Source organism: Mustelus asterias, chromosome 12 (assembly GCF_964213995.1).
Source record: "Mustelus asterias chromosome 12, sMusAst1.hap1.1, whole genome shotgun sequence".
Lineage (NCBI taxonomy): Eukaryota > Metazoa > Chordata > Chondrichthyes > Carcharhiniformes > Triakidae > Mustelus > Mustelus asterias.
Window position 1 is genome coordinate 98,711,347 of NC_135812.1, and position 144,179 is coordinate 98,855,525.

A 144,179-nucleotide genomic window follows, 5' to 3' on the forward strand; every position below is an offset into this window, starting at 1 on the left:
TGATCAGTATTGGAAAACACATCTGAATGAGAATAAAGCCATATTTCAAAAGCCCACTGACTCACATCTGAAATCCAGGCACTCGTCGTGGGCCTCATTCAGCAAAAGCTATTTGGACACAATGCAATCAAAATTAGGATGAATCTCACCCATACTTTGGATGTGTAATGGATGTAATGGGTGCCAAATTCTGGCCATGAGATCCTGCATAAAATCTGCACTAAATCACCATGTTGTCCTTCAATAATTTTTCGGAAACCCTTTGTAGTCTCTGGAAATCAGTGATGGATCAATTAGAATATTCAGGGTCAGGTCATTGCCTATATCACAAATTGTTTGAAAAGCTACGTGGAGCAAACATATGGCATACAAACTGCAACTATTTCCTTCAGTTCTAAAGTGGCCTAAACTAGGACCGTAAATGGTTCACTGGAGGCATAGCTAAAGCTACAAAAGGTATATATTTTTATTCATTCATGAGACGTGTGTGTTGCTGGCTGGGCAAGCATTTGTTGCCCATTCCTTATTGCCCTTGAACTGAGAAGCTTGCTAGACCAATTAAGAGGGCAGTTAAGAGTCAACCACATTGCTGTTGATCTGGAGTCTCGTGTAGGCCAGACCAGGTAAAGACAGCAGATTTCCTTCCCTAAAGGACATTAGTGAACCAATGCATTGACAATCGACAATGGTTTCATGTTCAACATTAGACTTTTAATTACAAAGTTTTATTGAATTCAAATTTCACCATATGCCATGGTGGGATTTGAACCTGCGTCCCCAGAGCATTACTCTAATTCAATGGCGATACCACTGCGCCACCGCCTCTCCCAAAACCCCACTGCTTCAAAAGGGTACCTTTGCCTTTATAGCCCATAGCACAGAGTCACCAACCTTAAGACTGCTCTCTTGGATCATCTGAGCTTCTCTCAATCCCACTTTGCTTCAAGTCTACTCCCTAAAACTCTTTCTTTACTTGAGCCTCTTTATTTGGTTCCTTTACTGAACAGGATCTGTTTCTGACCTCTCCTCTTGTCCCTTAGCCAGAACTGTGTCATGATAATGGAGTAAAAAAACACCAATTACGCTCAGAAATATTGGACTTTAAATAAGAGCTGTGGTTTTAAAAATGGACATACAAATCAAAGAGGGTGGAGGATGTAAATTCAGTCACTGGCTGAATAGCTGATGAATGATACTGAGAGAGAAGCAATGGGAAATGTAGGAGGGAATGAACGAATTGAGTCTTCTGAGACCATGTAGGACTTCAACAAAAACGGCTTTATTCAACATGCATGAGGGAGAGCAGAACTCGCGGCTGTAACTACAGCTTGCTTCCGAGCTACTCTGCTAATCATCGGTTCTTACATACTCTTATACTTTTTTGTGTTACAAAGTGCTACACTTCGATTAGATCATCAGATTGTTACTTTGGATTGGTCACAGTTCTGTTTTTGATTACATTATGCAGATCCATTGCCTTAGTGCTTCAGCTTTAATCGCTTACTGGACATCTCCTGTCTAACTGTTTACAATATCAAAGCCTTGTATTTGTCAAACTGATTTCGATGGGGTGTTAATTGTCCCATCTCCTGGATATTTGATTAAGTTTTCAGAGGCATAATGGTTCCTCTAGATCTTTTGGAGCCTTGATAATTGATATCAATTCTCATATGGTTGTTGTAACCTCGGAGAAATACCATCTGGGATGTGACTGTCTTAGTACCGTCTGAGATATAATTATTTGTATTTTGTTCTGTCTGCCTGCAGGGAGTGTGGATGCTACAGTACTGTCTGTTTAACCCTTTCTATACACTCTTCTCCTGCTGCAGCCCACACTCCCTGGGTTTTGCCCTACTACAGAACCACACCCTGTTTCCAGACAAAGAACAAAGAACAGTACAGCACAGGAAACAGGCCCTTCGGCCCTCCAAGCCTGTGCCGCTCATTGGTCCAACTAGACCATTCGTTTGTATCCCTCCATTCCCAGACTGCTCATGTGACTATCCAGGTAAGTCTTAAACGATGCCAGCGTGTCTGCCTCCACCACCCTACTTGGCAGCGCATTCCAGACCCCCACCACTCTCTGTGTAAAAAATGTCCCTCTGATATCTGAGTTATACCTTGCCCCTCTCGCCTTGAGCCCGTGACCCCTCGTGATCGTCACCTCTGACCTGGGAAAAAGCTTTCCACTATTCACCCTATCTATACCCTTCATAATTTTGTACACCTCTATTAGGTCTCCCCTCATTCTCCATCTTTCCAGGGAGAACAACCCCAGTTTACCCAACCTCTCCTCATAGCTAAGACCCTCCATACCAGGCAACATCCTGGTAAACCTTCTCTGCACTCTCTCTAAAGCCTCCACGTCCTTCTGGTAGTGCGGCGACCAGAACTGGACGCAGTACTCCAAATGCGGCCTAACCAGCGTTCTATACAGCTGCAACATCAGACTCCAGCTTTTATACTCTATACCCCATCCTATAAAGGCAAGCATACCATATGCCTTCTTCACCACCTTCTCCACCTGTGCTGCCACCTTCAAGGATTTGTGGACTTGCACACCTAGGTCCCTCTGTGTTTAGAAACATACATAGAAACCCTACAGTGCAGAAGGAGGCCATTCGGCCCATCGAGTCTGCACCGACCACAATCCCACCCAGGCCCTACCCCCACATATTTTTACCCGCTAATCCCTCTAACCTACGCATCCCAGGACTCTAAGGGACAAGTTTTAACCTGGCCAATCAACCTAACCCGCACATCTTTGGACTGTGGGAGGAAACCGGAGCACCCGGAGCAAACCCACGCAGACACGAGGAGAATGTGCAAACTCCACACAGACAGTGACCCGAGCCGGGAATCGAACCCGGGACCCTGGAGCTGTGAAGCAGCAGTGCTAACCACTGTGCTACCGTGCCACCAGTTTCTGCAGTGCCCACTACTAGCAGGAAGTCCACTGACATTTACCCTATTAATTGATAAATGATAAAGGGGTAGTGAGTTTCTATACTCTTGATGGCTCTGCCATTTATTGTATAACATTAGTTCTTCCAAAATGGAAGAGGACCACGGACACATCAAAAACACAAAGGCCATACTGAAACTAATTGGCATCCCCTGTGGTAAATAATAGGAACTGGCTATCATCTCAGCAAGAAGGCTACTGTGAGTCATGTCCTGGACAGGATTGTAGTAATTGTAGATTGTAGATTGTTGCCTTCCGGGAATATACAACAATTGGGATAAAAGCCAGCTGCAAAGTTGGGTCAGATGTGGTGTTGTGCTGGGTGTGGCACAGAAGCAAAAGCCAGCCAGCAACAGACACCACTCCAAAGTATTTTTCTGCAAGTTAATCTTTCTATCTAATTGCTGAAAGCCTTCCAATCATTTTCACTATGTACACCAGTTTCTGCAGTGCCCACTACTAGCAGGAAGTCCACTGACATTTACCCTATTAATTGATAAATGATAAAGGGGTAGTGAGTTGCCTCAGTGTCAAGTTGAGCATGAAGACATTCTCCCGGAGGCTGAAGTTGAACAAACAAATTTTACTTAAAGGTTGCTTCATTGGCTGCATGCTTCCAGCTAGTCCATAGCACACTCCTCCTAAGTAGGAAAATTCACCTTAAAGAGATTCCCCACGCTAGATGTGGTTTGGTTGTTCTGACCACACAATCCCTACTTTGTAAGGATGATCTTAAAGTGGCAATCACCACATCGAGGACCACCACAATTTTAAAATTCTCATCCTTATTTTCAAATCCCTTCATGACCTCACCCTTCCTGATCTCTATGATCCCCTCCAGCCCCAAAACCTTCCACATATCTGCTTTCCTCAAATCCTGGTCTCTTGAGCATCTTTGATTTTAATCATTCCACCATTAGCAGCCAGACCTCTAGAATTTCCTCCCTATACTTCTTTGTCTCTGTATCCTTCTTTCAGATCACCTTTAGCCTACCCCTCTGACCAAATGTATCGTCATTTGCCCTAAAATCTCTCAATGTGGCCACGTTTCTAACTTTGCTTTGTAACATTCTGTGGCGTGCCTTTGGGGGTTTTATTATGTTAGTGGAACCAAATAAATCTAAGTTTTCCTTAAACAAGGCAACATTATTATTTAATGGAAAGGCAAAATACTGCGGATGCTGGAATGTGAAACAAAAACAAAAAATGCTGGAAAATCTCAGCAGGTCTGACAGCATCTGTGGAGGGGGAATAGAGCTAACATTTTGAGTCTGGATGACCCTTGGGTTGACCCTTGGGATGGCCCTGGGGTCATCCAGACTCGAAGGCCGAAAATTTCCTGTCCCGTCCGCTGTGGGAATCGTAGTGGGTGAGGCAGAAAGGGTGGCACGGTGACGCAGTGGTTAGCACTGTCTGCATGGGTTTTCTCCGGGTGCTCTGGTTTCCTCCCACAATCCAGAAGACGTGTTGGTTAGGGGCATTGGCCATGCTAAATTCTCCCTCAATGTACCCGAACAGACGCCGGAGTGTGGCGACTAGGGGATTTTCACAGTAACTTCATTGTTGTGTTAATGTGAGCCTGATTGTGACACTAATAAATTTAAGAAAATTTTAAAAGAAAATTCGGCGAGGCCATATAAAAATCTGTCGAGTTTCCAATCTTGGGGTGCACATGGCCGGAAAATCCCGCCCAAAACGTTAGCTCTATTCTCTCTCACGGATGCTGTCAGACCTGCTGAGATTTTCCAGCATTTTCTGTTTTTGATGTTATTTAATGTGTTCAGTTTCTTTTCTACAATTTGGTTTCATTCGTTCTAATCCTTGATAAAGAGGATATTTTTAATTAAAGCCATCATTGTCTCCTTATCCGTTTGATCAATTAAATAGACTTCCTTCCAGCAGTGAGCACTGCAGAGACTGGTGCACATAGTGAAAATAATTGGAGGGCTTTTGTGTCTTGTGCTTCAGTTGTCTTGACATGTCACCTACATTTTGGGAAGTCCTATTTCCTGTATATGCAGGGGATTTTCACGGTAACTTCGTTGCAGTGTATGACGTGGAGATGCCAGTTGGACTAGGGTGGGCACAGTAAGAAGTCTCACAACACCAGGTTAAAGTCCAAGGGGTTTATTTGGAATCACCAGCTTTCGGAGCGCTGCTCTTTCATCAGGTGAATGACTGACCTGATGAAGGAGCAGCGCTCGGAAAGCTGATGATTCCAAATAAACCTACTGGACTTTAACCTGGTGTTGTGAGACTTCTTACAGTGGTAATGTAAGCTTACATGTGACACTAATAGATAAACTTACATAGATTTTAAACATTTGGTTGCACACATCTGTTGGTAACACTCAGTATTTCAGATTGAGGGATAAGTCTGGGTGAAGTGGGGTTTTTTGATTGGATACAGTTATTGTTACACCCACTAGCTGACGCAGTTTTGGCGGGTGGGACATTTGAATGTAGTTCTGCTGAGTTGCTCTGAATTAAGCTAGCTTCTCTTCTGCCTCTTACATTTCACTGGTATTCAATTCTCTCCAGATAGGAATTTATTTATTCCCCCCCCATCAATCTTTAACCCTACTTGTACAAGTTTGTTTTCCTGCATTTAGCTATTTATATTGTATTTTCCGACACGATGAACTGTTTATACACACCAGAGAGCTCACTCTCATCTCCCCGCAAAGTGAAGGGCCAGATTCAGGTAAGAAAATAAATATATATACTAATTTAATTCTATGTTTTTAAGTTTAAATTATATAAATAATCAAACACGTTAAAAAATAAGACGAATCTCCCAATGTTGATATCCAGCTGCGTGTTGAGTATTTGAAAACATTTTTAAAATTAAATTTTAGGCAAGGACGCACAAAGACTTGTTAAATTTGATGTTTCACTTTGTTGTTACATTATTTCGGCAGTAAATTTGATTTTGATCCCACTTCCGAGTTGCGCCTCCTCAAAAGGCGCCACCTAAATGTTCCACTATTTGAAGATTTTATTTTGTCGTTTTTCCAGATTATCTTCGGACCAATGTTCTCGGGGAAAAGGTAACAGATTTCATATTATCTCTTTTCTCCCCTTTTTTATTTTTCTTGACAATGAAATGTTTGAAGGGATTTTGCCGGTAAAGCAGCTGTTTGGCGCCAACTCTCCTTCCGCCCAGCTCTGCCCCTCTCTCTCGTCCTGCAAACTGCTTTTGTCTTCATAGACATCTACTCAACTGCATTCTGATTTATACTTTCCTCTCTCTCTCTGTTACAAATCCGGTTCTCCATTCTCACCACATCTAACTGGTGTATTTTAAATCCGTGCTTGTAAATAATTGGAATAAATATTTCACATTAGCCTTTTAATTCAATGTTGTTGCCAGTTTCTTTAAATGCTTCATTCGCCTTCTATGTGTTAGCTGCATTTTGTGAAGTCCTGCACTGTGCCTAATATGCATTCTATCTATACCTTCAAGTCATTAACAATGACCCAAAGTGCCCAATATACATTCTAGTTGTAGTGCCTAATATACATTCTATCTATACTTTTGAGTCATTAACAATGACTCAAAGGTATAGATAAAATGTATATTAGGCACTACAACTTGCATTTATATAGCGCCTTTAACTTACCGAAATGTTCCCAATAAAGAATGACTCAACCAAATCTAACACCCAGCTACATAAAATGGTGTTCAATGACTAAAATCTGGCTTAAGGAAGAATGCTAGCCTTGGAGAAGATCCAGAGGAGATTCACAAGAATTATCCTGGGAATGAAAAGCTTGACATATGAGTGTCTGAGGACGCTGGGTCTGTACTCAATGGAGGATGAGTGGGGGTGGGGAGGAATCTCATTTATACATCATGTCTGTGTGGAGTTTGCACATTCTCCTCGTGTCTGCGTAGGTTTCCTCCGGGTGCTCTGGTTTCCTTCCACAGTCCAAAGATGTGTATGTTAGGTTGATTGTCTTACTGTGTTTACCCCAGTCCAACGCCGGCATCTCCACATCATGACATTAGGTTGATTGGCCATGCTAAAAATTGCCCTTAGTGACCTGAGATGCGTAGGTTAGAGGGATTAGTGGGTAAAATATGTAGGGATATGGGGGTAGGGCCTGGGTGGGTTTGTGGTTGGTGCAGACTCGATGGGCTGAATGGCCTCTTTCTGTACTGTAGGGTTTCTATACTTTTTTTACAGAATAATGAAAGGCCTGGATAGAGTAGACATGAGGCGGCACAGTGGCACAGCGGTTAGCACTGCTGCATCATGGACCCAGAGACTCGGGTTCAATTCCGGCCTCGGGTCACTGTCTATGTGGAGTTTGCACATTCTCCCCATGTCTGCATTGGTTTCCTCCGGGTACTCTGGTTTCCTCCCACAGTCCAAAGAGTTTCAAAGGTTAGCTTGATTGGCCATACTAAATTGACCCTAGTATCAGGGGATTGGGAGGGGAAATATGTGGGGTTACAGGGTTAGGGCCTGCGTGGGATTGTGGTTGGTGCAGACTCGATGGGCCGAACGGCCTCCTTCTACACTCGAGATTCAATGATTTTAAGATGTTTCTGTTAATAGGATAGACTAGTACCTGAGGGCACAGCCTCAGAGTAAAAGGACAACACTTTAGAACTGAGATGAGGAAGAGTTTCTTTCGCTGGAAGGTGGTGAATCTGTGGAATTCATCGCCACAGAAAGTTGTGGAGGCCAGGCATTTAAGATAGAGATAGATGGGTTCTTGATTGGTAAAGGGATCAAGGGTTATGGGGGGAAAGCAGGAGAATGGGAGTTGAGAAACTTATCAGCCATGATTGAATGGCAAAGCAGACTTTACGGTTTGAATGGCCTAATTCTGCTCCAACATCTTATGGTCTTAAAGAGAGAGGTTTTAAGGATCACATTAAAGGAAGAGAAGTTTAGGGAGATGAATTTCAGAGTTTAGTGGGCAGGTAGCTAAGGGACACTAAAATCAGGATGTTCTAGAGGCTGGAATTTAAAGAACTGCAGTTATCTCAGAGGATTGTGAGGCTGGAGGAGATTACAGAGATAGGGGCAAGGCCATGGAGGGATTTGAAAATGAGCAACAGTTACTTAACTGAGCTAATGTAGATCAGTGAGCACAGGGGAATGGACTTGCTACAAGATAAGACACAAGCTTCAAGGTTTTGAATGGCTTCAGAGGGGAGAATGCGGAAGGCTGTGTCGTGAGTGCGTTAGAATGGCCAAGTCTACAGATAACTAAAGCATGGATGAGGGCTTCAACAGCAGAAGGGCTGAGGCAGGGGCAGGGATGGGTGATGTTACAGAGGTGAAAAAGGCAGTCTTAGTAACATCTGGTTGAAAGCGCATCGTGGAATCAAATACGAAACCGAGTACAAACAGTGGGTGGCACAGTGGTTAGCACTGATGCCTCAAAACTCCAGGGACCCGGGTTCAATTCCACCTTGGATGACTGACTGGGGTTTGCACATCCTCCCTATGTCTGCGTGCGTTTCCTCCGGGTGCTCCGGTTTTCATCCACAATCCAAGAAGATGTGCAGTTTAGGTGGAATGGCCATGGTAAATGCGCAGGGTTTCAGGGATACGGCAGGGGAGAGGGCTTGGGTAAGATACTCTGTCAGAGAGTTGGTACAGACTTGATGGGCCAAATGGCCTTCTCTGCATGGTAGGGATTCTAAGAGTAGTTCAGAGGGCGATGGGTCAATGACAAGAGTGTAGTTTATGGTGGGGAATGAAGACAATGGCCGAGAGTTCTATCTTCTTGGTGGGAATTGGGGAAAGTCCCGGCTTTGCAGGCTCCCCTCTGGTGGAGGTGTGCTGGCAGTTCTCTGGGCAGCCAGCCCCAGAAACACGCATTGGGCAGAGGCAGTATGTGACTTAGTAGGCGGCCATTTCACTATTCAACTCCTATATGCTGGAAATCAGTCGCTGTAAGAAGGCGAAAGTTATCAAAGATTCACAAGGTGTCTGAGGGGATACTTCAGAAGCTGTCAGGTGCGTGAAAGTTAAACATATTGGCCAACTGGTTTTTAACCCTTGAGGTGCTGGCCCAGCAAGAGCCTGTGATAGGAAACTTTGGATTGAGGTCTGACCATTGGAAATGTATGAAGTGTGACCACACAGCAGCCATTCATTTTTGCCAATGTCACACCACACCCAGCCTTGTAGATTTTTGCAAGTTGTGGCAGAGCGTTTGTAGATGGTGCACATTGCTACCACGGTGCGTCGCTGGTGCAGGGAGTGGATGTTTAAGGTGGTGGTGGTGTGCCACACAGATGGGTTGCTTTGCCGTGAATGATGTTGTGGCCCTTGAGTGTTGTTGAAGCTGCACTCATCCAGGCAAGTGGAGGGTATTTCATCACACTCCTGACTTAAGCCTGGTAGATGGCGGACAGGCTTTGGGAAGCCAGTAGGTGAGTTACTCACCTCAATTCCCAGGCCTGCTCTTGTAGCCTCTGTTCATAAGGCTGGTTCAGTTCTGTTCAATGGTAACCTGAAGGATATTGATAGAGGATTCAGTGAATGTAATACCATTGAATTTTAAGGAAAGATGGTTAGATTCTCTCTGGTTGGAGATAGTCATTGCCTGCCAGGCATTCGGCACAAATGTTACTTTATGCTGAATAGTCTTGATTTGCAACATCTCTGTTGGTTCATCAATCATGTCAGCATGTGCCGTGACTCATCCAATACTAGATAGGTGCGTTATTAACATTGGAGCCAGATTATCTGCCCTGTATTTGATAGCATTGAAAGTACACTTTCTGGCATGTCTGGATCAATCACTCAGTGTGACCGAATGCAGACTTATAATGGTGAAGATTTCAGCTATTGCGATGCCAGAGAGTCTGGAACTCACCAGTAGATTTTCCCTCTCCTGTCGGGAATGGGCATCTCCTGGAAGAGGTGAAGTGCCCGCGATCTTGAGGGCACTTGTATATCAGTGGCCTGACAGCCATTTGTGTCTGAGGATGCATCCATATCCCCAATTTGGTTATGTGAAATGTGTCTGTATTAGGTCCTCTCCATTGACTATGGTGTCAGGGGCAGAGCTGATCCTATGTGACGGGCAACCCCCCCCCAACCCACATTTCCATCATTGCCCTCCTCCCCCATCCTTGGTTAGAGCAAGAAATAATCTGAGGAGAGAAAGCCTTCAGCTAAGATGGGCCGGGGGAAGGGAAGTTGGTCGGTAGGAGATGGGTTTTATAGACAAGATAAGCTTGGAGAAGGCGTGAGGGGAGATGGGAGAAAAACTAGAAATGTAAACGAGGTCAGGAATAGGGTAGCGGAGATTGGTGTGGAAGCCTCAGGGCATTTATTCCAGTGGGCTAGGATAAGGGAAAGAGCTGATCAAATGGTCTCAATCTTGGTGACAAATCATGAGTCGCTCATACTATGTTGTTGAAGATGAGGGAGGAGGTTTAAGAAGAATCGTTAATTAGGATTATTATGGCAGGCCAGCAAAACTTCAGCAACAAAGTAAACAACCAGGAAATATGTTTGCTTTTGGTGATAATTGAGGGGTAAATGTTGCCATGAGAACTCATGGAATCTGTTGGACATCAGGTTAACACCTCCATCTGAAAGACAGGAGTGCCAACAACACAGCACTCACTCAATACTGCACTGGAGTGTCCACTTGGATTGTTTGCTCAAGTCTCAAATGGGCTTTGAACCACAAACATCTGACTGAGGTGAAAATAGTACAAGTAAGCCAAAGCTGTCACTTAACTGCAGTCGCCACATTTATTTAATACTTCTTTCAAACTGACTTCTCGGTGTGTGTAAAACAGCTCAAAAATCAGAACCATTCTCTGGTCGATTTAAAAAGTTTGCATAGCTCAGCTGTAGGGACCCAAACAGACTCATTCAAAAGTTTTCTGTCTTAATTTAGAAAGTTACCAACTAATTGCCTGCCTCTATTGCTTTACAATTATTCTCCTCTCTTAAAACAGGAGAGTAGATTATAAGCACTGAGGATGTTATAACTCTTGTATAAAGATCAAGAATTACTTTAAGTCTGTGAAATGAAACTTGGATTTGACTTCAGTCTCTGGCAAGAGTGCTGTCACTGAGCCATAGCTGACATGTCACCATTTTGAGAACTGAATTCTGTCGGTGTGGTTACGATGCCAGTTCAGCTTTGCACCTGCTGTTTCCTTTCATTCGCTCAGCTAGTTCTCAATCTCACCTGGCTGAACAGGTGCCTCTGTAGGAAGAGTTGGTGATAACTCTCGGTTTGAGGATCAAAATCAAAATTTTGTGGTTTCTGCAAAGACCTCTTCATGAGTCCCAACTTCACAACCTGTGCATCTGACTAAACTCTCATTTTTCTCTCTCCACTACAGCACAGAGCTGATGCGTCGGGTGAGAAGGTTTCAGATTGCTCAATATCATTGTCTTGTGGTAAAATATGCAAAGGACACTCGGTACAGTAAGGAAGACCTGGCTACACATGACAAGTGAGTATTAAGTGCAGTCTAGGAGTTGCAGCATACTCGTTAAGTGACTAAGGCAATCTATTTGACCAGTGCCTATGCACAGATTTTTATTATCTAATTGTGAACAAGATAAAAGCTTACAGTAAATTACAGCTTCTTCTGTAATGTCCCTTGTAAATGGCAAAATACTTGCTGCTAACCTTGCTATGACATTTTTGACCAATGATTCCTCTGAACCTGATTGGCACTTCCTTAAGTGGAAAGCTGCCCTCTTGCTGGCTCTCTTGCCAGATAACTCTCACAAACTCTTGATAGTATGGTCTGTGTCTTTTTGTTTCTGACTGCAATCCCTGGGCTTGACTTCTAACCTCCGTTAGTGGAGATTAGCTAACCACTTCACTTAACCAGCTACCACCCAACAAATGAGTGCTGCCTGTAGCTGCCCTCTACTCTTTCCCAAGGATTAGCCATAATAAGTATGAAACATAATGACCGGGATTCTCCCCAAAAAATTCAAAGTGTCGAATTTGTGTAAAAACTGGAGTAAATCCCCCTAGTTTTTTTAGCGGGATTTTCAAAATGAATTTCGCACATGTTGTGCATTACAGAGTGCCATAACGAGTTTCATGATGAAAATCAGGGGGCAGAGTCTATTCCCACTGGAGAGGCCAGCAGCATAGTGCTGAGCAGGCCAATGCGCTGATCTGCCAGAGCCGAGATCGGCGCATGCGCAGTAGCTGCGCACTCCTGGCCGACCCCCATCCCAATGGCCAGCCCCAATCAGCCCTTCCCTCCCTTTGTCACCGATCCCAAATACAGAGTGGCAGCAGGCCCCCCCACCGATCTCCCCCCAATAGGCCCCGCCTACTTGGCACTGCCTGATCTGATTGGGGCATAAGGACACAATCCGATCAGCCATGATCTTATTGAATGGAGGAATAGGCTCAATGGACTGAATGGCCTACTCCTGCTCTTATTTCTTAACCATACTGTTAGTGTTTAGAGTGTACATTTCTCACAATTCATTTGGCAGATTTCATTGTTTATTTCTAACCATCTGTTCTTCCATCCATTTGACTAATTTCTAAAATATCAATTTTTCCCTCCATGGTTTCTCTGTAACCTTTAACACAGTCAACCCCTGTTCTTCAATGTTCAAAACACCCTTGCCCCCATGTAAACCCGCCCTGGATACCTCACCAGTAGTTTGCAAAAGATCAAAGATGGGGGTGGGGGGGATGCAAAACAATTCAAGAAGGGTCACCCGCGTACATATTTCTTGCATTATGGATTTGAGGAGCAGTGCGTGTGGGAGAGTCTTTGAGGAGCTCCTCCTCCAGTAACTGATTCTCTCTCTTTCCAAGCTCGCTGCTTCACCCTTCCAATCACATCTTTCCTCTCTCCCACTCTCTCTGCTCCTCCAGAGATAGCATCTATGATTGGAGGAGCAGCAAGGCGGGAGGGAGAGAGGCTGTGATTGGGAGAGCTGGAGCAATTATTCTGGCCAGTGCCACTGCCACCAAGCAGGAGACTTGGCTGCATTATTACCAATCTCATTGATAGGAGGCTGTTGAGAAGAAGCCGGAAATTAAAAAGGAGGGGGTGGCTGGAAAGCCAGGAAGAGGGCTGGGAGCTGGACGTCGCTGCCATTCCCACAAATGGCCTCAGCATTCTTATTAGGACACAGGCCATTCAGCCCTTCAAGCCTGCTCTCCCATTCGGTAAGATCATGGCTGATCTGTGTATGGTCTCAACGCCACCTTCCTGTCTGACTCCCAGAACACTTGACTCCCTTGCCGATCAAAAATCTCTCTAATTCAAGCCTTGTATAAATTAATGGACCCAGTCTTCACTAGACTCTGGGGAGGGGGATTTCTTAGAGAAAAAAAATTCTCATTTCTTGACTTAAAGGGCCTTTTACTCTCAAATGGTGTCCCCTAGTTCTAGTAACCTCACGAGAGGAAACCCCTTGACTGACTTTGCACTCTCACAGTGACTGGGCCGGGAACAGCTTGCCGGGTGTTATTGTGAAGGGAGGTGAGAAACGGAGAACATTTGTAGAAGTGCTGTTTAGTTGGAGGGTCAGAGGTCCAGGTCTGCACCTGGTGCCTGTAAAGGAGCAGACACTTAATAGAAAGGGGTCTGGATCCCCATATTGAGTTGCAGCCTGGTAAAAATAAGCTTAAGCTTACTTTTTCTTCCAAAAGTTAATCCCACAAAAACTTTGAATTATTGTCACGAGGATGTGCTTTTTAAAGGTACAATTTCTCATTTTTATTTTTCTGACTGGATTCTTTGAAAAACGGGGACCCTATAAAGGCAATGAAGAAACTGCCCAGCTTACTTCAATTCCCACCATTTCACATTCCATGATCTGGGATGCAGAAAGACACTCAACCCCCTTGGGACCATGAAACACCCCCCTCCCCTGTCGATTCACACCACCCTGAGATTTCTGAAATGTTTCTGAGACAAGGCATAAAAATGCAGTTACCTATTCTGAAACAAAAACTGCAACAGACATGAATGAGTAGAATTTCTCTGGAATAAACAGCCGGTTAGGTATTTCAAGGGCCTTACCAAGCAGGAGGGGGAGAAGAAAAATGACAGTGCTGTAGAGTACTGAACACAGACTGATTGGAGCGGTGCGGTCTCCTTCGGGTGTGCGTTGATCTTGCAGTGCATCTTGTAGGTGGTACACCCCGCTGCCATGTTTTTTGTAGGTGGTGGAGGGATTGAATATTTGTGGAAAGGACAGCAACCAGACAGGCTGCTTTGTCCTGGACTATCCTCTCATGGAAGATTAGTAAGTTACCAATGACAGTAAGGTGCTGGCGCTATTTAAGGTACTGCTACAGTATCAGATTAGTAGGGCTACATTCTGGACATTCTTCCAGACAGTATTCTCGGACTTAGTGACATCTTCATCCTGTAGCCGGTCAGTTACATGGGTAAGATGGTTATAGAGGGATATGGGCCAAATGCGGGCAATTGGGACTAGCTTAGGGGTTTAAAAAAAAAAGGGCGGCACGGATAAGTTGGTCCGAAGGACCTGTTTCCATGCTGTAACCCTCTGTGACTCGATGACTGCTCTGACTGTGTGATCTTGCTCACTAGTGGATCCATGTAGAAATGTGTCTTCCATTTGGCTTATTACACCTTCCACGCCTTCTAGAATATGATAATGTAGAATATTTAAAATAATTTCCCATGCTATTGCCACAATGGATTTGTAAGTCAATAGTTTCACAGCAACTAATGAAACAGACTAAAATAAGATCCTAGACATCAAAGTGAGATACTGACTTAATTTAACTAAGAAAGCACAAGATATCTTTCATAAACAAAAAAAAAACGAATGATCAAGGCCAAAAGGTACTCTGCTTTGTAATTTATACAAGTTAATATAGTTCAAGTTCAGGAAGAACAAAACTGATGTTCAAGTAGTCTAGTGCAAGTAAATTAATGTTTCAGAAATAGTGAATCCAAAGGATAGCTGCTTGACTGATTCAGTGGTACAATTTCCATATTATATGGAATAGAACTGTACAAGGCAGAGGAGATTCCAAGTTGATCCGTTAACTGATGTCAGCCAGAGTGATGGTGAGACTTGTATTCTTGGCCGGGGGGAAAATTGAAGTTGCTGTTTTTGGGAAATGTACATCTAATTAACTTGAGGCTTGACGTTTAACTGATGCAAAATCATTAATACCTCTGCATTATCTTCATTGCTCCCAATAAAACTTCCCTATTGTCACCAACCTTCAATTCATCTTTGTTATGCTTCGAGGAGATTTTGCTATTTTCTTTTTTAGATTTTCCAATCCCACTTTTTAACTTACAATTCCTATAGTTATGATTTTCTCCTGCAGCATTACCCTGAGCCTGCCTTCTAAGTTTAATTTTAGATTTTATCTCCTCCTTATTCTCAAAACTGTACCTTTTGTTGCACATTCTTTTTGCCTTGAGGAATATATTTATTTTGCACTCTTCGTCGCGTTCGTGAAGATTTCCAAGTGTAGCTCTTGCTGTCTCATTTGGCACTTACTTTTACCCAATTAATTTGTGTCAAATCTCTTATTTCTGAACTTTCTAGACCACAACCCTTATTTTTAACTCCATTATCCTGTTCTTTTTCATATGTACCACAACAATGTTATGGTCACTATTTCCCCAAATTTTCCACTATCACATCAGGCATTTACCTCAGAAGGAAGTCAAGCAACATGCTTCCCCTGTTGGACTAGAAACCTACCGATTTGGGACCATTCTTAGCTGCATTCTTAAAGAGTATTCCCTACATTGGCCAGGTGCCTAATCTTTATTGTGGGTGGCCATTTTGGGAAGACAAAGTATCTGAGATGTATCATGCAGGCTTTGCATGTCTCAGCTTCTAGCTGTCTTAATCTTGGGTGGCAGCCACTAATAATTCAAGGCAATTGTCAAAACTTCTCCATCACACCTTTGATATTCTGCCTGTTTTATTTTACACCACTATAAATCGAAGCTGAAGTTGGTCTGCATTCTGAAATGATGCTATGCTGATTGTGCACCTTTGTAATTTCCTCTAATCCTCTAGTTGACGTGTTGAGTTAGCTGGGGTGCATCGCACAGTTCTAAATTGAGATTGTTGATGTTGATCCAGAACTTCCATTTGTAAAACCTGCTGCTGTTTTGTTTCTTTATCTCTCAGGTTTACAATGCAGGCAGTTCCTGCGACAAAGCTGAGTGAGGTTCTTCAAGAAGCACTGAAATCTGCAGTTATCGGAATTGATGAAGGGCAGTTTGTAAGTGTGGCCCGTAATGCTTTATTTGAAATTTCAGAGTGCACTGTATCCAAAAAATCCAAGCTACCCAGAGTCTAATCCCTGGATAAAGTCCATTTTCAGTCAATTAAGAAGTTTGGAGTGGAAAAAGTTGCTGTTTTCAACCTTTAAGGAAATTGTATGACTTCTAATGGTGCTGTCTCATTCTGGTACATGGATCAACGCTCCTCCAGTTGTGCTCCCTGAGCGTAAACTTGGTGGTGAATGCTAGGCTCCTCAAATCTGAGACACCCAGTAGCACAGTGGTTAGCAGTGCTGCTTCACAGCGCCAGGGACCTGGGTTCGATTCCCGGCTTAGGCCACTATCTGTGTGGAGTTTGCACATTCTCCCTGTGTCTGCGTGGGTTTCGTCCGGGTGCTCCGGTTTCTCCCACATTCTGAAAGATGTGCTGGTTAGGTGCATTGACCCGAACAGGTGCCGGACTGGTGACCAGGGGAATTTCACAGTAACTTCATTCCAATGTTAATGTAAACCTTATTTGTGACTAGTAAATAAACTTTAAACTACTGCAGAATCTGATCCTTCTCTTATCTGATCTACTATCACACTATCCATCTGTGTTCTTTCCTGATTTCTTCCCCCACCCCTGCCACTAGCTCTTACTCCAAATCTCCAATTTGGGGACACTGAGGCTAATTGTTGCATTTTCATAGAATTGGAATGGTTACAGCATAGAAGGAGACCATTTGACCCATTGTGTCCATGCTCGCCCTCTGAAGGAGTAGTCGACCTAGTGCTACTCCCGTGTCTTATCCCTTTTTTACTTTAAGATAATGATCCAATTCCCTTTTGAGTGCCATGATTGAATTGCCTCCTCCACACTCTTGAGACAGAGCAATGAGGAGGCAATGGCCTAGTGGTATTATCACTAGACTATTAATCCAGGAACTCAGCTAATGTTCTGGGGACCTGGGTTTGAGTCCCACCACAGCAGATAGTGGAATTTAAATTCAATTTTTTTTAAAACTGGAATTAAGAATCTACTGATGACCATGAAACCATTGTCAATTGTCAGTAAAACCCATCTGGTTCACTAAGGAAATCTGCCGTCCTTACCTGGTCTGGCTTACATGTGACTCCAGAGTCACAACAATGTGGTTGACTCTCAACTGCCATCTGGCCAAAGGCAACTAGGGATGTGCAATAAATGCTAGCCAGCAACGCCCATGTCCCATAAATGAATACAATTGCAGCAAAACATCCCTATTTCTATACTCTCGCTATAAAGGTCAACATACTTTACTGCCTGCTGTACCTGCGTGCTTACTTTCAGCGACTGATGCACAAGGACTCCCAAGTTCTCATTGAGTATCCACTTCTCTCAATTTACACCCATTCAAATGATAATTTGTCTTCCTATTATTGCTACCAAAGTGGATAACCTCACATTTATCCACATTATACTGCACATTCAACCTGTCCAAATCAAGCTGAAGCATCTCTGCATCCTCCTCACAGCTCACCCTCCCACCCTATTTTGTATCGTCTGCAAATTTAGAGATAATACATTCAGTTCCCTCTTCCAAGTCGTTAATATATAATGTGAACAGTTGGGGTCCTAGCACAGATCCCTGCAAAACCCGACTAGTCACTGACTGCCAATCAGAAAAAGACCCATTTATGCCAACTCTTTGCTTCTTATCTGCTAACCAGCTTTCTACCAATCTCAAGACATTGCTTGCAATCCCATGTGCTTTAACTTTACATAGCAGTCTGTTATGTGAGACCTTGTCAAAAGCCTTCTGAAAGTCTAAATAAACCACATCCACTGGTTCTCCTATCTCACTTTTTGAATAGCGGGCTTACATTAGCTACCCTCCAATCTGTAGGAACTATTCCAGAGTCCATAGAATTTTGGAAAATAACCACCAATGGATCTGCTATTTTCAGGGCCACTTAAGTACCCTGGGATGAAGATTATCAGGACCTGGAGATTTATCCACCTTCAAGCTCATCAATTTCCCCAAAACCATTTCTCTACTAATGCTGATTTCCTTCAGCTCCTCACTAAACATGCTTCTCTCAGCATTTCTGGCACATTATTCATGTCTTCCTTTGTGAAGACTGAAGCAAAGTACAAATTTAATTCCTCAGCCATTTCTTTATTCCCTGTTATGAATTCTCCCGTTTCTGACTGAGGGGTGTTTTTGTCAATCTTTTTCTCTTTACATGTCTGTAGAAACCTTTACAGTCAGTTTTTATGTTCCCGCTAGCTTTCTTTCATACTCTATTTTTCCCTTCTTATCAATTGCTTGGTTCTCCTTTGCTGAATGTTAAACTGCTCCCAATCCTCAGACCTATTGCTTTTCTTTGCCAATTTGTACGCTTCTTCCTTGAATCTGATACTATCACTAATTTCCCTTGTAAGCCATGGTTTGGCCACAATTCCCTTACGGCTCTTCACCAAACAGGAATAAACAACTTCTGGAGTTTACCTATTCATTCTTTAAATGCCTGTATTCCCACTCCATCATGGCCAATTCATGCCATCATAGTTACTTTTATTGAGATTCAGGATCCTGGTTTCAGAGTCAACTGCATCACTATCCACCTTGACAAAGGATTCTACCATATTATGGTCACTCGTCCCCAAGGGTTCTCTCACAACTGGATTGCCAACTAATCCTTTCTCATTGCACAACACCCAGTCCAAGATGGCCTGCTCCTTGTTGGTTCCTCAAAACCATCCTGTATGCACTCCAGAAATTCCTCTCTTGTACTGTGACTAATTTGACTCCCAATCTATATGCAGATTAATCACAGATGTTCCTTTGACACATGCATCTCTGATTTCCTGTCTAATGCTTTTCTCAACATTACCACTACAGTTTGGTGGTCTGTATACCACCCCCACCGATGTTTTTTGCCCCTTGTTGTTTCTTAACTCTAAACAGATTCCACATCATCTGTGCGAATATCTTTCCTCAATGATGTATCAATATCATTTTTAATCAGCAATGCAACTCCACCAGCTTTTCCTTTCCATCGGTCCTTCCTAAACAGTGAATAGCCCTCAATGTTTAGTTCCCGCCCTTGCTCACCTTGGAGCCATGTCTCCATAATGCCAACGATATATCCCTTTACATCTGTCTGTGCAACTAATTTATCCATTTTGTTTCGAATGCTCCGAGCATTCAGGTACAAAACCTTAAGGTGCGCGCTTATAACATTTCTTTTCCCTTTCCTACTATTTTTCACTCGGTCCTTATCTGACTCTGGCCCTTGATTTCTCTGCCTGTCACTTTCCTTATTCTTCTTACTGTCTTTTCCTCTTGTTCTTGATTCCCCCTGCTCTGCATCCTTGCAACAGTTCCCAACCCCCTGCAATATTAGTTTAAACCCTCCCCAATCACTAGCACGCACCCCACTGCCCCCCCCCCCCCCCCCCCCCCCCCCACTTCCCCAAGGACATCAGTTCCGATCCTGCCCAGGTGTAACCCGTCCAGTTTGTACAGGTCCCATCTCTCCCAGAACCGGTCCCAATGTCCTAGGAATCTGAAACCCTCCCCCTCATACCATCTTTCCAGCCACATATTCATCCTATGTATCCTGCTGTTACTACTCTGACTAGCACTTGGCACAGGCAGTAATTCTGAGATCACTACCTTTTGAGGTCTTCAGACTTGATGGGCTGAATGGCCTCCTTCTGCACTGTAGGGATTCTATGATTCTAAAGTCCAAGATCCTATATGCTTTATTAACCTGTCCTGCCACCTTCAGTGATTTGTGTACACACACTTACAGATCACTCTGCTCCTGCATCCCCATTAGAATTGGGCCTTTTATTGTCTCTTCAAGTTCTTCCTAACAAAATGAATCACTTCGCACTTTGCTGCTTTCAATATCACCTGCCACTTGTCTTCCTGTTCCCCCCGCTTGTACATATCCTTTTGAAGTTCCACACTATCCTCCTCTCAATTCACAAAACTTGCATGTTTTGTGTCATCTGCAATTTTTCCCTGTACACAAATCTAGGTCGTTAGAATATATCAGGTGGAACAGGAGTTTCAACACTGACCCCAGGGAACTCCACTATAAACCTTCCTCCAGGCTAAAAAAAACAACCATTCGTCACTTCTCTCTGTGTCCTGTCACTCGGCCGATTTTGTATCCATGTTGCTATTTTCCTTTTTATTCCTTGCTGACAAATCTGTTGTGTGGCCCTTTATCAAATGCCTTTCGGAAATCCATGTGTTCCATAACTCAGACCAAGAAACCCATTACAGAAGAAGGATCAAATTCAGAACCTGCCTATTCTTACTGGTTCCGTATCACAGCAGGCAGTGCGCTGAACCACTGGGCTGTTAGTGATATCCATTCAACACCAAGGTTCCCATGAACTTTGAGGCTGGAAATGGGTTTGATCGCTCCTCTGCAAAGTACCTAGAGATGGTTTGCTATGTTAACAGCGCTGATGTCAAGGCAGGATGTTGTTGATTGGCTTGCCTAACTCTTTCTGAATCTGAGGAAAGGTGCTGGTTACAAGCAATGATGTTGAAGTTCTTCGTGTATTTCTAGTTTCCAGACTGTGTTGAATTTGCTGAGGAAATGGCTAACCAAGGAAAAACTGTGATTGTGGCGGCCCTGGATGGAACTTTCCAAAGGAAAGTAAGTAGAACTCATGAGGAGATTGTGCAGTAGTGGAGCCAAATGAGTACATCTTGTTCAATTTACATGCTGCCTGTCCAATATCATAATCATATCTTTTACAACTCAATTTCATTCACTTAATTTTGGCTTGGGAGATGCTCTTTATAAAATATACTCCAAAACTATTTAAGAATTTCCACTGAATTCCTGACTTTGCTCATACTTTTAAGCAGAGGTCAAGCCCTTTCCCACGGGAAGTGTTTCAAGGATGTGGGGGAGAGATTTAGTGGTTTTATCACTCGAGGGACCGTAAACAGATGAGCGGCAGTGTTGAAGTGGGAGGGAAGGGCAGTAACAAGCATCTTATTTCAAACAAATTGGTGAAATGGTACTGCCCTGAAGGAGACCATTCGGCCCATTGTACCTGTGCCAGCTCTTGGAATGACCTTCCATTTCCCTGCTCTTTTCCGGTTTGTTCCTTTTTGAATATAGATTCAATTAACTTTTGAAAGTTCATATTTCACCATCTTCGCAGGCAATCATCATAACTTGCATCATAAAAGCAATCTCCGGTATTTTGCCAATACCTTTAAATCTGTGTCCTCTGCTGATTACCTACTCTCCTGCCTACTCTATCCAAATAGTTCCCAGTTAAAACTCTTTTCACCAAGGAGAACAATTCCACCTGGACATGGTTCTCCCCACAATCGATTTTGATCATCCCTGGTATGATTCTGGTAAATGTGTCCCACTGCCTGTCCAGGCGCACTGGAAAACTGACTCCCGGATTCTATCATTCCTGACTGCAGTGAGAGGAAGGAGGCAGAATGCTTGCTGTGTGGCAGGAAAGTTTGTCCTCAGCCTGGCCAGTCTGATGTGGTGCAACAGCAATTCGTCATGGAGTCAAAATGTATTCATTGCTTTTGGAATCTGATTCTGAGCAACTCTTGTTTGTCTCTCTAGGCTTTTGGCAACATTCTGAATCTGGTTCCCCTGGCCGAGAGCGTGGTGAAACTGAGTGCTGTGTGCACAGAGTGCTACGGGGAGGCTGCGTATACCAAGAGACTGGGAGCTGAGAAAGAGGTTTGTTTTTTTTTGTCCTTCCTTTTTTTTTAGTTTCTTTGTTTTCTTCCCCTCCTGAAGAAACCATTCCCCAGATTCTGGGCACCATCCAGAATCTTGCCAATTGTCCACTCAATGTATGTGACCCTAGGTGGAGGGAGAAGGTGCCATCATTAAGTATGATCGAGGCACTATCAAAAGTCACATGCACATCAGTGGAGTTTTCTCTATCTCAGCTTGGGGCTCAGGCCAATTGTGATCCCTAAGCTGGTACCTCAGCTGAGACCTTGACACAGGCGTGGGACCTACCTGACCTTTTATGGCTCAACTTCAGATAGACTTACTGAGCCATTACAGGACATGATGTGGAGATGCTGGCGTTGGACTGGGGTAGGCACAGTAAGTAGTCTCACAACACCAGGTTAAAGTCCAACAGGTTTATTTGGTAGCACAAACTTCCGGAGTGCTGCCCCTTCATCAGGTGACTCACCTGATGAAGGGGCAACGCTCCGAAAGCTCGTGCTACCAAATAAACCTGTTGGACTTTAACCTGGTGTTGTGAGATTACAGGACAATAAGAGATTTACTTGACAATTCATTCAGTCATGTGAGAGTTCAATGAATTGTAAATGTGACTGACCCATTGCAAATAATGGACAGAGTGAGCGACTAGTCAAGCCACAAATACCCTGCCCTGCATTAGTCTAAATGCAGGCAGGTCTGACTATGCAAGTGAAAGCTATTGGGATAGAATGGTGCTCAGCTAATTCTGGGTGAAGAGTTGGCTTCTTTAAATCATTGTGCCAACAACTTATATAGTGTCTTTAATAACAAAAATATTTTGAGGTGTTTTTACAGAGGAAAAATAACTGGACGTAGAAGCTAAGACTGCGATCAAAATTAGAGGGACTGAGTTGGTGGTTGGTGAGTGGGCGGGTGTAATTGGAGTGTTGGAAAAAGTTTCCAAAAATAGGAGGAAGGGAGGCCAACAATGGGATTTTGTCCCGTTGACACACACGTCAGAGAAATCATTGGTCCCGTTAGCTTCCTAAGGACTGAGTGTGAAGCATTGTTTCTGGGTCCTGGGAGCAGGAGACCTTGACAGAATCTGGTGTGGATCTTTTCAGCAACAGATAAAGAAAGGGAATATTCGCTGTCAGTGTTCTGTGGTCAAACTGCTCTCAATGGGAACGAGGATGAAGATGAAAAGGATGAATTGTGTTTGTTCAGCACCTTTCACAACCTCCAGCTGACTAGGAGCATTTTATAGTCAAAGAAGTACTTTTGCAATGAGGTCTCTGTTGTAATTTAGGAAATGAGGCAGCCAGTTTGTGCACAGCCAGCTCCCACAAACAGCAATGGGACAATGACCATAGAATCCTTCAGTGCAGAAGGAGGCCATTCGGCCCATCAAGTTTGCACCAACCACAATCTCATCTAGCCCCTATCCCCGTAACCCCATGCATTTACCCTAGCTAATCCCCCGACACTAAGGGGCAATTTAGCATGGCCAATCCACCTACCCCGCATATCTTTGGAGTGTGGGAGGAAACTGGAGCGCCTGGGAGAAACCCACACAGACACGGGAAGAATGTGCAAACTCCACACAGACGGTGACCCTAGCCGGGAATTGAACCCGGGTCCCTGGCGCTGCGAGGCAGCAGTGCTAACCACAGTGCCACATGTCATCCTCTCTTTTTTACTGATGTTGGTTGAGGGATAAATATCGGCCACGAAAGCAGAGAGAACCTCCTGCTTTTCTTTGAAATAGCGCCTGGGATCTTTTCCATCCACCTAAGAGAGCTGTTACAGACAGAGAGAAACTCAACTTCTTTACCCTGTCCCCGTCTGCCCGTAAACAGGGGTGGTTTGGGACTATATCTAAAGTGGGCTGTGGCGTGCTTTCCCCTAACCCTCGGTCAGTGTGGTCTAATTTAATAATAACTTGTATTATGATCAACTGGTTAGTTCACTCACATTCAAACCCAGTGAGGAGCAGTGTTTGCAACCACGCACATGCACACAAACATATATATGTTCAGTAAGGGGGCAGTAGAAAAGAGGAAGATTTGCAACTATGGGCAACACAAATAAATAAATATTAGTTCATGTGATTTCCAGAGTCTGAGAAGTCAGAATCCAGAGGGCATTCCTTTGTGGCAGAGTTTAGTCCAGATGGGTTTCTGGTTGGAGACAACAACACGAGTGCTTGATATGACTGACGATGCAGCACAGTGGAGTTTGCATTTAGATCGCTCAGCCAGCGATAACCAGAGACTTTTAAAATCCAGGAGTTGAGAGGTGGTGGCCGGCTGCTTGGTCAGCTAGGAGCTGCTGGAGTTCTTCCTGTGTGATGTTAAATCAGTGGGTCATGGTGGGCCTGGGTAAGATGCTCTTTCAGAGAGTGTGCAGACTTGACTTGCCATGGGCAGCCTCCTACGCTGTTGGCATTCAATGGCTCAATAATTTCTGCTCCAAGATTCTTTTATTTCATCAGAATCCTTTCTTCCCTTGAAGAGATAGCAAGGGGCAACAAACATTGGTGGGAGTTATTTATAGGCCACCAAGTTGGAGTGGCGATGTTGGGCGTGGTATAAATCAGGAAGTTAGAGCTTCATGTAAGGAGAGTAATACAGTAATAATGGAGTGCTTCAGTTTACATATAGACTGGGTAAACACTAAAGCTGTGGAGGATGAATTCCTAGACTGTGTACAAGATGGTTTTCCGGAGAAGTACTTTGAGGAACCGATTGGGGATCGGGCTATTTTAGATTTAGTATTAAGAAATGAGAAAGTGCTAATTGATAACCTTGCTATAAAGCAGGTGTCTCCAAACTTTTCAGTACGAGGGCCACATCGTATATTTTACACATTTTCGGGGGCCAAAGAAAAAAATTAGTTTTATAAATGAACTGGCGATGATTAAGCCTGTGAGATCAAATGAAATTCACTGTTGAAACAACAGGTTTCAGAACACAAGACATATCCACGTATTTTCCGCACAATGCTTGTTGATGGATAATGCAATGCAGAAACATGGGCTTTGAGAATCCACCAACCTCACAAGCTTTTGTGATTTGTCCAACCAAACCTTTCTTCACCCCAGACATGTTCTTTCCTCCATCAATTGTCACGCATTGCAGTTTATTCCACTCCAGGTTATATTTTTGCAATTCTTTGAAGATGTCTTCTCCAATTACTGTGCTGTGCATGCTACGCACTGATGCTAATTCTTGTGTCACGTTAAATTCACTGTCGACGCCACGGATGAATACTAGGAGTTGTGATGTGCCACACACATCAGTCGATTCATCAAGTGCGAGAGAATACAACTGAAAATTTCTTGCTTTGTCTGCAATTTGATTAAATATATTGCTTCCTATATCCTCAATTCTACGAGCAACAGTATTTGGCGCAAGACTGATGATTTTGAACAGATTAGCTTTTTCTGGCCATAACTCTTCCACTGCTTCCATTATACACTCTTTGATGAGATCTCCATCGGTGAATGGCTTTCCTCTTTTAGCCAACACATAAGCTAGTTTGTAACTGGCCCTGGTTAAAGCTTCATTTTCAGTTATCTTCTGTGTAAAAAAAGCTTGTTGGGAAAGCAACCTGCGTTGCATTGATTCAAATTTTTCCGAACGCTGTGTTCCTGTGAATTGGGAATAACTTGGTTCATATTTGGTCTCATAGTGCCGACGTACATTGTACTCCTTCAAACCTGCAACAGTTTCGTTGCATATGACACACTAGGCTTTATCACCTGCTTGTACAAAGAAGTACTTTATACCCCATTCTTCATTAAACAGGCGGCACTCACTGTCCACTTTTCTTTTTTCCTTCCATAACTGAATTGGTCTGAATTGCCGCCATCATTGTCATTGTTCTCGCTCAGTTCAGACAGATGGAGCTTACGAAAGCAGCTTTCATTTAGTCAATGCAGGGCAGCAATTGGATAACAGATGTCTCAATTGCTGATTCGTTTAATGAACTGTCAGTCACAGGACGGCAGCTCTGATTGGACAATAGGCCGGTAAAGAGGGCGGGGGTTCCCATGGGTCCATCGGACACCGCGCGGAGCAGCAGCAAATGTCCGGCCTGTGGCTTCCGTCCCCGCGTCCGGATCCTGAGTCAGCGGCGGGGTGCCGGACGCGGGAGTGTCTTCAGCAGCGGGAATCCCGTCCCGTCCCGCCCCACTGGCTGCGGGCCAGATGTTAGCCCACTGCGGGCCGTAGTTTGGAGATCCCTGCTATAAAGGATCCATTAGGAAATAGTGACTGTAATATGCTAGTTTTACATTAAATTTGAAAGTGAATCTGAACATAGGAAATGATGACGATATGAGGGGCAAGTTGGCTATGATGGATTTGGAAAATATATTGATGATCTCATTGAAATTTACATTCACTCTCGCACCACCCACACACTGGCTGCAGTGCACCCGCTACAAGATGCACTGCAGAAACTCAGCAAGGCTCCTCAGGCAGCACCTTTCAAACCTGTAACTGCTACCATCTAGAAGGATAAGGGCAGCAGACACATGGGAATACCAGTATCTGGAAGTTGTCCTCCAAGCCACTCACCATCCTGGTTAGGAAATATATCGCTGTTCCAAAAACCTGGAACTCCCTTCCCAACAGCACTGTGGGGTGTACCTACACCACATGGACTGCAGTGGATGGCGAAGGCAGCTCATCATCACCTTCTCGAGGGCAATTGGGGATGGGAAAAAAGTGCTAATCTAGCCAGTCACACTTGTGCCATCTTAAAGGAAAATAAGCAAAATTTCCAAAGTTCTCTCCCTTGTTTGATTTAGTTCAGTGACCCTGTTTTGTCCCAACAGGTCGAAGTGATTGGTGGAACAGACATGTACCAAGCGAACTGCAGGTCCTGTTACTTTGCGAACGAAAGCCGGATGGATATGAAGAGTGATAAGGAGAACAGTGGACAAGAAGGAACTCACCAACATATAGCTTCAAAACAACCAGTCTGGCCCCAACAAGGCAAATCACAAAGAAAACTCTTTGAAAGTCTGCAGGTCTAACTCCTAAAGTTAATCCTCCTCCCCCTTCCCCAGCATCCCCTCCCTCCACCCCTCAACTACCCACAAACTTTATCTCCTCCTCATCTAAGGTGTTGACCTATGTTGGGTGTGGCCCCTCTGCCATAGACAACTCTTCAGCACTTTTCCCCAAGCAATTATCCTCGTGCAATTCTGGGCAAGTCACTGATGTGTTGAGACATCACAATCGAGGCTAATTCTGTCCTCTTACCTTCTACATTTGCACTTTCAGTTGGGGACTGGATGGAGCCTGAGGATCAGCCACGATGTTACACGGATCGGTAAAAGCAGCATTGCATCTTCTTCCTCTAGCTTACAAATTACAGCGAGCTTATTTACACTAACTGCACTATTTCAAAATCCACACAAAGTCCTTTTGCATTTAACTAGAGCGGAGGTACTGGCTCTGTTCTCTTACACCCTGCTTGTTCTCCATGTGAGTCTGGGCTATGTTTTCCAGCTACCAAACTAAATTATCTTTTCACCTTGGATGTGCCTTCCGGCAATCACTAAATGATGAACAGAATTCATGAGACTCCACCCGCCTCCCCCTCCCCGCTTCCACTGTCACCTCCCAAAGCTATGCTGCAGCAGTACAGCTAATGTTTAGTTTTTAATTATAGATATCTATACTTCATTTTTTTAATAGCTTTGTCTAATTAGTTGCTCAGTCTAGTTTATTAAAATGGCCACACAGGAAATGTACAGTACAGTTCAGTGGTCGCAATCATTAATAATTACTAACTCTGAAGTTGGAACAAAAATCTTCCAGTCCCCGGTGTGTTCTTTAGTTGGTGTTGCAATGCAGGTTAGTGTGACAAGATTCATTGTGTGATGCTGAAAATAATTAACTTGGTAGCTATCTAATGCTGGAGTGTGGGACTGCCATTAACTGCTGTGTAGAATACTGAAAGAAAAATAAACCTTGTTTTTTATTAACCACCGCCATATTTATTTGACTGAGAAATCATTACTGTAACTGTTTGAAATGAAAACATTTGGTATTATTGACATAAATTTTGAGGACCGTGGCTCCAAAAGCCATATATTTTAAAATGTCACTTCACCGCCATGTATCTGCATTCGGAGCTAATGTATTGATGATAATAAAGGCAAAATACTGGAATGTGAAACAGAAAAGGCTGAGAAAATCTCAGCAGGTCTCCCCACAGATGCTGTCAGACCTGCTGAGTTTTTCCAGCATTTTCTGTTTTTGTACTGATGGTAATATTTTGCTGAAGATCTGAAAACTCAGTAACAGTGCTCAGAAAACACCAATCTAGTTTAGCACTGCCATTTAGATGAGCATAATTTAAATCTGAGAACTTGATCTGCAATTCTTTGTTTCATTGTTCCTACATTTGTAAAAAAAAATAAAGTGGATTGAATTTGTCTATTGTGTGTTCACTAGTCCTGCCTAATGCACATCTATTACTTTATATTGTAATGGAACCCATGTTTCAAAGCTTGTACTTTTTAAAAGATAGACCTTAGCCGTACAGGGAAACTGAAAAAAAGAAACTGACCCTTTGGGTTTCCAGGGAAACTGAAACTGCAATTAGAAACCAAAGCTTCTAGGGAAACCAAACCTAAGTAAAGTATAGTCACAAGTAGGCTTACATTAACACTGCAATGAAGTTACTGTGAATTTCCCCTAGTCGCCACACTCTGGCACCTATTTGGGTCAATGCACCTAACCACGCTTCCAGACTGGGAGGAAACCCATGCAGACACAGGAAGAACGTGCAAACTCCACACACAGTGACCCAAGCCAGGAATTGAACCTGGGTCCCTGGTGTTGTGAGGCAGCATTGCTAACCACTGTGCCACCCATATTGAACCTAGGTGAAGGCATACACAAGATTAGTACAAGCTCAGTAGAAGTTGATGAGCCCAGTGATGCAGTAGAAACAAGCTGAAGGAGATGGGCTAGGTTCAGAAGCTGAGAATAAGCAAATGCACAGTTGTTGCCGCTGTGTGTGTGGCATTGATCCACCAATGTTATCTTCAAGTGACAGACAGTGTTGCGGTTCTGCAGACATGTGGTATTTTTGGTGAAGATTGTGCCTGCAGAACTCTAGCTTGTTGTGTGCCTCTGTCATCTAGGGAGGTTAAACATTAAAAGCTGAAATTCTTCTTGAAGATGGAATTTTGAAGGGCTTTTGATAGTGAGATTGACCCACATGCTGAGTGGATTGTTGAGTGAATTTGTCTTCATTGTATCTGCCATTTAATGTGCAATAAATTAGAATTGACTGCAATTTTCCTGTGAATTCATGTTCAATGTGTTGATTCTGGGTTTTTGAGTATAGGTGGTTGGCTAAGAAAGCGGGAGTCATGCTAGACATTTCATAGGTTCACACACACACACGGCCTGTCCTTTACAAGCAGAACAGATCCATCCATTCAGCCTTTTTAATTGAACAAACATTTGGGCGACTGACATTGCAGCCATTCCCAGATTCATTCCCCCTCGCAATGTCTTGATCAATCCGACCGGCTCCATTTGGAATTAAACAAAAGCTTGCCAGTTAACTGTTCCCTGATGTACTCTCCATGACAATGCCTCTACCAATCAGCACCCTCTGCTTATGCAGCATAAAGTTAATTTATTAGTGTCACCAGTAGGCTTGCATTAACATTGCAATGAAGTTACTGTGAACATCCCCTAGTCATCACACTCCAGCGCCTGTTCAGCTATGCTGAGGGATAATTTAGCATAGCCAGTCAATTGGACTGTGGGAGGAAACACATGCAGACACGGGGAAAAGGTGCAGACCACACAGACAGCGACCCAAGCTGGGAATTGAACCCGGGTCCCTGGCCCTGTGAGGCAGCAGTGCTAACCACTGTGCAGCCACAAATCTCAGTTGTTAGTCTTACAAATCTGCTGAGCACAAAACAAAAAGTTTTGACAGCACGTCTTCTTTTCAGCAATACTCAAAATAGCATTTATTGTTTTGCTTATCTAATTGTATAATAAAAATTCATTTGTTTTAAATTGCAAATAATTTTTGTAATATCCTCATAAGTCAATCTGCTGCCATTGGGGTCCAACCACAACCTTTCTCGACCAATTTCAGAGCTTAGAGGGTTCCCCTGTTCCATAGCAAGAGCTTCAGCTGTCTATGGAGGCAGCAACTCTGCAAACCTGTGATCTATAGCACTGACAAAAACAAAGGCAGCTGACACAAGGGAACATCAATATCTGCACACCAAACATCTTGACTAGGAAATGTATCACTGTCAGCAGCCAGTCAAAATCCTGGGAACCAGCACTGTGGATGTAAATGCACCACCACCTTCTCCGGGGCAATTATGGATAGGAAATAAATGCTACACGTGACTTAATTTTGTGCTCAGCATAAAATTGGGTGGAGGTTTCTCACGTGGTAAGCTTGCTGATATCAGTGATGAGGCTTGAGAGTTAGAAAGGCCTCATTGTGTTCTTACATATAGAGAACAAAAGACAGTTCGTTAAAAGACACACAGGACATCTCTTGATTTATCATTGTTCTATCCAAAGCCTGGTGTCCCTATCGCAGAGATATGCAATACACGTGTCAAGTTTCACAATTTTTATCAGTTTGTTCAGGTTTCCACATCTCAAATTACTGATAACAGACTTGGTATTTGGATTTATAATTTATTCAGAGGCAATATATTCCAGCCTCTCCAACTTTAGAAGCGATATCACCCCTCTCAGTTCAAACATAGTTATCCACTTGTGAGATGTCAGTCATTTTACCTTTATGTCGATTTTGTTTCCAGTCAGTTGCAAGTCCCTCCTCTTCAGCTCAAGGCAAGGACCCCAGCCTTGGTTTTGAATTTGTGCAAGGACTGAATTCTGAATAATGTAATACAACAGCCAAATATTCTGGCTCATTTGGCTGTTCTCATGTGACCTGCTAAATGCTGATCAAACAGCGGCTTGTTAACTAATGTAGGAAACGCACACTGTGACTGTTGTACTAATTGCCTGATCCCACGATTTAATCCATGAACAGTTGGAGAGACCAGGTGAAGCTCCAGAGACAGTGTACAGATTCCATGCAAAGCACATAAAGTAAAGTTTATTTATTAGTCACAAGTTAGGCTTACATTAACATTACAATGAAGTTACTGTGAAATTCCCCGAGTCACCACACTCTGGCACCTGTTCGGGTCAATGCACCTAACCAGCACATCTTTGGACTGTGGGAGGAAACCGGAGTACCCGGAGGAAACCCACGCAGACACAGGAAGAACATGCAAACTCCACACAGACAGTGACCCAAGCTGGGAATCGAACCCGGGTCCCTGGCACTGTGAGGCAGCAGTGCTAACTACTGTACCACCCACTGTCTACACACCATGTGGGTAAGGTGCTGTGCGCTGACAGCTTTGCAATAACAGTGGCATGCCCAAATTTGGAACAAAGGTGGAGATACATTGCTCTGTGGGTAGCTAGGAGAAAAATAAAGTCCATCAAGTTTGCCTTCCACCATTCTGTTGAGTCCTCATGTACATCATTGTATTAACTCAATAAAAACAGAATCATTTCTTCACACCATCATCTGTCCATCACACAATGGAAATATAATCACAATGCACATATTAACTTCAGTGGAAGACCAGCATTACATTCATGTGATTTAATTAAGTCAGGCAAGATCTGTCCTATTACCATTTGGAGAGAACCCATGGAATATTGGTAATGAAGTTAGCATACCCTATTGCATTTATCTCATGATTTACATGAGGGCGGCACGGTTACCACTGCTGCCTCACAGCACCAGGGACTTGGGTTCAATTCCAACCTCGGGTCACTGTCTGTGGGGAGTTTGCACATTCTCCTCGTGTCTGCGTGGGTTCCCTCTGGGTGCTCCAGTTTCCTCCCACAGTCCAAAGATGTGGGGGTTAGGTTGATTGGCTATGCTAAATTAACCTGAGTGTCAGGAGGATTAGCAGGGTAAATATGAGGGGGTCACAGGAATAGGGCCTGGGTGGGATTGTGGTCAGCGCAGACTCGATGGGCTGAATGGCCTCGTTCTGCACTGTAGGGATTCTACGATTCTAATTTGATTCGGATTTCAGCATGATTGTTCAAGTCAGCAAAACCTGTGACTAAGAGTTTGTTACAATTGTAATTCATATTTTGTGATCCTTGTCTATGCTACAGGATGGAACTTAAGTTATCAGTACATAATAACGGGCGGCACTGCTGCCTCTCAGCATCAGGGACCTGGCTTCGATTCCAGCCTTGGGTAACTGTCTCTGTGGAGTTTGCATGTCCTCCCCGTGTCTGCGTGGGTTTCCTCCCACAGTCCAAAGATGTGTGGGTTAGCTATGCTAAATTACTCCTTGCAGTCAGGGGGATTCATAGAATCATAGAAACCCTACAGTACAGAAAGAGGCCATTCGGCCCATCGAGTCTGCACTGACCACAAATCCCACCCAGGCCCTACCCCCATGTCCCTACATATTTACCCACTAATCCCTCTAACCTATACATCCCAGGACACTAAGGGCAATTTTTTTTTTAGCATGGCCAATCAACCTAACCTGCACATCTTTGGACTGTGGGAGGAAACCAGAGCACCCAGAGGAAACCCACGCAGACACGAGGAGAATGTGCAAACTCCACACAGACAGTGACCCAAGCCGGGAATCGAACCCAGGACCCTGGAGCTGTGAAGCAGCAGTGCTAACCACTGTGCTACCGTGCCACCCTGATTCACAGGGTAAATATGTGTGGTTACAGGGATAGGGTCTGGGTGCGATTGTTGGTGGTGCAGGCACGATGGGCTGAATGGCTGCATTGTAGGGACTCTATGGTATCACAGGAAACACTCCACATTCAAACAGGTAAAGCCTTAAGGTATCTTCTATATAAATTGCCTCAAAAGGCATTGAACCAAATAGTCCTATAGTGTATGTAAATCAGTGTCACACACATCCTAACACAAAATAGAGTCAACTAGCACAGGCCACTACTTTCAAAAAAAAGTTTATTTGTACAGTGGATTGAGCACAATGACCATTTCTTTATGCTTTATTTGAAAGTTTCAAGTCCAAAGACCACAGCTACAGCTGGCTGTGTAAGCTCTAATACAATCAATATTAATGATAAAGAGACTTTGGAAGGCACAGCAGGAGGTGAGGCATGAACATCAGAGATTCGCAAACAATTTCTCCAACATCAGCCAGAGTAAATAAAATATTTGGTTCAACTACACTCAAATGTCCAGTCCGTATGATTTTGAAATAATAGTCATTCTTCACTAAACACCTTTCGCTGTCCCCATTACTTCAATAATAATATTAAAATACAACATTTTTCCATCACTAAGAACTTAAAGAAAAATTACTTTTCTGCCACCTCTCCTGCAGGCACAGGCTCCTGCTGAGTATCATTCCACAGGTTTGGATATTTTATTCTGAGGACATCACAGTTAAGCCCGAGTTCTCCTAAAGAAAGTGGGAACTTGGGCCCTGTCTCATACACCCAAGAATAAATACACAAGCCCTCCAATTACAAAATAAAACAAGGGATATAAGCCACAACACTTCTCCAGAAACTAGTGAAGTGGGCTTCCACCACTTGGCACTCTTCAACAGTTATAAATAAGTCAGTAACAAAGACAGCAGTACAGAGCAGTGACTCCAGACTGAACACAAGGTGGTTGCTCTCCATTAGCTTAAACTGTACAAGTGGGAGGTTAGCTCTGGATGTAGCATTGAGGATAAGTATAATAACCTAGGAGATTCTCATTTGTTTAAAATAAACAGCATGAGTGCGTACTAATTGCATTAGCAAGTGGCTGTTCAACAGTTCAGCTGAGCAATGGATAATTATTAAGGCAGGAAGTGTTGATTTGAGCCTGGTGCTGTTAAAAATCCTTACACATTGGAATCCTCAGTGAAAATTAGTATGTACTGGTGCTGTGCACACACTACAGTGCAGCGGGGACATGTGCTGTGCTGCTGTGACTGTCTGTCTGTCTATTCCAAGTGCTTAGTCAGTCACAGTCCTGCACAGCAGCAGTCGAAAGGCAGTGGGGTTCCAGCTGGTAGCTGTTGAGCAGACTTGACATCAAATCCAGAGAGTCTTCTCAACCTGAATGCTTGAAATGTCAATAGTCTGCAAGACCCCAATATCATTTCAAAGGCACTTTGCAGTAAGTTGCCAGTTAATTATACAACACCTTCCCAGTGCAACAGTTGCCAATTTAATTACAATTTCATATTCAGTATATGCCACAGAGAACCAAAAGCTAAATAACATTTCCCTAACATTTAAAAGCCCAATTTCAGTAGTTCATACAGTACAAAGAATACAAAAAAAATCCTTTTACAAAAAAAGTGATTTTGGTTATTTAACAAATTATAGAATATAATAAAGTGGTACAAAAGAAAAACACCCAACTTAATGAAATAACAACGTATTTCTGGATTCTAGACGTTGTGCAGATGTTTCAATTCAACAGATCAAACTAAATAGCCTCTCCCAAGTACTGCCCTGACCACAGTTTGTTTGCAACAAGAATCCTGGCTGGGATACGTGCGGGTTCCAGACGGGCCCTTTCCCCCCCACAAGCCCTGACCATTGGTCTAGTGTTTTTCAGAGGCATCTCTCTGCACAAAACAAAATCCCTCCTCCACCCCTCGAAATAAAGGAGGAAAGTCCACATGCAAAACAGGAAATACACAGCAGGAAAGAAGAACATTAACCATTCCAACTCAGGACAGAACCCACCCAAAACATTAACCCATATTTAATCATTAAACACACATGCCTCCGTATTTAGTAAAACATTAGCCCATATACCCTTAGATTCTGGCAGACGTGCTGTGCATTTGCTGCTTTTATGGAGTAGTATAATTTCATTGAATATATTGTCCAGCCAGTCAAGCGAACACACAGGGAATAGAAAGCTCCTTTTGATTTTCAGACTCATTAGTGGATCCAGGCACCACTTCTTCCTAGTGCACTGTATTGGGCTGGGGTAAGAATTCTGACCCAATGAAAATACAAAACCAGCTGCTATTCCTGATGCAAATGAAAACCTTAAAATTGTGACTGCACATACAACTGCTGCTGAGGGTGGTTTCCCCATCATCACAACGGAGATCTTTCCCTCTCTGACAAACAGAGTTTCCGTCTGTAGCACCCAAAACTCCCAATTTGATCTTGGGCATCAGATCAGATGAAAATTTTTAAGATATGGTGTCTTTCCATGACCTCAGGGCATCTCGATGCACTTGATCTGTGCACAGCAAGCTCCCACAAACAGCAATGTAATAGTGGCAAGATGATCTGTTTTAAGTTTATTTAATGTCACTAGTAGGCTTACACTAATTGCAATGAAGTTATGGTGAAAATCACCCAGCTGCCACACTCCGGCGCCTGTTCGGGTACACAGAGGGAGAATTTAGCATGGCCAATGCACCTAACCAGCATGTCTTTTGGACTGTGGGAGGAAACCCACGCAGACACGAGGAGAATGTGCAGACTCCGCACAGACAGTGACCCAAGCCGGGAATCGAACACAGGCCCCTGACGGTATGAGGCAGCAGTACTAACCACCGTGCTGCCTTAAGTGATAGCGGTTGTGGAATAAATAAATATTGAGGACATCAGTGGGGGGGGGGGGGGGGGTGCGGGGAATATCCTAAGTAGTGCCTCCAGATCTTTTACATCTTTCCCTGGGGAAGCAGACAGTTTAATACCATCACAATTACATTTGAGGCAAGGGCTTCTTGTTCCATCTCCAGCCCTTTTAACTCTACCACAGCGATTGAAGGTAACCTGTGCAACGACACAAGCCAGATTGGCAATTAACATTGCTATTCTTCTCCACACACCGTCCCACCAGTTTCTCCCTGCCCTCCCCACCCATGACATTTCCCTGGGTTATTTTACTCTATAAACTATGCATCGAGTGCAGACTGCTTTTGCTCAGCTTGGGATCCACGCTGTACACCTGTAAACAAAGTACTTCTGACGTCTGGAATCCAGCTTAGTTCAGATGCCTAAAAAAAAACAAGTCGCCACTCTTTCAAAACTGCAAGGAATCCACCCAAATTCCACCTTCAAACTCCTTGCAGTCATTTCACATCAGGCACAGCAGGTTTTACATTTACATATCCGACCAACACAAAACAAAATCAGATTAGCACATTTTTCATACACTCAATTTTTAAGAAACACTCCAGCGATAAAATAATTAAACCCCAGCAGATCAACGAGGGATCGATGAGTTCACACCCAGCGCTCGTGGCATTTGGTGCGTGCCCTCACTTTGAGTGCTCAAAAATGTTCCTGTAGCATGTGACAAATTGAACCATAGCCAGTGGATGACAAGCTGCTCAAACCTGCCAGCAAAAAATAAAAATACTCTTGCACACAACAGGCGTTCGCAACAAAAGGCCAGTTCAATTCTTGATCAAAATTTAGGGGGTCCCAAGAAATGTACAGCACATGGGGGGAGCAAGCAGACCAATTTCTGAGGAACGAAAAGCACATGTGGACATGTTCCTGAGGGACGTGTAGTGCATGGGGAACACAGGAATGTAAAGCCCCATAATCTGCATCAGTTTTATGATAAATTTGTATCTTATTTGCTGTTTCTCAATGGCTTCATTCTGTTTGTACTTTTTTATTGGGGACATTTCATAGGAATTTACAATAGCAGGACCTAATTGGTACGGCTTCGATCCCAATTTCCCCAAGAGTTTTTCAAACGGTTACATCTGCAAAGATTCGGAATTCAAAGGGGCTTCAAATTGTATCCAATGCCTTTTGTTGGATATTTAAGGGGCTAATATCTGTGCAGTATGGGCACAATAAATGGATCATTCACAGAGGTTGCAGGGCTGTATTACTAATGTTACTAATAACACAGATACATGCAATAAATTGACACAATTTCTCCCAAACTCCTACTGCATAGCAGCCCAGTGGAAAACAAAGAAACAGGAAAGGATTGTTTCATGCTGTTTCTATAGTTTCCAAAGTTACAGTGATCAATCAGGAAAAGCCGGTGGAAAATTCTACCCTCGAAGGAGAGTGGAGCAATGATCAGAATCTTCTTCCGGCATCTTTGTAAATTTGTGGAAAAACACTGGGTTACTGACGAGGGCAAGGCACCATGACAACTCGGGGAAAAAAAAGGACGGAATCTTTCCCAACTCACCACTGAGTGCTTACGTCAGAAATCTCCACAAGCTCAAAAGGTTCAAAAGATGTCACACTCCATTAATTTAAAATCCTGCTCCAGTGTTTCTGATCAGAACACATGCAGCAAGGCTGAGTGAAGCGTGGCTTAATGCACTGAAATGCTTCACTTAGAACAGCTATGGATTGATAAAGAGCAGGGCAGACCTAAATTCACTTCACTGGAGACAATATTTCACCCAAGCCTCTGCACACTGATTTATGGTAATATAACAACCCAGGTTCTACACTGCACATATTATAACTCTTGATTAAATTATCATGCACAGATTTGACACACTTCACTAGCTCATCTTGTATTTCTGGCACAAACCAACCATGGACTTGAGCTTAGATACAGAAACGTAAAGTTTTCAAGTAATCCTCCCATCTTTTAAAGGGGAATAGTGTTTGCCAACCACCCTCCTCCGGCGGATGTTAAACTGAACATGTTATTGAGCAGAAAAGGAGAAGCTTATGTTGAGGGAAGTCACAAGAGTATGAAACATTCTTCCACTTTTTACATCCCGCTGCGATTTCCTTAACTGATGGCAGGCCATGGATAAACCTAGAGTTAAAGCTCCTCCTACCAACTGCGACCCAAAACCACAAACTGAAACCATTCAGCAGAACATTTTCATCGCCGACATTATTCTGTTTGGAGTGGTGCCGAGTGCTGCCTTAAAAGGGGTTTTATCCCGAGATTGCACCCACAATGCTATGTAAAGGTTCTGTTGCTGCTGCCAAGCTTTACCCTGCCAGCCACATTCAACAAGCGCAGGGCAACTCTGGGGTTTTCCCGGCACTGGCGATGCGACTGTAAAGCAGCAGCGCACAACAACCTGGCGCACTTCACTAATACAAAACCACACTTGGCACCGCCCAAAGACTTTCCTCAACAGAGGAAGATCCCACTAGGCAATGCTAGATTTAAGGTATACAGAGTTAAAATTGTTTGAGGCAGTTGAGAGTACATCAACAAGAGATGTCTCTGATGGCACGCGATTCAGGTTTTACATAAAGATCCGCCATAATGCCTTTGCCAAACTTAGAGTTAGTGTTCTGAACTAGTGAGTTTCCAAACTCAAGCAACACAAATGGAAATGTACCAACTTTATGGAGGGCAACATCCCGTTCTCAACATTTAAAGGTTAGATTTTGCAATGGGAGGTGATGGGAGATTACAAATTACACCTTCTGTTAGAAACTGTCCTTAAAGGTGGTCTTCAAACAGCGCATTTGTGGACCAGGGTTAAAAGGAAAGTGGTTGGTGATACAGGAAGAATTTTACTCGGAATAGCCGCTGGACGAATGGGAGCTCAGCTTAAAGGCTAGCTTCGAAAGGACGGAAGAAAGCGAGGGCCTGTGTCGATCCCAAACCGCAGACCCTCACTTCCAGCTCACTGCTGAGACACATTGAGCAGAGACGTCCCCCTCCCTGAGGGAGGGGCACACATGCTCACACTTCTGGTGGCCAGTGTGTTACAGGAAGTCTGGCATCATGCCCACCCTCTTAGCAGAGGGCAGGAAAGTATGTTTGGGGTTCGGGGGGGGGGGGGGGGGGGGGGAGAAAAACAGAAAAAGAGGGTAAAAGTCACACCAAAATTGAAAAATGATTATAGTAACAGCAACATCTATTCCTGCTCGCCATCGCTTGGTTCAGTTTGCCTCATACTCCAGGAGCTGGGGGAGTGAACTGCTCACTTTGGTTTAGTAGGTGGGTGGTTTGTACTCAGAGTCTGACTGGGCAGTGCCGCCAAATGGCGGCTGCTGGTAGTTTTCAGTGACGTTGGGATATGGTGGGTAATCATTCGTCGGGTCCATATACTTCTCGGTGAATTCCTCTGCGCCCATACGATATCGCTTGAAGGCAAAACAAACCAGCAACCCCTAAACGGAAGGAAAACACCAAGAGTCACAATCAGGAATTCCAAACCTGGAACAACATCTCATGAAACAGCCTCCTATCCATCGTCTACACTTCCCACTGCCTCGGAAAAGCAGCCAGCATAATCAAAGAGCCCGGACATTCTCTCTTCCACCTTCTCCCATTGGGAAAAAGATCTGAGGACACGTACCAACCGACTCAAGAACAGCTTCTTCCCACTGCCATCACACTTCTGAATGGACCTATCCCGCACTAAGTTGATCTTTCTCTACACCCTAGCAATGACTGTAACGCTACATTCTGCACGCTCTCCTTTCCTTCTCTATGAATGGTATGCTTTGTCTGTATAGCACACAAGAAACAATACTTTTCATTGTATACTAATACATGTGATAATAATAAATCAAATCTCTATCAGTGTAACACTGAGCCTGAGTGCCAAGCTTCGGTTTCCAATGAAGTGAAGATTGCTTTTCTATTCTTATTCTGATGCACTAAGGCAGACTTCCGTCTGTTTCTGTAGCTAGTAATTCCTGGAACAGATCACTTGTCTGTTGCCAGGGGTCTGCAGCATGAGGGAGCGACAGTCCACATCAAACGTGGTTGACCAGGAGTCTCTCCCGCTCTTATCGCCAGCCACTGGTGTGTTTGGAAGAATTTGCATGTTGACATTCAACCTTTTTGACCACATTATGAATGCACCTTACTTAACCATCAACTCCTGGGGTGGGACTTGAACCCAGAGCTTCTGGCTCAGAGGTAGGGACAGCACCAACTGTGTCACAAAACCTCCTGAAGATTGCTTTTGCTGAACAGTAAAACTCTAGTTGCACACGTCAATTCCCTGACAATTCCCTGACACAGTGCATACAAAGGAAGTTGAATCCATGGTTTCACTCTTCTGTCAAGTGCTCCCACGTGACCCCCGCCCCCCAAACTATCATAGTCAGAGTCATAGAGGTTTACAGCATGGAAACAGGCCCTTTGGCCTAACTTGTCCATGCCACCCCCTTTTTTTTTAAAAAACCACCAAGCTAATCCCATATGCCCACATTTGGCCCATATTCCTCTATATCCATCTTACCCATGTAACTATCTAAACGCTTTTTAAAAGACAAAATTGTACCCACCTCTACTACTACCTCTGGCAGCTTATTCCAGATGCTCACCACCGTGTGAGAGAAACAAATACTACTTTGGACACTTTATCTCTCCCCTCTCACCTTAAACCTATGCCCTCTAGTGTTAGACTCCACTACCTTGGGAAAAGATATTGACTATCTAGCTGATCTATGCCCCTCATTATTTTATAGACCTCTATAAGATCACCCCCAAGACTCCTGCGCTCCAGAGATAAAAATTACAGTCTATCCAGCCTCTCCTTATAACTCAAACCACCAAGTCCCAGGAGCATCCTAGTAAATCTCTTCTGCACTCTTTCTAGTTCTGTAAAAAACCTAGCTATGAAAATATTAACTTATTTTAATGTGTTCTTGGGACGTGCATGTTGCTGATGAGGCCAGCTTTTACTGCACCTCCCTCAGTGCCCCCGGGAAAATCTGGTGAGCCACCTTCTTGAACCCTTGCAGTCCCTGTGGTGTAGGTACACCTGCAGTGCTGTTAGGGAGGACATTCCAGGATTTTGACACAGCGACAGTGAAACAACAGTAATATATTTCCAAGTCAGATGGTGAGACATGGGAGAGAGATCAAAATTGGAACATGGCAGAATTCTTTCCTCCATTGATGTTTCCTCCCTACATTCCCCTGTTATGGGTGGCACAGTGGTTAACACTGCTGCCTCACAGCGCCAGGGATCCCGGCTTGGATCAGTGTGTGTGGAGTTTGCACATTCTCCCCGTATCTGCGTGGGTTTCCTCCCACGGTCCAAAGATGTGCGGGCTAGGTGGATAGGCCATGTTAAATTGCCTCTCAGTGTCAAGTAGCAGCTGCTAGGGTAAATGTGTGGGGATAGGGCCTGCATGGGATTGTGGTTGGTGCAGACTCGATGGGCCAAATGGCCTCCTTCAGCACTGTAGGCTCCTATGATTCTATGTCATTTTTTGCACCTCTAAGGAGATTTAATGGGACAATTTTAGACCAGCTTCATGTGCCAGTGCTCTGTCCCAGGTAAAGACAGGAAGAAGTTGGACTACTCACTCTCTACTCTCCCATCAACAGAGCCTTCCACATTCGACAACTAGAGCCAGAATGTGACAGCAAACTATAAATACCAGAGATCAAACAGCACAGCAACCCAACCACCTTACCCTTACAAACAGCCCGGATCTCATCTAAAACTGTGGCCACTGAATGGGGGAGGGAGTCACGCTGGTGCACGGTTGAGTGAATTTTATGAACACTGGTTCAGATTTCCCTGGGCCCCATGTTATTTAATGAGCAGCTGGAGCTTCGAGGCCCTTGAACAACAAGGGGAAATTAATCGAGCCAGTTATTCATGCCATCGAACGATGCTACTCTCATGTTTGCCCGATGCACTATTTCATTTCATTCGCTTTGACGAAAACAGTGAGGGGTTAGTCAGAATTCTCAGCACTGCCACCCACCAATGGTGATTTTCTTGCCGTCAAGTTAAACGCTGCCGCCCTTTATTTAAGGCTGAAAAAAAAAAACACACTGGTGCAGGAGAGCTGGCAGCAGAATAATCGATGGACTGGTTTTTTTGAGGAAACTGGTCGTGACATTTTGCAGGCCTCGAAAGTCCACAGGCCACATACAAAAAAAAAACACTTTGCTGTTGACCTAATTAACAGAAATACCACCGGGAAACAATCCAAGCATTCCGGATCGTTCTCTTAACCAATACAGGGTGGTTGATTTGGGAAGTAGTCGGGAGATAAATTCAGGTCTCCCGACTCCAAGCAGCACTTTTATTCTGGCAGATATTTAAAACCCCTTTCTTATAAAGGGAGGCCACAATTATTTGTTACATGGTCTGATGTACAAAGGGAGGCAGTCGAATCGAGAAGTCTGTCCAAAAAACAAAAATTGCTTCTGTTGTTGCTTCTAAAAATCAGCAGCATGCACGCAATTTAAATAAAATGTGATACAAACATACTTTTCCTCAACGAATACAGAATCTCGCAAGAAAAAGTGAGTCATTTATCTCTATAAAATGTTAACTAAATTTAAGCAGCACCTTTCTATTTACTGTGTCTACACATGTCGGTTAGAACTAAGTAGTTAATAGTCGAAACTATATGGTTGGTCCCTTTGATCTGCACCAAATTAGCTTCCCCCTTTAGTGAAGCTTGTAGAACAAGCAGTCACAAGAAAAGAACCAGATCTCCTTGAAACACACCTCCGCTGGCACTCACCTCCACAGTTCATGGAGATTAACCTGTTGATGGCTCAAAAATATTCTATCGACCACCCACAAATGAGAAGAAAGCAGCTCATCAGAATCTTTGAGGGCAATGAGGGGTGGAATGGTGGCGCAGTGGTTAGCACTGCTGCCTCACAGCGCCAGGGACCCGGGTTCGATTCCTGGCTTGGGTCACCGTCTGTGTGGAGTTTGCACATTCTCCCCATGTCTGCTTGGATTTCCTCCGGGTGCTCCAGTTTCCTCCCACAATCTGAAAGATGTGCTGGTTAGGTGCATTGACCCGAACAGGCGCCGGACTGTGGCGACTAGGGGATTTTCACGGTAACTTCATTGCAGTGTTAATGTAAGCCTTACTTGTGACTAATAAATAAACTTTAACTTCAGAAGTGAGATTGCAGAGAAACAGCTGGTGCTTTAATTGTTTCATTAATTCCAACCCCACCTCCCAAGAAACTGGATATAAATATTTTGCCAAACCCCTTCCTCCCACAAATTCATATTCACGTCAATCCAAACCTACCATATCATTTAGGCCAAATCACCTTAACATGTCCACTTCAATATAGCGAGCGATTAAACAGCTGTACAAACTCACGCTTTGACTTACCCAGCTGAAAATGGAGAAGAAAGAGAAGGCAATGGCTGCCCGGGCACTGTCAACCCCGATGATTGGATTGGAAGTTGTGGACACCCACTGATTGGTGAGGAAACAAAAACCAACAAACCACAAGAACGTCCAGAAGCCTAGGAGAAGAACAGAATAAACTGGTTAAACTGCTACCAGCAATTACTCTGATAACTAGTGTGAGCCATCAACAGTATTTTGACAACGACCCTCATGTATTAGTCGAGCAAATGACAGAATCAGCAATAGACCACAAGCCCCGAAGCACTGCTACTGTCCGTTTTTATTCTTCTGTGTGGGTGTCACTGGCTGCCTGCATTTATTGCCCATCCTTAAGTGATGTAGTTTGTTAGTCTGTTTCACAGGGCAGTTAAGAGTCACCATTGCTGTGGATCTAGAGTCACATGTAGGCCAGACCAAATACGTACAGCAGATTTCCTTCTCTAAGAGGACAGCAGTGAGTCAGTTGGATTTTTAATGGCAATTGACAATGGGTTCATGGTCGTTATTAGGGACAGCACGGTGGCAGAATGGTCAGCACAGCTGCCTCACAGTGCCAGGGACCTGGGTTCGATTCCCAGCTTGAGTCACTGGGTCTGTATGGAGTCTGCACATTCTCCCCGTATCTGCGTGGGTTTTCTCTGGGTGCTCTGGTGTCCTCCCACAGTCCAAAGATGTGTGGGTTAGGTTAATTGGCCATGGGAAATTGCCCCTTAGTGTCAGGGAGATTAGCAGGGTAAATGCGTGGGATTATGGGGATTGGTGTCTGTGCAGGTTTGATAGGCTCATGGTTCCATGAGAAAGGTGTCAAGGTTTACAAATGACAAACTAGGGGCAGTGGCTAATGATGCAAATGATCATAATCTAAAGAGAATCCTGGACCAATCGTGATTGCAGGTGGAATTCAAAGTTGGAAGAGTATAGATTACATACAGAATGGCAATGTGCTTAAAATAACAGTGGGACGGTGATCCAGGCGTTTTGCCACACAGGTCATTGGTAGCAATGAAAACACATGATATTGTTGATGTACAGCTGGGGAGGTGTGACTTCCAAAATCAAGTTTGTGAGGGTCTTGGTGAGGGTGCAACTGGAGCCTGGTGTTCAGCATTTGGTCTCAGAATACTACAGTGCAGAAGAGGCCCTTTGGCCCACCGACACATAAAATGCCCTGACCTGCCCACCTAATCCCACTTGCCAGCACTTGGCCCATAGCTGTCTCCATGGTGCGGGAGGGATGTAAATTTATTTGAGCGAGTCCAGTGCAGGATTAGGAAGCTGGTAGTTGCTATTAATGGGGCCAAGTTATGAGGAACGATGGGCTAACACAGATTCACATTTTGGGCCAAAGGAGGACGGATGGGGCAGGTGGATGGTAGTCTTTACAAGTTTTCACTGGATTGGAGAATCTAGATCGAGCACCGAATTCAATAATAGACAAGTTTTACATAGAACATTACAGCGCAGTACAGGCCCTTTAGCCCTCGATGTTGCACCGACCAGTGAAACCAATCTAAAGCCCATCTAACCTACACTATTCCAATATCATCCATGTGTTTATCCAATGACCATTTAAATGTCCTTAATGTTGGTGAGTCCACTACTGCTGCAGGCAGGGCATTCCACGCCCTTACTACTCTGAGTAAAGAACCTACCTCTGACATCTGTCCTATATCTATCACCCCTCAATTTAAAGCTATGTCCCCTCGTGCTAGCCATCACCATCCAAGGAAAAAGGCTCTCACTATCCACCCTGTCTAATCCTATCATCTTGTATGCCTCTATTAAGTCACCTCTTAACCTTCCTCTCTCCAACGACAACAACCTCAAGTCCCTCAGCCTTTCCTCACAAGACCTTCCCACCATACCAGGCAACATCCCAGTAAATCTCCTCTCCCTTTCCAATGCTTCCACATCCTTCCTATAATGCGGCGACCAGAACCGTACGCAATACTCCAAGTGCGGCCACACCAGACTTTTGTACAGAGTTTTGGAGCTGAGTCCACAAAAAGATCTGCCAAGATCTTATTGAATGGCGGAGCAGGCTCGAAGGGCCAGATGGTCTACTCCTGCTCCTAGTTCTTATGTTCTCTCACAATGTCCTGGGATGCACTTCATCAGGTCCCGTGGATTCGTCTACCTTGATGCGCTTCAAGACTTCCAGCACCTTTTTCAAAGCAAAAAACTCAAGTGGAAAATGGGAAATCCTGGCAACATTTTTGCCAGCACGTGGATGGTAGGACAGATTATCAGCGTGGGAGGTAGAACAAAAAGCCACAACTTAACCCAGAATCAGGTTAGGCTAAATGGACCATCTGTCTTCTGTGGTCACCCAGAACAGGATGTATTTGTTTTCTTTGCAATGTATACAAGTAAAAATGAAAGGCATATGCAATTAATTGGTAACCAATATTATTGCTTCCTCTAGCTAATACTCAAACCCTTAAATGCTGCCTGGGCAATTAGCAAAGATCAAGGGTCAAACCTGCCCATCTGATACAAAACTACATAAGGCAATGAATTTGGGTAGTTTTTTTGAGGGATGTTGGCAAGCAGGCCATGAAGAACTGTTCACTTAAAAACGTATCAACTACCTACTTACCTCCCTGCAGAAACCCAACCCTGTCCAAGACCTGGGGCTTGGGTTTTATTTCAGTTACCAACTCCTTCCAAGTCATGAGCAGCGGAGAGTTCCAGCTGCCATTGGAGAGATTCAGTATGTGGGAGACAGTGATGGATTCTGGGGGTGCAACTCAATAAGACCAAAACTGCGCCACATTAACTAATGTCAAATGACATGAAAACAAAATAATTGCAAATAGCAATGAAAAAAGTACATTTCAGCAACCTGATGCATTTTATGTTGCTAAATCTTTGAGCTTATAGTTTTTCTTTTTAAAAAATGCTGGAGAATATTTACAAAGAAATTTGATGCAGAGGCCAGAACCAAGACATGTCCAGGTTCGAAGCTTGAAGCTCTGGTCAATGGATACAAGATGGTAGAAAAAACTGCCCAGGGCAGTGTCACACTAATCATCCATCGAGCAAAAAACATTCAACCCACCATTGGGGAGGTGAAGAATAGACCTTTCTTTATAAATCATGCAAATAACTGGGAAATAGAATAGATAGCAAAATATTTTGAATCTTATATGGAATATTACACTTCTGGGGCAACAATAAAAATACAGACGTTAGACTCAATTAACACCACACATGGGAATCGAGTTGCATATTGCATGTACCTTCCTCTAATAGGTTGCCTCTCTTCTTCTGAAATTAGTAGAATAGAAATCATAGAATCCCTACAGTGCACAAGGAGGCCATTTGGCCATTGGATCTGCACTGACCACAATCCCACCCAGGCACTATTCCCATAACCCCACACATTTACCCCACTAATCCCCCCGACGCTAGGGTCAATTTAGCATCGCCAATCAACCTAACCCGCACATCTTTGGACTGTGGGAGGAAACCAGAGCACCCGGAGGAAACCCACGCAGACACGGGGAGAATGTGCAAACTCAACATAGACAGTGACCTGGGGCCGGAATTGAACTTGGGTCTCTGGTGCTGAGAGGCAGCAGTGCTAACCACTGCACCACATGCCGCCTCGTATCTGAAACCATAGAAATCATAGAAACCCTACAGTGCAGAAGGAGGCCATTCGGCCCATCGAGTCTGCACCGACCACAATCCCACCCAGGCCCTACCCCCACATATCTTACCCGCTAATCCCTCTAACCTACACATCCCAGGACTCTAGGGGCAATTTTTTAACCTGGCCAATCAACCTAACCCGCACATCTTTGGACTGTGGGAGGAAACCGGAGCACCCGGAGGAAACCCACGCAGACACGAGGAGAATGTGCAAACTCCACACAGACAGTGACCCGAGCTGGGAATCGAACCCGGGACCCTGGAGCTGTGAAGCAGCAATGCTAACCACTGTGCTACCGTGCCGCCCTGACCCTGCAGCACACACCCACAGGTACCACCTAATACCTCAGCCAAGTAGTCATTCATCATGGGTAGAACCTGACACAAGAGCTGGGAATGGGAGGGAGAAAGAGATAAAGAATGAAGTCCAGAACTCAGTCTAGGCCTCATCATTCCTTCTCCAAGGACAGAGCAAGGAGTGGTACAGCAGCTAAAATCAGTCCGGTAATCAGAGAAGAAACCTAAACTATCTTTGTCTTTGTGCTTCAGTTACAAACAAACCATAACTGCACTAACCAACTGTAAATCATTTGGGACACTTGGGTTCCAGGCTTTTGTTCATAAGCAACTCATCTAATTTGGGACTTGTATACATTTGTGTCTTCCAAGTTTTGATTAACCTTTGGTAAACAAATGATAATGTCCCATTACTCATCTCTCAGCACGGATATGATCAGATAACTGTGTGAGGCAGTCCTGGGGACTAACATTGTGAAGCCTGGCCTTGACTAGGGAACAGCATCACAAAGATTTCCCCATTGCTCGTAGCCCACACTCGATTGGTCTGCCTACCTGAAATACCAAGATCAGCCATAATGATGTGCTTGCGCTGGTTAGCATTGCTAATCTGAGGAAAATAGACATCAAGAGCGAAGAAGACTATGCAGATGAGGAACGCAATCACACCAATCCCTACACCATAGTGACAGGCATCCACATTTTGATTGAAGATGCATTGCAGTTTTGAAGTATGAAGCGAATTCATGTAACCCTCACTGGTGATGCAGCCAAACACAATTATGGAGAAGATCTGGATAAAACAAAAAAAACAACAAAACAAAATTATTACACACAAGAAAGAAAAGCTGACATTGCTATAGTGCCACCCATGATCCCAAAGGACTTCACTGCCATGACTCACGGCCCATATCCTGGTGAATGATGGTGCAGTCCCCATTCTTACATCTACAGATCAGAATGTCACATCCGACACGGCTCCTTATTTGAAAAATGATACAATTGCGTTTGAAGTTTGCTTGTGTCTTTTACACAACGCCACCACCTGAACAGAGCACATCTAGTTGACATGGAGTAACATTAAGGTATTAGCTCTGCCTTGATACTCTCCATGTTTGGAAAGACAGTTTGCAGTTAGTACCTATCTCCATGCACGAGGAATGGTCACCGCCAGACTGCTGTAACTGTGGAGCCTAGCCCACCAATGAGATTCTAATTGTTTTTAAAAATTAGAGGAGGAAGGGAAGACACTTGGGATAAAGTAACAATTGTTGTATACTTAAAAGGAACTCATTTGAGAATATACATTTATTCAGGAAAATATTCTGTCTAAACTAAGAGCGTGTCGTATGAGGAACAGTTGAGGACTCTGGGTCTGTCCTTGTTGGAGTTTAGAAGGATGAGGGGGGATCTTATTGAAACTTACAGGATACTACGAGGCCTGGATAGAGCGGACATGGAGAGGATGTTTCCACTAGTAGGAAAATCTAGAACCAGAGGGCACAACCTCAGGCTAAAGGGACAATCCTTTAAAACAGAGAGGAGGAGGAATTTCTTCAGAGAGTGATGAATCTGTGGAATTCATTGCCACAGGAGGCTGTGGAGGCCAGGTCATTGAGTGTCTTTAAGACAGAGATAGATAGACTCTTGATTAATAAGGGGATCAGGGCTTATGGGGAAAAGGCAGGAGAATGGGGATGAGGAAAAATATCAGCCATGATTGAATGACGGAGCAGATGCGTTGGGCTGAGTGGCCTAATCCTGCTCCTATGTCTTATGGTCTAAACTTGCACAGTGGATAGAGCCAAAAGCTTTATAATCATGTGAAATATTCTAACTAAGAGGACAGTTTGAAATAGCTTAAGACTCTTAACTGGGACATCAGTTACAAAACGTGAGCATGCTGGGGCTCTAATTCCTTTAGAATCTAACATTATTACTGCAATTTAATTCCACTGGAGCTGACTGCAATTCCTGATAATGCCTCAAAGACCTCATGCAACAAGAGATCAGCATACTTCAATTTGTCAGTAATGTGGATCATTACGAGACATACATTATTTAACCTGACAGTTCAAATGGTATCATTAAGCAGAGCTTCCTCCAGATCTATGATGTTATGTAAAGTGTTTATTCATCACTGCGCAGTGACGGGAGCGAGGAGATCCTTGGCTGGATCAATGAATAAAGTTCAATATTTCAAGGAGATAGTCAGTCGATAGCAGCAGTATTTTTTTTTGTTTGCGTCTAATTTATTTTACACTGAGCTGCCAACTCTGGTTATAGTTATCGCCGCAGCTTTCACCACACGCTCTCTTACCAGCGACTGCACTACCCAGTTGAATAGACTCTCTCCAACAAGTGCCCAGAGAAAATGAAAATCATATTTTTAATAGCCCAATAGTTTTATTCCAGGTTTGGCTGCATCCTGAAGATTAATCTGAACTTTCTGCAGATTCCAGGGCCATCCCGGGCTTTGGCAACCCTACAGATACAAACCTAGATTTGAATTTGAACAACATACACTGCACATGATCTCTCCCAGTATCGGTTTACACAGCACTGCCAGCACTTTCTTATTGACTGTTTACCATGACATGCAGGAACACACATGATGCTTGCATACCAACAACATGGAACACGTGCTATATATAATTCTGATTGTACCCGAGGCTGAACCCTTTGATCCAATCTTCAGTAAGTCACCTTTGGGGGTGGCACGGTGGTTAGCACTGCTGCCTCACAGCGCCTGGGACCTGGATTCGATTCCCAGTTTGGGTCACTGTCTATGTGGAGTTTGTACATTCTCCCCGTGTCTGCGTGGGTTTCCTTGGGTGCTCCGGTTTCCCCCCACATCCAAAGATGTGCAGATTAGGTGCATTGGCCATGCTAAATTCTCCCTCAGTGAACCTGAACAGACGCCTTAGTGTGACGACTAGGGGATTTTCACAGTAACTTCATTGCAGTGTGGATGTAAGCCTACTTGTGACTAATAAATAAACTTACTTTACCATAAGGAAGCAAGCCTACATAACCATAATATTGGAGGGTCACAGCATAAGCAAGGCACTGCAGAAACACAATTGGACTTCTGTGTATAATTCTATCTTTTGGTCCTCTTCACAAGGATGTGGGAGTTGCCGTTTTGAACAAGCGCAGATATTATGAGTTGGGATTTCAGGAGTGGGCATAGGAAAGGGAAGTCAGAAGATTAATAATGAAAGCATCAGAAATGATATTTCCATAGTATTGAGGGACTGCAACACTATCATATGTCTGAGTACATGGGCAGCACGGTGGCACAGTGGTTAGGACTGCTGTCTCTCAGCTCCAGGGACCACAATTCTGGCCTTGGGTCACTATCTGTGTGGAGTTTGCACATTCTCAGTATCTGTGTGGGTTTCCTCCGGGTGCTCTGGTTTCCTCCCACAGTCCAAAGGTGTGTGGATTAGATGGATTTGCCATGGGACATGTATGGAAGTATGGAGATAAGGTGGAGGGGGGTGGGGGGAGGGCCCCGAGTAAGATACTCTGTCAGAGAGTTGGTATAGACCTGACGGACTGAAAGACCTCTTCTGCACTGTAGGGATTCTATGATTCTATAAAACCAAAGCTCCATCTTCCCTCACGGGTGGGTGTTATGGATCCCCCAACACCATTCAAAGGTGGTCAGGGGAGCTCTTCCAGTGTGTTCTGGCATGCAAATTGACCGCTGTGTTTCCTGCATTGCACCAATGAACACACTTCAGAAATACCCCATTGGATGTGAAGCACTTTAGGATATCCTGAAGTTCTGAAAGGTTCGTGATACATGTCAGTTCTTTCTTCCTTACTTGTTTCTCACAGGAAAAGGGGAGGGGAAGATCTGAATTCTGATCATTTGAATTTGACTTGCATTGTAATGTGTTGTCTGAAGTTACTAAAGTCATTACAAATTTCCAAAATCTTTGTCCCAAACAAATTAACAGTTTGCATTCCAATAGTGCTCTTCACGTGCAAGAAGACACACAAACTTATGAAATAGGACCAGGAGTGGGCCAGTCAGCCCCTCGAGCCTGCCATCTCAAACCACTTATCAAAAGAGGGAAGGATTGAAGAAAACCAGGGCAGGGGAAGTTCGGAGAGTTCAGACTGGAGACCCAAAGACATCTTTGAAGAAAGAGGTTATAATGAGAATTTTGAAAGCAGGAAGTAAACTAACCAGGCAGGAAGAATTAAGCAGGAAGCTTCTGAGTGCAAGAGCAAAGTGGGTTAATGAGCAGGCATCAGTGATAGAGGGAAGGGAGCAACAGCCAAAGAAGTCTAGTGGTAAAGGAATGCAAGATACAAGTGGAGACTTATCAGCACAAATTAGTTTGCTATGGTGATTTCTGGTCTTGCCTCAAGACAGAGAATACAGCCCATTCTTAACACAGAGAGGCGATGGCCTAGTGGTATTATTGCTAGACTAATAATCCAGAAACTCAGCTAATGTTCTGGGGACTCGGGTTTGAATCCTGCCGTGAGAGATGGTGGAATTTGAATTCAATTTTTTTTTTTTTAAATTCGGGAATTTTATGAAATATTTCACTGATCACCATGAAACCATTGTCGATGGTCAGAAAAACCCATCTGGTTCACCAATGTCCTTTAGGGAAGGAAATCTGCCGTCCTTACCCGGTCTGGCCCACATGACTCCAGAGCCACAGAAATGCGGTTGACTCTCAACTGCCCTCGGAAATGGCCAAGCAAGCCACTCGGTTCAAAGGCAACTAGGGATGGGTAATGAATGCTGGCCAGCCAGCGACGCCTATGTCCCCGAACGAAGAGAGAAAAACATGTGAGCATCAAACAAGGAATGGAAACCTCAACATCTGGCTGAGATCTAAAAGTGAGTAGGAGCAGGTGGGAGGGTGTTGGTGTTTGCTGCACTCTTTCTTCATTTCTTAGCTCAAGAATAATAATATTGGTGTTTGAGAAGGGTGCATGTCAGACAGGAAATAGCACGAAAGGTAAAAACATCTAATAACGAAGAAATAAAAAGTTGTGGCTGGTAAGAACTATACTGCAAGATTCTCTTGTGGTAGAGAGTAACATCTCTGTCCATTAAATACAAGTTTGCATTTTGCCGAGTTGCAGCATCTCAAGCCAAAGGCTCCTTCCAAAAATCCTAGCATTACAACCGACACCTACATCCCAGGAGCTAAAGAAAAGTACTTCTGCATCTCTCTCTCGGCATCAGACAGTCTCATCCCACAACAGTACAAGGCAGAGCTTAAAGCCTGGGGTCCTGAAGGCACGGCCACCAATGAAAATCAGGCATGCCTAAGAGGCCAGGACAGAGGAATGCAGAGAACCCAGAGATTTATGGGGTGGGGGGAATGACCCTGAAGGTCAAGTTGTCAGTCAGCCCTCCCTGTGTAGAAAATGGCTAAATAGGTGAAATATCGGAGCGTCGCTGTGGTTGTAAAGCAGCCTCTCAATATAAATCTCAGCATTCAGCAGCAAAAAGAGAAAATAATGGGTACAAAAGGGGTCAGTTTAGAAACTTTGCTGTCACCACGTTGCCAACTGAAATAGACCTCGTGCCGTTTTATTTTTTAAATTGTTCATGAGCTGTGGGCGTCACTGGCTGGGCCAGCATTTATTGCCCAACCCTAATTACCATGAACTGAGTGGCTTGCTGGGCCATTTAAGATTCAACACATTGCTGTGGCTCTGGAGTCACATGTAGGCCAGACCAGGTAAGGGTGGCTGGTTTCCTTCCCTAAAAGGACATTAGTGACCCAGATGGGTTTTTCCGACAATGGTTTCATGGCCATTTTAGATTTTTAATTCCAGATTTTTTTTGTTGAGTTCAAATTTCAACATGGTGGGATTCGAACCCAAGTCTCCAGAGCATTACACTGGGTCTCTGGGTTACTAGTCCAGTCCTTGTGTAACAGTAGCTGTGTTATACTGAAGAGAGAAGCAAAGATGCAATCAATCAGCTCTGTTTTAATACACCTTACAACATGAACAAAGGACAAAATATGGAATTGAACAATATAACAAGGTGGTGAATCATCATGGCAAAACAGGGCAGTGTGAAAAATTGGCTCCCACATAACACACTTCCTGTTCTTACCACCACCTTTTCAGTTGAGCTCCAAGTGGTTTCAAAAGTCGATTAAGCCGCAACTGCTATCCTGTTCGTTGGTATCACAACTGGAGACTTTCCGAACGACTGTTAGGTTATCAGTTTCAGTTCACACAGAGTTCAGTGTCTGCTAGTGCAGCATCACAACAGTGAAACTCAATGATGACATTAACTGAGAGGAGGGCTGTATTTTAACAGACAAGAGTTTAATACAAGAACTGCATCCTGTACAATCAACAATATTTCTCTTCGAAGATTGGGAAGGACGTGCGGAGAGAGAGGGAGAGTGATGGTTGAAGGACTTGAGTTCAAGACTTGGCCTATAAGAATCACAGAATTCCTACAGTGCAGAAGACGACCATTCGGTCCATCAAGTCTCCGAAAGAGCATCTTATCCAGACTCTACCTCCGCAACCCCATGTATTTATCCCACTAATCTCCCTTAGCTAGATCCCAAGATCTAGTGTCCCTCAGATCTTGGGACACCAAGGGGCAATTTAGCATGGCCAATTCACCTAACCAGCACATCTTTAAATGCGGGGATAGCCTACATCTTGCAGTTTCTTTCTTTCCACGTGCTCCTTGTCTAACTTTTGTTTTAGTTGATCTAATGTCCAGCCAGTCTGCAGTAATTCCTCCCATTTCCCAAGCCAGCCAACCATTCATCCAAGGCCATGAATAGAGGAAAGAGCTACTTCAGTAAAATGATTCCTCTCCGATGCTTTGTAAATTAATATCGGTATTATTTGTTAAATATGGTGGGCATCAAAACAACCACTTTTTCAGTTTGAACTGACGTTCGGTTGAATAAAGGAATAAACCCAAGGACCAGAATTAGATTCGGGATTTAGGAATAGTGAGGCAGAAACCAGAAAGAGACAAAACATATCTCCTTGTAGCAGAGACACAGAGAGAGCGCGGACAGCTAGCTAGGTTAAAAAGTAAGAAGGTGGTCGTAGTTAGCACTGCTGCCTCACAGCCCCAGGGACCCAGGTTCGATTCCCATCTTGGGTCACTGTCTGTTCGGAGTCTGTTCGGGTTTCCTCCGGGTGCTCCGGTTTCCTCCCACAGTCCAAAGTCGTGCTGGTTAGATGCATTGGCCATGCTAAATTCTCCCTCAGTGTACCCGAACAGGCACCGGAGTGTAGCGACTAGGGGATTTTCACACTAACTTCACTACAGTGTTAATGTAAGCCTACTTGTGACACTAATAAATAAACTAATGGGAGTGACATCTTCAGATGGATATCAAATCTGAGGAGCAGAAAAATTAAATTAAAATAAAAGTGAACAAAGATGGAAAGTGATCTCCCTTAAAGAGATAGCCTAGTGGAACATAGACATGGGGCAGCACGGCGGCACACTGGCTAGCACTGCTGCCTCGCAGCATCTAGCACTGCTGCCTCGCAGCATCTAGCACTGCTGCCTCGCAGCATCTAGCACTGCTGCCTCGCAGCATCAGGGACCTGGGTTTGATTCCCGGCTTGGGTCACTGTCTGTGCGGAGTCTACACATTCTCCCCATGTCTGCGTGGGTTTCCTCCGGGTGCTCCGGTTTCCCCCCTCAGTCCAAAAGTCGTGCTGGTTAGGTGCTTTGGCCATGCTAAATTCTCCGTCACTGTACCCGAACAGGCGCTGGAGTTTGGCGACTAGGGGATTTTCACAATAACTTCATTGCAGTGTTAATGTAAGCCTACTTGTGACACTAAAATAAACTTTTTTTAAAAATCAATGTAAAAAGTACAGGTGAGTGACAGAAGAAGTGGTATATGTACACTAGAAAGCTGCACAGGCTGCCATACCTGAATTAATAACGTATTTTCTCTTTACAGATTCGTACTCTTGTACCTGCTCGGCATTTCCAGCACTTTGTGGGGTTTTTTAAATTTCAGATTTCTAGTTTTAACCTTATTATCCCATTCTTATCCCGCAGGGCGTTTTTGTTTAAAATCCCAGTCTCTAACATGAGGGAGTGTGTGGAGGAGGGGTGCAAATCTAAGGACAGATCTCAAAGTCCCCTTGACAGCCACAAACATTGGACACTGTGTAAACAGAACACCTAAAGCAAAAACAATCACTGTCAAGCAAAAGTGATAGAATTATGCATTGGAAACAAATCTATCCAACATGTACAGAGCTGTAAGCACAACTAACAAGAAATTGAAGAGACGACTGCCAGAATCATTGCATGACATAATTTGGAATTTTGGTAACTTTAAACACAGGTTTCAAAGATTCTATGTTACAGTATTACCATGCACCAGAGCAGGAAGGAAAAACTGCAGCATGATGGACAAATACCAAGCAATAAAAAAGCTGGGAACTGTAGAAAGATGGGGTAATCCAGGACTGAGAAAGAAAGAAACATAGAAAAACTACAGCACAATACAGGCCCTTCAGCCCACAAAGTTGTGCCGAACATGTCCCTACCTTAGCGATTACTAGGCTTACCTATAACCCTCTATCTTACTAAGTTCCATGTACTTATCTAAAAGTCTCTTAAAAGACCCTATCAAATCCGCCTCCACCACCGTTGCTGGCAGCTCATTCCACGCACCCACCACCCTCTGAGTGAAAAACTTACCCCTGACATCTCCTCTGTACCTACTCCCCAGCACCTTAAACCTGTGTCCTCTTGTGGCAACCATTTCAGCCCTGGGAAAAAGCCTCTGACTATCCACTCGATCAATACCATCTTATACACCTCTATCAGGTCACCCCTCATCCTTTGTCTCTACAAGGAGAAAAGGCCGAGCTCACTCAACCCATCCTCATAAGGCATGCTCCTCAACCCAGGCAACATCCTTGTAAATCTCCTCTGTACCCTTTCTATGGCTTCCACATCCTTCCTGTAATGAGGCGACCAGAACTGAGCACAGTACTCCAAGTGGGGTCTGACCAGGGTCCTATATAGCTGCAACATTATCTCAACTCCTAAACTCAATTCCTCGATTGATGAAGGCCAGTACACCATACGCCTTCTTAACCACAGCCTCAACCTGCACAGCTGCTTTGAGCGTCCTATGAACTCGGACCCCAAGATCTTTCTGATCTGTCACACTGCCAAGAGTCCTACTATTATTATATTCCGCCATCCTATTTGATCTGCTAAAATGAACCACCTCACACTTATCTGGGTTGAACTCCATCTGCCACTTCTCCGCCCAGTCTTGCATCCTATCAATATCTCGCTGCAACCTCTGACATCCCTCCACACTATCCACAACACCTCCAACCTTTGTGTCATCAGCAAACTTACCAACCCATCCCTCCACTTCCTCATCCAGGTCATTTATAAAAATCACAGAGTAAGGATCCCAGAACAGATCCCTGGGGCACTCCACTGGTGACCGACCTCCATGCAGAATATGACCATCTATAACCACTCTTTGCCTTCTGTGGGCAAGCCAGTTCTGGATCCACAAAGCAATGTCCCCTTGGATCCCATGCTCCCTCACTTTCTCAATAAGCCTTGCATGGGGCACCTTATCAAATGCCTTGCTGAAGTCCATACATACTACATCTAGTGCTCTTCCTTCATCAATGTGTTTAGTCACATACTCAAAAAATTCAATCAGGCTCATAAGGCATGATCTGCCTTTGACAAAGCTATGTTGGCTATTCTTAATCATATTATACCTCTCCAAATGTTCATAAATCGTGCCTCTCAGGATCTTCTCCATCAACTTACCAACCACTGAGGTTAGACTCACTGGTCTATAATTTCCAGGGCTATCTCTACTCCCTTTCTTGAATAAAGGAACAACATCCGCAATCCTCCGGAACCTCTCCCGTCTCTATTGATGAAGCAAAGATCATCGCCAGAGACTCAGCAATCTCCTCCCTCAGCTCCCACAGTAGCCTGGGGTACATCTCATCTGGTCCCGGCGACTTATCTAACTTGGTGCTTTTCAAAAGCTCCAACACATCCTCTTTCTTAATATCTACATGCTCAAGCTTTTCAGTCCACTGCAAGTCTGCACTACAACCAAGATCCTTTTCCATAGTGAATACTGAAGTAAAGTATTCATTAAGTACCTCTGCTATTCCTTCCGGTTCCATACAAACTTTCCCACCATCACACTTGATAGGTCCTATTCTTTCACGTCTTATCCTCTTGCTCTTCACATACTTGTAGAATGCCTTGGGGTTTTCCTTAATCCTGCCTGCCAAGGCCTTCTCATGACCCCTTCTGGCTCTCCTAATTTCCTTCTTAAGATCCTTCCTATTAGCCGTATACTCTTCTAGATCTCTAACATTACCTAGCTCCCTGAACCTTTAGTAAGCTTTTCTTTTCTTCTTGACTAGATTCATTACAGCCTTTGTATACTATGGTTCCTGTAACCTACCATAACTTCCCTGTCTCATTGGAACATTGCTATGCAGAACTCCAGACAAATATTCCCTGAAAATCTGCCACATTTCTTCCGTACATTTCCCTGAGAAAACTTCTTTCCAATTTAAGCCTCCAATTTTCTGCCTGATAGCCTCATAATCCCCCTTACTCCAATTAAACACTTTTTAAAAAACTTGTCTGATCCTATCTCTCTCCAATGCTATTGTAAAGGAGATAGAATTATGATCACTATCTCCAAAATGCTCTCCCACTGAGAGATCTGATACCTGACCAGGTTCATTTCCCAATACCAAAACAAGTACAGCTTATCTACATACCATCCTAAATTGTACTAAACATGAACCAGGTATACTCACAAAAAGTAACTGATTAGTTCTCAAAACTTAGGGCAACGGGTAAAATTCTACTGAAGTTTACAGAAGTCAAAACAAGTCTCCTAAATGCTATCAATAAGAGTTTGCCACAATGCTAAATAAGAACATAAGAACGTACAAATAAGGTACCCGGTTAACCACCCATTTTACAGCAGGAGCATGGGTTAATGCATTCAACCTCACTTTGGAAAAGATTCTCCGGTCTAGGTCAGTCTCTTTAAAAACAATAAAGCAAATTACTGCGGATGCTGGAATCTGAAACCAAAAGAGAAAATGCTGGAAAAATTCAGCAGGTCCGGCAGCATCTGTAAGGAGAGAAAAAAGCTGACATTTCGAGTCCAGACGACCCTTTGTCAAAGCTAAAAGGCAAAGAAAGTGGGAGATATTTATGCTGCAGGGAATACTGAGGGAATTGAAAGATGAGTCATAGCCACAGAAACAAGGAGAAAGGCTGCATTTTTTCCTTAAAAAAACGGAACCAACAACAAGACACGAAATTAGCGACAAGACCCGTAGAGCAAAATAATTTGGACTTTTTCTTTCATGTTTTCCTTACGTTTTCAGCTACACGTAAGCAGGAAGGTGTGTGGAGGGGAAAGCAGGCGAGGCAGGACTGCTGGACAGCTGATGTCACTAAGCAGCCATGTTCCTGGCACTAAAACTGGATTTTATTTCTGGGAACTGAACAGCAGGATCTGTTTGGGAGAAAGTTGTCGGGAGGAATTCTCCCGGCCCTGGTCCCTTAACTCTCTTTCCAACAACACTCAAAAAAAAATTGCTAAACAGCCTGGTTTTGAACTTAGCACAGAATGTCTGTGGAGAAGTAACTACATCCTACTCTCCCTCTCTACAATTACACAGCGAAATTTCTACTTTCGATGTTGGGAACGCTTTTAAGGGGAGCTCCTCCCCGGGCATGTGATTTCCAATCGATGCGGAAGTGGTTGGAGACCTGTGGAGAAATAAGGAGGTTGATTGCCCCATTCTGGGCCCGAACGCAACGAAATTTCACCTTGCAAAAGTTACATCGCGTTCAGCTATTTTTTTGAAACACAGAACTGTGATAAAAGCTGCTTTTTAAAATCCAATTTCATCTCTCTCCCTGACTTTCTGAAATTGACAAATAGGGAAATTAACAAGTGCTTAGAGGGACCTGATCAGCCACCTCTTCCCAACCCAGACACACAGCACAAGCAGAAAGTACAACTCCTCTCACTCACCCAGCACACCATCCGTGTGATCGTGTGAGGCTGTTGCAAAAAGTTCTGCAAATCAAACGCTCCCCCTGCTTTGGCCGCACCGTACACACTCCCTTCCATCTCCTTGCTTGTGGGCGAGTGACAGTCAGCTTTCCTGGTTGCCTTCTCTCGGGGAAAGGGGGTTGGTGTTGAGATGGGAACAGGGGAAATGTCTACAGCCCCGTTCCCCGGCCGCACTGCACAATGCAGCAACACGTCAGTACGCTGAGAGAGAGAGAAAGAAATGGGGCTGGATCATCATGTGATACCACCTGAGCAGAATCAACAGCCAGAAAAGGCTGGGCTTCAGCCATGAGAAGCGAATTAACATTAACCCTGCGGGTCACTACCATTACAAATACCATCGCATCTGAGCTGTATTTAGTGCTTACAGCGACATCCAGCATCTGAAAGTGCTGGCATCACTTCCAAAAGCCTCCTCATTCTCTTTAACTGCCCCCTCCCCCCCCGAACTTCTCAAATACTTTAGTGTTTCAGAATCTGTTTTGACTTGCACTATGTTATGAAACACCCCATCACAGGCTGTTGTAACATTCTGGAGATTTTCAGTGCTCATTTTTGTGCTTTTCGTTAAAGGTTGGTGCACTATTTTTTAAGAATTTCTTTCCTGCTACCTATTAGACTTCTCATCTCCTGCTATGGTTATCTTCCTTCCTGCTTTCTCAGGAGACTAAGGAAATTCAGCATGTCCGCTACGACTCTCACCAAATTTTTATAGATGCACCATAGAAAGCATCCTTTCTGGTTGTAGCACAGCTTGGTATGACTTCTGCTCTGACTAAGACCATCAGAAAGGGTTGTGAACATAGCCCAGTCCAACACTCAAACCAGCCTCCCATCCATTGGCTCCGTCAAAGCAGCCGGCATAATTAAGGACTCCACACACCCTGGACATTCTCTCTTCCACCTTCTTCTGTTGGGGGAAAAAATACAAAATTCTGAGATCATGTACCAACTGACACAAGAACAGCTTCTTCCGTGCTGCCATCAGACTTTTGAATGGACCTACCAGATATTAGGCTGATCTTTCTCTACACCTTAGCTATGACTAACACTATATTCTGCACTCTCTCCTTTCCTTTCCCCCGTTGTACTCTATGAACGTTTTGTCTGTATAACAGGCAATACATGTGACAATAATATGTGCGGGTTAGGTTGATTGGCCATGATAAATTGTCCCTTAATGTCAGGGGGATTAGGAGAGTAAATATATGGAGTTACAGGGATAGGACAGGACCTGGGTGGGATTGTTGTCGGTGCAGGCTTGTTGGGCCAAATGACCTCTTTCTGCACTGTAGATTCTATAAATAATAAATTAAATCAAATCACTGACCCATTCCCGTGGAGACATTGTCTTTAACCCTACTAACATCCCAATGGGCAAAATGTGAGTTGCTTTAAAAAGTGGAACAGAGTCAAAACTTGCTCTCAAGTTTTTGATTTGATTTGATTTATTATTGTCACATGTACTGGTATACAGTGAAAAGTATTGTTCCTTGCGCTATACAGACAAAGCATTCCGTACATAGAATACATAAGGGAGAAGGGAAGGAGAGGGTGCAGAATGTAATGTCCGAGTCATAGCAAGAGTGTAGAGAAAGATCAAAGAAAGGTTTAAGAGGAGGGGGGGAATCATACAGCAAAAGAAAAATGGCTTTTTGATCCAAAGGAGCTTGTGTATATATTGCAGGGTTGCTTTTTAGTGTAGAAATTGTACTTTTGTAAATGTAGAGTCAATGAAAGAACACTTGATCTGAATAGTTTATCATATTGCCATGGAGTTGCAGATCAAACAGGCAGCCTTATTGACTTGCTGGGTTGGTGCTGTATTCACACCTAGGATAAAAATGGCTGCTCTAAAAATCTCTTGCGACGAGGGGCTCTTTGTAGACATCTGGGGAGAAAGTTTGGCGTGATGGTGTGGTTTAAAACATGCATGTCACTTCCCCAGATGAAAGAAAGGTTTGTAGGTACCTAGTAAACAAAGGAGGATTTTTAAATATCCATATACTTTTCAGATCAACTGACAAGTTTAAAGTTAAAGATAATGGTAAAGTTAAAGGTTCTAGCAGAGCACTTAGAAAATCTCAGTACAATCAAGCAGAGTCAACATGGTTTTGTGAAAAGGAAATCATTTTTGACTATTTTATTGGCGTTCTTTGAGGAAGTAACAAGATTATTATTTTACATGGACAGAATTTGCATAACTGTGAGGTACAGGGTGTCGGGACGGCCCTGGTACATGAATCAGGAAATGTTAATATGCAGATACACCAAGTAATTAGGAAGACACATGAAATGTTGTTTATTGCAAGAAAAATGGAATATGAAAGTAGGGATGTTTTGTTACAGTTGTACTGGGCATTGGTGAGACCATATTTAGAGTTTGACAAAGGATCATCTGGACTCGAAATGTCAGCTCTTTTCTCTCCTTACAGATGCTGCCAGACCTGCTGAGATTTTCCAGCATTTTCTCATTTGGCTTTATATCTAGAGTACTGAGCACAGTTTTGGTTTCTTTATTTAGGGAAAGATATAAAAGGAGTTAGAAGCAGTTCAGAGAAGTTTCACTAGACTGAAACTTGGGATGGGCAGGGGTTTATTTTACAAGGAAAGGTTGGACAGGCTGGGCCTGTATCCATTGGAGTTTAGAAGATTGAAGTGTGATCTTATTGAATCATATAAGATCCTGAGGGGATTTGACAGGGTAGGTGCTGAAAGGATGTTTCCCCTTATGGGAGAGACTAGAACTAGGGGACACAGTTTAAAAATAAGTGACCTCCCATTTAAGATGGTGATGAGGAGGATTTTTATTTGGATCACAATCTTTGGAACTCTCTTCTATGGAACTATGGGCGGCACGGTAGCACAGTGGTTAGCACTGCTGCTTCACAGCTCCAGGGACCTGGGTTCGATTCCCGGCTTGGGTCACTGTCTGTGTGGAGTTTGCACATTCTCCTCGTGTCTGCGTGGGTTTCCTCCGGGTGCTCCGGTTTCCTCCCACAGTCCAAAGATGTGCGGGTTAGGTTGATTGGCCATGCTAAAATTGCCCCTTAGGGTCCTGAGATGTGTAGATTAGCGGGTAAAATATGTAGGGATATGTGGATAGGGCCTGGGTGGGATTGTGGTCGGTGCAGACTCGATGGGCCGAATGGCCTCTTTCTGTACTGTAGGGTTTCTATGATTTCTATGATTTCCCCAGGGAGAGTGAAAGTAGATTCATTGAATATTGTTAAAGCAGATGTAAATAGATCCTTGTCTAATAAGAGAGTCAAAGATTGTTTGTGTGAGCAGAATGTGGAGTTGAGTCCATTGTTTAAAGTTTTAAAGTTTATTTATTAGTGTCGCAAATAGGCTTACCTTAACACTGCAATGAAGTTACTGTGAAAATCCCCTAGTCGCCACACTCCGGCGCCTGTTCGGGTGCACTAGGGAGAATTTAGCATGGCCAATGCACCTAACCAGCACGTCTTTTGGACTGTGGGAGGAAACTGGAGCACCTGAAGGAAACGCATGCAGACACGGGGAGAACATGCAGACTCCGCACAGACAGTGACCCAAGCCAGGAATCGAACCTGGGCCCCTGGCGCTGTGAGGCAAAAGTGCTAACCACTGTGCCAACATTAATTAATTATAACTAAATCAGCCATGATCTTATTGAATGCTAGAGATGCTCGAGAAGTTGAATGGCCTACTCCTGCTCCTAGTTTGTATGTAGGCTGTGGGTGCCATGTTGCCATAGAGCTGTGGGGTTAGGAAGGATTTTTGATCTGTTATATCCCTACTGTTTTTAGAGTCTGTGAGGATGTCAGCCTGCGAGCAGTGTGGCAAAGGCAGAGTCAGGATTTGCCAGCAGCCAGCACAAGAAGCAAAGGAACCAAGGGTGTTACTGATTTGAAGTCACTACTCAAGGATGAGAGTGAGGCCCATGCCCAGGCTGGAAAACTCCAAATGTGCAAGGTATTGAAGAAGGGCTGGAGGATTCACCTAGCTGGATGTGAATGGAATAATTACCCAAAAACCCTTCACCTCAGAACATAATTGATAAAATGAAAAAAAATATGATAGTCCTTGGGAACTGGGATACATATTGCTTTGGTTCCAGAAGTTTTGAATGGACACTCACAAAACAGTAATAAAAATGAGTTCTCTGCTGAAATTAAAAGTGATGTTAAGTTGATAGTGTTTTGTCTCTTTCTTTTGTCAGTAAATGTTTTACCCTTTAAATCTTGTTGCATGGTCTTTTCAGTTAATAACTAGGAATTCAAATTTCTTTTTAAAAGTTATCGTTTCTACAAAGATTGCAGCAAAATATATTGTATACATATACACATTTCCCTTTCAAAAGTTGCATTAGAAATTGTTTTTGCCAGAATTACAGGCAGTACATTCTAGATTAAGACAGTGCATTGCATTGAAACACTCCCCTGTGCCCCTTTTTGCAGATTATCTGAAACCTATCTCCTCTGGTTACAGATTGACCCACAAGTAGAAACAATTTCTCCCCATCTACTCGAGCAAAATCTCTTATAATTTTGAACATCTCTATTAAATCTCCCGTTAACTTTCTGCCTTAGACAGCTACAACAAGGAATGGCAGGCAGTGAAGACAACAGTAGAAAATATCCCATAGAATAGAATCCCAAAGAATCCCTACAGTGCAAAAGGAGGCCATTCGGCCCATCAAGTCAGCGCCGACCACAATCCCACTCAGCCCCTATCCCTGTAGCGCCACGTATTTACCCTGCTAGTTCCCCTGACACTAAGTGGCAACTTAGCATGGCCAATCAACTTAACCTTGTATCTTTCAGGAATATTTTAATCAGTAAACATGAGTTCCAAATCTTTTTGGCCAACTAAGTGACCAAATCTCAGAAAGCCTATATAAGGTGCCATTAATGCTGAAAAGTCCATTTTACGTTCCAGTTCTCATTTCCCAATTCAACTCTAAATATTTGGGACACTGCAGATTGTGTACGAAGTGTGGATTGGTTGCTTGAATTTACTTGAGGCTGGAGGTTCAAATCTTGTCATTTCTACATGTGAATGTACATTATCATGACCCTTATTCCAATGACTGTTTGGTGCATAATTGTACAATGTTTAATTAATTGTGATTTTAAAAAATCTGTATTACATAGTGGAGATTGGAATAAATCCAAATATTTCTAGCCTTTCATCATGCATGTAATAAATATTGTAGTGTTTCCCTGTTTTATTAAATTCACCACTGCTGTATCCTAAGAAAGAGAGATTTCTTTGCAATGTGCCTATTTCAATATTGGATGACATCTGTGTTCCACACACACAATGTTCCAAGAAGTTGTATGTCGCTTAAAGTGACAAGTGATGTTCTGAAACATGGTCTGTTGTTTACTATTTTTAACGAATAAAGTATGATGTGAAAACATTTAAAAATGAAGGGCGAGATTTTTTGTCCCTCTCCCTGGTGTGTTTCGCGGTGGCAGGGGGCGCCATGCTGCTTGCTGGCAGTGGGATCTTAAGGTCTCGCCGTTGTTAAGGGGGGTTCCCATTAAACACACCTCTTGTCGCCAGGAAACCTGCCGCAGGGTTGCATTGTTGACAGAACCATAAGAGCCCGCCAGCATTAGCACCAGCAAGATTTCGGCCAATATTAACTGAGAAAGGTGAGAATGACACTTCTCCCCACACCCATCTTGTGTATAGTTCTTCTTGAACGAGGAGGAGAGCTCAGTTTGTGCATGTCCCCAATGATACCACCATGAAAGCATAGGAGACTTAGAGAGCAGCAATACTTATCTTGTTAACTGACGTGTAGCAGTAAGCAGTGCAACATTCTCACAGATAGCTTGGGCAATGTCTGCTATGTTCCCGAGCAATAGAGAATTGTCCTTGCCTAATGGCAGCACTGAGTCAGTAGGTCATGGATGGCATAGTGGTTAGCACTGCTGCCTCACAGCACCAGGGACCCGGGTTCAATTCCCGGTTTGGTTCACTATCTGTGTGGAGTTTGTGCATTCTCCCCGTGTCTGTGTGGGTTTCCTCCGGGTGCTCCAGTTTCCTCTCATAGTCCAAAGATGTGCAGGTTAGGTGGACTGGCTATGCTAAATTGCCCTTTAGTGTCAGGGGGACTAGCAGGGTAAATGCATGGGGTTATGGAGATAGGGCCTGAGTGAGATTGTGATCAGGGCAGACTTGATGGGCTGAATGGTCTCCTTCTGCACTGTAGGATTCTATGATTCTATACCGCTCCAAGATTTGAATATATAAATCTATGCTGATACTTCCCTGCAGTATTGCGGATGTGCTACATTGCGAGAGGTGCACCTTGTAGAAGAGATGTTCACAAAAGATTGTGCCTCACTGTGCAAGTGGACATGGAATCTCTCACAGCATGTTTTGAAAAATTGCAGAGCGATCCTGGCCAACATTTATACCTCCACAAAATCAGATGACCTGGTCTTTTATTTAGTTGCTGTTTGAGGAACCTTGCAAACTACTTGTAATTTTTTTGACATAAATAATTACCACTGAATAATTAGTCAATTGACCATGAAACACTTTGGATCAGTCTGAAGATGTGAAAGACACTTCATAAATTATTCCAATAATAGCTTGATTAGCTCATCTGGAAGCTCTTTTAGGGATTAGCTCATCTGGAAAGCTAAATTGAAATCAAGATCCTTTAATCCAAGCAATTAACCTTTGAATGGTTCATCTTCAGCTGTTGAATACTAGGTGGCTTCCATAGATGCCTGATTGATAGGGCAGGAAGGAATATAATTTGCAAATATCAGGGTGTGTCATTGTAGTGGGCTTTACAGGTTTGCTGTCTCTCCTCAATAGGGTTGAAATGTGGAATGTGTAGTAATGTAAATTAGAGTTGCTGCGGGTTAAAGAGTGAGATTTTCTGGCCCTTCCTGCGGGTGGGATCTTCTGGTCCTGCCAAAGGTGGTCCCCACAGCAGGTTTTCTAGCGACAAGATGGGCAATCCACGCAAAACGCCATAGACCTCAGAGAAACCAGAAGATCCTCCTAGCAGCCAATAGCGAGCCACCTCCGCCACCATCTCCACCACCACTAAGTCTCTGTTTCAGCAAATGTTGTCTTTTGAAAGTCCAATTTCATGTTTTGACCCAATGGATTAAAAATCAATGTTTTATGTAAGCATGCCTTAATTTATAAATAGTGTGCAGCACAAAGTAATGAAGTACTGAAACCTTCCCTTTAGTAACATTTTCATTGAACACAAGACTTTAATTATCCTTAAATCAATTTATTATCCAGTTGAAAACATCTTCGCTCTGAATAAGGGCTCTTTTGTGACGCCTCGTCAAGTTGCTTCTGAAAGACAGAATATATGACATTCACCAATTTCTTCTATCCTGAAATAATTTTCTTAAACATGACTTGCCTTTTATATATCCATGTTGGCTTGGAACAGTTGTTTTACTGTCGTTAAACGTTCTTGAATTGTTTCCTTCATAACATTCCTTAACTCCTACATGATGCATATTTAATTTGCATCGTCTATTTTATGGCATTCCATTTTTGTTTGATTTTCCTTGCTTATATTTATTTGTCCAAAAAGGCTCTTTAAATTGCAGCCTGTCTAATCGCCCCACTGTAGCAAATCTGACTGTCTCCGATCGCTAGTGTTCAGACGTACTCCAATATATATCTCTAATATTTTCTCAGCCCAAGACTTGCTATTAAATACCATATAGCTGCCTTCCTCCTGGTCTCTTTTTAAACAGGCATAGTGAAGAAGCCTTCATACATTAGCTTCGATGAACAGATCTTTTCTTTAAGGGTGAATCGTAGAATCCTACAGTACAGAGGGAGGCCCTTCGAGCCTGCACCAACAACAACCCCATCCTATACCCATAACCCCACATCTTTACCCTGCTAATCCCCCTGAAACTAGGATCAATTTATCATGGCCAATCAACCTAACCAGCACATCTTTCTGACTGTGGGAGGAAACTGGAGCACCCAGAGGAAACCCACGCAGAAACAGGGAGAACGTGCAGACTCCATACAGACATTGACCTAAGCCGGGAATCGAACCCGGGTCCCTCTTACTGTGAGGCAGCAGTGCTAACCACTGTGCCACTGTGCCGCCCATGAATTATAGCTATGGAATAAATGTCACCATTTCCAACATTCTGGTTCTTGATCTGAGTTTTCTCCATAAACTAAGTCACTGACTATATGCGCATGTAAAATATTTGATTCCTGTCTTTTCACCACATCCTGAAAGCAAATATTTTCTTTACATGGCTTCAATCAGGAACAATTAAAATTGCATTATTTTTTATATCATTTGAATTAGATGTGCCTGTAAGTGAATTCTACTATATGTAGATTCATCATGCTGACAAGGTAGTTACAAAGGACTAAGCTGTGGCTCAGCGTTAGAACTTTTGTTTGAAAGGTCAGAAAGTGACTCCAGAGACTTGGCCACATAATCTCGAGTAATTCTCCAGTGCAGTATGGAGGGAGTTTTGAGTAAGACATTAAACCAAGACCCTGTCTGCCTGCTTTTACTAAAGGGAAATCCTGTTAGTCAAATTTATTAGTCCTTTAAGGATGTAGGGTATGTAGCGGGGAATCAGTAAATGTAGAATACCTGGATTTCCAAAAGGCATTCAATAAGGTGCTGCACAAAAGCTTATAGGTAAGATAAGGGCTCATGAGTGATATATTTGGAGACCCACAAGGATCAGTGGAGGGGCCTCAGCTATTTACAATCTAAATTAATGACTTAGATGAAGAGACAGAGAGTAATGTATCTAAGATTGATGATGCTACCAAGCTAGATGGAAATGAAAGCTGCAGAGAGGACACGGAGAGGCTGCAGAGAGATACAGACAGATTAGATAAGTGAGCAACAGGATGGCAGATGGAGTAAAATGTAGGGAAGTGTGAAGTTATTCACTTTGGTAAAAATAGAAAAGCACAATATTTTTAAAAGGTGGGAAACTTGTTGATGTTCAAAGAGGCTTGGGTGTACTTGTACATGGAATGCAGAAGGTTAGCATGCAGATAAAGCAAGCAGTTAGGAAGGCAAATGGCATGTTGGCCGTTATCGCAATGGGATTGGAGTACAACAATAAAGAAGTTTCGCTACAGTTATATAGGCTATGCAAAGCTTTGGTGGGACTGGAAGATCTTGCCAGTGGCGGCTTGCCTCTGCTGTGGGAGAACACACCGAAATCCCATCCACAGGGTTTTGGTGAGACCGCATCTGGAGTACCGTCAGAGGACATCATCATAGAATCCCCACAGTGCAGAAGGAGGCCATTCGGCCCTTCAAGGCTGCACCGACAACAATCCCTGCCAGGCTTTATTCCCGTAACCCCCCCCATATTTACCCTGCTAATCCCCCTGACACTAAGGGGAAATTTAGCATGGCCAATCAACCTACATACTGCAGATTTAGTTTCCACTTTTAAGAAAGGATATACTTCCGTTAGGGGTAGGACAGCAAAAGTTGTCCTATGAGGAAAGGTTGAATAAATTGGGCCCATAGTCTCCAGAAGAATGGGAGGTAATCTCATTCTGAAGGGGCTTGATAAGGTGGATGCTAAGAAATTGTTTCCATTGGTCAGGGAACCTAAAACACAGTCTCGGTATAAGGAGTCAATCTTTTAGGACTAAGATACGGAGAATTTACTTCACTTAAAGGGGTGTGAATCTTTGGAGATCTCTACCCCAGAGGGTTGTAGATACTTCATTGTTGAATATATTTAAGGCTGGGATAGACAGATTCTGGTCTCTCAGAGAATTAAGGAATATGGGGAGTGGGAGGAGAGTTGAAGCCCAGGATCAGCCATGATTTGATTTGATCTAATTTATTATTGTCACATGTATTAATACGGTGAAAAGTATTGTTTCTTGCGTGCTATACAGACAAAACATACCGTTCATAGAGAAGGAAATGAGAGAGTGCAGAATGTACTATTACAGTCAAAGCTAGGGTGTAGAGAAAGATCAACTTAATGCAAGGTAAGTCTATTCAAAAGTCTGATAACAGCTGGGAAGAAGCTGTTCTTGAGTCGGTTGGTATGTGACCTCAGACTTTTGTATCTTTTTCCCGAAGGAAGAAGGCGGAAGGGAGAATGTCCGGGGTGCGTGGGATCCTTAATTATGCTGGCTGCTTTGCCGAGGCAGCGGGAAGTGTAGACAGAGTCAATGGATGGGAGGCTGGTTTGCATGATGGATTGGGCTACATTCACGATCTTTTGTAGTTCCTTGCGGTCTTGGGCACAGCAGGATCATGATCCTTGGGCATGATCATTCTGAATCATAGAATCCCTACAATGCAGGAGGCCTTTCAGCCCATTGAGTCTGCACCGGCCACAATCCCATCCAGGCCCTATTCCCATAACCTCACATATTTACGCGCTAATCCCGGACACTAGGGTCAATTTAGTATGGCCAATCAACCTAACCCGCACATCTTTGGACTGTAGGCGAAAACCGGAGCACCCGGAGGAAACCCACACAGACACGGGGAGAATGTGCAAATTCCACGCGGACGGTGATTGAGGCTGGAATTGAACCTGGGTCCCTAGCACTGTGAGGCAGCAGTGCTAACCACTGTGGCACCCAAAGCCTGCTCCACCATCGTGAATGGTGGAGCCGGCTCGATGGGCCATGTGGTCTACTCCTGGTTTTATTTCTTATGTTCTCATGCTTCTCAGGTGAACGTATGAGGTCCAATGGCACTATTCAAGGAGCAGAGAAGCTCTTTTTTTCTGGCCAATATTTATTCCACAACAAAAATCACTAAAAGTACAGATTATCATTTATTTCATTGCAATTTGTGAGGCCTTGCTGTGTGCAAATTAACTTCAGTTTCCCCCCACATTTCAAAATGCTCCACTGGGTATGAAAGGAATTATATGCAACTACTGGGTATTCATGCAATGATTCAATTCATTGGCTCTGATTACTTTAGAAATATGAAGAATGACCTTTAGCGCTAGTTGTCCACAGCATGGGCACTTTTAAAAATTATTTTTGACCTGTCTTGCTCTTGTAACATGCACACAAACATTGTTACAGCTTGTTTGATACTGGTGACAGGGACAAATCAGAAGCACTGAAGAGTTATCGCACCAGGAAACACAGACCATTCTGTTACGATTTGCTTAACAACAGCAGATTATTGGGAAATCAACAATGCTTTATTTATTCTAATATTTTAACCATTTTAGTACAAAGGGATATTGTACTCTAGGCAAACTGTCAGTTTTTATATACTTAATAGTTTTGAGTGATTTTCTGCAAGAGCCATAACTGTGTGTTTCTCTCTCCCACACGAATTATTTTTGTAAAGTCATCTGTTTGGAAACAAAGTAAGAAGCTATTGAGTTCTATCTGAATGTGTCCTTTGGCAATGCTTCAGTTACAATTCCTGGTATTGAGCAGACACACACGGACATTTCTATGGCATCTAAGTGAAGTGAACTGGAGTTGCAACCAATGGCGTATTAATAAAATAACTGCACAGCTTAACTTCTTGTGCTTTTAAAACAAACATTCAAGCAGGTGTCACCTGTACTTCAGAGTATGTGACTCAACGGCAACTTTAGTGCATTTTAAGACTGTCAAAACAAAATGGCAGTGGTTCTTTTTGGTCCATCAGATCCATTAACCCAGAGAAAGGAAACATTCTATTGTCATCAACACTTGGACATTAAGAACGGAACATCACTGTTAGTAGGTCCTATAAACTCACATGAATGGAGGACATAAACAAAAGGCGCTGGTACATTCTATAGCTCATGGTTGAACTGACCTAACAGCTGTACAATATAACCTTCCCTTATATTGACCAAGTAGCCACTTCTCATGTTTTAGTTTAGATGAAATGTGCTGAGTTCCTGGGCTTCATCTTCAAGATTGAGGCCATTTTGCAGCTGTCTCTTCTGTTTCTCATCCTTCTACATTTAACCTTGACCAATCCCACCCTCCTCAACTGCCAGCCCAAATCCAGTCTCTCTTCTCTTTCTATAATCCATGATTGAATGTGTTATTGCATCCTAGTTTCATGTTCATTCCTCACAATATTCCCTTTGGCTCCCTCCTGTCTGGCTTCTAACCTTCCCATAACAGTACAAGCAAAACTCACAAGTGACTTCTTCCAAGACTGTGGTACCTGTCCATCTTTAATGCAACTCCATGCAACACCATCCTTCCCTCCATTGTGCAGCTGCATGCAATTGTCTTCGCAGTTCAATTCCTTCTTAAGCAAATGCAATCAGTACAACTCTAGTAATGGCTTCTCACATCATCATATCAAACCTCTTCATCTGGAATAATGTATTAAGTTTTGGGCACCAAATTCAGGAAAAAATATCAGTGTTGGTGTAGGTACTGTGCAAATTCACTAGGATGAATGATTGCCTGCAGATCAAATTCGGAAGTCTGAAGTCAATGTTTGTTTGCTTCATCACAAACCCTGTTCCCTTGCAGCCACTTTGCCAGGTTGAACCAGGCCACCATAATCCTGGCATCCCATTTGATTCCAAGTCATGGTTTAAGCCTTATATCTTGTCACCGAGACTGCTTATCAGCTTTTGCAACATTGTAATTCCTCCAACAAGGGATTAGAACCTTGAATCGTAGAGGAATAGATCAGAGCATGCAGATCTTAGAGAGAGCGAGAGAGGGGCAGAGAGATGATCAGGGTTTGACACATTGGAGTGGTGGGGAGATCACAGTAAATATACTGGGATCAGGACACCAAGGAAGTCAGATGAATGCAGCTGAGATAAGTAATTTAGGGTAATTTAGAAAATACCTTGAAAAGGATTGCAAGCATAGCACAAAATTTAAATCTGTATACTAGTTGTTTTGAGTTTGAGGAAAGTTGCAGTAGAAAGTCTTACGATATTAGGGCAGCACTGTGGGGTTAGCACTGCTGCCTTACAGTGCCAGGGACCTAGGTTCAATTCCAGCCTTGGGTCACTGTCTGTATGGAGTTTGCACGTTTCCTCCGGTTGTTCCGGTTTCCTCCCACAGTTCAAAGAAATGCAGGTTAGGTGGATTGGCTATGCTAAATTACCCCTGAGCGTCAGGGGATTAGAAGGGTAAATACATGGGGTTACAGGGATAGGGCCTGGGTGGAATTGTGGTCAGTGCAGACCTGATGGGCCGAATGGCCTCTTTCTGCACTGTAGGGATTCTATGAAAAAGTAATATTGTGATAAGCAAACCAATTTTCCAAATTACAAATGAATGTACCTGTCATTCCTTCCTAATGTTTTCAACTTTGCATGAGAGGATTTGGTCCTTTACCTTGGTTTCCTCATTTTGAATAACTCTATTAGATAATTGAGTCAGATTGTCTGTGATAACCCCACTCAAATTGAATTGACTGTAAATTTTCTTCTTAATGTTATGCTGACACAAAGTATTTTACTCCAGATACCTTTGTGTTTCCATAAACCTGCTGCAGTGACTCTCATTAAATCTCACTGAGAAATCTTAAAGAGCAGGAAGTATTGCACACTTAAATTCTTCCGTTTACTTGTGGTTACGTTTGGCTTAGTTGTCATTTCAGCAAAAATTTAGTTTACATTAAAATTTAATAGTATGAACACCAATTATAATTGAACAATTAGAAGTTTCACAGTCAGTTTCTCCCTTTCCTGTAAAATCATTCACTCAGAACTAAGCGGGAGGTGCAGTGTGGGATGAAAAGAAAACAGGAGCACAAATGCACAAAACCTGGGAATGATGATAGGTCAAGTGGAATAATTGGTCATATTTACTTAGAGGGAGCACTGACACGACATGGCTCGCAGCAAATAGGTGACTCCACCAATCTCTACAGGTTTTTTTTTAAACCATTAGATACCTGGCCAGCCATCATATTGAGTGACTGCAGGATGAACCCAGCCCTTACATAAAGGGGAAAAAAAACATTCAATCATGTGAAATCCACATCTTCGGTATCTGTTAACTAACACTTTCTAATTAGAACCGTTATTGGGATTCAGTCAGATTGACAACACAAAAATGTACCCTTACAAAATGGTCCAAATCGGCTCTTAAATATTATTTCTTGTTTCGCAATTTTATTTCCATTTTAATAAATGCTTTAAGATTCTCATCATCAACGTGTTCATCGATAACCTCGAGTGCTTTTAGTCCTCCATTCTCGTAGTAGTCCAACATCTCCTCTGCATATGAAATCCATACACAATTGTGGCACCCTTTCATACAGCACCAGGTCGGAGGTATTGGGGGGAAGTCACGATTTACCCTAAAGACAGCATCATCTTTATTACTTTGCTCTTTATGTTGAAGATGGTTCCTTTCTTCATTCTCCTTGCAGTTCAGGTTCCTGGAGGGCGTAAAAAACCTTTTGCACATGATGGTAGTTCGGTTACAGTATGTCATCTGCAAAGCTCTGAAGAGTCCGGGCAAATGCGATGAAAGATGCAAGCTTGATATCCACTTAAATCCACTGGAAGAGAATCCTGAAAGTAGTCTTGGAGCTCCCTGAAAATTAAAATGAAGATAGCTTAATGCTCATTGCATCGCCATAATAATGCAGTGCATTCATGATACAAAACTGAAATGTCAGAATGTAAATAAAGAAGCTTTGCCAATAAGTACGTAAAGAAACTCCCTGTCCAGATTTCATTTGTGATTGGAAATCCATGATAGTTTGGTGCCAAATGCACTCCTAAATCCTGCAGGTCAACTTGCCTCCAGCTTCAATCACAGATCTGTATTGTCTTAGGAAAATAAATATAGTTTTAAGGGGTTTACATTTGTTTTGGTAAACATTAGACATAAGGTAAGTGGTTTAATTTCATATTTCGGTGCTTGGAAGGGTAAAACCTTTGATCCATGTTAGACAAAGGTGTTTCTATATGTAGGGGTTGGTTTCAATTCCAACTGTGATTCTACTGTGCTTTACAGAGGGTTACAGTGTGAAGAGTAATTAAACCAGCTTAGCAACTGGGGACTTGTAAGGTAGAGAAGCTTTTAAGTTTTAGTTTGGCTAATTTAATGGCAGTTGGAGATTGATAGAGAGAGAGAGAAGGTAGGTCTCTCAGTTCTGCTAGAAGCAGTTGGTTTTAGATGGCTAAAGAGGGAATGTCACTCTCAGCCTTGCTAGAAGGAAAGCCATACTATGGAATAATGGTTAAGAAAACCGATGCCAGAAACCTAAAGTATAGCTAATTAAGGAAACTAGAGAAATGAACAGACATTGCCAAGAAGTTTGGAGTTAATGGAACAGAGGAAACTGGGAACCAGAACAGATTACTGTTCAGTAAAGTCACAGAGAGTTGAAAAGGCACTGGATCATGAGAGGTCAGAAAGGCATCTGCAGTAGTGTTAACGTTTGTGAGAAATTATTACAGTTTGGGAGATATTAATTGAAACAATTGTGGAAATTTGTGGCTCAACCTGAGTTTGTGTAAAAGCCTTTAAGACAAAGAAAACCTGAAGGAAGAGGTATAAAACCTGAAAGCAAAACACCAATGGAAACGGAGGGAAAGCATAATTTAAAAGAAAATTTGAAAGTGTGACTTTTGAAAGTGGAATTTGAAATCACTTGTGTAGAAGCCAGAGTTCAGTGAGACAAGGTAGCTCACGGTATAAGAATTATCTAGAGAGATTTTGGGGAGAAATCCACAAACATTCACTTGGGTTCAAAGGGGAGTGTGTCTCACCACAGTCATCTTGTGTGCTTGAAAAGGACTTTGTGTGTTAATGAGATCATTGTAGTTTAAGATGTACTTTGTAATCCGTGTTAATCTTAAAATGTGTCATTGTTAAAATAAGGGGGAGGAAAAGAACATTGTATCCTAATCCAATAATGTTTAATAAATGTTTATTTTCTTGTTAACACAAATTAGCAGCCCTGTGCTTCTGTTCTTCATGATGTGGAGATGCCGGCGTTGGACTGGGGTAAACACAGTAAGAAGTTTAACAACACCAGGTTAAAGTCCAACAGGTTTATTTGGTAGCAAAAGCCACACAAGCTTTCGGAGCTGCAAGCCCCTTCTTCAGGTGAGTGGGAATTCTGTTCACAAACAGAGCATATAAACACACAAACTCAATTTACATGAATAATGGTTGGAATGCGAATACTTACAACTAATCAAGTCTTTAAGAAACAAAACAACATGAGTGGAGAGAGCATCAAGACAGGCTAAAAAGATGTGTATTGTCTCCAGACATGTACACATCTTTTTAGCCTGTCTTGATGCTCTCTCCACTCATGTTGTTTTGTTTCTTAAAGACTTGATTAGTTGTAAGTATTCGCATTCCAACCATTATTCATGTAAATTGAGTTTGTGTCTTTATATGCTCTGTTTGTGAACAGAATTCCCACTCACCTGAAGAAGGGGCTTGCAGCTCCGAAAGCTTGTGTGGCTTTTGCTACCAAATAAACCTGTTGGACTTTAACCTGGTGTTGTTAAACTTCTTACTTCTGTTCTTCCACAGTTTATACAAAAAAATTAAAAGTTAAGGGCCAGAATGTTACGGCCATTTATGCCTGTGGGATTTTCCCATCCTGCTGCAGTGAATGGAGATTTGGCTGGGCGCCAAATTCTCTGACCTCACTGTAGCAGGCGTGTAGCAGCCGGTAAGATCATGCCCAAGGTCGTTTTAGACAGGGTTCTATTCTGGGATCTTCCTGTCCAGCTATATCAACTGGAATCGTAAAATTGGAATCAAACAGAAGGTAGTAGGATCACTACAAATGGTCATAGTGCCCCTGGGTTAGGAACAATTGAAAGGAATATTATTCAGGAATCCTAATCACCGTCCAGTGATCCACTGATGGAGTGAATGGGAATGAGTTCAGTTAAGCAGGAATCAGACTGGGCTATGATATCCATCAGTCTAATAACCTGCTGACAATATCTGCACTTGAATTTGAAGAATGGCTTTTTAAGTATGATATCAAGAGGACTTATCTGCACATCTATGTTCAGGGATTGGTAGAGGCCACCCAAGGCCCTTATAGAAATCATAGAAGAAATCATAGAAACCCTACAGTGCAGAAGGAGGCCATTCGGCCCATCGAGTCTGCACCGACCACAATCCCACCCAGGCCCTACCCCCACATATTTACCCGCTAATCCCTCTAACCTACACATCCCAGGACTCTAAGGGGCAATTTTTAACCTGGCCAATCAACCTAACCCGCACATCTTTGGACTGTGGGAGGAAACCGGAGCACCCGGAGGAAACCCACGCAGACACGAGGAGAATGTGCAAACTCCACACAGACAGTGACCCGAGCCGGGAATCGAACCCGGGACCCTGGAGCTGTGAAGCAGCAGTGCTAACCACTGTGCTAACCACTGTGCTACCGTGCCGCCCTATAGGCGGTTCTGTTTCACTTGTCTGTTCAATCAGCAAGTAATTCCAAGTTAAAAATGACTATTTTACAGCCTATTAATTTTAATGCCTCTTCATCTCTTTGCACTGGCGAGAACTGCATTGTAAATTTTACTGGGAAGAGTTTAACTGTAAATTGCCATTGCTTTGTATTCGAATAGGAAATGGGTTATATCAAAAATTAAACAATTGTTTCAGAAGCCATTTTATTGCTTTGAACCCGAGACATTTTGACTGTTAAGAATGATTTGTTAAATGCTCCCCTTGCCTCTCAACGATCCAGCTAGTTATGGCATTGGGTAGCTGAGCCACAAAAAGCAGGAATGTCCCTGTTTGAGTAGATTGTCTTAGTTCCTGCAGGCTAGAGATAGGGAGAGGTAAAGCAGTTAGAATTCCTATTTTCAATCACAATCCAGGGATCTCTATTAGGAGTGGAGAGGACATGGGACCTGGGAGGAGTAGTAGGCCACTCAGCCCTTTGAGCTGCTCCACCAGTCAATAAGATCATGGCTGATCTGGCCTGAAACCCACTTTGCCATTTGCCCTCCTTAACCCTCGACTTCCTTGTCTGTCAAAAATCCAACTCTGTCTTGAATAAATTCATGACCGAGCCTCCACTGCTTTTGGGGGAAGATAATTCCACAAACTAACAACCTTAAGAGAAAAAAGCTCTCATCTCAGTCTTAAAATGTAGACCTTTATTCTTAAACTCTGTCCCTGTAGTCTACTTGGACTTCAGGGAGGCTTTTGATAAGGTCCCAATTGAGAGACTGATAGCGAAGGTAAGAGCCCATGGGATCCAAGGAAATTTGGTAATTAGGATCAAGAATTGGCTGAGTGTCAGGAAGGAGAGGGTGAAAGTCAAGTGGTGTTTTTCACAGGTGGAAGCCTGTGTCCAGCGGGGTCCCGCAGGGATCAGTGTTGGGGCTCTTGATGTTTGTGGTTTGTATGACTTGAGGGTTGATCAGTAAGTTCACAGATTATACAAAAATTGGTCGGGTGGTGAATAGTAAGGTGTATAGCTTCAGATTACAAGACGATATAGACAGGCCGGTCAGATGGGCTGATCAGTGGCAAATGGAATTCAATCCGGATAAGTGTGAGGTGATACACTGGGGGAGGACAAACAAGGCAAGGTAATACATGATGAACAGCAGGATCCTGGGAAGCACCAAGGATCAGAAGGTCCTTGGTGTGCACATACACTGGTCCCTTGAGGTAGCAGGACAGGTGGATAAAGTGGTTAAGACGACATATGGTACAATTGCCTTTATTAGCTGAGCCATAGAGCTTAAGAGCATGGAGGTTATGTTGGAACTATGCAAATGTTGGTTAGGCTACAGCTGGTGTATTGTGTGCAGTTCTGGAACCCACATTATAAGATGGCATTAGAAAGGATGCAGAGGAGGTTTACCAGGATGTTGTCTGGGCTGGAGAGTTTAATTATGAACAGAGATTGGATAGACTAGGGTTGGAACATGATTGAGGTGTATAAAATTATGAGGGCCATAGATAGATCAGACAGGAAGAAACTTTTCCCATTGTTGGAGGGATCAATGACTAGGCACAGATTTAAGGTAAGGAACAGGAGTTTTAGAGGGGATCTGAGGAAAAACCTTTTCATCCAAAGGTGGTGGGAGTCTGGAACTCACTGCCTGAAAGGGTGGTGGAGGCAGAGACCCTCAGAACATTTAAGAAGCATTTCGATGTGCAATTGCGTTGCCAAGGCATACAAGGCTGTGAGCCAAGTGCTGGAAAATGGGATTAGAATAGGTAGGCGGTTTGTCTTTGACTGGTGCAGGTGTGATGGGCTGAAAGGCCTTTTTCTGTGCTGTATATCTCTATGACCCTATGATTCTAGTCTCTCCCACAAGTAGAAACATCCTCCCAGTATTCACCCTATCAAATCCTTTCAGGATCTTATATGTTTCAATCGGATCATCTCTCCTTTGTCTAAAGGGATGAGGGCTTGCATATGTTGGTTATAAGAGAGTTTAATAACCTGAATCACAAACTGGGCTCACACAGGGGCAGCTAACACCAGTCGAACAATAGCCCAGTCAAAGAAGAAAGGGAGAATTCATCAAAGAAAAAAAAAAATTTGCTAATCGGCATGCTGGCCCAATGGTTAGCACTGCTGCCTCACAGTGCCAGAGACTTGGGTTCAATTCCAGCTTCGGGTAACTGTCTGTGTGGAGTTTGCATGTTAAAGTATATTTATTAGTCCCAAGTAAGGCTTACATTAACGCTGCAATGAAGTTACTGTGAAATTCCCCTAGTCGCCACACTCCGGCGCCTGTTCAGGTCAATGCGTGGGTTTCCTCCCACAGTCCAAATGTGTGTGGGTTAGGTTGATTGGCCATGCTAATTGACCCTCGGTGTTGGGGATTAACAGAGTAAATATATGGGGGGGGGGGTTATTGGGTGGGTGGGATTGTTGTCGGTGCAGGTTCGATGGGCCGAATGGCTTCTTTCTGCAGTATAGGGATTCCATGATCTGTTAGTAGATCGTAAGCAATTAATCCTCTCGAATGGCCAGAATAATGTTTGGCGGCACAGTTTAGGAAACAGGATGCTCAGCTTAACATTCACAACTTATGCTGTGCAAACGACTGCTATCTTTCATTTACGTAGTATTCTTTAAGCAAGACAATCAGGATACGAGAGTCAATTGCTGTCCAATCTGTTCACTGATCACCCACCCGCAAAACATTTCATCAACTTTCCTATCCTTTTTTTAAAAAAAACATCAATCTCTTAAATAAATCAAATTAAACTAGTTTTGCACACATGACTGCTTAAACTGAGTGAACGAATGATCTTTGGTTCCACTCCACAATTCAATTATCCATTATGATAAATTGCATTTCCAAAACGTCTCAGATAAGCAATAAATTACTCCTGAACCAAAGAGGAGATTATGGGGATGGGTGACAAAAGCTTGGTCACAGATGCAGGACAGTCTTAAAGGAAGAAGCAAAGTCTAAGGAGGCAATTCAAGAAATTAGGACTTACACAGCATGAGCATCATCATTGGGGCAATGAAAGTGGGAGTTCAGAAGAGGGACACAGAGTTCTTGGTGAGGTTAGAGATATAGTGGTGGGTGAGGATATGGCAGGATTTGATCACAAGGTAGAGAATTTTTAAATCAAAGCATTTGTGGATCAGGAATCCACGTAGTTGAGCAAGCACAGGAGTGAGCAGGATACGTACAGATTAACAACAAGAACAATGTCCAGCAGCAAAAGCTGGAAAAACTCAGCAGGTCTGGCAGCATCCATAGCGAGAGAAAATAAGAATTAATGTTTCAAATACATCTGACTTTTTAGAGCAGAAGACAGAGGGAGAAATTTGTTCGATTGTATACTAAATAAGAAGGGGTGGAACAGACTAGAAGGTCAGCGATTAGTGGGAGCTGGGAGAGATTGCAACAAAGGCGTACCAAAACTTAAGAACAAGTGACAGATGGCCCAGTGGGGAGGGGGAGGGAGGTTTTGGCATTGGGACAAAGAATGTTTGGGATATATAAAACAAATGTCAAGATGGAGGAGAAAGGTCACAGTCTGAAGTGTTGAGTCCGGAGGGTTGTAATGCGCCTAATCGGAAGATGAGATGCTGCTCCTCTAGTTTGCGTTGGGCTTCACCGTAGCGCAGTATGAGGCCTCTTTTTTTTAGGTCAAACCGAATAAACAAACTCAAATTAAGCCAGGACAAAGTAAAAGGGGCAGCTCCCGAAAAGGAGGGGGAACAGCCCGAACAAAAATCAAAGTACAAAGGAAACTTGAAAACATCAAATTAAAATGTGATTATGAGGGTCAATAATGCACCCCAACCCCTGCGGCGCCCAACGGGCATGGAAGGCATCAACTGTGCCTGTGGACACCGCATGCTCCCTCTCCAGGGCCACCTGGTCGCGAACGTAGCCGCAGTAGAGGGGCAGACAGTCAGGATGGACGGCCCCCTCGATCGCCCGCTGCCTGGACCTGTAAATGGTGCGTTTCGCCAGGCCCAGGAGCAGGTTCACGAGGAGGTCGCCATCCTGACCCACCCTTCTCCGCACCAGGTGTCTGTAGATCAGGAGCGTGGGAATGAAGTGCAAACAAAACATCAATAAAAGGTTCTTTAGGAAAACAAAAAGGGAGTGCAGCCTAAGACACAAAACATAGACATGGTCCACGATCTCCACAAGGCCACAGAAGGGGCACTCTTCAGAGCCCGTGAACCAGTGAATCCTACGGTTGTGCGGAACTGCTGCATGCATCACCCTCCACCCCAGGTCCCCGATGTAATTGGGGGAAGATCCCTCCGGAGAGGGACCTCCACCGGGGACCTCCGCCACCCGGCGGCAACAAGGCCCGCCAAGGTGTACAGTGACACGGTGGTCACTAGACAAGTAATCCAAAGGACCTGGGTTCGAATAGGGGGATTAGTGATGTTGCAGAGTAAGACTGGATAAGAGTTGATGCAAACTCAAAGGGCCGAATGGCCTCCTTTTGCACTGCAGGATAGCTAGTACATAGACTAAATTAATAAATCTGGAATATCGTGGCTATCTTCAATTGTGTAAAAGCCCATCTGCCTCACTGAGCCATTGGGAGCCAGGTTGGCCTGTGTGTGATGCCAGACCCACAGCAGTGAATGGCCTAGCACGCCACTCAGTTCAAGGTCAAGTAGGTCAGGCGCCGGAGTGTGGCGACTGGGGGATTTTCACAGTAACTTCATTGCAGTGTTAATGTAAGCCTACTTGTGACAATAATAAACAAACTTTTAGGGATGGGGGACAAATGTTGACCCAGCCAGTGATGCCCAGGTCCTGTGAAAGAATGAAGAACAGCTTGGTCACAGAAGCAGCGCCTTACAGGAGGGATAGCAGGATTCAGGGAGGGATTTGCAGAGCTGAAGGCAGCCGGGTTCCCCCTAACCATTCAGCCGCTTGTACTGCAGCAACACTGGGCGGAGAGAGGGGGTGAAATCTAATCCGGCTGCCCTTCAGAGTGAAGGACAGGCGGGGGAAGAGCACTCACCGCGCCGGCCACCTTCCAGCGGGAGCACAGGCTGCAGACAGCGGCACCGACAGAGCTGCTCATGGGCCCGGCGGCCTGCAGTTTGCGGTGTCGATAACTACCGGCAGCCTGGTCTGGCCAGCTCCCTCCTCCTCCTCCTCCGGAGGCGGCCTGAGGCCTCGCTCAGGGACCAAGCGCTGCCTAGCAACGGAAGTCACGCCCACCCGCCAGCCACTGACTGACAGTGGCCTCAGCGGGCCTGGCACGTGGCTGCGGGCCGGCCAATCGGGGCGCGGCGGGCCTGGCACGTGGTTTCGAACCGGCCAATCGGGGCGCGGCGGGCCTAGCACGTGATTTCGGACCGGCTAATCGCGGCGCGGTTGGCCTGGCACGTGGTTTCGAACCGGCCAATCGGGGCACGGTTGGCCTGGCACGTGGTTTCGAGCCGGCCAATCGGGGCGCGGTTGGCCTGGCACGTGGTTTCGAGCCGGCCAATCGGGGCGCGGTGGGCCTGGCACGTGGTTTCGAGCCGGTCAATCGGGGCGCGGCGGGCCCGGCTTGTGCGGGCGATGGCGAAGCGGCGGAGAGGGGAAGATGTGGACGGGAGAGCCCCGGGGCAGCGGTGGCGGACGGAGCAGCGGAACAGGTGGGGGAATCCGGGAGGGAAGGGAAGGAGCTGGCCCGGGGCTCACACTGCTGCCTCACAGCGCCAGGGAGCCGGGTTGGATTCCCGGCTTGGGTCACTGTCTGTGTGGAGTCTGCACGTTCTCCCCGTGTAGAATCATAGAAACCCTACAGTGCAGAAAGAGGCCATTGGGCCCATCGAGTCCCACCCAGGCCCTACCCCCATATCCCAGCACATTTACCGGATAACCCAGTGGTTCCCAAACTTTTTTCACTGGGCCGCACTTTCGGAATAAAAACTTGCTCGCGCCACACCGAATTTTTTATTGATAAATACATTCAAAAACAAAAAAAACCAACTCCTTGCAGTGCTTGATTCATAACATAGAACACAACTACTTTATAATATAATCGTCACAGATGTTTCATTGACTGTAAAGCACTTTGGGATCAAAAGAGAAAATGCTGGGAAATCTCAGCAGGTCTGGCAGCATCTGTAACACAGTAAGAAGTCTCACAACAGGTTAAAGTCCAGCAGGTTTATTTGGTAGCACAAGCCACTAGCTTTCGGCGTGCTGTGTTTACCCCACTCCAAGGCTGGCATCTCCACATCATAGCATCTGTAACAGCATCTTTGACAAAGGTTCATCTGGGCTCGAAACGTCAGCTGTTTTCTCTCCTTACAGATGCTGCCAGACCTGTTGCAATTTTCCAGCAATTTCTCTCTTGGTTTCAGATTGCAGCATCCGCAGTAATTTGCTTTTAAGCATTTTGGGATGCCCTGAAGCCCCTGACCAATACAAGGCTTTTTTTCATGATGCCCTGGGGCTGTCAGTGTCAATCTTTTATTTATCAAACAGTTTACAAATACAAAATGCATTACACTTTCAAATTACGAACCAGAATACAATACTATCTCACAATAATAAATTATAGAGATAACATCTAATATAACAGTATCAACAATAAGCATGCCATTTTTAATACAATAGCACAAACAACTAAGCACAGTAACAAACAGCTGGTGCGCATTGTGAGTTAGGGGCTGTCACTGTAAGGCCAGTTAACTCTGCACTAATTAATCGCGGTGTTAGTTCTTAACCAACGAGGCCTTTTGTTGGTGGGGGAGGGGAATGAGTTACACGTGCCCTTGCGATTTTATTTGTAGGGTTTGAAAGTTGGGGCGCTTGCTCTTTTAGAGATTTCTGTAATCAAAAGAGCACTTGGCCCACAGCCTTGTGTGGCTTGACATCGCAAAAACACATCTAAATACTTCGTAAATGTTCAGAGGGTCTCTGCATCCACTACCCTTTCAGGCAGTGAGTTCAAGACTCCCACCACCCTCTGGGTGAAAAGGTTAGTCAAAAAGATTGAAATGCAAGAGTTACCACTGAAGTATTGGCATTCAGAATGGGGGAGAGGAAACCAAATCCAAACTCCTGGATTTGCAATTCCACCAATGATAGTCATGGAACATGTAGCGGGTGCTTGTGCTATTGACGAGAGGAAGTAGAGTATACCTTGAACTGTGTTATGGTTATTTATGTTTTATTACTAAATAGGAACATAGTATGTTGTAAACCCATCATAACACCAAAAGCTATAAGTAAATTGTGTTTTTAGCTTTTTTAGGGAAATATCTCTGTTCAAACATCTTAACATTGCCAGATGGCTTTTTTTCATTAACAGGCTGCCTTCTATTCATTTTGAAAGATGTTAAATTTGTGTATCTGCCTATAAAATGGACTGAGACCAGTTAACTTTTCTACTCTAACAGGGGGTTTGAGTTTAAGAGCCATGGGGTTATGCTGCAACTGTACAGGACCTTGGTGAGACCACACTTGGAATATTGTGTGCAGTTCTGGTCACCTCACTATAAGAAGGATGTGGAAGCATTGGAGAGAGTGCAGAGGAGATTTACCAGGATGCTGCCTGGTTTGGAGGGTTGGTCTTGTGAGGAAAGGTTGAGGGAGCTTTTCTCTTTAGAGCGGAGGAGGATGAGAGGCGACTTAATAGAGGGTTATAAGATGATGAGGGGGATAGATAGAGTGGACATTCAGAGACTATTTACTCGGGTGGATGTAGCTGTTACTAGGGGGCATAACTGTAAGGTTCATGGTGGGAGATATAGGAGGGATGTCTGAGGTAGGTTCTTTACTCAGAGAGTGGTTGGGGTGTGGAATGGACTGCCTGCTGTGATAGTGGAGTCTAACACTTTAGGAACTGCCAAGCGGTTATTGGATAGGCACATGGAGCACACTAGAATGATAGGGAGTGGGATAGCTTGATCTTGGTTTCGGACAAAGCTCGGCACAACATCGAGGGCCGAAGGGCCTGTACTGTGCTGTACTGTTCTATATGTACTCAACAAATGCATTTGCAAGTAGAGAAAGAGAGCTCGACATCTACAGTCCAGCTGCATTTGAATTATTTTAATTCTGCAGCAACGAGTCTCCAAATACTAGGAGGTTTTAATGTTAATTTTCCCTCTGCATTGCATTTTGTAAGGGGAATGCGCAGGTTGTTAACATGGAAGAATGAGGAGTCCCGTAATCATTCAATTCTGAGTCTCGTAAAGCATGATCCCAAATCTCAAGTATCACAAAGAGGTAGTGGTTAACTTCTAATAGACAAAGACACAATTGATAACAAACAGGAGGAATATTAGTAAGCGCTTGTGATAATACACAGTGGTCAACGTGCTTCTTTCACATGGTTGGGGTTAAAAATTTTGAGTTGTTGAAGGAGTTTGCAAAAAAGAAGGAGCGAGTAGAGTCCCGATTAATTAAAGTTCTCAACAAATTTGATGTTCACTTTTAATGCTGTCCATTACTGAGACCTGGGTGAATACAATACTGAGCATGTGGAAACTGGGCAGGAAAAGAATCAGGATCTTTGTGTATCTGTCAGCCTTGTTTGTAAGTGCAGCAATATAATTCAAATCAAAGATTATTTGACAATAATGCACTTTTAACTCTACAGTGAACCAAAGAAATACAACATGAAGCCCAAAAATATTGATGAACAGGAAATTCCATACAAAGTCCGTGAGATAATGAGGAGTAGGGAGAAAATGAAGAAGCAGAAGAAAAAGCCTGGTAAAGTGGTCAACTTATCATAATTCCTTTAAAACTTACCACTCACCTGACATTAGTTACCCTGAGCCTAGGTCGCATGTTTATTATAGAACCTGTAGGACTTGTTGAGATTTGATATAGTACATTCTGCTTATAGTGAGTGTGATTTGACCAGGGAAATAGGATAAATCCCATCCATGGAGCAGAAAACCAGTAACCAATGTGGATAGGATTTTTGATTTGATTTATTATTGTCACATGTATTAGTATACAGTGAAAAGTATTGTTTCTTGTGCGCTATACAGACAAAGCATACCGTTCATAGAGAAGGAAAGAAGACAGTGCAGAATGTAGTGTTACAGTCATAGCTAGGGTGTAGAGAAAGATCAACTTAATGCAAGTAGGTCCATTCAAAAGTCTGACAGCAGCAGGGAAGAAGCTGTTCTTGAGTCGGTTGGTACGTGACCTCAGACTTTTGTATCTTTTTTCCTGTCAGAAGAAGGTGGAAGAGAGAATGTTTGGGGTGCGTGGGGTCCTTAATTATGCTGGCTGCTTTGCAGAGGCAGTGGGAAGCGTAGACAGAGTCACTGGATGGGAGGCTGGTTTGCATGATGGATTGGGCTACATTCACGACCGTTTGTAGTTTCTTGCAGTCTTGGGCAGAGCAGGAGCCATACCAAGCTGTGATACAACCAGAAAGAATGCTTTCTATTGTGCCTCTGTAAAAGTTGGTGAGAGTCGGAGCTGACATGCCAAATTTCCTTAGTCTTCTGAGAAAGTAGAGGCGTTGGTGGGCTTTCTTAACTATAGTGTCGGCATGGGGTGTCCAGGACAGGTTGTTAATGATCTGGACACCTAAAAACATGAAGCTCTCGACCCTTTCTTCTACATCCTTGTTGATGTAGACAGGGACATGTTCTCCTTTATGCTTCCTGAAGTCGATGACTATCCCCTTCATTTTGTTGACATTGAGGGAGAGATTACTGTTGCCGCACCAGTTCACCAGATGCTCTATCTCATTCCTGTACTCTGTCTCGTCAACGTTTGAGATCTACGGTGGTGTCAGCAAACTTGAAAATCGAATTGGAGGGGAATTTGGCCACACAGTCATAGATGTATAAAGAGTATAGTAGGGGGCTGAGAACACAGCCTTGTGGGGCACCGGTGTTGAGGATGATCGTGGACGAGGTGTTGTTGCCTATCCTTACTGATTGTGGTCTGTGCTGTTATGTCTGGACAAATTTCATGAGCAACCGGAGCCATCCATTTGGAAGGCAAACATACAGTTGGTTAGTGAGAAAGTTGAGGGTGGAATTGTGTTGCGTTAAGACAGTTTTCAAAGAAAGAAGCAGCAGAGAAATGGCATCCAGGGAGCACTGCTGGAGCAGTTAGTTCTGTAAATTTTTGATATTAATGTAATATTTTGCATTTAACTAGGGGAAAAGGGTAATTCAATCATTAGGGTTGAATCATGAAGTTGGTATGGGTACATTTATTTATGATTGCAATCACAGGATTTATTAGTGTGGAGAGTGGAAATACAGCTTGATCAAACTTTAGTTATGACAGACACCCCAAGAAGCAAATAACCTTTCCTTTACTGTCTTAGAAAATACCCAATGCTGTTTAACCATCTTTAGCTGCTTCGTCAATAACCTTCCCGCTATCATAAGGTCAGACGTAGACATGTTCATTGATGGATTGCATAATATTCAGTGCCTTTTGCGTCTCCTCAGATGCTGTGGTGGGCCATGTCTGTATACAGCAAGACCTGGACAACATTCAGGCTTGGGAAGATGAATCACAAGCACTGTTCCCACCACACAAGCGTCAGGCAATGACATCTTCAACAAGAGCAAATTGAATCATCTCTCCTTGATGTTTAGTGGCATTACTATCGCTGAATCCCTCAATATCAACATCCGGGGGGTTACCATTGAGCAGAAACTGAACTGGAAGAGCCATATAATTACTGTAGTTACAAGAACAGGTCAGATACTTGGAATTCTGTGATGATTAAGTCACCTCCTGACTTCCCAAAGCATATCCACCATCTACAAGGCACAAGCCAAGAGTGAGATGGAATACTCTCCACTTGCCTGGATGAGTGCACCTCAAACAACACCCAAGAAGCTTGACACCGACCAGGATAAAACAGCCCACTTGATTGGCACCCCATTCATCATCTCCAACATTCACTCCCTCGACCACTGGCGCACAGTGGCAGCAGTGTGTCCCATTGAGATTCCAGTGGATTGGCTGAGAAGCTGCCCTGTTTTCTTTTCAGCTGGGACTTTGCTGACTTGGCTCGCTTTAGCAATCAGAGAGAGAATTACCTGCAAAACCTTTGCAGAGGTCTGATGGTGTCTTTTCTCCTGTGTCACACGCTGACACATCCAGCACAAGTCAACACTGACCAAATTTTGGAGCTGGCTTTTATCCCAGTGTTTGTATATTCCTGGAAGGCAAAAATTCACAAACTGGTCTGGGACATTGATCACGCGATATCATTCAAAGAACAAAGAAAATTACAGCACAGGAACAGGCCCTTCGGCCCTCCAAGCCTGCACCGACCATGCTGCCCGACTTAACTAAAACCCCCTACCCTTCCAGGGACCATATCCCTCTATTCCCATCCTATCCGTGTACTTGTCAAGATGCCCCTTAAAAGTCACTCCCGTATCTGCTTCCACTACCTCCCCCGGCAACAAGTTCCAGACACCCACTACTCTCTCTGTAAAAAATCTGCCTCGTACATCTCCTTTAAACTTGCCCCTTGCACCTTAAACCTATGCCCCCTACTAATTGACTCTTCCACCCTGGGGAAAAAGCTTCTGACTATCCACTCTGTCCATGCCTCTCATAATCTTGTAGACTTCTATCAGGTCGCCCCTCAACCTCTGTCGTTCCGGTGAGAACAAACCAAGTTTCTCCAACCTTTCCTCATAGCTAATGCCCTCCATACCAGGCAACATCCTGGTAAATCTTTTCTGTACCCTCTCCAATGCCTCCACATCCTTCTGGTAGTGTGGCGACCAGAATTGAACACTATATTCCAAGTGCGGCCTAACTAAGGTTCAATAAAGCTGCAACATGACTTGCCAATTTTTAAACTCAGTACCCCGGCTGATGAAGGCAAGCATGCCATATGCCTTCTTGACTACCTTCTCCACCTGCATTGCCATTTTCAGTGACCTGTGTACCTGTATATCCAGATCCCTTTGCCTATCAATACTCTTAAGGACTCTGCCACTTACTGTATATTTCCTATCTGTATTAGACCTTCCAAAATGCATTACCTCACATTTGTCCGGATTAAACTCCATCTGCCATCTCTCCGCCCAAGTCTCCAACTGATCTATATTCTGCTGTATCCTCTGATGGTCCTCATTGCTATCCACAAATCCACCAACCTTTGTGTCGTCCGCAAACTTACTAATCAATCCCGTTACATTTTCCTCCAAATCATTTATATCTATATTACAAACAGCAAAGGTCCCAGCACCGATCCCTGAGGAACACCATTTGTCACAGCCCTCCATTCAGAAACGCACCCTTCCACTGCTACCCTCTGTCTTCTTTGATCGAGCCAGTTTTGTATCCACCTTGCCAGCTCACCTCTGATCCCATGCGACTTCACCTTCTGCACCAGTCTGCCATGAGAGACCATGTCAAAGGCCTTGCTGAAGTCCATGTAGACAACATCCACTGCCCGACCCTCATCAATCATCTTCGTCACTTCCTCGAAAAACTCGATCAAGTTAGTGAGACACGACCTTCCCTTCACAAAACTATGTTGCCTCTCACTAATAGGTCCACTTATTTCCAAGTAGGAATAAATCCTGTCTCGAAGAATCCTCTCCAATAATTTCCCTACCACTGATGTAAGGCTCACCGGCCTGTAATTACCTGGATTATTCTTGCTACCCTTCTTAAACAAAGGAACAACATTGGCTGTTCTCCAATTCTCTGGGGCCTCCCCTGTAGTCATGATGTGGAGATGCCGGCGTTGGACTGGGGTAAACACAGTAACAGTTTTAACAACACCAGGTTAAAGTCCAACAGGTTTATTTGGTAGCAATTACCATTAGCTTTTGGAGCGCTGCTCCTTCATCAGTTGGAGTGGAAATGTGCTCTTAAACAGTGCACAGAGACACAAAATCAAGTTACAGAATACTGAGTAGAATGCAAATCTCTACAGCCAACTGTAGAGATTGGCTGGTTGGCTGTAGAGATTTGCATTCTAATCAGTATTCTGTAACTTGATTTTGTGTCTCTGTGCCCTGTTTGAGAGCAAATTTCCACTCCATCTGACGAAGGAGCAGCGCTCCGAAAGCTAATGGTATTTGCTACCAAATAAACCTGTTGGACTTTAACCTGGTGTTGTTAAAACTGTTACTGTACCTCCCCTGCAGCCAGTGAGGATACAAAGATTTCTGTCAAGGCCCCAGCAATTTCCTCCCTTGCCCCTCTCAGTATTCTGGGGTATATCCCATCAGGCCATGGGGACTTGTCTACCTTGATGTTTCTCAAGAACCCCAATACCTCCTCCTTTTTGATCTCAACATGACTCAAACTATCTACACATCCTTTCCCAGACTCATCATCCACCAAGTCCTTCTCTTTGGTGAATACTGACGCAAAGTACTCATTTAATATCTCGCCCATTTCCTCGGGCTCCACACATAGATTCCCTCCCTTGATCTTGAGTGGGCCAACCCTCTCCCTGGCTACCCTCTTGCTCTTTATATATGTATAAAACACCTTGGGATTTTCCTTAATTCTGCTGGCCAATGCTTTTTCATGACCCCTTTTAGCCCTTCTTACTCCTTGCTTAAGTTTCTTTCTACTTTCCTTGTATTCCACACTTGCTTCGTGTATTCCCAGCCTCCTAGCTTTGACAAATGCTTCCTTTTTCTCTTTGACGAGGCTCACAATATCTCTCGTTATCCAAGGTTCCCAAAACTTGCCATACTTATCCCTCATCCTTACAGGAATGTGCCAGTCCTGAATTCCTATCAACTTACACTTGAAAGCATCCCACGTGCCAGATGTTGATTTTCCCTCAAACATCTGCCCCAATCTGCATTCTTCAGTTCCTGCCTAATATTGTTGTAATTAGCCTTCCCCCAATTTAGCACCTTAACTTGAGGACTACACTTATATTTATCCATCAGTACCGTAAAGCTTATTGAATTGTGGTCACTGTTCCCGAACTGCTCCCCTACTGAAACATCGACCACCTAGCCGGGCTCATTCCCCAATACTAGGTCCAGCATGGCCCCTTCCCTAGTTGGACTATCTACATACTGTTTCAGGAAACCCTCCTGGATGCTCCTTACAAACTTTGCCCCATCCATGCCCCTAGCACTAAATGAGTCCCAGTCAGTATGGGGGAAATTAAAATCTCCCACCAGAACAACCGACTTACTTTTACACCTTGCTAAAATCTGCCTACGTATCTGTTCCTCCATCTCCCGCTGGCAGTTGGGTGGCCTATAGTAAACCCCGAACATTGTGACTACACCTTTCCTATTCCTGAGCTCTACCCATATTGCCTCGTGTATGAGCCCTCCGAGGTGTCCTCCCGGAGTACAGCTGTGATATTCTCCTTAACCAGTAGTGCAACTCCCCCACCCCTTTTACATCCCCCTCTATCCCGTCTGAAACATCTGTATCTTGGAATGTTAAACTGCCAATCCTGTACTTCCCTTAACCAAGTCTCTGTAATGGCAACAACATCGTAGTTCCTAGTACTAATCCAAGCTCTAAGTTCATCTGCCTTACCTGTTACACTTCTCGCTTTGAAACAAAACATTCCTGCTGAGATGATAATCAGCTCCAATTGTCTCCACAGGAGATGGTAGCTTCTGTCTGGCCTTTTGTGCTTTTGATGTTTCCTTGTCTGGAAACAGGGTATGATGCCTCTCTCTTAGTATCATTCATCAGCAATTCAGCCAGTGACTGAATTTACATCCTCCACCATCTTTGGCTTGTGTGTTCATTTTTAAAACCACGGTTCTTATTTAAAAGTTCAGTATGTCCCTGTGTGATTCAGGGTTTTCCTCCATCTTCAAGACAGCTCACCACAGCCTTCTCAGGGTTAATTAGGGATGGGCAGTAAATGCTGGCTAGACAGTGACATGATGTGGTGATGCCGGTGTTGGACTGGGGTGGGCACAGTAAGAAGTCTCACAACACCAGGTTAAAGTCCAACAGGTTTATTTGGTAGCACAAGCTTTCGGAGTGTTGCTCCTTCAGGTGAGTGAGGAGCTGTGTTCACAAACAGGGCATATAAAGACACAAACTCAATTTACAAGATAATGGTTGGAATGCGAGTCTTTACAGGTAATCAAGTCTTAAAGGTACAGACAATGTGAGTGGAGAGAGGGTTAAGCCAGGTTAAAGAGATGTGTATCGTCTCCAGCCAGGACAGTTAGTGAGATTTTGCAAGCCCAGGCAAGTCGTGGGGGTTACAGATAGTGTGACATGAACCCAAGATCCCGGTTGAGGCCGTCCTCGTGTGTGCGGAACTTGGCTATCAGTCTCTGCTCAGCGACTCTGCGTTGTCGTGTGTCGTGAAGGCTGCCTTGGAGAACGTTTACCCGAAGATCAGAGGCTGAATGCCCGTGACCGCTGAAGTGTTCCCCAACAGGAAGAGAACACTCCTGCCTGGTGATTGTCGAGCAGCGGTGTTCATTCCTCCGTTGTCGTAGCGTCTGCATGGTCTCCCCAATGTACCATGCCTCGGGACATTCTTTCATGCAGCGTATCAGATAGACAATGTTGGCTGAGTCACAAGAGTATGTAACGTGTACCTGGTGGATGGTGTTCTCACGTGAGATGATGGCATCCGTGTTGATGATCCAGCACGAATTGCAGAGGTTGCTGTGGCAGGGTTGTGTGGTGTCGTGGTCACTGTTCTCCTGAAGGCTGGGTAGTTTGCTGCGGACAATGGTCTGTTTGAGGTTGTGCTGTTGTTTGAAGGCAAGAAGTGGAGGTGTGGGGATGGCCTTGGTGAGATGTTCGTCTTCATCAATGACATCACATCCCTGGAGTGGAGAAGCTATGACATCTTCTCCGGAGCTTTCAACATGACATCGATAATTACCATTATCTTGTAATTGAGTTTGTGTCTATATATGCCCTGTTTGTGAACACAGCTCCTCACTCACCTGAAGAAGGAGTGACACTCCGATAGCTTGTGTTATCAAATAAACCTGTTGGACTTTAACCACGGTAGCACAGTGGTTAGCACTGCTGCTTCACAGCTCCAGGGACCTGGGTTCGATTCCCGACTTGGGTCACTGTCTGTGTGGAGTTTGCACATTCTCCTCGTGTCTGCATGGGTTTCCTCCGGGTGCTCCGGTTTCCTCCCACAGTCCAAAGATGTGCGGGTTAGATTGATTGGCCATGCTAAAATTGCCCCTTAGTGTCCTACGACGCGTAGGTTCGAGGGATTAGCGGGTAAATGTGTTGGGATATGGGAGTAGGGCCTGGGTGGGATTGTGGTCGGTGCAGATTCGATGGGCCGAATGGCCTGTTTCTGCACTGTAGGGTTTCCATGTTTCTATGTTTAACCTGGTGTTGTGAGACTTCTTACTAGGCAGTGACACCCATGTCCTGTAAATAGGATTTAAAATCTTTACATTTTGTGCGACTCGAAACAGAAATGCATACTAATTTTTAGCAGCTTCACATTTATATTTTACACGGAGTATAATTTTGGATGAGAGAGAAAAGTAAATTCTGCAATTAGTCTTTTTACTTAATAGGATGATGCATAAATATGACAGCACTCTCATTTTTAAGTTTGTCTTCTGACCTTGACTCTACTATTGTGCTGCACCCAAGCAACCTACTTGTTAGCTCAGCCACCACATTATATTTAAATTTGGTAATTTTGCCATGGCTGTGTTTTCTGGCCTTGGGTAGTTTTCCAATTGTCAGCTTTTCCTTTTGGCTAATTTTCTCCTTTTTGCTCTGAAGGGTTTTGTTAGGGTATAATTCCACAAGTGCCAGCAATCCTCTGCTGTCTTGCTCAAACATCCATTCTCACGGGTGAGCCAAAACAGGATGTCTCCTCAGGCTACTCACCATATGTTTCTGCTTCCCCTAGGAGTGGGCATCAATGGTGTACATAGCTACAGATTTGGGTGGGCTGGTGTGGTGAAGCAGATGGTCCTTAGCAGATGGTGCTTTCCTATCCCTTTTGTTTGTACGGCAGACGTTACAGCCAATTTCCAATGTTTACAAGTGCTTAGTGTGCTTTTGGATAATAATCATTCAAGTTAAAGTTTATTTATTAGTCACAAATAGGCTTATATTAACACTGCAGTGTAATTACTGTGAAAATCCCCTAGTAGCCACACTCCAGGTACACTGAGGGAGAATTTAGTACGGCCAATGCACCTAACCAGCACGTCTTTTGGACTGTGGGAGGAAACCAGAGCACCCGGAGGAAACCCACGCAGACACGGGGAGAATGTGCAGACTCCGCACAGCCAGTGACCCAAGCCGGGGAATCGAACCCAGATCCCTGGCGCTGTGAGGCAGCAGTGCTAACCACTGTGCCACTGTACCGCAACTCTGGTTTGAATGTGCTTAACCAAGGGCTGTCACTTATTTAGTGTTGTTTTTTTCTCATCCACATCCTCGGGTCTCTTTCTGTCTTTAGACCAAAATAACTCACTCTTGTGTAGAGCACATACAAACTCAACCTTTGAGTGGGTGATCTGTAACAGCGTAATAAGTCACACAATTAATTTTTCTTTAAATACCCAGAAAAGCCAGTGAAGAAGCCTCCTTCAATGGGCGCAGATCCCCACAGAGACATACCGGTTCCAAAGTTTAAGAGGCGGAAGCACGAGCCCGAAAGAGCCTACATTGAGCGCATGGAGAAAGAAGCACAGCACGTAATGTTCATGACCAAAAATCAAGTGGCCCGACGTCCTGAGTTGGATAAGGAGAAGGAAGAAAAGGCAGGCAATGTCAAATTGAAGTCTGAGAAAAAGAAAGAGTATGTTCCATTATCTGTACATATGGTATATCTTGTGTGGAGCTTGACATTGCTGATAGATAACTGCAATTATAACATGTTTCCTCTTCGCTTTATGCTGAAAAAAAAAACAGGTTGGAAGAAAAGGAAAGGGAATCTGTCTTTGAGATGGGAATCTAATAAAGTCATTGTGATTAATAAGTATACATTATTGCTTGCATATCGGTCACAATTCTTAACACAAATAGGGAATCAGTTTACTTTGGAGCTGTAGCCTGTATGGTATGCATGTTACTTGTATGGTAACATTTCATTTTACAATCGTCTACCTTAAATAATCTTAAAAGAAAATCTCCAATATTTAGAAATGTATTATCCTTCTGTCAGACATTTGGAGCACCTAATTGCAGGTCAGCCTGGATTATTATCAGCTATGACCCATGCTTTAGCACTGTCCTCGGGGAATATAATGGGACCGAAGTTCTTTCCCTGTCCCTTCACTCCAATTCTACCATGGGCTTGTTTCAGAGAACTTCCCTGAAGGGCAGCACGGTGGCACAGTGGTTAGCAGTGGGTAAATGCATGGGGTTGTGAGGATAGGGCCTGGGTGGGATTGTGGTCTGTGCACACTCGATGGGCTGAATGACCTCCTTCTGCACTGTAGAATTCTATGATTCTGGTAGACATGACTTGGGGTCAGCTTCATGTGTATCCATGTCATTTACAGGGGGTTTCCTCAGCTCTACGCACAAGGCCATTCAAAGTGGAAATAACTGGAGAGAGACTGCAGGTGCTTTCTCATTACAGACGGTGAATGTTTTTTGATATTGTTCATGCTTAAGAATAGTCAACTGACAGTTGGTCTGCACTGGCTTAACATCCAAGGTCTCTGTGTGAAAGAACCACATGTCTATCCCTCTGCATCCATTGTGAGCCCTGTCCTAATAATCTGTCCAGGATGCACTAATGCAAACTCTTTAAGGCCGAAACGTTTGATCTGTGGTAGTGTTGCTCTCCAAACACCAAACCAGAACATAGAATTCCCTATTATTTAAAGAAAAATGGGTGAAGTGGCAATCGCAGATTTTTCTGGAGACCCAAACCAGCATTGAGTGATGAGAGGGATTTAGATGTTTTAAAATATTTTTATCGTTGTGAATTGTCAGTTAACCTTGGTTTGTATCAAATAGGTTTGACAGGAAGCGATTGGAAAAGTTTATGAGAAAGAAAACTGAAAGAAAGGAGATGAAACTGGAGAAAGAAATGTTTACAGGTAAGTTCCTATAGCCAAGGGTGTGGTAGTGCGGTGCGTACCAGTTCTGCCTTCTAGTGGGATACAGTTTATTAAAGTCTAAAGTTTATTTATTATTTGATTATTATTGTCACATATATTAACGTACAGTGAAAAGTATTGTTTCTTGTGCACTAAACAGACAAAACACACCGTTCATAGAGAAGGAAAGGAGAGGGTGCAGAATGTAGTGTTATAGTCATAGCTAGGGTGCAGAGAAAGATCAACTTAATGCAAGGTAAGTCCATTCAAAAGTCTGACAGCAGCAGGGAAGAAGCTGTTCTTGAGTCGGTTGGTACGTGATCTCAGTCTTTTGTATGTTTTTCCCGACGGAAGAAGGTGGAAGAGAGAATGTCCGGGGTGCGTGGGGTCCTTAATTATGCTGGCTGCTTTGCTGAGGCAGCGGGAAGTGGATTCAGAGTCAATGGATGGGAGGCTGATTTGCGTGATCGTTTGGGCTACATTCACGACCAGTAGGCTTACATTAACACTACAATGAAGTTACTATGAAAATCCCCCAGTCGCCACACTCCGGTGCCTGTTCGGGTACACTGAGGGAGAATTTAGCATGGCCAATGCACCTAACCAGCACATCTTTCAGACTGTGGGAGGAAACCAGATCACCCGGAGGAAACCCGTGCAGACTTGGGGAGAGCATGCAGACACTACACAGACGGGTGTGGTGTCTGCATGCTCTCCCCAAGTCGCATGCTTGGGGAGAGCATGCAGACACCACACCTGTCTATGTGGTGTGATGCATTTATGGTATGACCATATCCCTCTATTCCCATCCTATTCATTTATTTGTCAAGACGCCCCTTAAAAGTCACTATCGTATCTGCTTCCACTACCTCCCCTGGTAACGAGTTCCAGGCACCCACCACCCTCTGTGTAAAAAAAATCTGCCTCGTACATCTCCTTTAAACCTTGTCCCTCGCACCTTAAACCTGTGCCCCCCTAGTCATTGACTCTTCCATCCTGGGAAAAGGCTTTTGACTATCCATGCCTCTCATAATCTTGTAGACTTCTATCAGGTCGCTCCTCAACCTCTGTCGTTCCAGTGAGAACAAACCAAGTTTCTCCAACCTCTCCTCATAGCTAATGCCCTCCATACCAGGCAACATCCTGGTAAATCTTTTCTGTACCCTCTCCAAAGCCTCCACATCCTTCTGGTAGTGTGGCGACCAGAATTGTGTTCCAAAGTTATTAGTTCTAACTTTGTATAAGAACTTCCTGTGAAGCACTTTATTGAATAATTTTTGTTGAAAATTCTTATACACTACATTTATTAGTTTGCCCTTATCCGTCCTGTTAGTTAGATCCTCAAAAATGTGAAAGATTTGTCAAACACCGTTTCCCTTTTATAAATCTGCGCAGTCATATTATAATTTTCTAAATATCCTTTCATCCTGACAATAGAATCTGGCATTTTCCCTCCTAATGATGTTGGGTGAGTGGCTTATAGATTCCTGTTGTGATCCCCATAGAGACTGATGACTTTTATATAAAAAAAACAACAAATTTGCCAATGAGAAGAAACACATGAAAAGGTTTCACATTTTATGACATTTTCCTGGAACAGACTAAAATCAACATTGACTAAATGTTATTTAATAGGCAAGTAATACAGACTACAGAAAAGATACTCCCCATTAACTGCTCAGCGCAACAACATCCCCATGCCGCATTTATATATTATACTGCATTCGCAGTAGTTCAGAGAATATTCCCTCGATTGATTCCTGGGATGAAGGGGTTATCTAGATTATGAGGAGAGGTTAGGCCTGTATCCATTGGAGTTTAGAAGAATGAGAGGTGATCTTGTTGAAACATGTGATCCTGCAGGTTGGGCGCTGTAAGGATATTTCCCCTCACTGGAGAGACAGAAATCATAGAATTATACAGTGCAGAAGAGGCCCTTCGGCCCACCGAGTCTGCACCGACACATTAGAAACATCTGACCCCCTATCTAATCCCATTTGCCAGCACTTGGCCCATAGCCCTGAATGTTATGATGTGCCAAGTGCTCATCCAGATACCTTTTAAAGGACGTGGAGCAACCTGCTTTTATCACTTTCCCAGACAGCGCATTCCAGACTGTCACCACCATCGGGGTAAAAAAGCTTTTCCTCACATTCCCCCTTAAACCTCCTGCCCTTCACCTTGAACCTATGTCCCCTCGTGACCGACCCTTCAACTAAGAGGAACAGCTGCTCCATATCCACCCTGTCCATGCCCTTCAATCTTGTAAACCTCAATCAGGTCGCCCCCCTCAGTCTTCTCTGCTCCAATGAAAACAACCCAAGCCTACCCAGCCTCTCTTCATAACTTAAATGTTCCATCCCAGGCAGCATCCTGGTGAATCTCCTCTGCACCCCCTCCAGTGCAATCACATCCTTCCTATAACGTGGCGACCAGAACTGCATACAGTGCTCCAGCTGTGACCTCACCAAAGTTTTATACAACTCCAACATGACTTCCCTGCTTTTGTAATCTATACCTCATTTGAGAAAGGCAGGTGTCCCATATGCCTTTTTCATCACCCTACTAACAAGCCTTCAGAGTTCTGTGGACAAACATGCCAAGATCCCTTTGTTCCACAGAACTTCCGAGTGTCATGTCATTCATAGAGTATTTCCTTGCCAAATTACTCCTTCCAAAATGTATCACCTCACACTTTTCAGGGTTAAATTCCATCTGCCACTTATCTGCCCATTTGACCATTCCATCAATATCTTCTTGTAGCCCAAGACACTCCGCCTCACTGTTGACCACCCGGCCAGTCTTTATGACATCCACCAATGTACTAAACTAGGGGACATGTTTAAAAATAAGTGGTCTCCCAGTGAAGGTGGGGAGAAATGTTTTCTCAGAGGTTTGTAAGTCTGTAGCATTCTCTTCCCTGGGAAGCAATGGAAGGCAGGGTCATTGAATATTTTTAAGGCTGAGTTAGATAGATTCTTGATTGACAAGCGAGTCAAAGGTTATAGGGGCTAAACACGACACATCAGATCAGTTATGATCTTATCAATTGACAAAACAGGCTCCAGGGGCTGAATGGCCCACTCCTCCTAATTTGTGTGTTCTTGTATGTAGTCTTGCATATAAAGTCCCAAACTCCTCCCAACTTTAACAGGATCTCTTCTCCCTGCCCTATCAGCGTGAATCTCCCACTATTCTTTTAAACAAAGCCACTTCACTCGATCTTCTAAGCATAATTGAGTGGATTTCAAGCCTTGTCTCCCCAATCAGGGATTCCGTCATCGCCAACACTTTGCATGGTGGCTAATGCAAAAACATTCCTTTTCTTCTGCTTGATATAACAGCACCTGTTCTGTGCCTTCTCCCCATATCTCTGTCTGACTGACTGACTCTTGAGAGTCTGTGCACAGCAAGACCAGCTGCCTTCTCCTTTGTGTCCAGCTGTTAAAACCTGCATGATACTTTCAATATATTTTGATCCGTGCCTCTGTCTCCATGACAGTGAGGTCACTTGAGCTTGTCTCTGGGCAGATTTCTTTGGAGGTCACAACCCTCTCTTCAAATTACTCAATTTTACTTTAAATTAAAGGTGACAGTTTAAAACATAACCGTAAAGTCTCGCTTTGTAACAGCTAACAGGGTTATATTTGCTACCTTCCAATCCATGGGGGCTGTTCTGGAATTTAGGGAATTCTTGAACATTATCATCAATGCCCCACCAACTCTGTAGCCACCTACTTTAACACACCAGATCCAGACTTTTATTCCATTAATTTCTCCAGTACTATTTTGTTACTAATATTGTTAAGTTCTTCATTTTCACTAGACCAATGTTTCCCCATTTCTTCTGGAACGCTTTTTGCATCTTCTACCATGAAGAAAGAAATCCTCAGCCCATACACTGCTCCATTGGCCCCCTTTCTGGGGGCAAGTCTACATCGAGACAACATCGTTTCTGTGTGGCACGGTGGCACAGTGGTTAGCACTGCTGCCGCACAGCGCCAGGGACCCGGGATCGATTCCCGGCTTGGGTCATTGTCTGGGTGGAGTTGCACATTCTCCCTTTGTCGGCGTGGGTTTCCTCCGGGTGCTCCGGTTTCCTCCCCAAGTCTAAAGATGTGCTGGTTAGATGAATTGGCCATGCTAAATTCTCCCTCAGTGTACCCGAATAGGCGCCAGAGTGTGGCGACTAGGGAATTTTCACAGTAACTTCAATGCAGTGTGATTGTGAATGTGACTAATAAATAAACTTTACTTTTACCGTCAGTTTTTAATGAGGACACTAGGTGGAGCACTTGACCTAAGTAAAACTACACCCTCTGAAGATTTTGGCTTGCAAACACAGAGCTCTGTCACAGAGCTCTGTCACTGAGTTCTCCTAGCTTGAGAATGTAAGGTGGGAAGTTCACCTGGTTGCTCACCCTCCTTAGGATACCTGAGGATCATTTACATTGAAGCTCAGTTTTAAAAAGCGTGCCTTTTGTGACTACCTGAAGGGCAACTGAAATACAAAGGGCTAATGGAGTTCGGACCAAAATATTGGTTTGCAGCTCAAATTTGTGTGACAGAATTTGCGTACACAAATTTTCAGACGGGACATTTGGTAGTCGATGTTATGTTTGGTTATTTTCAGAATCGGGTTGATCTTATTTTGCAGATACTGTGAGATTTGGAGAAGTGGTCATGCGGCCCCCCACCCTCACGGCTAAACCCAGGAAAAGCCAAGAAACTGATCAGGTAAATGCTTAGTTTCTGAAGCATCAAAAATATCAAACCAGATTGCCTCAATAGGTGATATTTTCTGGTGTGTTAGTAGGTGAGGGTATTTAATTTGGTGGGATAGTGACGTGTGCGTCCTTTAGAAGTCCTATCACTATCCTCCTCACAGTTATCAATATTTCCCAAGTTTTGTGTCATGTGCAGATTTTGAAATTGCGCCTTGTACTGCCAAGTCCAGGTCATAAATGTACATCAAATAAAGCAGTATTCCTGATATTGATCGCCAGGGAATCTCACTATCTGTATATCTTCTTCCAACCCCAAAAACAACCGTTCACCATTAGAATCATAGAATCCCTACAGTACAGAAAGAGGCCATTCGGCCCATTGAGCCGGTACCAGCCACAATCCCACCCAGACCCTATTCCCGTAACCCCGCACATTTACCCTGCTAATCCCCCTGACACTAGGGTCAATTTAGCATGGCCAATCAACCTGACCCACACATCTTTGGACTGTGGGAGGAAACCGGAGCACCCAGAGGAAACCCACGCAGACACGGGGAGAAAGTGCAAACTCCAAACAGACAGTGACCCAAGCCTGAAATTGAATCCGGGTCCCTGGCGCTGTGAGGCGTGGTACATTGGGGAGACCATGCAGACGCTACGACAATGGGTGAATGAACACCGCTCGACAATCACCAGGCAAGAGTATTCTCTTCCTGTTGGGGAACACTTCAGCGGTCATGGGCATTCGGCCTCTGATCTTCGGGAAAGCGTTCTCCAAGGCGGCCTTCACGACAGAGTCGCTGAGCAGAAACTGATAGCCAAGTTCCGCACACATGAGGACAGCCTCAACCGGGATATTGGGTTCATGTCACACTATCTGTAACCCCCACGACTTGCCTGGACTTGCAAAATCTCACTAACTGCCCCATCTGGAGACAGTACACATCTCTTTAACCTGTGCTTAACCCTCTCTCCACTCACATTGTCTGTACCTTTAAGACTTGATTACCTGTAAAGACTCGCATTCCAACCATTATTTTGTAAATTGAGTTTGTGCCTGTTTGTGAATAGAATTCCCGCTTACCTGACGAAGGAGCAGCGCTCCGAAAGCTAGTGGCTTTTGCTACCAAATAAACCTGTTGGACTTTAACCTGGTGTTGTGAGACTTCCTGCTGTGAGGCAGCAGTGTCCCCCCCCCCCCCCCCCCAACCACTCAGCCATCGTGCTGCCCTACTCTTTGTTTCTTGTCATCCAGCAAACTGCATATTCATGCTGCCACTTTTGTTCCATGGACTTTAACTTTGCTGGCAAGTTCATTATGTGGCACCTTATCAAACATCTTTTGGAAGTCCTTGTATACTATATCGGTCATATGCTCATCAATCCTCTCTGTTGCCTCATCAAGTGAATTAAATGCAATTTACCTTTAAGAAATCTGCCTTAATTTGCCTTACTTATCCATACCAAAGTGACTGTTAATTTTGTCCCAGATCAAGAATTCTGGGACAAGAGCTTTCCCACCGCCGAGGTGAGAAGCTGTCTGGTCTCAGTTGCTGGGTTTATCCTTGCACCCTTTTTTGAACAAGGTGAAAATTTGCAATTCTCCAGTCCTCTGGCACCACGCCCATGCCTGAGGAGGATTTGAAGATTGCACCCATTACTCAGGCACTTTCTACCCTTCTGTCAGCAGCTTTAGATACATTTACTTCTGGTGACTTACTTACATTTTGTTTTTAAGTCTACCCTTCCTAATATCTCTTATCAGTTTCCAGCCCATCCAGTATCTCAATGACATCGTCTTTCACTGATTTTGGCAGCATTTTCTTGCTTGGTAAAAACAGCTGCAAAGTTTTCTTTTAGTACCTCAGCCATGTCCTCTGCCCCCATGCACAAAGTTTTTTTTTTCCTCCCTGATTGGCCTAATTTCTCCTCTAACTATTCATATGCCTAGAGAAGGTTCTTTTACATGTTAACTGTCAGTCTCTTCTTGTACTCTTTCTTTGCCTTTCTTATTTCATTTTTCACCTCCTTTCTGGATTTTCTATATTCAGCTGGGTTCCTCCTTATATTATCAACCTGACATCCGTCATAAGCACCTTTTTCTGCTTCAACATTCTCTTTTGTCATGGATGGAGCTCCGGCTTTGGTTGCTTTACCTTTTTGCCCTCATGGGAATGTATCTTGGCTGTATCTGAATAATCTCCTCTTTAAAGGCAGCCCATTGTTTTACAATCTTGCTTGCCCTACTGACACTTGATCCACTTGACCCACTTTGTTCTCCAGAACTAGGTCTACCTTCCTCGTTGGGCCTGAAACATACCGAACGCACTTCAGAAACTTTTCCCCTTTTCTGCCTTTTGCACTACTATTATTCCAGTCTATATTAGGGATAATTAAAGATGATAGAAGAGATGGAAAACAAAATGTGCGGATATTGAGGTTCAGTGGATTATAAAGGCTAAATCACATAACTGATGTAACTGGCCAGTGCTTGCTTTTCACCTGCTATGAGGCCACTGTTATTTATCCTTTACAATGACATCCCCTCATTTTTGGTTTGGTTATAACTCTATAGATGGAAATTGCTGTGCTTGTAAGTCAGAAGAGGACAGGCCATCAGCTCCTCGAGCTTGTTCCAACATTTAATTAGATCATGGCTGATCTGTATCTCGCTTCCATTTTCCCACTTTTGATAATATTACTATTTTTGCCTAATAAATATTTGTTGATCTTGGTCTTAGAATCTTCAATTGGCCCCGTATCCACTGAGAGAAACTCTGATTTCCGCTACAATTTGTAAGACAAAGTGCTCCCTGATTTTGCTTTCAAATGGCCAAGCAATAACTTTCAATTTGTTCTGCATTCCTCCACCAGAGAAGGCTGCTTCTCTGTATCCACCTTATCAAGTCATTTAATTGTTTTAAACATCGCAATTAGATCACACCTGAACTTTCTAAACTTATACTTCCCTCTGCCTTGGGAAAACAGCCAACATAATCAAAGACCCCACGCACGCCGGACATTCTCTCTTCCACCTCCTTCCATCGGGGAAAAAGATGCAAAAGTCAGATCATGTACCAACCGACTCAAGAACAACTTCTTCCCTGCTGCCATCAGACTTTTGAATGGACCTACCTTATATTAAGCTGCTCTTTCTCTACATCCTACCTGTAACTGTAACACTACATTCTGCACCCTCTCCTTTCCTTCTCCCCTATGTATTCTATGAACAGTATGTTTTGTCTGTATAGCGCGCAAGAAACAATACTTTTCACTGTATCCCAATACACGCGACAATAAATCAAATCAAATGTACATTTATGCAACTGGCCATCACAATTTAACCCTTTAAGCCCAATATCATTCTGGTGGATCTGTATCTATATTTCTTCCATGGCCAATATATCCTTTCTGAGATGCAGTAATGAAAACTGACTGCAGTACATCCGATGGAACCTGACCAAGACTTTGACAAATGAAGGCATCACTTGCCCATTTTTAAATCCTTGGGATTTAAAGGCTAACAGTCAAATAGCATTTCTGATTACTTTTTTCAGCTGTGTGCTTGCTTGTGATGATATGTGTACATGGACATCGAAATCCTTTTGCCCCACCCACGGTGCCTCTTCCCATTAATAAATTACTCCGATTTGTTTCTCTTGGATCCAGATCAGATCAGCTCACACTCCTTCATAGTGAACTTTCACCTACCACAGTTTTACCCACTAGCTGAATTTTTCTTCAACCTTTTTGACTTGCTCCTCTGATCTACATCATTTACTGTAACTCCTTCTTTAATTGTCTGTCAGCTTGGGATATACAGTTCACTATTCCTTCATCCGATGTTTGATGTATATGTTGAAAAGCTGGGAAATACCGCTGGTCACATTATGCCAATTGAGTTCACTCCCTTGATCCCCAGTTTCTCCTATCTCCCAATCAATTACTAACCCATGTCACAGATGTTGATGCACACAGCATTGTCTCCGTGTAGTTTTCATAAATCCAGTCAGATCATTTGCTTTCTTTCACCGACTAGGTTGTCTTCCATTAGAATTTTAAAATTATGGAATCATAGAAACCCCACAATGCAGAAAGAGGCCATTCGGCCCATTGAGTCTGCACCAACAACAACCCACCCAGGCCCTATCCCCATAACTCCACATATTTACCCCACTCATCCCTCTAACCTAGGGACACTTGAGGGGCAATTTAGCATGGCCAATCAACCTAACCCACACGTCTTTGGACTTTATTGTGCAGAGATTTGGTGGGTGGCTGTCTCTGAAATGCTGCATGTTGTGTTGGGCTGAATTTATAACCTGGGGATTTTAATAAGTGCTGTTGACACATGATGGATAAATAAGATTATAATATTTGTCCAGCAGAGGGCTCTGAACATCAGAGATCACAGCTTTGAGAAGAAGGTGGATTTATTTGTTTGTTTAACCTCTAGTTTTCAATTACTCTTATTATGAAATAACTTTAGCATAAAGGTAAATTATAACAACTGTGTGAGTATTGATTATATTATAGATTCAGGACTTAAATCTGGCCCAAATAGAATCCTTTTAAATTGAGCTCAGAAATAGCAAGGGATCAGCCACAGTACTTGGGAGTGTTTCATTAACCACCAAACAATGAACAAAGTTGAGGGTGACATTTTTAAATGAAGTATAAAGCCAAGTCATTATATTTATAGGACATTTCAATAATCCAAGTATAGGCTGGGATGGAAAAAATGTTTGCTGGGATTAGGGGAGATATATTGCGATATGCTTGTGGTGGCACGGTGATTAGCACTGTTGCCTCACAGCGCCAGGGACCCGGGTTCGCTTCCCTGCTTGGGTCACTGTCAGTGTGGAGTTTGTACGTTCTCCGTGTCCGTGTGGTTTTCTCCGGGTGCTCCGGTTTCCTCCCACAGTCCGAAAGACGTGCTGGTTAGGTGCATTGGCCATGCTAAATTCCACCTCAGTGTACCCGAACAGGTGCCGGAGTGTGGCAACTAGGGAATTTTCACAGTAACTTCATTGCAATGTTAATGTAAACCTACTTGTGACAAGAATAAATAAAAACTTTTTTAAAATTTCTATAGCAGTCGATTTGTTGCCACTTCAAGGACTTTCACACCACCTGAACTGGTACTAAATTAGTCAACCAAACTCAAGGTAGACACTTTGCCAAGACCTGACCGTTCACATCCAAGGGTCCCGAGGAAATATGAAAGGAATACCAGTGGCTCTGACTACAAGTTTTCCAAAATTCAGTAGTGGGAGATACAGTTAGGAAATTAAAACTTATGAGATACTAGAAACCAATTTCATACACTGGTTAAAGAATGGAATTCTCTCTCTCAGATTGTTATTGAAGCCGATTCCATTTTATTTTAAAGGCATAAATAGTTTGAAAAATAGGAACATTAGAGGAGTATAGAGAGTGAATAAAAGAGGGGGCTGATGGAGTAAAACGCCAGCACAGATTTAATGGAGTAAATGGCTTGTTGCCATGCTGCAGCATTTTATGATTTAATTCTATTTCCAAGTTCTTGCTACAAATATACATCCACCTTAGAGTTTGTGATTGATATGTGATGCAATCTTAATGACAAAGATAAAATCAGCTTATTGTAACTTCTAAGTTTCAGAATTTTGTTATAGAATTCCAGATATTGTAATGCACACCATTACACTTAGATGTTTAATCGTCTATCAGCTGTGAAGGCTTTTATGTTTTCCTTTGCTTTGTGTTAAATCCATTGTTCGTTCTTTCTAGCCTGGCCAGAGACAGTTACTTCTGAAAGCTCTGATTCAGCGAAGTGAGGAGACCCAGGGCAGTAAGCAGCCCACCATGTCGATGGCTCGTCAGAGGATGATGCTGGAGGAGCGGGAGAGGGTCATTAAGGCTTACAGAACGCTGAAGAAACAGAAACTAGAAACTCTGGCCCAAATTAAAAACAGCACAGAAAAGCTGAAAAATCCTAAATAGAGACAGCCTCAGAATGGTCTCAATTTGAGGCATCAAACCAGGGATACTGAGGAGAATTGAATGTCCATTGATCTGTTATTTAATGACGGGCTACTTGTTGAGAATTGTGTGTACTAATATATACCATGCAGTATAAGCTCTCGAAAGACTATAACCTGTACATGAATAAAGGTATCTGTTTTTGGAGTTGAACATACCTGTAACACTCAACATGCCTGACTACTATCGGCAAAGTAGCACAGCGCAGAAATCAGTTACTGCACCAATTGTGACGATCCCAAGTTGCCATAGATGTGCTGGTATACTTGATGTGCTGTTAAGTTGGTTGCTGTTAAGTGTTTCTTAAACATGGTCTCCCTGTAACCCAGGCTTTTTATTGAATCTGTTCTTTTTAGCCTCCTGTAAAGTTCCCCATTTGGAGTGCTCAGATCAGTGCTGCCATCTTTACAGGGATAGAATTATGGTCAAGTGCCTCTTTTTTTACAAATAAAAATTTTGAAAAAAGTGAATGACCATCGTGAATTGAGGGAAATTTGTTTTATGTTCTGTAATCCCACCCCAACATGAGATATAATCCATAGAATCTCTACAGTGCAGAAGGAGGCCATTCCGCCCATCCAGCCTTCACCGGCTCTCCAACAGAGCATCCTGCCCAGGCCCTAGCCCCGTAACCCCACATATTTACCCCACTCATCCCCCTAACCTACACATTTTTGGACACTAAGGGGCAATTTACCATGGCCAATCTACACATCTTTGGACTGTGGGAGGAAACCAGACCGCCCGGAGGAAGCTCACGTGGACACGGAGAATGTGCAAACTCCACACAGTCACCCAAGGCTGGAACTGAACCTGGGTCCCTGGTGCTGTGAGGCAGCAGTGCTTGTCACTGTGCTGCCATGCTGAGTACTGTGATATGTAGCCTATTCACCACTTATAACTCCATGTTGTTGGCCACTCTGATCTGCCAAACATGCTTATCAGTCGAGTTCCACAGATTGCTGGGCAGCTGGCTGAAAGAGTGGTACACATTGTACTTAGCTTCACTGTGAGAAGATTTGCATATCTTCCACATTTTGAGAATAAATATTGCATCTGATCTGTCTGGTGACTGGGTGCCTGTAACAGTTTGTAATGAAGCTTTGTGGGTGGAGGACAAAGTTTTGTGATAAAAGTTGCTGGTAAAATCAGGATAACCCCTCTGTAAACTTGCATTTTGAGTACCTAGGATTTCTACGAGGTGAATGATTTATAACTTGTTAAACAGTAACTAACTATAAATCTAGTTTTCCACTATGCGCAATCGTGATTTATATCTTGTGATGCAGAATTCTTTTGAATGTGAATGCCCTGATACTAAACTTTAAAAAGAGTTTAACACAAGAGTTTGCTGCAGATTGCTGTAACTGTCTTTACTAACTTACATTTTTATTTCAAATACTTGCAGCAAATATAGAAACTAAGAAAATTACATTTGAGTCTGGTCTAAGAAATGTCACATTGACCCCCAGTTTAAAAAAAAAAAATTGGTCTTTTGTAACTTCAGTATTTTCATCCATAATCTAGCCACCCTTCAGGTTGAGTACAGCTGGCAGACAGATTCTGACCAATGCAGCTTGGAATGGGACCTGTAATTCTGATCTGATTAATGATTCACTCTAAATGGAAGAACATACTTTGATTTTGTATGTGGTCCTATCACAAACAGCAGCTGAGAAGTGAGTAATTCACTGAAATCTGGCACAAGCACGATGGGCCAAATAGCCCCCCTTCTGTGCTGTATCATTCCACAATGAGTGTGACTGGGAGAGGGTGGGGAATTATGCCAACGATCGTGCTACAGATTTAATAATGTCAACTTTTCCTGTCAGATCCTGCAAGAAATCCCAGTTTCCTGATGGCTAAACACACAACACACGTGTAAGGTTGAGAATTTAGGTAATGACTTCCTGTTTTCTCCACCCCTCTCTGTAAGCACCAAGATTATTCACCATCGATAGTGGACTAATTGTTCCCAGTACACTTGCCAAACCCTTCAATTTTGTCTCATTATATTGGTATTGCCCTCAGTTTGATACTATCTACCACACAAACGTCTACATGTTTAAAAACATTTATTGGCAGACTAGCTATTAACAAATAAAGTTGAAACGAGCTGTTTATGACATGATTACCATTGACATGTTACATGTGCTACAGCCAGTATTGCCATTGACTTACATGTGCTCTGGCCAGTAACACGCCTGTGATATGGAAATCCCATTCCCTTCGCTGCTTAAAGTCCCAAATCTAAGCAGTTGTAATTTGTTCATGAATGATTGGAAATCCTGAACCCTGCAGTGCTAAATCTGTTTGTACATGTTCCAGTGCATATGTCAGTCGTATCCTGTCTCTTACTGGGTGCTACATAATGAACTGAAGCTCTGTCTAATTTTGATTGTGCCGCTGGCCTTTGATTCAAAGTGCCACCCTGCAGTGCAAAGTGGATGCAAATAAGTTGTTCAATTAAGTTGCAATTAATGTTGAAACACTGACAATTTAAGAAACTTACAAGTCAAATAGAGCCAATGACCCCAAGTTTGATTCACAACCTATGGTAAGTTAGCTGATTTTAGCTGGCGCAGATGCTGCATTTGAACTAGGTGCCTCTGAACGGGGGTGGGGGGGGAAAGAACAGTAAATCAGTTCCCGCTTCTGACCACTATCCAGTGAATATTATTGGAAACGTATGTGAGAGAATGCTGGTTTTGCTGTGATGGCCAACATAGTGAATGGCTTGCTGCTCCTGCATTGTGCCGTGGAGTGATAGAATACTGATTTGACCTCAAAATACTCTGCAGGCTGTTTGTTTTAACTCCAGCTGGTCTGCCAAATGACAGCAAGGTTTTTTTTTAACTCAACAGGTGAGAGTGAGCGCTTGCTTTCCACAGCATAGGTTGGCTGGTTTGAGAGTGGCTTTGGCAGAGGCCTGGAAGCAGGCTTCCTGCTTATGTTGTGGGCCAGGGGCTAACACATGGCCCATTGGAAACATTGCTGAGTGTTGGAACCAAGCCCAACTCGGGCTTCATCCTATATTCACTTTCCAACAAGGTGACTTGGAATTCCGATCAAGTGGAGCTGTGTATCCAATCACTCCTTTCCCTAATCCAGGCCATTTACGGCAACTCACCAACCGTCTTGATGAACTCTGAAATGGTTGGATAAATTTCCAAATTTTAGTTAATTACTTCCATGGGAAATGATGCAGCTTAGTTTATTAATAATTTTCTGGGTATATCAGATTACAAAGGTTGTGTTATTCTGTTTGTTTCTCCTCAGTGTTGCCAGAGGAAGTGTCACCTGTACAATGTCAGAGCTTGCTAATTCAATCACAAATCCTAATGCTCTTCCAGGGAGTGCCATCTGTTTGAACAGTGAAATATTGCAGGGTCTGGTTAATGTTTGAAGGGAGATTGTAGGCTCCCATTTGTCACCGTTCTATGTACACTCAGTAAAAAGGAATTTTATCTTGTGATAAGTTTACATTGGCTTGATAACGCATTCATTAAAAATATAATTTAAATATCTGATTTGGGTAGCACAGTGGCATGGAACAATGTCCTTTGAGTGAAATCTGCTCTGAATAAAGCTAACCATAATGGATAATGCGGTCGGTCTACTGCTAATTCCAGATTGATTGTTTCCTGAAGTTAGGGGTGCAGGGGCAAGGGGCGGTATTATCCAGGTAATTTGAATTAAGAAATGTAAATGGTAAAGGAGGCAATTTGTGGTAGGCAACTTTGAATGGAGAGGAATAAAATCTGACCTGTACGTCATCAATCTATGACTGTTACATGAGCACAGCAGCTGGAGGATTTGTATCTGTCCATCACTGAAGTGACATTTGCTTTGTTTCTAATGGGATTTAACAGAGGAAGCTACTGCAGCAGAGAATCTTGCTGGTTACTGCTTATTAAACTGATCCGATTGAATGGGATGGAGCTAAAGACTATAGCCTTTCAGATCTGCCATCTGGATTTGAAGCAAGCACTGGGAAAGAAAACACATTTCTTTAACTCCATTCATGTCCAAAACTGCTTTACAACCAATTAATTACTTTCACAGTGAAGTCACTTGTTTTCTAGGTAAACTTGGCAGCCATTCTGCGCACACAGCAATGTTCCACAACTCTTAATGTGATATTTGGATGTTAATGGTTGAGGAATAAATGTTGCCCAGGACACAGCCCTGCTGTACTTTGAGTAGTTTGAGTAGTACCATGGATGCCTCATCAGTTAGAGAACACCTATTTCAGTACAGTACAAAGGTGTCGACTTTGATTAAATGCTTAAATTCAGAGTGGGACTTCAACCTATGACCACCTAGCTCAGAGACAGAAGTGTTACTACTGAGCCACTTGAAATGAATGTCTCCTATGTCTGCTGACTGTAAAGGATATTTGACCAGCTTTAACTCTTTGGCAAGACTGAGCGATTCAAACGTTAGTGAAAATCTGGAACACTTTTTAGGCAAAGATAAGGGTTACCTGACCAATAAAGGCAGATTGTGTTAAGATCAGGCATGGTCTAACTGAATGATGCAACAGGCACAAAGGGTTGAATGACTTGTCCCCGCTCCTATGTAATTAACGATTCCACACACAAAACGTCTGCTAATTTTGGAGTCTTGTTGAGCCTGGCTTGGTAGATTTGGTAAACTATCAGTTCAGGTTTAAACTTTGTGTCAAATATCCAAAATCATTATTCAAGAATACATTGTAGAGAATGGAGTTTGTTCTTTAACTAAATATATTTGGTATATATTTTCTTTGAAAAGGCATGACACAATATATGAGCATAGTGAATCACACTGCATCACTTGTGTGCGGCAACATTACGATAGAGAATTGTTGTACTTTGATTCAGGATTCTATCCTCAGTTCACATTGAGTTACCTCATCTAAGGGCAGCAGTAAGAACCTGAGCCACACCTGGAAATGTATCTATGTTGACATTGGATGAAGACAGAATTAAGTAATGAAGTTCTGTGTAGAAAAGCTTAAGGGTTTTTTTAAAGTTCACACACAAATGGTATTTGGGAGGAGGACCTGCCCCTGGCTGTATTCAAGCTGTCATGATGTGGAGATGCCGGTGTTGGACTGGGGTAAGCAAAGTAAGAAGTCTAACAACACCAGGTTAAAGTCCAACAGGTTTATTTGGTAGCACCAGGTTGTAGACTTTTTACTGTATTCAAGCTGGCCATTGTTAAATTCAGGCAGCAGACAAGACATCTGTCCTGACTACCTCCCTCTCTTCCGTGGCTATGTCAGGTGTCCCTAGAAAGGTTTCTGCCAGCAGCATTGAAGCTTTCTATGCCCGTGTGTTGACCCTTTTAATCACATTTTGTTTTGATATAAACTGACCCTCCAACTAAGGGGAACAGCTGCACCTTATCCATTCTGTTCATGCCCCTCATAATCTTGTACACTTCGCTCAGGTCACCCCTCAGTCTTCTCTGCTCCAATGAAAATGACCCAAGCCTATCCAACCTCTCTTCATAACTTAAATGTTTCATCCCAGGCAGCATCCTGGTGAATCTCCTCTGCACCCCCTCCAATGCCATCACATCCTTCCTATAATGTGACGACGAGGACACACACAGTACTCTAGTTGTGGTATCAAAGTTCTATGCAACTTCAACATGAATTTCCTGCTTTTGTAATCTATGCCTTGACTGATAAAGGCAAGTGTCCCACATGTCTTTTTCACCACTCGACTAACATGTCCTTCTGTCTTCATAGACCTATGGACAAACACACCAAGGTTCCTTTGTTCCACAGAGCTTCCTAGTGTCATGTTGTTCATTGAATACTTCCTTGTCAAATTATTTCTCCCAAAGTGTATCATCTCACTGTTCTCAGGGTTAAATTCCATCTGTCACTCATCTACTCATTTGACCATTCCATCTATATCTTCTTGCAGCCCAAGACACTCGACTTCATTGTTAACCACCCAGCCAATCTTTGTGTCATCTTCAAACTTATTAATCCTACTCCCATGTAGTCATCTATGTCATTTATATGAATGATGAATAATAGGGGAGTCAGCACAGATCCCTGTGGTACGCCACTGGACACTGACTACTATCACTAATGATGTGGAGATGCTGGCGTTGGACTGGGGTAAACACAGTAAGAAGTTTAACAACACCAGGTTAAAGTCCTGGTGAAGGGGCTTCAGGTGAAGGCGCTTGGGGCTCCGAAAGCTTGTGTGGCTTTTGCTACCAAATAAACCTGTTGGACTTTAACCTGGTGTTGTTAAACTTCTTACTATCACTAAAGCAGCCTTCTGTCATCACCCTCTGTCTCTTACAACTGAGTAAGAAGTTTAACAACACCAGGTTAAAGTCCAACAGGTTTATTTGGTAGCAAAAGCCACAAGCTTTCGGAGCCTTAAGCCCCTTCTTCAGGTGAGTGGGAATTCTGTTCACAAACAGGGCATATAAAGACACAAACTCAATTTACATGAATAATGGTTGGAATGCGAATACTTACAGCTAATCAAGTCTTTAAGATACAAACAATGTGAGTGGAGAGAGCATCAAGACAGGCTAAAGAAATGTGTATTGTCTCCAGACAGGACAGCCAGTGAGACTCTGCAGGTCCAGGCAAGCTGTGGGAATTACACATAGTGTGACATGAACCCAATATCCCGGTTGAGGCCGTCCTCATGTGTGCGGAACTTAGCTATCAGTTTCTGCTCAGCGACTCTGCGCCATCGTGTGTCGTGAAGGCCGCCTTGGAGAACGCTTACCCGAATATCAGAGGCCGAATGCCCGTGACCACTGAAGTGCACCCCAACAGGAAGAGAACAGTCTTGCCTGGTGATTGTCGAGCGGTGTTCATTCATCCGTTGTCGCAGCGTCTGCATGGTTTCCCCAATGTAAGAAGTCTCACAACACCAGGTTAAAGTCCAACAGGTTTATTTGGTAGCAAATACCATAAGCTTTCGGAGCGTGCTGCTCCTTCGTCAGATGGAGTGCTCTCTGTTCTCCAACGGTGCACAGACACAGAAATCAAGTTACAGAATACTAATTAGAATGCAAATCTCTACAGCCAGCCAGGTCTTAAAAGGTACAGATAATGTGGGTGGAGGGAACATTAAACACAGGTTAAAGAGAAGTGTATTGTCTCCAGACAGAACAGCTAGTGAGATTATGCAAGACCAGGGGCAAGCTGTGGGGGTTACTGATAATGTGACATAAATCCAACATCCCGGTTTAGACCGTCCTCATGTGTGCGGAACTTGGCTATCAGTTTTATGTACCCCCCCAATGTACCATGCCTCGGGACATCCTTTCCTGCAGCGTATCAGGTAGACAATGTTGGCTGAGTTGCAAGAGTACCTGGTGGATGGTGTTCTCACGTGAGATGATGGCATCCGTGTCGATGATCCGGCACGTCTTGCAGAGGTTGCTGTGGCAGGGTTGTGTGGTGTCGTGGTCACTGTTCTCCTGAAGGCTGGGTAGTTTGCTGCGGACAATGGTCTGTTTGAGGTTGTGCGGTTGTTCGAAGGCAAGAAGTGGGGTTGTGGGGATGACCTTGGCGAGATGTTCGTCTTCATCAGTGACATGTTGAAGGCTCCGGAGGAGATGCCGTAGCTTCTCCGCTCCAGGGAAGTACTGGACGACGAAGGGTACTCTGTCCACCGTGTCCCGTGTTTGTCTTCTGAGGAGGTCGGTGCGGTTTTTCGCTGTGGCGTGTCGGAACTGTCGATCGATGAGTCGAGCGCCATATCCTGTTCTTATGAGGGCATCTTTCAGCGTCTGGAGGTGTCTGTTATGATCCTCCTCATCCGAGCAGATCCTGTGTATTCGGAGGGCTTGTCCGTAGGGGATGGCTTCTTTAACGTGTTTAGGGTGGAAGCTGGAGAAGTGGAGCTTATCCGTGGGCTTGCGGTACAGTGAGGTGCTGAGGTGACCGTCTTTAATGGAGATGCGTGTGTCCAAGAATGCAACCGATTCCGGTGAGTAGTCCATGGTGAGTCTGATGGTGGGATGGAACTTGTTGATGTCATCATATCGTTGTTTCAGTGATTGGTCACCATGAGTCCAAAGGAAGAAAATGTCATCGATGTATCTAGTGTATAGCATCGGTTGAAGGTCCTGTGCGGAGAAAAGGTCTTGTTCGAACCTGTGCATGAAGATGTTGGCATATTGAGGTGCGAATTTGGTCCCCATGGCTGTTCCGTGTGTCTGGATGAAGAACTGGTTGTTGAAGGTGAAGATATTGTGGTCCAGGATGAAGCGGATGAGTTGTAAAATTGCATCTGGAAACTGGCAGTTGTTGGCGCTGAGCACTGAGGCCATTGCAGCAATGCCATCGTCGTGGGGGATGCCAGTGTAGAGTGCTGAGATATCCATTGTGACGAGGAGCGCTCCTGGTTCAACTGCTCCATGTGTGCCGAGTTTCTGTAGGAAGTCCGTAGTGTCGCGACAAAAGCTGGGGGTTCTTTGTACAATGGGTTTCAGGATGCCCTCGACATAACCGGAGAGGTTCTTGCACAGGGTCCCATTGCCCGATACGATGGGACGGCCGGGTGTGTTTGCCTTGTGTATCTTCAGGAGGCAGTAGAGATCTCCAATGCGGGGAGTACGTGGGATGAGAGCACGGAGGGTGCTCTGAAGGTCCGGATCAAAGGTCTTGATCAGAGTGCTGAGTTGACGGGTGTGTTCTTTGGTCGGATCTGCAGGTAACTGTCTGTAGTGTTCCTCGTTGTTTAGTTGTCGGTACACTTCTTTGCAATAATCCGTTCTGTTCAGTATGACGATGGCCCCTCCTTTGTCTGCTGGTTTGATGACAATGTTGCGGTTGGTCTTGAGAGCGCGGATGGCGTTGCGTTGTGCTTGGGTGATGTTCGGGGTTGTCTTGTGAGTGCGGCTGTTGAATTTGGTGTTGACGCACCTCCTGATGGCTTGGGCATACATGTCAAGTCGAGGGCAGTGGCCTTCCAGAGGAGTTCAATTCGACTCTTCCCTTTCCATCTTACAACTGAGCCAATTTTGAACCCACTTTATCAAATTATCCTGTATCCCATGTGCCTTAAACCTCATGAGCCTCTTGTTAGCCCAGCTCCTGCTTGCTTCAAGATTCACTGGCAGCTCTGGCATTGTGCGTGACCTGGAGTTAAAATTGTGTTGAGGCCTTTATTTCCTCCACCTGTAACAATGCTGTCAAAAACCAAGCAGGTAAAAATGGTGACAGACAAGAGTGCAACAGGAATGGAGAGAGAATCTCGCGACAGTCATTTTAACCAGTTGCCTGGCTGCCTTCCGCTCTGATGGCCAGGGTGCACATTAGCACTTAACACCTTTAAGAGAAGAGAGAAGAGGATGGGAAACAAAATTGGTGAAAAAGAAAAATAAATGCATCTCTCCAGTAAACAAATGATATCATCACACTGAAATTAATAAGTTAATATCAGGGGAGAAATAATTTCTGTGCTTGATTTGGGGCGGCACGGTGGCACAGTGGTTAGCACTGCTGTCTCACAGTGCCAGGGACCCGGGTTCAATTCCAGACTCGGGTCACTGTCTGTACGGAGTTTGCACATTCTCCCCGTGTCTGCGTGGGTTTCCTCCGGGTGCTCCGGGTTCCTCCCACAGTCCAAAGATGTGCGGGTTAGGTGGATTGATCATGCTGGATTGCCCCTTAGTGTTAGGAGGACTAGCTAGGGTAAATACATGAGGTTATGGGGATAGGGGCTGGGTGGGATTGTGGTCAGTGCGGACTCGATGGGCCAAATGGCCTCCTTCTGCACTGTAGAGATTCCATGATTTCCTCCCTAAATTACAATGAATATTATATCTGTGTGTGTACATACATTGTAGGTGCTTTATTAAAAATATTGATTTGTTGACATATTCATAAATAAAATTGGACTGACATTAGAAATCTCAATCTCATGTATCTACATGAAAGAAAAAGATGAGACTGACAGCCTTGAAAATGTAAAGCAATTGGCAAAGAATCGAGCAAGATCAAACCAAGAGACACATGGATAATCTATGAAATGTGGGAGTTGAGGCTGGGAAAATATCATTCATATTTCATATTTCAAGATTAGATGAGTTCCAGTACCTAGAGATATAATCTCCTGGCACTGTGTAGGAGTTACACAAAATAGTCTTGCTGCAGCGTTCGTCAAGATGTCCATTCAATTAGCTATGACACTATGCAGCCCAAATTACTGGCGTTCCACCAACACTATCCAAACTCAGTTTGCGTGGCCACACAAATCCATGACTGATGGTTCAACCAAAGCATATTTTCTCCAGCAACCCATTTGCTCATTTGTTAAGATCCAAACACCACTCACTCAAAATCAGAAATGCTGCTATTTGGAGGTTTCTTAGGACAAGTAATTGAACTATAAGGAGAACGATGAGGTAAACTTTGTTCCTAAATCTCCCTCTCTTGAATAACCAGAGAGCAATGTAAGTTTGTAAGTTATTTCCCCAATTAATTCTGTTGTTGCACTATGTACAAGTCAATATAACCTCTGCCTTCCCTGTTTTATAATTAGGAATAGTTCATGCTAATCAGGTATCAATCATTCATAAAATCTGTACAGTACAGAAGGAGACCATTCGGCCCATCAACTCTGTACCGACCACAATCCCACCCATGCCCTATTCCCGTAACCCCAGATATTTACCCTGCTAATCCCCCTGACACTAGGGTCAATTTAGCATGGTCAATCAACCTAATCCGCACATCTTTGGAGTGTGGGAACACCTGGAGGAAACCCACGCAGACACGGGGAGAACGTGCAAACTCCGCACAGACAGTGACCCGAGGCTGGAATTGAACTGGGTCCCTGGCGCAGTGAGGCAGCAGCGCTAACCACTGTGCCACCGTGCCGCCCATACTGAAGAGGATTTGCATTCAGTGGGTTACCAGTTAGTGCCCACTTAGGAAATGGCCACTGCTGACAAGGCTGGCATTTGTTTCCCATCCCGAGTTCCTCTGAGAAATTGGCATTAGGCTTTCTTGAACCACAGATAGTGGCTTTATGCAACTGAGCAACTTGCTCAGCTACTCAGAGAGCAGTGAAGTAAGTCGGTTTACCTCAGTGGGGATTGGTTTAGCTCAGTCAGCTGGACAGTTGGTTCGTGATGCCAACAGTGTGGGTTCAATTCCTGCACCAGCTGAGCTTATTCAGGAAGGTCGTCTTCTCAACCTTGCCCCTCACCTGAGGTGTGGTGATCCTCAGGGTAAATGGGGATAGGGCCTGAGTGGGATTGCTATTGGTGAAGGCTCAATGGGCCAAATGGCCTCCTTCTGCACTGTAGAGATTCTATGATTCTATTCTAAGATTTGATGTGACGCTTGCATTGGATTTGCTGATGTCAAAATCAATTAAAAATTAAAGTGGCTAGTTTGTTTCTGTACAAGTGGAAAATAATAAGCACTTAACCTCAGGCTAGAGAGATTGGAAAGCGTTTCTGTCTATTACACATGTGTATATTCTATCTTACTGACGTAAGTAATGTTAACATCCATCCTCATTTGTGAAATAAGTGAAATTAATTAGCTCTGCCATTGATATTAATGGAAAGTATTCATTTGTAAAATAATGTCATTCAAACGTTTCTGCAAATTATGCATGTGTTGATTCCCATGTAGCTTTTATATACGTCACATTGCTGTGAATAAATCATAGGATATTCGTTGCATGTGGACTAGCCAGAATTACACTGCAGCAATGCTTTCATTTAAGGTTCAGTTCTGTTGCTAAGAATATGACTAAAATAGAAAATGTCACACCAAATCTTAGAATCATAGAATAGAATCATAGAATCCCTACAGTGCAGACAGAGGCCATTCGGCCCATCGAGCCTGCACTGATAACACTCCCGCGCAGGCCCTAAACAGGATTTCATACCTTCCCCCAATTAAATCACACCCACACAGTGTGGAGCTTTGAGGAGTAACTCCATTACCCCAAAGGACTGATCTGGGCATAAATGCATTTATGAACAAATTAATTAGGAGCAGGAATAGGGCCGTTCAGCCCCTCATGCTCCTTCCTTCAATAACATCATGGCTGATCTGATTGTGGTCTCAGTTCCATGTTGCTGTCTAATCTCAGTGCACTTTTGATTCCCTTGTTAGTCGAGAATCCATCCATCACTGCCTTAAAAAATATTCAGTGACCCAGCTTTCACCCCTCTCTGGGAAAGAGAGCTCGACCGACCCTCGGAGAGAAAAAGATTCTCCTCATTTCTGTCTGAAATGTTTCTGGGAACATTTGAGGAAGTGTCGAGCAGGCCAGCATTATATGATCAAACTCAACTGCTTCTGACTGCTATCTGCTGGGAGGTGGCCATCTGAGAGCATTGATGAATCCAAAGAACAAAAAAAAAGAACAGTACAGCAGAGGAACAGGCCCTTTGGCCCACCAAGTCTGCGCCGATCACATTGTCCTATCTAGGCCAACCACCTGTATCCCTCTATTCCCTGTCTGTTCATGTGTCTATCCGGGTAAGTCTTAAATGTCACTAACGTATCTGCCTCAACCACCTCACTGGGCAGTGCATTCCAGGCCCCCACCACCCTCTGTGTAAAAACCTCCCCCGCACATCTCCACTGAACCTTTCCTCCCCTTACCTTGAACTTGTGCCCCCTTGTAATTGTCATTTCTGTCCTGGGAAAAGGCTTCCAACTATTCACCTTATCGATGCCCCTCATAATTTTATAAACTTCTATCAGGTCGCCCCTCAGCCTCTGTCTTTCCAGGGAGAACGATCCCAGTTTATTCAATCTCTCCTCATAGCTAATATCCTCCACGCCAGGCAACATCCTGGTAAACCTTTTCTGTAATCTCTCCAAAGCCTCCACGTCCTTCTGGTAGTGTGGTGACCAGAATTGGACACAGTATTCCAAATGTGGCCTAACCAACGTTTTATATAACTGTAACATAATTTGCCAACTTTTATACTTGATGCCCTGGCCGATGAAGGCAAGCATACCATCTGATTTCTTCACCACCTTTTCTACCTGTGCTGCCAATTTTAAGGATCTAAGGACCTGCACGCCCAGATCTCTGTGTGTCTATTGCTCCTGATGGTTCTGCCATTTATTTTATTGCTCCCACCTGAATTGGATCTACTAAAATGCATCACCTCGCAGTTGTCCAGACTAAATTCCTTCTGCCATTTCTCTGCCCAATTTTCCAGCTTATCTATATCCTGCTGTATTCTCTGACAATCTTCATCACTATCTGCAACACCACCAATCTTAGTATCATCCGCAAACTCGCTAATCAGACCAGCTGCATTTTCTTCCAAGTCATTTATATATATTACAAACAACAGAGATCCCAGCACTGATCCTTGTGGAACACCACCAGTCACATTGTCATGCTCCGGTTTCCTCCCACATTCCAAAGATGTGCAGGTTAGGTTGATGGGCAATGTTAAATTGTCCCTTAGTGTCGGGAGGATTAGTAAGGTAAATACATGGGTTTCGGGGATAGGGTATGGGTGGGATTGTCAGTGCAAGCTCGATGGGCCGAACGGCCTCCTTCTGTGCTGTAGGAATTCTGTGATTCTAAGCTGTTCCTTTCACAATATTGAAGAAATGGATTTGGAACTCAGATCCCCCCACCTTGCCTTTAGCAGGAATGATTTGCGAGTCATTCTTGATTTATCAAGGCCGGGCTCAAACTTGTGAAGAATGTGCAGCTCCAGAAAGAAGATCTCAGATAAATGTTAAAAGTAGAATGTCCTGCACATTAACATTAATAGTACTTCTTTAATGTTGTGGCATTTTGAGAAGGCATGATCATGATTAATAGCATGTCAAAGCCTCAACAATTCATTTTCTAAGTTAAACATATCCAAACTGTTCCAAAGTTCATTAAATGAGGTGTTTCATTGGCATCGGGTGAAGGTAAAGACATGAGGAGATTGGAATGAGTGATGATCATTCGGTTTGTGAACTCACTCAGTCATCTCAGAGCTCACACACCACCTCAGAGCTCACATACCATTCCCACCTCCTTTCTGGCCGTGCTGTGCTCAACGCCCTAATTTATCTTGGACCTGCAATCGATTCTATTTCTCGCTGGAAGTTGCACGGATCACAAGCTCCACTAATATGTTCAAAGACTTCTTTTATTTTTCCCTCGTCACCAACCAGCTCGCGATGGATTTAAAGAGATACCGACGAGCAGTTAATTTTGCAAAGATCGTGCTCACAATCAGATGCAAGGCAGGAAGGCCAGAGCCACAGTGGCGAGGATAAAATACGAGGCAAAGATCCATCGAGCAAACCACACTGTTAATCTGGAGCTGGGATGTGAAATAGAATTAATGATTCTTAGCAAGTTGCTTAACGAGGCTTAACAAGGGGAGTGTAAAACTAGAGGGCATAGGTTTAAGATGAGAGGGGAGAGATACAAAATGGTCTAGAGGCGCAATTCTTTCGCATAGAGGGTGGTGAGTGTCTGGAACAAGCTGCCAGAGGTAGTAGTAGAGGCGGGTACAATTTTGTCTTTTAAAAAGTGTTTAGACAGTCAAACGTGGACATTTGGCACTCGCTTAGGAATTAAAAAAGAGGCGGCATGGACAAGTTGGGCCGAAAGGCCTGTTTCCATGCTGTAAACCTCTATGATGCACAGTTATGGTGTATCGATAATATATCCATTTGGGGCATGCCCCTTAACACTGCCTGTAAACCCCAATAGCTGGAGAGAGCCTAGTTTCAAACTGAATGCCGTTATTCAGCACTAATGAAGGGTCATCTAGACTCGAAATGTTGGTTCTATTCTCTCTCCACAGATGCTGTCAGACCTGCTGAGATTTTCCAGCATTTTCTGTTTTTGTTTCATCCTATTTTCTATTGTCTCCAGCTCTGACGAAGGGTCAAATCTGATAGAGGTTTACAAGATTATGAGTGGCACGGATGGGGTGGTGAGTCAGATGCTCTTTCCTAGGATAGAAAAGTCAAGTACTCGGGGACATAGGTTTAAGGTGCGTGGGGAAAAGTTTAGAGGGGATGTGCGAGGCAAGTTTTTCACACAGAGGGTGGTGAATGTCTGGAACGCGCTGCCCGGGGAAGTGGTGGGAGTAGGTTTGATAGCAGCATTTAAGGGGCAACTCGATGAATACATGAATAGGACGGGAATGGAAGGATATGGACTCCGTCAGTGCATAAGGTTTTAGTTTAGGCAGACATCATGACTGACACAGACTTGGAGGGCCGAAGGGCTTGTTCCTGTGTTGTACTTTTCTTTGTTCTTTGTTCGTTGTCATCCAGACTCGAAACATTATCTCTGTTCTCTCTCCACAAATGCTGTCAGACCTGCTCAGATTTTCCAGCATTTTCTGTTTTTGTGCCTGTCATTACTATTTGAAATGACCCACTTGAGTTTGTTTGGAAGCTTTGCAAGGCAGCAGGATCTCAAGACTGGCCACATACCCAGCTGTCATTTTTAAACAAAGCTACATTTTGATTTTGATTTGATTTATTATTGTCACATGTATCAGTATACAGTGAAAAGTATTGTTTCTTGCGCGCTATACAAACGAGGCATACCATTCATAGAGAAGGAAAGGAGAGAGTGCAGAATGTAGTGTTACAGTCATAGCTAGGGTGTCGAGAAAAATCAACTTAATGCGAGGTAGGTCCATTCAAAAGTCTGATGGCAGCAGGGAAGAAACTGTTCTTGAGTTGATTGGTTCGTGACCTCAGACTTTTGTATCTTTTACCCGATGGAGGAAGATGGAAGAGAGAATGTCCGGGGTGCGTGGGGTCCTTGATTATGCTGGCTGCTTTGCCGAGGCAAGCATATTGAAACATAACGGGTGAGATTCTCCGGCTGCGCTCACCCCAAATCCGGAGAATCCCGCTCGAGGTCAAGGGACTTTTGCATGGTCCGCCCCTCCCGCACACTGTGGTGGATGGGCAGGGCGGGAGAATTCCCCCCAATGTGTCTCTGCAAAATCAGAAAGGATAAAGAGTCCATGCTGCCTGATTATGAATTTTATTAACTGTCACCATGCAGGATGGAGAAGGACATTCTGATCTCTGAGTCAGAAGGTCATGGATTCAAATCCCATCCTAGAGACTTGAGCATAAGATTAATACTGACACACCAATGCAGTACTGAGAGAGTGCTGCATTGTCGGAACTGCTGTCTTTTAGCTGAGCCACTAAGTCTCTCAATTGAAAGTAAAAGGTCGCATCGCACTATTTCCTAGTGTGCAGGAGGAGGCCATTCGGCCCATCGACTCTGCACCGACAACAATCCCAGCCAGGCCCTATCCCCGTAACCCCATGTATTTACCCTGGTGGTCCCCCTGACACTAAGGGGCAATTTAGCATGGCCAATCCGCCCGCACATTTCTGTCGTGTGGGAGGAAACCGGAGCACCCGGAGGAAACCTGCACAAACATGGGGAGAACGTGCAAACTCCGCACAGACAGTGACCCAATCCAGGAATTGAATCTTGCTCCCTGGCACTGTGAGGCAACACTGCTAACCACTGTGCCACCGTGCCACCCTGAAGATGAGGTAGTTTCCCTGGTAATCTGACTGATATTTATCTCACAAATACATCACTAAAACATATCTGCTCATTACTTCATTGTTGTTTGTGGAAAAGACACAAAAGTCTGAGAACACGTCCCAACCGACTTAAGAACAGCTTCTTCCCTGCTGCCATCACACCTTTGAATGGACCTACCTGATATTAAGCCAATCTTTCTCTTCACCCTAGCTGTGACTGTAACACTTAATTCTGCACCCTCTCCTTTTCTTCTCTCCTAAGTACTCTATGAACGGTATGTTTGTCTGTATAGCGCGCAAGAGACAATACTTTTCACTGTACCCCGATACATATGACAATAACAAATCAAATCAGATCAAAAACTTGCTGAGCGCAGATTGGTTTCCTAGGTTACAGTGACTACAATTCTAAAGCAGTTAATTGGCTGTAAAGTGCTTTGGGATGTCCTGGGGTTGTGAAAGTGTTGTATAAATGCAAGTGTTTCTTTCTTAAGCACAATGTAGCAAGAAATATTGGAGCTCGTGAATCTGATAAGATGTCTCACTTATTGGCCTTTGGCTGAGATCAGGAGTCAGATCAAGCCCAAGATAGGGTGCAAGCAAGGAATGGATTTGCGTTTGCCTGGTCATAGAAGTTTACATGGAGTCATAGAGGTTTACAGCATGGAAACAGGCCCTTTGGCCTAACTTGTCCATGCCACCCTTTTTTTTAAACCCCTAAGCTAGTCCCAATTGCCTGCATTTGGCCCATATCCCTCTATACCCATCTTATCCATGTAACTGTCTATAGAGAAAAGCAACGCCCAAACAGAGACTTGAACCCTGGACCCTCAGATCAAAAGTCTACCGACTGAGCTATCCAGAATGGTCCTTCCGGGCATTGGCTTTGTCACTTTAAGAATGGAGTAAAAGACAAAAAAACATTAAAAAGATGTATTTTTTCCTATTTTCTCCCCTACTCTCCTGAAGACTAAGGTACCCCAGCCTTGCCACAGTGCTAGCACTCTTGCCTGAGTCATCAAATCAAGGGTTCAAGTCCTGTTCCAGGAGCTGAACAAATGATTTATGTTCTCACTTTGGTGCAGTACTGACGGAGTGCTGCAGTATTGAAGGTATTTTGGAAGCAATGCTAAATTGGAGCCTTGCTTCTCAGGGGCAGCTCAAACATTCCCTGGACATTTCAAACATTAATCCATCAAATAACAAAACCCAAAAGCAGGTTTACTCATCATTTCCCATTGTTCTTTGTGAGACCTTACATTTGCAAATATTTGCAGACAAAATAACTATTACTGCCTCACAGCGCCAGGGACCCGAGTTCAATTCCGGCCTTGGGTAACTGTCTGTGTGGAGTTTGCACATTCTCCCCGTGTCTGCGTGGGTTTCTTCTGGGTGCTCCGGTTTCCTCCCACAGTCCAAAGATGTGTGGGTTAGGTGGATTGGCCATGCTAACTTATTCCTTAGTGTCCCAAGATGTGTAAATTAGGGTGATTAGCAGAGTAAATATCTGGGGTTAGAGGGATAGGGCCTGGGTAAGATGTTCCGTAAGAGAGTCGGAGCAGACTCAATGGGCCGAATGGCCTCCTTCTGCGCTGTAGGGATTCTATGATTCAAAATATACATCACTTCGCCAGAACCATGAAAATCAATAATATATAAACATCCACGCTTGAAATGTGCACATTTTCTGTAAGTGTCACAATTATTTCCTGTCACACTTTTGATGATAATCACCCTAATGCTATTAAATAGCCATCTCTTCTAACCCAGCGTAGCCAACACCACAGGAGATCTGACAGTGTGTAAAATAAGTTTGCGTTCTGCAATGGGGCCTGTGAAGTGTTAAAAATCCAACAAAGACTGAGGTAGAAGAGTGCAGCTGAATGAAGAGGGAGTGTTTGATGTTGGCACAGAACAGAGAACTGCGTTGTTTTGACAGGTACTGCACACCATTCACTGATAACAGAATTCCATTCTGAACACGAGGCTCAGATGAAAGAGAATATAAATTAATGATGTCAAGTTGGTATATACTTTGACAAAACTTATTCTTTCTTTAATTAGTACATTTCATCCTAGTACCTGACACCTGACATTCTGCTGTACAACTTCAGGGTGCATCTGACTATCGGTCCATTTACAAATGAAGAGAGTTTTTATGACACTCTATACCATCCAACCCTAACGCCATCAGTAACAGTCCGTGAACACGGTACGATACACATACACTGGTGCCCCTTCAGGATTTTGTATCTCACATTCCCCACCTGTGAGTTCGAGTGATGGTCAGCAGGGGGATACTTGAATGTGGCAGATGCCCCGTCGCTAATTTTGATGTTCTCATGTTTCACTCCTCACACTTACCACTGGAGACTCTGAAAAGCAATTGTTAGCGGCAATCCTTGTTTGTCTCCTCAATAGCCCAGAGGCAATGACTTTTAGTTTGGCATCGGTGAGAACACATCTGTCCACGTCTGCATCACCAAAGTAAGGCAGAAATTGGGCTTGTGGGAGCAACGCTCCCTCTCTATCACTGGCAAAAACCTGGTCATCCGGTGAGAGGTTCTGTCCATTTTATTGCAGGTCTGGCCTATCCCCAAACCCTGCGCAGCAGCAATCATCCAGGCCAGCTTCAAATTTATCTGGAGATCTAAGATGGATCGTGTCCGGAGGGAAACGGGAACTCTGTGCTCTATGGGCCGTTTCCAGGGATGCACACCGAGACAAATGTCAACTGCTACTGGAGGTTCATCAACTCGGTGACGCTCTTTGGTGCGCCTGAAACTTGCTGATCTTCCAGTGCAAAGATTTGTCCTCGACCGAGTGTTGCAGACTGGCACATTCCAAGGTCCAGGACTACGTGCTGAGGGGCGCTCTCAAGCTTGGGGCACAATGGGAAAAGGTCACCGTTTAAAGCCTTTCAACCAAGACAGGCCGAGGGGCCATAACTACAAAAAACCCTCGGACTGCGTAACTGTGTGCAACTCTGTAAAAACAGCACACAGTGAAATGTGACAAATGTATATTGTCTGTTGAAGAACTGAACTGTAATGAATGTAGTGTCTTGGAACTGAGCACTGTAAATTATTGTAAATATGACTTTTTTTTGCATTGTTTGGTATTATTGGAAATGGTTTATTTCAGAATATTTATGAATAAAATATATTTTTGAAATTTAAAAAAACTGTCCACTTCTGGTCTCCTACAAAAAGAATGTCACATCACTGGAGAAGGCTCAGTGGGAAGATTTGCCATTGTATTAGCGTTTAAAGGAATGGTTTAAAGGGATTAAATATTCTGGAATAAAGGCAAAATACTGCGGATGCTGGAATCTGAAACAAAAAGAGAAAATGCTGGAAAATCGCAGCAGGTCTGTCAGCATCTGTGGACAGAGAACAAAGCCAACATTTCAAGTCTGGATAAAAGCAAAAAAGCAGCTTTGACAAAGGGTCATCTGGACTCGAAACATCAGCTCTTTTCTCTCCTTGCAGATGCTGCCAGAACTGCTGAGATCTTCCAGCATTTTCTCTTTTGGTTTTGAGTCTGGATGACTCAGAGCTGATTCAGAGTTGACGAAGGGTTATCCAGTCTCGAAGGCTGGAATTTTACCGTCCCGCCCACCACGGGGATCAGAGCAGGCGAGGGGCGGACTATGGAAAGGTCCGTTGACCTTGGGTGGGATTTTACGGGTTTTGGGACGAGCGAGGGTGTAAAATCCTGTCCAAATGTTGGCTCTATTCTCTCTCCACAGATACTGTCAGACCTGCTTAGATTTTCCAGCATTTTCTGTGAATATCCTGGAACTTTCTCTCTGGAAGGCTGAAGTTGGTATTAGGCTTGAAAAGAAGAAGTCAGTGTCCAAGGCTTTTAATGTAAGGAAGGCAAACTTCGAAGCGCTGAGCAATGAGTTGGCCAAAGTAAAGTGGACTGAGCAAAACCTCAGAGAAACAAGTGGGGAATATCCAACGAGGATTTGTGTACAATACAAAACCACTCCACACTATAAAAGACAAAAGATCCAGTCGTGTAGTTGAGAATTGAGAGCAAACATGGTTCAGAGATGGTATTAGGCTAAAAGAAGATGAATGCAAGATGAGGTGGAAATATTTTCTGAAATGCAAGAGACTAGAATGCTTGGAAATCTGGCTGTCAAAGGACACAAATCACCAGAACCCAGTGCACAACAACTTACATTTATATTGCATCTTTAATGCAATAAAATGTACTAAGACATAACAAAGAGCGTTGGCTTATATCTGCAAGAAGCTTCAATGTAAAGGAGGGTGGAAGTTATCTTTTAGTTGTGTAGAGCCTTGGTCAGGCCTCATCTGAATTATTGCATTCAGTTTTGTACTTTAGGAAGAATACATTAATCATGGAAAAACACAATCTTGGAAAAACACAATCCCACAGGCTGATACTGGCGGGTAAAGAGTTAAAAGAATGAGTTCAGGACCAGGATTTCATAGCCTGGAGGGAGACTAAATCCTCCAATCTGAATAAAGATTTAAATGGCTTGGCGCATCTGCCGAGGGGGGGGTGGGGTGGGGGGGGGGCGGTGGTTCTTGGGGCAATTTGTGTGTGTAAATTCCTGGCCCAGGTTACAGAAACAGAGTTTGTACTCCCTTGAGTTTAGAAGATTGAGGAGTGATTTAATTCAGGTGTTTAAAATTGTTCAATAAAATAAATGTTGAGAAGCTATTTGTCCCAGTGGGGGAATTCGGAACAGTGGTTCTAATTTCTTTTGTTCCAATATTTCTCCGTCTTTGCATAATGCGTAGGTCTGTTGTGGCAATAGCTGCTGTACCTGGCATAACAAAGCAGAAAATATACACCTGGGATTATTCGACAATACACGAGGGGCCTGACCCGCAGGCAATCCAGCAGCCGCTGTGCTTGCAAAAGCTCTGTCGTTTGTGCTTGCGTAGTTTGATGGAGCGCTGAGGGACTGACACAAACACTGAGGAACAATACTTCATCTAAAGCCTGCGCTGGAGATGGCAAAGCTATATAAAGTGTGTGTGGCAAACATCTCCACAAAAAGCAACCAGGGTAACATTCTTATTGGGATCCAACAACATCAATCATAGACTATACTGTAAACACTGTTCAGTTACAATATTAAGTTGTAATATTAATTTGCTTTTATCCGCAGTAATTTGCATTTATAATTTTAAGATGGTGGATTAAGTCATCGCCTACTGTAGCGCTAAATTACTTTTAAAGTTTATTTATTAGCCACAAGTAAGGCTTACATTAACACTACAATTAGATGAATGTGAAATTCCCCTAGTCGCCACACTCTGGCGCCTGTTCGGGCCAATGCACCCTAACCAGCACGTCTTTCAGACTGTGGGAGGAAACCGGAGCACCCGGAGGAAACCCACGCAGACACGGGAAGAACGCGCAGACTCCACACAGACAGTGATCCAAGCCAGGAATCGGACCCAGGTCCCTGGCGCTGTGAAGCAGCAGTGCTAACCACTGTGCCACTGGCCTCTTGGGCTAGTATTCTTCAGATTCTGTGTGGAGTTTGCATGTTCTCCCCGTGACTGCCCGGGTTTCATCCGGGTGCTCCGGTTTCCTCCCAGAATCCGAAGATGCGTGGGTTAGGTTGATTGGCCATGCTAAATTACCCCTTAGTGTCAATGGGATTAGCAGGGGATAGGGCGTGGGCGGGATTGTTGTTGGTATAGGCTTGATGGGCTGAATAGCCTCCTTCTGCACTGTAGGGATTCTATGATTTGATGATTCTAAGGAGGTTTCATACTGATAGTAAAGTGAAATTTATTTATTAGTCACAAGTAAGGCTTACATTAACACTGCAATGAAGTTACTGTGAAAATCCCCTAGTCGCCACACTCTGGCACCTGTTCGGGTACACGGAGGGAGAATTTAGCATGGCCAATGCACCTAACCATCACGTCTTTGGAGTGTGGGAGGAAACTGGAGCACCCGGAGGAAACCCATGCAGACAAGGGGAGAATGTGCAAACTCCACATAGACAGTGACCCAAGCCAGGAATCGAACCCTGATGCCTGGCGCTGTGAGACAGTAGTGCTAAACACTGTGCCACCATGCCACCCCCATTCAGCCAATAGCTCTGAAAGAGTAGACTGATATCTCATTGAGTCACTTCCTGCAGTGATTATTTTTCCAAAGGCGTTGTGCTTTTAACTATTTAGAGTGTTGTTTACCGAAACTCCTGTCCCACTACCAGTTCCACGAGTTTCAGTTGTGACTTCCCCATAAATCACAGCTTTCAAACCGAGTGAATTAATGAATGGGAAGCTGGTCCCTTATAAATACCCGAGCATTTGCGTGTGACTTCTGTGCCTAGTGTTGAGATTAGAAGGATCATAGCTATATGGTGCCATTAATCACACAATGGTTCGACATCCTTATGTTTGCTAGAGACCTCAGATAACCTCATTTCTCTCAGGTAACCAATTCTACATTTCCTGCTGGTGATCCACAGCTTTAAACATATAAAACAGTGAAAGTTGAGTAGCCTGTTCAGAAACAACACCGCCTTCCCCGAATGCGGATTACAGACAAAGAGGTAATCTTAGAATTATATACCCTATTGGGATGGATCCAAACTGGGCTAACCTCAGAAAAGCCTGAAGTCAACCACAGTGAGCCCATCCTTTGGGGAGGCAATGGCCTAATGGTATTATCGCTTGAGTGTTAATCCAGAAACTCAGTTGGCCCGGGTTCGAATCCCACCACGGCAGATGATGGAATTTGAATTCAGTTAAAAGAAATCTGAATCATAGAATCCTACAGTGCAGAAAGAGGCCATTCGGCCCATCGAGCCTGCACCGACCACAATCCCACCCAGGACCTATTCCCGTAATCCCACACATTTACCCTGCTAGTCCCCCGACACTAGGGTCAATTTAGCATGGCCAATCAACCTAACCCGCACATATAGAACCGTGGGAGGAAACCAGAGCACCTGGAGGAAACAGTCATGGGCAGAACATGCAAACTCCACACAGGCAGGGTCCTGAGGCCGGAATTGAACCCGGGTCTCTGGCGCAGTGAGGCAGCAGTGCTAACCACTGTGCCACCCTGAAATTAAGAATCTACTGATGACCGTGAAACCATTGTCGATTGTTGGAAAAACCCACCTGGCTCACTAAAGTCCTTTAGGGAAGGAAATCTGCCGTCTTTACCTGGTCTGGTTTACATGTGACTCCAGAGTCACGGCAATGTGGTTGACTCTCAACTGCCCTCCAAGGGCAACTAGGGATGGGCAATAAATGCTGGCCAGCATGTCCACGAGTGAATTTGAAAAAATTACACGCACAGCAAGGATATGAGGTAAAGGTTTTGTCATTTCAGTGTTTTGAAATGTAATTATTTGGCTTGACTTCCTCCCCATAGCCACAGTCAACAGATAAAACATCAGCCTCTCCCATCCCACAAAACAAATTCCAGACTCCCCCTGAGTCACTCTCTTCAATCCTATTAAGCCCTTGGAACTGATTAGTTCTGAGCAAGACAAACGCCCTGACAATAATTCAAACCTAGTGTGTCACTTAGGCTCCAAGGATGATGATTTGCATATTAAAGGATCCTAGAATCCCTACAGTGTAGTAGAAGGCCATTCGGCCCATCGAGTCTGCACTGACAACAGTCCCACCCATGCCCTATCCCCTTAACAGCGTATATTTACCCCGCTAATCCCGCTAACCTATGCATCCCGTGACACTAAGGGGCAATTTAGTATCGCCAATCAGCCTGACCCGCACATCTTTGGACTGTGGGAGGAAACCGGGGCACCCGGAGGAAACCCACGCAGACACGAGGAGAATGTGCAAACTCCACACAGACAGTGACTCAAGCCGGGAATCGAACCCAGGTCCCTGACGCTGTGAGGCAGCAGGGCTGACCACTGTGCCACCGTGCCACCAATTCCAGGTGAAACAAGTTAAAATTGCTTCCAACATCTTAAAGCCTCACTCAAGATTGAGCGTATCATTTAAGTTGACACTGCAGTGCAGTACTGAAGATGTGCTGCATTGTCAGAGATGCCATCTTTAAGATGAGATTCTAACCTGAGACTTTATCCAGAGACCTTGCACAGATTAACAGAAAAGATCCCTTGTTTTGGGCCAATATTCCTCCAAGGGGAATATACTGAGGGGCTGGTAACTGGATAAAGCCTCACAGACTATGTGTTTAATTCTAACTGTATGTAACTTTAATGAATTCCTTATCAATAGTTTGAAGAGAGTTGTACTCCCTGCAATGAAAATATTGAGATGTTTGTAATTTCTGATCGCTGAACTGAAGCACCGCAGATTGCATCTCGATCTCTGAAGAAGATATAAATATCATTGGACTTTACCGTTAGAACAATTTGAAATATTTTGTAATGTGACTTTCAGATGTTATATGGAGAAAGTATATTTCTGCAAAAAAACCCACCTTCTCCAGCATGATTAGAAATGGACAGTAACTCTTGTTAGCACTGCTGCCTCACAGCGCCAGGGACCCGGGTTCAATTCCAGCCTTGGGTCAGTGTGAAGTCTGCACGTTCTCCCTGTGCCTGCGTGGGTTTCCTCCGGGTGCTCTGGTTTCCTCCCACACCCTGAAAGACGTGCTGGTTAGGGGCATTGGCTATGCTATATTCTCCCTCAGTGTATCCGAACAGGCAGCGGAATGTGGCGACTGGGGGATTTTCACAGTAACTTCATTGCGGTGTTAATGTAAGTCTACTTGTGACACAAATAAACTTTAAACTTTAAAAAAAACTTTGTCCCAACTTGTCCATGCTGCCCAGTTTTTACCATTGAGCTAGTCTCAATTGCCCACGTTTGGCCCATATCGCTTTATACCAGTCTTACCCATGTAACTGCCTAAATGCAGTGTTAATGCAAACCTACTTGTGACACTTGGTAAATGAACTTAAACTTATCTCTTTATGTGGCTCAATGTTAAATCTTGTCTGGTAATGTTCCTTGCAATGGAGTTTCTGAATATATTGCATATGGTTATTGTTCTGAATAAACATTTTAAAACCTATTTAATTGCGAGGGGTATACAGAACAGGTCAGAGTCCAATTTGAACTGTTAACCTTTGTCAAGTCAGGAGGCAGGAACTACAAATAATTTGGTGTAATTTTTCATGTGAAGGTTGCAAGTGACAGATTAACCGGGTCGGTGAGTGGATAGTTTGCCCCCTGTCTTGACCCAGTGCTTTAATGTCTAGAGTTTACAGGCTCAGATACGTAAGCACAGACTCATTTACCCATTGCGGATTAAACAATCACTCAACAATAGCCGACATTTTCACCACACTGAACTTGCTTCCAAATTGAGATGGAATAAAAAGCATGGCATATTCATTCCGAAATGGACAAGTTACACAAAAGCACAGCGTCACAGTCACTATAGAAATTACAGCATCCGATTTTCTCACAGCAAGGTCCCTACAAAGACGTTTCCATTCGTAGGAGAGACTAGTACCCAGGGGCGGGTAAAGGGACGACCCTTTAAAACCGAGATGATGAGGAATTTCTTCAGCTAGAGAGTGGAGAATCTGTGGAATTCATTGCCACAGAAGGCTGTGGAGACCAGGTCATTGAGTGAATTTAAGACAGAGGGAGAGAGGGTCTTGATTGGTAAGGGGATCAAAGTTATAGGGAAAAGACGGGAGAGTGGGGTTGAGAAACATATCAGCAATGATTGAATGGTGGAGCAGACCCAATGGGCCGAATGGCCTATAGAACCATAGAATCCTATGGTGCAGAAGGAGGCCATTTGGCCCATCGAGTCTGCATCGACCACAATCCCACCCAGACTCTATCCCCATAACCCCCTGTATTTACCCTAGCTAGTCCCCCTCACACTAAGGGGCAATTTAGCATGGCCAATCCACCGAACCCACACAGATTTGGACTGTGGGAGGAAACCGGAGCACCCGGAGGAAACCCACACAGACACGGGGAGAATGTGCAAACTCCACACAAACAGCCACCTGAGGCTGGAATTGAACCCAGGTCCCTGGTGCTGTGAGGCAGCAGTGCTAACCACTGTGCCACCGTGCCGCCTAGTTCTGCCCCTATATCTTATGGCCAAACAGCAATGTGTAATGGAGCAGGTAATGCATATTAGGGTGTCTGTTGAGGGATGAATATTGCCAGGATACCAGAGAGAAGCTGACAGCTCTCTGTCAAAATCACACCCCGGGGTCATTAACATCACCTGAGAGAGGAGACAGGGCCTCAGTTTAATGTCCATCTGAAAGACAGCACTACCCCTTCACGGCACTGTAAAGTATATAATGAGCAAACAAACTAATACGTTGATGAGGATTCCTGAAGTTTATGGCAATCCGACACAGGAGACAAATTGCACCCAAATCAGCAGTTTCTGCAGCCTTGAAATGACTGTCTGTGATACAACTCGATAAAAACCTAACATATTCACATGACATTCCTCTTTCTGCTGTTTACACATGGCACTAATATGTTTGCTTTGAGTAAGGCGCTCCAGAAGCAAACAGACAAATGTCACATGGATGCAGTGAGCATCCACCCACCGATACTAATTCCCAGGCTGACTTTTCATGAATGGCGCAAACTCCCAAGATTGAGAAATGGCAGCGACATTTCTGACATAGTGCCAAAGGCTCGGCCTCCACTGATGGGCAAGCGCCTCAACTCTAGAACTACAGGGCTGCAGGTCTGCTCGGCTGATGTTTGGATTATGGTCCCCTGGTGTGTAACCCCCACTGTGGGGAAGTGGTTGTGGAGGGGGTGAGGGGTGAAGTTGCCTGGAGCACTGGTGCCCACTGGCCCGCCAATGGGAGCTCACCTCCTGGCAGTTTGTTGGCAGTCAATCTCTGACAATAGGCTTTTAATGAGCTCAGTTGTCTCATTGGGTACCTGCCAGGTGTGGTCGACTAGCTGAGTAAGAAGTCTAACAACACCAGGTTAAAGTCCAACAGGTTTATTTGGTAGCAAAAGCCACCAGCTTTCGGAACAGGCTACGCTGATCCAGATCCATTTCCCAGCTGCTGGGAAAATTGCTCAGAGGCAGAAGGAGCCAGGGAACCAGCACCTGAATCGCTATTTTACCCACTTTGTGTCTGTCCATGCCCCCACTATTTTACCCACCTTGGTGTCTGTCCACCCCCCACTTTTTTATTGACCTTTGTGTCTGCCCCACCCACGCCCCAGCCTGCCCCAAACAGGATCGAAAAATCATGCATAATATTTTATTATCCCTGTTGTTTTTGATCTGGGTTATTTATTAACAAAGTCCAGGGGTTTAATCTTCAATCCCTGGAGACTCTCAGCCGTTAGGGCTTTGGCAGTCCTGTTAGGGAAAACCCTCGGGTACTGGTTGGCGGCTGGCACAGTAGTTAGCCAGCCGCCAACCAGTACCCGAGTTCGATTCCCAGCTTGGGTCACTGTCTGTGTGGAATTTGCACATTCTCCCCGTGTCTGCGTGGGTTTTCTCCGGGTGCTCCGGTTTCCTCCCACAGTCCAAAGATGTGCAGGATAGGTTGATTGGTCATGGAAAATTGCCCCTTAGTCTCAAGGTAAATACTAGCAGGGTAAATACTTGAGGTTGAGGGATAGGGCCTGGATGAGATAGAGATTGGTGCAGCCTCGATGGGCCAAATGGCCTTCTTCTGCGCTGTTGGGATTCTATGGTTCGTCCTCTTAGTTCTGTCCATCAGGCCAATTTGGCTGGAAGACAAGAGAACTGGGGAGAAAAGAGTGCACGCGACTAATTTAATTGGCAGCAGAGAGTGCAACACATTTATAACACATTTATAAAAAATACTCTGCAAGGTTCTATTCAGTTGCTGCTGAGTTCCCCACTCACGTGGGCACCCACAAAAGACAAAAACAGAAGGAAGGAACAGACGGTTAGTTCGCAGGGCCTGGTGTTGGACCACAAAACCATGGCAACTGTTATGTTGATTGAAAAGCAACTCGTGAATAAACACAATTGTTCCTAGGTGAGGAACCTGGTGTACGTTTCTGTAAGAGTTTTAACAACACCAGGTTAAAGTCCAACAGGTTTATTTGATAGCAAATGCCATTAGCTTTTGGAGCGCTGCTCCTTCATCAGATGGAGTGGAAATCTGCCTGGGTTTCTATGGTTTTCTATGGTTCTAGGAGCTACTTTAGTGCTTTCTACAATATCTATGTTGAACAGGGATGGCTCTCTCATACCGATACGTTCCTGTGGCAAAGGTGAGCCGAACCTGAGGCTGGGCTTTGCAAACTCGACAATTCTGGCAGCAATCTGTTAAAGTCAAAGCGGTGCCTTTCATTCTAAAAACCTTTTTATAAAGTACGGCCCAGACAGGGGAACGTCACCAAACATTGGCCAAGAACTAATGCCCCCAGTTAACACAACAAGCAAAGAAGCTATAACAGACAAAGAAACTTAAATGTTTCCTATTCTTCTTCAAATAAAGTGAATAGTGGTTTTTGTGCACCTGAGCAGACAGGGCCCGAGGCTGATGGACAAATCAGTGACAGGATATTCACATAGAAACTAGAAGCAGGAGGAGGCCATTTGGCTCTTCGAGCCTGCTCTGCCATTCATTCTGATTGTGGCTGATCATCAAATTCAATAAAAGCAAATTACTGCGGATGCTGGAATCTGAAACCAAAAGAGAAAATGCTGGAAAATCTCAGCAGGTCTGGCAGCATCTGTAAGGAGAGAAAAAAGCTGACGTTTCAAGTCCAGATGACCCTTTGCCAAAGCTAAAAGGATCATATTCAATATCCTGATCCCACTGCACCCCCCCAACCTCGCACCGCCCCCGCCCCCCGCCGACCCCTTGATCCCTTTAGCCCCAAGAGCTATCTCTAATTTCTTCTTGAAATCAGACAACGTTTTGGCCTCAACTACTTTCTGTGGGAGTGAATTCCACACATTCACCACCCTCTGGGTGAAGAAATTTCTCCTCACCTCAGTTCTAAAAGGTTTACACTTCATCCTTTAGAAGGGAGCTGGGCTGGGGATCAGACCTCCAACATTTCTCAGACTTTAGCTCGTGTTGATATTCCTTTGCCATGTTTGCTCCAGTCCTTGCTGACTCCTGGACACCCTACAGCCCACCTCACCATGCACTGCCCTGTCTCCCACCATAGTGTCCTGGATAGCAGTTCAATTAGACATTGATTGGTCTTACAATCGAAGAGTGCACAAAATTATGAGGGGAAGAGATACAGTGGGCAGGATAAAATGGTTTCCCCTGGCGGAGAATTCTAGAACCAGGGGGCATAGATTCAAGATAGATGGCAGTAGGTGTAGAGGGGTGGTGGGTGTCTGGAATTCACTGCCCGAGTTGGTGGTGGAGGCAGAGACCCTAAATTCTTTTAGGACATACCTGGATCTGCACCTTAAAAGCAGTAGGTTACAGGACTATGGGCGGGGTGCAGGAAGGTGGGATTAGAAAGGGCACCCAAGTGTCCTCAGGCTGGCATGGACAAGATGGGCCGAATGGCCTCCTTCTGTGCTGTACCATTTCTATGGTTCTAGGAGCTACTTTAGTGCTTTCTACAATATCTATGTTGAACAGGGATGGCTCTCTCATACCGGTAGAATCATAGAATCCCTACAGTACAGAAAGAGGCCATTCGGCCCATTGAGTCTGTACCGACTACATCCCACCCAGGCCCTATTCCCGTAACCCCACACATTTACCCTGCTAATCCCCCGACACTAGGGTCAATGCAACACGGCCAATCAACCTAACCCACATCTTTAGGCTGTGGGAGGAAACTGGAGCGCCTGGAGGAAATACACGCAGGCACAGGGAAAATGTGCAAACTCCACACAGACAGCGACCCAAGGCCAGAATCGAACCCGGGTTCCTAGCGCTGTGAGGCAGCAGTGCTAAGCACTGTGCTACCATGCCGACTAGTGTGGCAAGTAGCTCTTGTTACTAATGAAGTTTAGTCCTTCCCACAAAAATAGATGCCTGAAATATAACCAGCAGACCTGGCTGTCCTGAAATACACCTGGAGTGAGGGAAATGTCGTGTTATAATAAATCAGAATAATTATAATGACCTTGGGCTAATATACTGTATAAGAGACAAGATACCAATCGCTCATAAGGGATTGGGTAAACATATTGTGGGTTGATTTATTAAGACTAGGCACATGAGTTAACACTTGAAAACACCAGAGTTGTACGCGTATGCTCTGCTCAATGTAAAAGTAAAACTAAGACAGGATCACATGACACATTATAAAGGCAAAATACTGCAGATGCTGGAATCTGAAACAAAATCTTAGCAGGTCTGGCAGCATCCGTGGAGAAGGAATAGAACCAACGTTTCGAGTCTGGATGACCCCTTCTTCAGAGCTAAGAACAAAGAAAATCAGAGGGTGGCCATGGGGAGGAAGGGGCGGGGGGGGGGGGGGGGGGGGCGGGGGGATGCTGTAATTGGATAAAGGAAATGTAAACAATAATGAAGAAGGTTGAGGAAGGTGTTAAAAGTGTTCATTAAGTGATCAGAATGTGTGAATGGCAGAACAGAGGTATAGACTGTTCAGGCACTGCACGAGGTATGTGGCAGTTGCCCTGAAAGGTGGAGTGGGGAGGTGGGCGGCTGGAGGGGAGGTGTTGGAGGAAAGGTAGACAGAAAGAACGGAGAAGTGGAATATGGAAGTGAGAATGAAGGGTGATAAAGATGGATGAATGAGATGAAAAGAAGAAATGAAATAAAATAAATGGATATGGGGTGAAGGTGGAGGAGAAAGTTCATGATCTGAAGTGGTTGAACTCAATGTTGAGTCCAGAAGACTGTAAAGTGCCCAATCGGAAGATGAGGTGTTGTTCCTCCAGTTTGCGTTCGGGTTTCACTAGAACATTGCAAAAGGCCAAGGACGGACATGTGGACAGGAGAGCAGGGTGTTGTGTTGAAGTGGCAAGCGGCAGGAAGGTCTGGGTCCTGCTTGCAGACGGACCGAAGGTGTTCAGTGAAGCGGTCACCCAGTCTTTGCTTGGTCTCTCCGGTGTAGAGTAGACCGCACTGGGAGCGGTGAATGCAATAGACCGGATTGAAGGAGGGGCATGTGAAACGCTGCTTCATCTGAAAGGGGTGTTTAGGACCTGGGACAGTGAGCAGGGAGGAGGTAAAGGGGCAGGTGTTGCACCTTCTATGATGGCATGGGAAGATGCCGTGGGCAGGGGGTGAGGTGTTGGGTGTGATGGAGGAGTGGACCAGGTGTCCCAGAGAGAACGGTCCCTGTGGAATGCTGACAGAGGGAGTGAGGGGAAGATGTGTTTAGTGGTGGCATCATGCTGGAGTTGGCTGAAATGGTGTAGGATGATCCTTTGAATGCGGAGGCTGTTGGGGTGAAAAGTGAGGACAAGGGGACCTTGCCCTGGTTCTGGGAGAGAGGGGAGGGGATGAGAGCAGTGGACTAGGGGATGGGTTGGATGCGGTGAGAACCCTGTCAACCACAGTGGATGGAAGACCATGATTGAGGAAGAAGGAAGACATACTGGCAGCACTATTTTGGAAAGTGGCATCATCAGAACAGATGTGGCGGAGGTGAAGGAACTGAGAGAATGGAATGGAGTCCTTACAGAATGTGGGGCGTGAAGAGCTGTAGCCAAGGTAGTTGTGTAAGTCGATGGGCTTTTAATGGATACTAGTGGACAGTTTATCACCAGAAATGGAGACACAGAGGTCAAGAGAAGTGTCAGAGATGGACCATGTGAAGGTGATAGAGGGATGGAAATTGGAAGTCGAGATGAGAGCATGAAGCATGAAGCGGCACCGAAATAGTCATCAATGAACCAATAAAGGAGTTGTGGGAGGAGGCCGGAGTCGGACTGGAACAGGGAATGCTCCACATTACCCATAAAGAGACAGGCATAACTGGGACTCATGTGGGTGTCATAGCTGCATCTTTTATTTGGAGGAAATGAGACGAGTTAAAGGAGAAAAAGGAGGTACAAAAGCCTGAGGTCACGTACCAACCGACTCAAGAACAGCTTCTTCCCTGCTGCCGTCAGACTTTTGAATGGACCTACCTCGCATTAAGTTGATCTTTCTCTACACCCTAGTAACACTACATTCTGCACTCTCTCCTTTGCTTTTCTATGAACGCCATGCTTTGTCTGTATAGCGTGCAAGAAACAATCCTTTTCACTGTATGTTAATACATGTGACAATAATAAATCAAATCAAATCAAAAATAAATTGTTGAGTGAGAGAACCAGTTCAGCCAGATGGAGGAGAGTGGCGGTGGCGGCGGTTCAGACCTCTGTTCGAGGAAGAAGCAAAGAGCTTTGATTTGATTTGATTTATTATTGTCACATGTATTAACATACAGTGAAAAGGATTGTTTCTTGTGCTGCTATACAGACAAAGCATACCGTTCATAGAGAAGGAAACGAGAGAGTGCAGAATGTAGTGTTACAGTCATAGCTAGGGTGTAGAGAAAGATCAACTTAATGCAAGGTAGGTCCATTCAAAAGTCTGACGGCAGCAGGGAAGAAGCTGTTCTTGAGTCGGTTGGTACGTGACCTCAGACTTTTGTATCTTTTCCTGATGGAAGAAGGTGGAAGAGAGAATGTCCGGGGTGTGTGGGGTCCTTAATTATGCTGGCTGCTTTGCCGAGGCAGCGGGAAGTGTAGCAGAGTCAATAGACGGGAGGCTGGTTTGCGTGATGGATTGGGGTACATTCACGACCTTTTGTAGATCGAGGCAGTTCTAGTGGGGAATGGAGGTGTAGAAGGATTGGACATCCATGGTGAGGAGGAGGCGGTTTGGGCCGGGGAACTGGAAGTTGTTGATATGGCGTAGGACATCAGAGGAATTGCGGATGTAGGTGGGAAGGTTCGTGACAAGATGAGAGAGAATGGAATCCAGATAGGAGGAAATGAGCTCAGAGGGGCAGGAACAGGCTGACATGATGGGCCAGCTGGGGCAGTCCTGCCAGTGGATTTTGGGAAGGAGGTAGAAGTGGGCTGTCTGGGGTTGGGAGACCATGAGGTTAGAAGCTGTGGAGGGAAGATCTCCAGAGGAAATGAAGTCATTGACAGTCCTGGGAACAGTGGCTTGATGTTCGGTGGTGGTTTCGTGGTCCAGGGGGAGGTAGGAGGCAGTATCTGAGAGTTGGCATATGATATGACATATTCCTCTTCCAGTGATGTCATGCTGCGATCTATTAAAGGAACGTTATAACAGAAAGCACCAAGCACCTGGGGATCATTCTTGCAAATTCAGTAAACATAAACTGCCTCTGATTCCGAGCATAGCAACCCAACATGACATAGATATACGAATGTATACTTAATTGCAAAATGGCCTTGCACATCTGTATGAACCTGCAGCTCTGACCAAGGGTCATCCAGACGCGAAACGCTGGCTCTATTCTCTCTCTCTCCACAGATGCTGTTAGACCTGCTGAGATTTTCCAGCATTTTCTGTTTTTGCTTGAATTTATGTGTCCAAAAACATTTTTTAAAAACTGTGCAAATTGTAAAGTTCTGTCATGTTCTTTGGCTTGAGTTTTCTGAGGTGACTCAGTTCCAACTTCAGGTTTTTTTTAGGTTAAATTGTTTTAGCAAAAGGATCTAATCGGTGACTAATTATTTGAGCAAACCCCAATCTTAGAAGCTGATAGAAACGCACCGGCAGGTACGTTGTTTAAAAAAGAATTACATTTGTAATGCAGCTTTATCCTTGCCTTGTTTTAAGAGGCTTAAGTAAAACGAGTTCTGGCAGATATCCGATAGTAACCAAAGATCAAGCCTCAACCTGTTCACACTCTGTTTACTCTGCCCAGTCTGGAGAATGGAAACTTTATCAGCAATTTCTCATCTTTAATGAGTTGGTCCAGGACTTTGTTTGTTTTCCTGTAATTGCTACCTTCGGGCAAACATTGATAGTCTGTGAGAGCCATGGGTTTTAACCAAGGCCCAACCCTTTCATTGCTGTAAACGTTAAGGCAGTCACAGAATTCTGACCAAAATCAGTCTTCAGTCTTCGGCAGTCCCTCAGGATTGAATTTGTCTTGTTTCCATTCCGGTTCAGTGTGTGTTCTGAGGTAGCTGAGAGGTCCAAGGCTCCATCCGCAGGCTCTGCCACACCTGAGGCAGGTGGCGCTTGTGGGCTCGGGTAGGTAAGTTGTTTGGAGGTCTGTGTCTTGGCTTCACTCTGCATGCTCTCGATGAAGTCCCTCGATGTATTCCCAAAAGTACCTTCCACCATGTTCGTCTATCACAGTAAGAAGTCTCACAACACCACGTTAAAGTCCAACAGGTTTATTTAACCTGGTGTTGTGAGACTTCTTACTGTGCTTACCCCAGTCCAATGCCGGCATCTCTACATCACAGGCCAGGGACTCCCATGCGTTGGTGGGAATGTTTGGCATCCTTGAAGCATTTTTGCTGGAAGTCTTCTGCCGCGACTGAGTTCCAAGCAGAGCCATTGTTTCAGGAATCTGGTGTCAGGTGTGTGACTGAAATATTGCTACAATGAATCTCTGTATCTGACATTTGTATGGATGTCTACTCTTGTTTTATTCTTCTTCCTTTCCGCAACCCAAAGTTTCTCCCATCTCCTCCCAGGTGGAGAAGGAATAGAGCCCATCCTGGAACATAGTAGCTCACGTTAAAGTTTCTTATTAATAAATGAAGCCTTAGTTTCATCAGACTGTGCAATAATGTGGTATAGTGATATTGTCACTGGGTCAGTAATCCAGAGATCCAGGCCACATTTTCTGATCTCCCTATGGAGGGTTGTCCCATGGTGGAGGTGGCTCACCATTGGCTGCCGGCACCATCTTCCAGACCCGCTGATGTCAATGGCCATTTGCATTGTTGGCCAGCCGCATCGCTGAGGAATCCGTCATGGAGGGAGTGATCACCTTCGATGGATCTGGATGATCCTGCCGGTGAGAAGGGCAGGAAAATCCCACCCCCTGGAAAATGCTCTGTGGACCCAGGTTCGAATCCCACCGTGACGGATAGTGAAATTTAGATCTGGACTTAAATGTCTAACGATGGCCATGAAACCATTGCCGATTGTTATAAAAATTTAGGAAATTCCTTTCGGAAATTCAAATCTAACGTCCTTACCTGGTCTGGCCTACATGTGAATCAAGACCCACAATAATATAGTAAATGGCAGTACCCTTAAGAGTATTGATAGGCAGAGGGATCTGGGTGTACAGGTACACAGGCCACCGAAAGTAGCAATGCAGGTGGAGAAGGTAGTCAAGAAGGCATACGGCATGCTTGCCTTCATCGGCTGGGGCATTGAGTTTTAAAATTGGCAAGTCACGTTGCAGCTTTATAGAACCTTAGTTTGGCCGCACTTGGAATATAGTGTTCAATTCTGGTCGCCACACTGCCAGAAGGATGTGGAGGTTTTGGAGAGGGTACAGAAAAGATTTACCAGGATGTTGCCTGGTATGGAGGGCATTAGCTATGAGGAAAGGTTGGAGAAACTTGGTTTGTTCTCACTGGAACGACAGAGGTTGTGGGGTGATCTGATAGAAGTTACAAGATTATGAGGGATATGGACAGAGTGGATAGTCAGAAGCTTTTTCACAGGGTGGAAGAGTCAATTACTCGGGGCCATAGGTTTAAGGTGCGAGGGGCAAGCTTTAAAGGAGATTTACGAGGCAAGTTTTTTACACAGAGAGTGGTGAGTGCCTGGAACTCGCTGCCGGGAGAGGTAGTGGAAGCAGATACGATAGTGACTTTTAAGGGGCATCTGGATAAATACATGACTAGGATGGGAATAGAGGGATATGGTCCCCAGAAGGGTAGGGGGTTTTAGTTCAGACAGGCAGCATGGTCGGTGCAGGCTTGGCGGGCTGAAGGGCCTGTTCCTGTGCTGTAATTTTCTTTGTTCTTTGTTCTTTAATAATGTGGTTGACTTTTAAATGGCCTTTAAGCCACTCAGTTCACAGGCAATTAGGGAAGGTCAGTAAATGCTGGCCCAGCCAGTGATGCCCACATTCCATAAATGAATTTTTATAAATTCCAGGTCATAGAATCATAGAAACCCTACAGTACAGAAAGAGGCCATTCAGCCCATCGAGTCTGCACCGACCACAATCCCACCCAGGCCCTACCCCCATATCCCTAAATATTTACCCACTAATCCCTCTGACCTACGCATCCCAGGACACTAAGGGGCAATTTTGGCATGGCCAATCAACCTAACCCGCACATCTTTGGACTGTGGGAGGAAACCGGAGCACCCGGAGGAAACCCACGCAGACACGAGGAGAATGTGCAAACTCCACACAGACAGTGACCCAAGCCGGGAATCGAACCCAGGTCCCTGGAGCTGTGAAGCAGCAGTGCTAACCACTGTGCTACCATGCCGCCAAGGTAAACACTTGTCCAAGGTCTTGACTCTCATAGTTTCAGAAGGAGGCTGGAGGATAGCAGTCAAAGAGCAGGGGTCGAGGGAGGGGAACTGCAATGTGGTTGTGGTTTGGATCCTGCAGGGGGATACCTGGAATGTGGGAGAAGCCTCTCTTATTCAGTTTTTCATCAATGGGGAATTTGATATAGTTGTTCCTCCTGCTATAGATTCATAGAATCCCTAGAATGCAGAAGAGGCCATTCAGCCCATCAAGTCTGCACTGACTCTCTGACAGATCTTACACAGGCCCTCTCCCTGTAAACCCACACATTTATCACAGCTAATCCACCTAACCTACACATCTTGAGGCACTAAGGGGCAATTTAGCATGGCCAATCCACCTAACCTGTACATCTTTGGACAGCGGGAGGAAACCGGAGCACCCTGAGGAAACCCACGCAGACACGGGGAGAATGTTTAAACTCCACACAGACATTCACCTGAGGCCAGAATCGAACCTAAGCCCCTGATGCTGTAAGGCAGCTGTGCCATCGTGCCGCCCCTAGAGAGATTATCCATTCTCTGAAATGTCTCCTGGAGTGATCTTGACAGTCACAGGCAGTGATTGTGGCTTATGGTCTGGCATTCCACAATGAAAGGCTCCTCTGGGAAGTGTGAGTGTCCGAGACTTTGCTCCTTAGAGGAGAGGTACCCCCTGAAGATCCCATGCAGATGTGGCAGCACCCTCCTCCCATCTCCCGGGTCACCCTGCTTTGCTGCTTTATCAACTCATCATCCAACCCCAAAGCCCAACTTACTGCACCACCCACGAATGCAATAAAACACCTTTGAAGACAGATCAAAGCAATCCAACACAGACAGCAAGTTGTTAGAAAAAGTCAATTGCAGAACTTAGAAAAAGGTCAAAAACTGCTCAATCTGTCAAATAGCAGCTTCAAAGGACAGAGTGAAAGGTCTATTTAAAAAGCACCGCTGCACTGCATCCTGGCAGAGTTGCCAAGGAACTGGGAAAACTAATTTCACAAAACCATCCTCCTACAAGCTTGGGCAGCATGGTGGCACAGTGGTTAGCACTGCTGCCTCACAGCGCCAGGGACCCGGGTTCGATTCCCGGCTTGGGTCACTGTCTGTGCAGAGTCTGCACGTTCTCCCCATGTC

General features: G+C 44.2%; 4 protein-coding genes across 5 annotated transcripts; 2 read left to right on the top strand and 2 right to left on the bottom strand.

The window, feature by feature from the left end:
* The first annotated feature begins 5,387 nt into the window (after window positions 1-5,387).
* tk1 (thymidine kinase 1, soluble) lies at window positions 5,388-32,302 on the top strand. Of its 2 annotated transcripts, XR_013499181.1 has the most exons (8): window positions 5,388-5,669; window positions 5,984-6,015; window positions 11,304-11,417; window positions 16,090-16,183; window positions 20,742-20,831; window positions 21,777-21,896; window positions 26,722-28,081; window positions 28,123-29,246. XR_013499181.1 is itself a non-coding variant. In XM_078225706.1 (7 exons), the coding sequence occupies exons 1-7, from the start codon at window positions 5,604-5,606 to the stop codon at window positions 26,920-26,922; spliced, it is 717 nt and encodes a 238-aa protein (XP_078081832.1). In that variant the 5' UTR covers window positions 5,400-5,603; the 3' UTR covers window positions 26,923-32,302. The 2 variants fall into 2 exon arrangements, 1 of the variants encoding a protein (XP_078081832.1); XM_078225706.1 differs by having other exon boundaries at window positions 5,400-5,669; window positions 26,722-32,302.
* Window positions 32,303-32,913: 611 nt separating this feature from the next.
* LOC144501730 (synaptogyrin-2-like) lies at window positions 32,914-59,273 on the bottom strand. The gene is made up of 4 exons (XM_078225708.1): window positions 59,023-59,273; window positions 47,510-47,747; window positions 42,980-43,116; window positions 32,914-39,028 (listed from the first exon to the last, which is right to left on the bottom strand). Exons 1-4 carry the CDS (start codon window positions 59,119-59,121, stop codon window positions 38,849-38,851), a joined length of 654 nt encoding a protein of 217 aa, XP_078081834.1. The 5' UTR covers window positions 59,122-59,273; the 3' UTR covers window positions 32,914-38,848.
* A 13,836-nt stretch (window positions 59,274-73,109) lies between these two features.
* Window positions 73,110-81,661, bottom strand: oxld1 (oxidoreductase-like domain containing 1). Its single transcript, XM_078226000.1, has 2 exons — window positions 81,454-81,661; window positions 73,110-73,563 (listed from the first exon to the last, which is right to left on the bottom strand). The coding sequence occupies exons 1-2, from the start codon at window positions 81,514-81,516 to the stop codon at window positions 73,117-73,119; spliced, it is 510 nt and encodes a 169-aa protein (XP_078082126.1). The 5' UTR covers window positions 81,517-81,661; the 3' UTR covers window positions 73,110-73,116.
* A 255-nt stretch (window positions 81,662-81,916) lies between these two features.
* On the top strand, window positions 81,917-106,308 carry LOC144501727 (coiled-coil domain-containing protein 137-like). The gene is made up of 6 exons (XM_078225705.1): window positions 81,917-82,078; window positions 85,039-85,154; window positions 93,918-94,152; window positions 95,322-95,404; window positions 100,062-100,141; window positions 105,904-106,308. Exons 1-6 carry the CDS (start codon window positions 82,002-82,004, stop codon window positions 106,114-106,116), a joined length of 804 nt encoding a protein of 267 aa, XP_078081831.1. The 5' UTR covers window positions 81,917-82,001; the 3' UTR covers window positions 106,117-106,308.
* Window positions 106,309-144,179: the final 37,871 nt, after the last annotated feature.

Bases quoted from the DNA above. Each gene is read 5' to 3' on its own strand.
- tk1 (XM_078225706.1), top strand. From the start codon at position 5,604: ATGAACTGTTTATACACACCAGAGAGCTCACTCTCATCTCCCCGCAAA. The intron at 6,016-11,303 runs GTAACAGATTTC...TCTCCACTACAG, and splicing joins CCAATGTTCTCGGGGAAAAG to CACAGAGCTGATGCGTCGGG. The intron at 20,832-21,776 runs GTAAGTAGAACT...TTGTCTCTCTAG, and splicing joins ATGGAACTTTCCAAAGGAAA to GCTTTTGGCAACATTCTGAA.
- LOC144501730 (XM_078225708.1), bottom strand. From the start codon at position 59,121: ATGGAAGGGAGTGTGTACGGTGCGGCCAAAGCAGGGGGAGCGTTTGAT. The intron at 43,117-47,509 runs GTAGGCAGACCA...TTCTTCTCCTAG, and splicing joins GGCTGATCTTGGTATTTCAG to GCTTCTGGACGTTCTTGTGG. The intron at 39,029-42,979 runs GTAAGTCAAAGC...CCTTCCGTTTAG, and splicing joins TCTTCTCCATTTTCAGCTGG to GGGTTGCTGGTTTGTTTTGC.
- oxld1 (XM_078226000.1), bottom strand. From the start codon at position 81,516: ATGAGCAGCTCTGTCGGTGCCGCTGTCTGCAGCCTGTGCTCCCGCTGG. The intron at 73,564-81,453 runs GTGAGTGCTCTT...TTTAATTTTCAG, and splicing joins GCTGGAAGGTGGCCGGCGCG to GGAGCTCCAAGACTACTTTC.
- LOC144501727 (XM_078225705.1), top strand. From the start codon at position 82,002: ATGGCGAAGCGGCGGAGAGGGGAAGATGTGGACGGGAGAGCCCCGGGG. The intron at 85,155-93,917 runs GTAAAGTGGTCA...TTAAATACCCAG, and splicing joins GAAGCAGAAGAAAAAGCCTG to AAAAGCCAGTGAAGAAGCCT. The intron at 100,142-105,903 runs GTAAATGCTTAG...CGTTCTTTCTAG, and splicing joins AAAGCCAAGAAACTGATCAG to CCTGGCCAGAGACAGTTACT.